Below are 144,179 nucleotides of genomic sequence, written 5' to 3' on the forward strand. Positions count from 1 at the left end.
GGACTCACCTGAGACGTGACTCAGCGTACGTGTAGAGGTTTGGGCTCGTGCTTGAAAGTAAGATTAATAGATGTAATACTTGCACTCGAGCAAACTTTTCGTAAATGTGATCTTTCCAATAAACCAGTGGAGACCGCAAGACCAGAAAATGAAATAATAAAACTTACCTCATTGTAAACAGATGATTTTATAACGCCATGAAAAAATACTGCTTGCCAGATGTAAGACTCGAACCCAGAGCCGCACGAGTTAAAGTTGCATACGTGGGGCCCCACAGGTCTGAACATTAAATTACTTGTCTCAGCGTCATCTCCGTTGCTTCGGATGTTTTCGAATGTTCTTAGCAATCACCCAGTATAGTAAAAATGCACGTGTGTACAATTTTTTTTCATTCACATGAAATGTTGTATCGATCATGGTGGATGACTGCTGAAGATGGTTATTATAGACGAAATTACTTACCTGGTGTAAAATACTGTGGTCCGTAATTGGAATAAATATAAACAACTTAAAAAAACAGTTCCGAGCGGTCTCCAAATGGCTACAATTGTTTTACTAAATCATTACATTCATCAGCAACATGTCGTTCGCCCCCGCAGTGGATAAGAATATTTGAGCAGTTAGTGCCACTTACGTGTTGTACAGATGACTTGAACAATACAGAAAAATATGACATGTGCTACAGTAAACATATAAGCTGAGTGAGTTAATGTACTTACATTTGCTGTACTGAATGAAATTTCTTCTCTTTTTCTCTCCTTACCCATTTTTGGGAGGGTGCACACACATATCAGACACACAATTGTGACACATAGACACTTCGTGATATTATTTAGGTCAGTTGCAGCTTTAGACATGTGCTTTACATTGCATGTTTTTTGTTTACAATACACAGATTATTCACTGAACAAAGATATCACTAATTTCCCAACAAGCAAAGATATCAACTACCCAATGTAAGCGAAGAGTATGTCTGAGATCTGCAACGAGTTAACAGCTGATCTTTGAGTTCATAGTGTATATGGCAGTGGAATTTTGAGAGAAACATGACAAAGCCATCCTCAAATTGCATACTATGAATTCGACGTATATGTACAGTTCATCGAATCACCTTTACAGTTAAGCAGTTAGTTGAAGCCGTTGTAGTATCTAAAAACAGTGCACACAGCTGACTGAGGAATTCCGTTTTCAAAATAGCACCGTCTGGTTGATTTCGAGGACTTTTGCTCAACGACAAAAACATTAATTTCAGGTATTACTGATGTTGGATGTCCTGCAGTTTTATGATAGTTGTTTACTACTGATTCACTTTCCATACAGTTTTGATAAATGGGTCGAAGTGTTAAACAGCTCGGTGGGTCATATCGATCCTTAAACATTCACTGGACTACAGTCAGTGAACTATACGGTTCCATCAAGCTTGCTGCAACTTTTCTTCCCACTAGTGCAAATTGTTCACACATTAGGGAACCTCAGTTATAAGAAATAAAAACTTAAATCTCGTGGCATCCATATGTAAATAGCTTATGCGCTAATCTTTAATTATTATACTAGAGTTGAACATCGTGCATGTTTGGCACACCGCCAATAGATACGTATTCATTCCATTTGAATGGTTACACAATTTTGAACCATGCTGTAGTGATTAGGGTGCAGATGTGGTATTCCATATTTGAATAACAAAATTTAAAGGAATTTGTCTTTTGCAAACATTTGCGGACCCTGGGCCTCTACTGCCGTACTGCACACCAGTCCCATCTCGAACATCAGAAATCACAGTGTGCGATTACCTGTGTGCTTCTGTTGTTTACTAACATTTGTTTCCGGAACGCCTTTAATCCCCTCGTATAGTTAATTAGTCCGCTTTACGATACAACGGCTGATGCTGGAATGTGTTACAAACAAATTACTTGTAGCACAAAAGGGCTGCCACTGATCTCTGTCACTTTGTAAGGAATGAGGGAAAGTTTGAATTGCTTTCGTCTTCAAGTCTGCACCTCGGTTTACGTGATATTACGAGATGAATACTGTCAGGCACCCTTAAGATCACATCATACTACTCCGCTACATTTACGTTTATCTATTACGATAAATAGCTAGACAGGCCAGACCATCCTGTAAATAATTTAAATCGTAATGATTAAATCCACACACATCAAAAAAGTTTTGCATCCTGAATGTCATACACCAAAGCTGTCAAACAGATACATTGTTATCGTACAAGCATCTGACTCGGTACCAGACATTCACTCATTATCGACAACACGACCGTACATGGTACCAGGCGAAATTTGTAACTGGTCTGAGGACTGGTACGGAGGACACAACACGTTATCTTGAGTGGAAAGTCATCGACAGATGTAGAAGTAACTTCTGATGTGCTTCAGGGAAGTAAGTGTGTTGAAATCCTTGCTATTTATGTTGTATATTAATAACCTTACAGACAATATTACTAGTAACCTAAGGTATTTCGCGCACGAAGCAGTTATCTATAATGAAGTACTGTCACAAACATGCTGCCCAAATACACACATCAAAAAAAGATTTGCATCACCTCGGTTCTGAGAGTTCCGGAACCTGTACAGAAAATTGGAATATTCCGCCCTTTTTATTGCTCATGAAAACCACACATTACATGTTGTACCACCATCCAGCGAGACCTTCAGAGGTGGTGGTCCAGACTGCTGTACACACCGCTACCTCTAATACACAGTAGCACCTCCTCTTGTATTGATGCACGCCTGTATTCGTCGTGGCATACTATCCACTTGTTCATCAAGGCATTGTTGGTCCAGATTGTCCCACTCCTCAACGGCGATTCGGCGTAGATCCCTCAGAGTAGCTGGTGGGTCACGTCTTCCATAAACAGTCCTTTTCAGTCTATTCCAGGCATGTTCTATAGGCCTCATGTCTGGAGAACATGCTGACCACGCTAGTCGAGCGACGTCGTTATCCTGAAAGAAGTCATTCACAAGATGTGCACGACGGGGGCACGAACTGTCGTCCATTAAGACGAATGTCTCGCCAATATGCTGCCGGTATGGTTGCACTATCGGTCGGAGGATAGCATTCACGTATCGTACAGCCGTTACGTACTTTCCATGACGACCAGCGGCGTACGTCGTCCCCAGATAATGCCACCCCAAAACAGCAGGGAACCTCCACCTTGCTGCACTCGCTGAACAGTGTGTGTAAGGCGTTCAGCCTGACCAGGTTACCTCCAAACACGTCTCCGACGATTATCTGGTTGAAGCCATATGCGACACTCATCGGTGAAGAGAACGAGATGATGCCAATCCTGAGCCGTCCATTCGGTATGTTGTTGGGCCCATGTGTACTGCGCTGCCTGGTGTCGTGGTCGCAAAGATAGGCCTCGCTATGGGCGTCGGCAGTGAAGTTGTGCAGGGCTGCAAAGTTTTAACAGCCGTGACGTCATCGCATACGACAGATTTCACGTCACACAGGTCTACAACAGAGATATGGGGAAATCATATTACCTGTCGACCATGCCTTTCGTCCTCAGGACCAGGAATCTGTAACCTCCCCCTCACTTATCGACCTTAATGACAGTGAAAAATTAAACCGCGTCTACCTAATGGAAATTTGGAAAAAGCAATCGTCACCGAAGTTAATCTGTCGGTAAAGAGGGAGGAAAGGGTTACATCTTTATGAAAGGAAAAATGCCAATGAAACTGGTGGAAATTAATTTTGAAAAGGGGTAAAGTTAATAAAGAAAGTAAATGTGCGCCCGTTACGTTAACAATTAAGAAGCGGTAATTAGATATTTGAGATCTGGGGGAAATTACGGTCGCCAGTCCTATGGACAATTACTATAGTAACTGGAAAAGAAAGCTTATTACACATATAATTAGCACTATAAGCGTGGCAACTGAAGGTTGACACGTGTAGTGTGAAAACTGAAAGTTTGTCAGAAGTAATAAATTTCGCTACACTCTGACTTAATTTAGCAAAAGAATTAACAAAACCGGAAAATCGAAAGTTAATTTAGTGACTGAAGTTAATAGTGAGGTTTCTGTCTGAAGCACATCGAAATTCAGTAAAATACGGTTAGTCTTGGACTACTTCAACAATCATTTCAAAAGCAACTTGAATCTACGCAATTTAGAAATAAGAGATTTAACTTTGAACTTGAATTAAATGATTCTGAACAATTAACAATAGTAAAATTTAGTACGTACCAAGCTCAGCTGCAGTCACAGGTAAGCTAAAATACGGTAACAAAACTCGCACTCTTAATTTGTGCTTGTGTAATCTAAATATTGTAGCCAGCTATGAATACTTAAACTGAACTTTGAAATTAAAGCAGTGAAATGGAATATTACTTTAATGCTGGCGTATGAATTTCAACGACACTCGGGTTCATTCCAGAAAAGGAAGGGACCCTGCTTGGTAATGCAATTGGGACAATGAACAACAAACGTTCATGCTACGTTGCTGTAATTTTGTGATTTGAACAGTTTGAAAAGCTGAGGTCTGCCATACAGTTCTGAAACTTTACGTGCTTCCAGTCTTCCTTGTTGGTTGATTGAAGGTTTGAAGCCGTCGATCGAGGAGGTGGCGACAGTCACTCATTGTCGGCCGTCGCTGTTGCAGAAGCTGGAAGTTGGCGCGCCTTCTTCTCGACACGGTCACCAGGCGAAACGGGCTCTTGATGCGCGCCAGCTAATGCTTCCCGTCCGCGACACCATGTCAGAAACTATCATAGCAAGTCGAGCGCAATTACATGCTGCCAAACCCCGAAAGCGCGGCAAATCGCGGGAGCGTCACACAACACACCTGCTCCACCGCACTACTCCAGCCAGACCCTCTCTGCTCAGACCGCGCTCCACGCGGCAGTGTTAACACTACCAAAGATCCTTCACACTTTCGTTCTTCACACGACCTATCGATGTATTCGTTCGATAGCACAGTTTGCCCTAGGCAAGACCCAGCGTAAAATACAAATAATATTTACAAAACAAACCAATCATACATCGACATAAATGCATATATATATATATATATATATATATATATATATATATATATATATATATATATAAATAGTAAAACAATTACAATATATAAAGACACAGAAATGTTATATCTTCAGGCAACAAAATAAGGAAAAAATTATGGTACAATAGATGGAAATAGGAGGATATGCATTTCCGGCGTTACAAATCATCGCAAAATAAATGAATCGGAATCTGTGTCAGTGTGGGTTTGAGTCGTAACACGACGTCCTGTGACTACACGAAAAGGATTATTCAACATGGTGGCGTTGCTGTCAGGGTTCCTCCGAGCCATAACCCGTAGGTAGCGAACATCCACTGCAGTAGTAGCTCTTGGGAGGCCTGAGCGAGGCATGTCATCGACAGTTCCTGTCTCTCTGTATCTCCTCCACGTCCGAACAACATCGCTTTGGTTCGGTCCTAGACGCCTGGACACTTTCCTTGTTGAGAGCCCTTTCCGGCACAAATTATCAATGCGGACGCGATCGAACCGCGGTGTTCGCCGTCCAGGCGTGGTTGAACCACAGACAACACGAGCCGTGTACCTCCTTCCTGGCGAAATGACCGGAACTGATCGGCTGTCGGACCCCCTCCGTGTAATGGGCGCTGCTCACGCACGGTTGTTTACATCTTTGGGCAGGTTGAGTGAAATGGCTGAACAGTCAAAGGGACCGTGTGTGTGATACAATATCCACAGTCAACATCTTCAGGAGCTCTGGAAACCGGGGTGATGCAAAACTTTCTTTGTTGTGTGCATGTACAGATAGACGTATTTACACGACTATGCTTGCCACTGCGTCTCCATGGAACATGTACGGTCCGGTCACATTAATAAGGCCACTGCCTATGTTCGACGCCAGTGTGCAATAACCACTGGTAGACAGCAGGTGGTGGAACTATCAGTCGAGGATATATAAAGTGAGTCGGAGGGACGCGGCTAACTGTGCAGTCGCTGTTGTAAAGCGGAAGCAGGGAGACGTACTTGATCTGACGTCCAAAAGGGCATGCTCATTGGCTTTTGGGCGAAGGGTGGAAGCATTTCCGAAACGGCTGTGGCTGTAAGTTGTCTGCGTGCCACCGTGGTTAAAGTGTATCGTAGATGGCAAAACGATGCTACCCAACACAGGCGCCGAGACATCTGTGGTAGACCATGGGCCGCAGACGACATAGGAGAATGACGGCGGTCGAAATGTGTATGGGAAAGTAGGCATGCAACTGTTGGGCAGTGGACAGCCCGGATAAACCAAGGGGCTACCTACAATGTCTTCTTAACGAGCGTTCAGCGAACGATGCTGTGTAGGAGCGTCTGCAGCAAACGTCTGGTTCATGCACCCATGCTACCTGCTGAGCATCGGGGACGAAGGTTGCAATTTGCACGCCAGCTACGCCAACTGGACGTCCAGTGATCCGCGATAGGTGATCTTTACAGATGAATCACGTGTTATGTTCCTCAGACAGATGGCCGTTGGCTGTACAGTGTGAAACATCTGAAAACAGACTGCAACCAGGAGAGATCGTTACGTGAGTGTTTTCATGGGATTCCCTGGGTGATCTCGTCATTCTGTAAGGTACAGTGGATCAATGCTTGAGGACCATGTCCAATCCTACATGCAGTTTCTTTTTCCTCGGCCCCTAGGCACCTACCAGCACGACAATGCAATGTGTCACGCACCTCGCAGTGTGCGTGCATGGCTCCAACAGCACCAGCATCAGTGTACTTTACTCCCTTGGGCACCAGACCCAACAGATTTAAACCTAGTCGAGAATATGACAGACCACCTTATCAGGCTGTTCGTGCTATGAATCCTCAACTGAGAAACCCTAGCGCAGCTGGCTACGACGCTGGAGTCGACAGGGCTCCCCTTCCATGTCGGTCCCTTCCGGAACCTCACTGACTTCTTCCCTGCAGATCTGAAGCCAATAGAATAAACAGAAAGTTCAGTAAGGGCAAAGGTGGAAAAATGGGCCCCTGCTGGGATTATGGGCCCCCAACATATTTGGAAGTACAGGCCACGAATTCTAGCGGAGAGCACATGAACTACTAAAGCTAGTTGCCAAACTTCACTGTAGAGTGCGCAGACGTAGTGGCTGTCAAGGTTTGTGAGTAGTTGGGCTGTGAATTTTTTCGCTGTCATCAAAAGTATGAAAGGTTAGTGTTTACTTGAATAAAACTCAAATTTCTAACATGTTATTAGTAGAACTAACGTAAGGTACGTATTTGACTTGCTGTTGGGATACCGTTTTACGTTAATTAATGTCGGTTGCGAACCAAACTATTCGTAGGCAAGATCGTTTTTCCCAAGATGGCGAGGATGGATATATGGGCCCCCTTTGCTGCTGGTATTATGGGCCCCGTAAAATCAATCAGATATTGCTACTCTTTATGTTTCAGATGCCTCGAACACATCTTGTACCACCAAAAAAATCGAAACGGCAATCGTGGGACAAAGCAAATATGGCAAATGCTCCAGAATGAGATTTTCACTCTGCAGCGGAGTGTGCGCTGATATGAAACTTCCTGGCAGATTAAAACTGTGTGCCGGACCGAGACTCGAACTCGGGACCTTTGCCTTTCGCGGGCAAGTGCTCTACCATCTGAGCTACCGTGGCACGACTCACGCCCGCTACTCACAGCTTTACTTCTGCCAGTACCTCGTCTCCTACCTTCCAAGAGCACTTGCCCGCGAAAGGCAAAGGTCCCGAGTTCGAGTCTCGGTCGGGCACACAGTTTTAATCTGCCAGGAAGTTTCATATCAGCGCACACTCCACTGCAGAGTGAAAATCTCATTCTGGAAACGTCCCCCAGGCTGTGGCTAAGCCATGTCTCCGCAATATCCTTTCTTTCAGGAGTGCTAGTTCTGCAAGGTTCGCAGGAGAGCTTCTGTAAAGTTTGGAAGGTAGGAGACGAGGTACTGGCAGAAGTACAGCTGTGAGTACCGGGCGTGAGTCGCGCTTCGGTAGCTCAGATGGTAGAGCACTTGCCCGCGAAAGGCAAAGGTCTTGAGTTCGAGTCTCGGTCGGGCACACAGTTTTAATCTGCCAGGAAGTTTCATATCAAATGCAATTGTAGCTATTAAAGAGAAAAACATGGTGTTGAAAAAAGCGGTTAAAGTGTACTCAGTCCCTCGTTCTACACTCTAAAGGCTTTCACGAATCGATAAACCGGTCGAAGAAAGTTAATATTAAGCTGGGCCGTCCACCGGTTTTACCACAGGGACTTGAGGACGAACTGGTTAAATATCTTCTCAGTGTGGAATCCAAATTCTACAGCCTTACCAGAAATGACGTCAGGTGCATGGCCTACCCGCTTTGTACATGAAATAAAATCCCTCATCCATTTGTAAAGGACGAAGTTTCTGGTCGAACTTGGTTTGACCATTTTATGTCAGGGCACAAAAATATCCTGTCTATTTTGAAGCCATCCGCAACTTCGATTTCATGTGCTAATGGGTTTAATAAACAAGCTGTCGACAATTTCTTCAGTTTACTTGAAGCTGCGTTCAGTAACTACAAATATCCTGCGGCCAGAGTTTTTAATGTAGACGAGTCAAAAAATGGCTCTGAGCACTATGGGACTTAACTGCTGAGGTCATCAGTCCCCTAGAACTTAGAACTACTTAAACCTAACTAACCTAAGGACATCAGACACATCCATGCCCGAGGCAGAATTCGAACCTGCGACCGTAGCGGTCGCGCGGTTCCAGACTGTAGCGCCTAGAACCGCTCTACGACCCCGGCTGGCAGACGATTCAGGTCTTAGTGTCGTTCAAAGAAAAATTTCTCGTGTCATCGGCCTGAGGGGAAAAAGGCAAGTTGGTGCATTATCTGCAGCTGAAAGGGGATCACTTGTAACGTGTTAAAAGATGCTTATGTGTGTGACTATTGTGAATAGACTAGGCATGGGCTGTGAAAATCGTCCCACCAGTAGACTAATTAACAATGTTCAGAGTGAATCTTTCTTTCATTATACACAAAAATTAAATAAAGTTATTTTTTCAAATTTTTGTTTCTTTTTATTTCAAACTACCTTGGGGCCCATATTACCAGCACAAATTCTTGACGCAACAAATTGCAGACTATCAGGAAAAATAAAATTTTGTTTTAAATATTAAAAAGTTGAACCAAAACATGTCGTAACTATTTGCAGGACATGCTAGAGAAATGTTTTATGTTAATTTCAGGTGATTATACTAAAAATAAAAGGTGTTATATAAAAAAAAAACAAAGTAGGGGCCCATTTATCCACCTTTACCTCTATCAGTTAAGAGATTCCAGAGTCGTAATGAATTATAGACTACACATTAATCAGAAATTGTGATCGCCGCGCGGGATTAGCCGAGCGGTTTAAGGCGCTGCAGTCATGCACTGTGCAGCTCATCCCGGCGGAGGTTCGAGTCCTCCCTCGGGCATGGGTGTGTTTGTTTGTTGTTAGGATAATTTAGGTTAAGTAGTGTGTAAGCTTAGGGACTGATGACCTTAGCAGTTAGGTCCCATAAGATTTCACACGCATTTGAATATTTAGTTATTGTGATCCTTCCATAGGTTTTGGTTACTGATAATAACTTGACACCTGTGCCTATAAGTTTAATTTGTACACCACAGCACTTAAGATGATCACTATGTGATTAAAAATCGATTTTGCTGTCAATAAACCATCAATATTACGGCCAACGCTGACCTTCTCTCTAATTTCTCTAACTTAAACGGAATCATTATTATGCCTGAGGTGTGTCAAAGATTCTTCTTCTCTTTGAATTTATAACATTGAATCACTCATGTGAAAAATTTTTCCTTAAGAACAGGCGCTTTTCCATCGTGTAAGAGGTCCATGACTAAGGAATTTATTGCTAGCGCTCTCGAGCCGATGAAACTTCAGTGGATTGCTCTCGCGCTGCCTGCGATATGTATGCTACAACGAGAGCAGTGTTGACAGCAGTAGCAGAAGCAGCTCGCAGTCGGGTGGTTGGGTCAGGTCGCTCTTAGGGAGCAGTTGTCTAGTTGTATAGCTCACAGAGAGCACTTGCGTCCTGTCGTGGAGAACGATGGCGGTGGCTGAGCGATGTAGTATGAGGTAAAAGCAAAAGTTGTTATTAATTATTGCCGCGCGCATGTGTAATTTGCAACAACTAATTTTGTACTACTGTTATATCCGAGCCACATGTAAATAATTTTTCAATAATTTTTCAATAATAATCTTTCTTATAAAGATAACTTTTGACATTCATCTGAATTTAAAGTTTTTACTAATTTCTCCTATCCGTAGTCATGCGAATTATCGTAAAGAAAAATCATTTTTTTTTATACATAACAAAATCTAGCATTGCATTGGGCTGTGCCAGAAAAATTTATTGTAGGAGCAGATATATACGCGTTATCCGGCGACTCCGTTGAGGTAAGAATCTTCAGTTTATTCAGAACGACTTTTCAGGGCCATGGCGCAGCATTGTTGACGTCTAGATTTACGAATTTGGATTCCCAGTCAGTTAATTATTAAAAGGTTATATATTACTCACAATTTTATTGAGAGGTTAGTCACCATTTATTCCGAGGTTACGGAAATAAACTGTTGGGAGGGTAGACCGTCATGGGCTGTTTTCATTGATATGTCTATGCTTCTGAAAATCTGTCCACTCTCTAGGATTGATTGGTGGGAGGGTTAGTGAGCCGATGCAGCAGCCACAGTCTTTACTGAGAAAAGGAGTGGATTCATGTGTCCTCACCCCCCCCCACCCCCCCCCCCCACCCCCCTCCTGTCGCTGGTCCCGTCCATCTCGGTCTACCGTATCTTCCTTCGCCGTCGGCGTTGTCGTGGTTACCGTGAGACACCGTTATAGCAAGAGGAAAGGCGCGTCGATCTTAGAGCGTGAGATATGATGACCTTAAGCCATTGACAACACACAACGGTCACGGTAACACATGATTCCAGAATAGCTGCAGTAGTTAAGATCTACGAACTATCCCCTGTTGACCAGGTCCCCAAAACTTAACTCGTAACGAGATCCCTTCAAAGCAAATTGTCATAACGATCGTCTATAAAGGCTTCGTACAAAGAGAATAAATGTTACGGTTTATGGAATAATAACAGATACGACCAAACTGTCTTGTCTCTTCTGCTTTATTTAACACAACTTCGTTCACAGTTTCATTTCGCATTCACCACTCATTCACCGAAACCCTTTGATGAACAGTTTTGGTTGCTTAACACCAACAGTCAATGATAATGATACAGCTTTTCTCCTTTTTATAAATTGAAGCCCGCTCTCCGTGATATAATTAAAAAAAAACACCGGTCTCAATACCGCGTCCCTCGTGAGATGCGAATAGACTTATCCCGGAATTGACCGCCCTGTAGGTGTACTCAATTTAATGACCACACTTCACTGTCCGCTATTTCGCGTAACTGAATGTCCATTTGTTAGTCTGATTATACACTGTAGCTATTTAAAATTCGCACAATTAGCACTTCGTTACCTGTTTTCTTTTTTTCTTTTTTTTTAAGAGTAAACGGAAAAAAAAGACGCCGTATCATCGGCTTAGTCGATATAAAGCAAAACACCTTAATATGCCCAATTTCACCTCTTCTTATAGGATCGGCTACCTTACTCATTAATTTATTACATATTATTTCTAATAACGCTAAACAGGTATCGCCGTTATATTTTAATTGTATTCAAAAGCATGTTACTACTATTATGACCGACCAAATCGTAACAAATCGCGCGACGTGCGTTTTTAACGATAACTTTACGCTATTCAAGTTCCGTTACAGCTGTCTTGACTCGTAATGTTACATCGGCACCTCATCCGATTGGTGGAGTAGGCCTCAGAGACACACCTGCCTTGTTACCTTACAGCAGGGTGATAGTTTCAAGATCATGAAGAACTGAAAAGGCGCCAAAGCTGCAGCACAAATGGAACGGCAGCATCCAGGGCGGCGCTGTTGCTCTGTGCCAGAGAAGTGGTGAGGAACGGAATCTCGTGTTCCGTGCGGCAAGGCAGAGCCGGGTCGCTGAGGCACGTCGGGTTTCGTAACGCTTCCAGCCAGGCCGCAGCCAGGCTGTGCAACAGCCTTGTAGCGCACCAGCCGAGCCGCGGCAGCCAGCTAGCTGAACGCCGGCCACAGCACATAGCACACGCTACTGCCGACCTGGCCATACAGTGTGTAGTAGCACAAGGCTCGTACATTCCTCCAATTACAAACGAGTTTCTACCTACACTGTTCTTCCCCCCTCCCCCCCCCCCCCCCCCCCCCCCACGCGATATCAGGGAGCAGACGAGGAACGCTTCTCTGCGCGGGACGGTCCAGTCTGATCGTTGAGAGACTATTAAGAGAGGGGGGGGGGGCATGATGACTTGGACATAATTGTGCGATGAATGACAGCTCGGTTAAAGCGTGGATAAATAAAGGGTCCACAGACAAATTTTCTGGGGCTGTCCAATGATACTTTCTGAGAACGTTGGTGTCACGAACCTGCGATCTCCAGTGACTCCTTAGAGAGAGCTTGCATTTCGTTTGATTTCTTATCGTCATTTATATACACGATGACGGAAGAAAAATCACAACGTCAAAAAATAATTGATATAGAGTAATGAAATTTCTGGAATACTGAAGCGTCTCTGTGAAGTCGTTTCATAAGACGCTTGTCGAATCCGGTACAACCTATTCATTTTACTACCTGATTTTAGCTCAATTCATGAACTCTTCCACAAAGACTGAGCACTCAAATAAGGTCTATTGAATGTTATATGTGTGTTTTAATGTGAGGGTTCGGTTTTGTTTTGTGGGAATCGCTGAGTTGGTCGTCGTCTGCTGGGAGCAGACGATGGTTCAAATGGTTCAAATGGCTCTGAGCACTATGCGACTTAACATCTGAGGTCATCAGTCCCCTAGAAGTTAGAACTACTTAAACCTAACTAACCTAAGGACATCACACACACATCCATGCCCGAGGCAGGATTCGAACCTGCGACCGTAGCGGTCGCTCGGTTCCAGACTGTAGCGCCTAGAACCGCACGGCCAATCCGGCCAGCTAGCAGACGATGTTGCTTCTCGTTCGAAGGAGAACACAGGATGACCAACTTAGGTTTCCAGCACCTGAACAGAGAGGTTTACCCATCCTAGTCGAGGGCTGTGTCGAAGGCTGTTTTTGTGTGTGAGGTTGGTGACGGAGGGCTACCCCTCTGGTAGCTTCCGCTGCACGGGGAGCTAGGTAACCTCGAAAGAGAAAGCGGCACTCTTCGGTAAACGCTTGGTGAGTACGGATCGTAGCTCTTAAGGGGGGTTTCACGTGATAGGAATCAGGTTGAGTCAGAACTTCATTATGTTCAACTGCTGAAATACTTAAGAACTTCAGCTTAACTGAAGCGTGTGAAGCGAGTCATTTTTTTAATGATTCTTAATCTTATATTTTGTGGAAGTTGCTTTTGTCTTTGTGTGTCGATTTTGTGCCACGTGTTTGGTAATCAATGACCCTTCTGGTCCACCACGGCACCGCAATAGGCTTTATTTTAACAGTTTGCTTGTTTAATGAGCTATAATTTCTGCAAGAATATCTGTTCTTTCGTGCACTCTCAACAAAGCAACCCAACAATTTGAGTCAGAATGCACCACGTGCTCTAGTTCGGCCGTTTGCAAGCAGCAGACGCAGTTAGTATGTTAAATAATTATCGGACGGCCTCGTGTATTGGTTAAACCTCTGTCCAGAATAATGCATGCATAGAATCGTAATGCAAATCTCACTGAGATATTTTTATGGTATTAATGCAAAGGAGATGACAGTATAATTGTCTCCCACCCCCGTCTTTTGTGTTTCTTCTTGCTGTAGTTAAATTGTGCTCTGTTTCATTCACACGTAATTCTTACTTAAATATTTCGAGTCAGGCACCACTTATGTGTAGTTAGGATGTGCAACCGAATATTTAGTTACAATAAATAATCTACGCGAAAGATAAATTATGTGGTGTTGATCGTACCCCCCTACTCCGATTTCCAATCCTGAATTGCTTCATGCACGACATGCACTACTATTTATCTGGCTGCTTAAAGAAATTTGCATACTTGTAATTAAATTATTAAAGTCAATCATCATCATCATCATCATTTAAGACCTATTATGCCTTTCAGCGTTCAGTCTGGAGCATAGCCCCCCTTATAAAATTCCTCCATGATCCCCTATTCAGTGCTAACATTGGTGCCTCTTCTGATGTTAAACCTATTACTTCAAAATCATTCTTAACCGAATCCAGGTACCTTCTCCTCGGTCTGCCCCGACTCCTCTTACCTTCTACTGCTGAATCCATGAGTCTCTTGGGTAACCTTGCTTCTCCCATGCGTGTAACATGACCCCACCATCTAAGCCTGTTCGCCCTGACTGCTACATCTATAGAGTTCATTCCCAGTTTTTCTTTGATTTCCTCATTGTGGACACCCTCCTGCCATTGTTCCCATCTACTAGTACCTGCAATCATCCTAGCTACTTTCATATCCGTAGCCTCCACCTTGTTGATAAGGTAACCTGAATCCACCCAGCTTTCGCTCCCATACAACAAAGTTGGTCGAAAGATTGAACGGTGCACAGATAACTTAGTCTTGGTACTGACTTCCTTCTTGCAGAAGAGAGTAGATCGTAGCTGAGCGCTCACTGCATTAGCTTTGCTACACCTCGCTTCCAGTTCTTTCACTATGATGCCATCCTGTGAGAATATGCATCCTAAGTACTTGAAACCGTCCACCTGTTCTAACTTTGTTCCTCCTATTTGGCACTCAATCCGTTTATATCTCTTTCCCACTGACATTACTTTCGTTTTGGAGATGCTAATCTTCATACCATAGTCCTTACATTTCTGATCTAGCTCGGAAATATTACTTTGCAAACTCTCAATCGAATCTGCCATCACAAGTAAGTCATCCGCATATGCAAGAATGCTTATTTTGTGTTCACATATCTTAATCTCACCCAGCCAGTCTATTGTTTTCAACATATGATCCATAAATAATATGAACAACACTGGAGACAGGTTGCAGCCTTGTCTTACCCCTGAAACTACTCTGAACCATGAACTCAATTTACCGTCAACTCTAACTGCTGCCTGACTATCCATGTAAAGACCTTTAATTGCTTGCAAAAGTTTGCCTCCTATTCCATAATCTTGTAGAACAGACAATAACTTCCTCCTAGGAACCCGGTCATATGCCTTTTCTAGATCTATAAAGCATAGATACAATTCCCTGTTCCACTCATAACACTTCTCCATTATTTGTCGTAAGCTAAAGATCTGGTCCTGACAGCCTCTAAGAGGCCTAAACCCACACTGATTTTCATCCAATTGGTCCTCAACTAATACTCGCTCTTTCCTTTCAACAATACCTGAGAAGATTTTACCCACAACGCTGATTAAAGAGATACCTCTGTAGTTGTTACAATCTTTTCTGTTTCCATGTTTAAAGATTGGTGTGATTACTGCTTTTGTCCAGTCTGATGGAACCTGTCCCGACTCCCAGGCCATTTCAATTATCCTGTGTAGCCATTTAAGACCTGACATTCCACTGTATTTGATGAGTTCCGACTTAATTTCATCCACCCCAGCCGCTTTATTGCACTGCAATCTATTGACCATTTTCTCCACTTCCTCAAATGTGATCCTATTTCCATCATCATTCCTATCCCATTCTACCTCGAAATCTGAAACATTACTGATCGCATTTTCACCTACATTGAGCAACTCTTCAAAATATTCCCTCCATCTGCCCAAGGCATCCACAGGATTCACCAGCAGTTTTCCTGACCCGTCCAAAATACTTGTCATTTCCTTCTTACCTCCCTTTCGAAGACTGCTAATTACACTCCAGAATGGTTTTCCAGCAGGTTGACCCATAGTCTCCAACCTGTTTCCAAAGTCTTCCCACGATTTCTTCTTCGATGTTGCAATTATCTGTTTGGCTTTGTTTCTTTCTTCAACATAACTTTCTCTGTCTACCTGGGTTCTGGTATGTAGCCATTTTTGATACGCCTTCTTTTTCCTTTTACAGGCTGCCTTGACTGTATCATTCCACCAAGCTGTTTGCTTCATCCTACTTTTACACACTACTGTTCCAAGACATTCTTTAGCCACTTCTAGTACTGTGTCCCTGTACCTTGTCCATTCCTTTTCCAATGACTGTAATTGACTACACTCAACTAACTGGTACCTTTCTGAGATCGCTGTTATGTACTTGTGCCTGATTTCCTTATCCTGAAGTTTCTCCACTCTTATCCTCCTACATATGGACCTGACCTCCTGCACTTTCGGCCTCACAATCCCAATTTCACTGCAGATTAAATAATGATCAGTGTCATCAAAGAATCCCCTGAATACACGTGTGTCCCTCACAGCCTTCCTGAATTCCTGATCTGTTATTATATAGTCAATGACAGATTTGGTTCCCCTGCCTTCCCAAGTATACCGGTGAATGTCCTTATGTTTAAAAATGGAGTTTGTGATTACTAAGCCCATACTGGCACAGAAATCCAAGAGTTGTTTCCCGTTCCTGTTGGCCTCCATATCCTCTCCAAATTTACCCATAACCTTTTCATACCCTTCTGTTCGATTTCCAGTCCTGGCGTTAAAATCACCCATGAGCAGAACACTGTCCTTGTCCTTTACTCTAACAACTACATCACTGAGTGCCTCATAAAAACTATCCATCTTATCTTGATCTGTCCCTTCACAATGCGAATATACTGACACAATCCTAATTTTCTTGCTAGACACTGTCAAATCTATCCACATCAGTGGTTCGTTTACATACGTACCTTATTGCAACTACGCTGGGTTCCATTTCTTTCCTGATGTATAGCCCTACACCCCATTACCCTATTCCTGCTTTGACTCCTGACAGGTAGACCTTGTATTCTCTCACTTCCTCTTCTTTCTCACCCCTTACCCCTTACCCAAATGTCACTAACAGCTAAAACGTCCAGCCCCATCTTACTTGCAGCCTCTGCCAGTTCTACCTTCTTCCCAGAGTAGCCCCCATTGATATTAATAGCTCCCCATCTCATTACCATTTGTTTGCCAAGTCGTATCTTAGGAGTCACTGGTTTGTCAGTTAGAGGTGGGACTCCGTCACCTCCAAAGGTACGAGGCATTTTGCTCTGATTGTTGCCAGCATCATATTTAAAGTACCAGGGAAGCAGGTTGCTAGCCTTACTTGCCCCGAGTCCCATTGGGTTTTACCCCTAACGGCTGAGGGACTAACCGGTGGATTTGGTAGTCTTTGCCGTATGAGCACAAAGATGACCACGACTCAGAATATGTCCGAGATGCCCAGCCTTATTCCAAAGTAACTGGTATCCCGACTGTCGGAACCACTTACTTGGCCACTCATACGTTGCCCGTGGTTCATGAACTAGGACATGACTACGGGAACCCACACCATGAACCAGTTATTAAAGTAACTAAACTAATAGTTTTCCAGCTCCGTTTCTTTCTAAATGGTTAGGAAGGGCTTGGGCTGGTGGCGACCCTGAATTTCAGAAATTTTATCGTTATTTGTGTGAGAGAAGCAGCTAGAAATGTGAGATAACGCGTATCTTTCGATGAGAAACGTCGTAAACATAGTAATACGTTACAATACATTTGTCTAGGTAACACAATTAACTGATTAACATTACAAGATCACAGGTTAATGTAAAGCGCGAGTTAACGAGCATAGCGCTCTCATTTAAATATAAGGCCGAAAGAGTCAGCCTACAGCAATTGTGAAGCGAACCCTGTCACCGACGACCGGATGCCGCAAAGGGCGCAGATTCACCACAAGATGGGGAAACTCACAGGCGTCTATTTGTAACACCATGGCTCTAATGCTGTACGGATTTATTTTGCGTTTTGCTTTGGTTTAATGTTATAACATTGAGTATCTGTAAATGAGTTTATTTGAATCGATAACATAAAATTGTATACTCTTTTCTTTGTAAAAACTTTGATGTCATGGTTTGGTTCTATGCAAAGTAGTGTATCTGTCATTTAAATGATTTGTCCCATTTGGAGGGAACAAAACTTACTATATATATAATTGTAATTTCTGTGTGAATAATTTTTTGTAGAAATGTCAATATGTGAAAATGTTCTGTTTTATTTAATGTATTTGGTTACTGTTGTGTAAACTGCTGATCCTCACTTAGGGTTCTTAGTTAGTTTGTATGTAAAAGGTGTAGTGGTTCTCCTCGGGAACGGAACTGTGTAGCGCGCGCAAATTGTGGCTGGCCTAGGTAGGAAAGGTGGAACTGATAGTCAATCTGTGCATTGCCATGTAAAAGATGTATATTGTGCTGGTTCCGAGAGAGGCTTTTTCTGCTACTTTCCAATGCCTCGGATGGATGGATAAATAGCTGGACCTATTCTGGAATTTGTATTATCATCGCCACCAAGAAATGACAGAGTCCAGCAATTCTACCTGCAAATCCACATACCAACATGCAGTTGCCACCACATTGCGCAATTACTGTATCGGAATGTTACAATGATGTACAGTGAAGGATCAGCTTAATGGATGTGTTAGTGTGGTCAAATATAAGGTAATTTATATCTGAATTTATGTACCTACCTTGATTTTTCTCCTCATCATAACACCTCTCAGGTTCCTCTCCGTTTGAACTAAAGTGATTTCCGAGTGTCCCTACTGAAATAACAATAAATCCCAGTGTTTTGCTAATCGATGCTCGATGCCTCTTGAACATAGCAAAAAGAAAGTTAAAGTTAATGTAGCTTGCTGAAAATAATTTTCCTAGTAAAACTGCTTATTAATGTGCTGATGCCTACTTCAAAATTAAAAGTTCTTAAGATTGAGGCTTATAAAGTTTTGCTTGGTGAATGATCACATTACTGCCTGTTGTAAATCGCAGAAGGTGAGTCAGTATCTTACATATATGTTAATTCTGTGTCTCACTGTAGTAAAAGTGGAAAACTGCAGTTGTGAAACGTTATATACTCATGTTTACTAAGTGTTTGTCTCTCTTGTGTATAGGAAGTGCATATTAATAATATAACAAGAATCACAGTTTGTCTATTGTATTAATGCTGGGTAAGAAGTAACGGAAAGACCACTAATTATGAAAACCATAATTTCTTTATTCAAATGATAGTGAGAAGCAACCTGTTAGTGGATTACAATTAACTTTCATTTTTAATAGTAAAGTATTTAACTGAAAGAGGCTTAACCTATATCCAATTAATGATTCTGCAGTGAATAGTAATAATAACGTTATAAATACCATTCAGTTTGTATAAGCCCTGAAAGTAATAGTGTGTTTCGGTATCTGTTATAATTTTGCAAATAGTTTGTGCTGCTCCAGTTGTTAGCTTCAATCTTAACGTAAACATATGTATGTGTCAGAGTTCATTGCACTCGCGTGTGGCCAAGTATAGGTTGTGTTTATCCATTAAAGGTACTAATAACCATTTTCTTGAACGAGAATGTTAATCATTCTCTTGCCTAGTTAGGCTGGCGACCGTTTTCTTTATCAGTTAAACAGTGCAGATAGGCAAAAATTTGTTTGTTACTGTTCAAATATTTACGTAATTCTGACTTTCACTTCCGATAAGCCACCTCCGTTAGGTACGACACGGTCAACATAACAAAATTCCTCTCAGAGGGTAACACTGCTCTGTTGCTTTATACCACAATTGCTTTATGAAAATAGTTTTATTTCACAACCTGTTTCCAGTTTTAAGGTTATGGTACAGCAGTAGCAGACGGTAGTGTTATACGTGGCTTTTCCGTGACAGGATTGATTTGTTCTGTTGGGGCATCGTACGTGCTAAGCCAAACTTGGTATTTGATTGAATAAGCTACGTAAATACGCTGTTGTAGTGTTATATACTGTGTACTGAGGCCTAAGCGCTGTAGTGTGCGAGTGAAACAGACGAGAACCTACGTCATAGGGAAACCCAGTAGAAGGCTTTTGTGGCCAAGGAGACGTAACAGTGTTAAATAAGGCGGACCTAAGATCGCCCATAATGGGAAACATTTATGAAAACTATTTAATTATGTACTAATGGAGGGAATGAAGCCACAGTAATCTTAATCTGCCATCCTTCATAAATTTTCATGGTGATACCAATAAAACTTGAATATTGATCATATCTATAATAGTTTAGGATTTACTGTTAAAGTGAAGTTCACAAATTTTGTAACAAAGACGTCAATGCTAACATCTGAAGGCTTTGGTCGATCTTAACGATCGGCATTTCATATGGAAGCGATCCTGACAAATGTTATAAATATCAACTCTGTAACTTCATTTGTTTAAAACATGTAGTAAATTTCAATTGTCAGTATTTACAGTTAAGCACCAGATCATCATTTCCTCCACACAAAACACATTGGACGATGACACCGTGACACCTTATTGAACCATTAGGTAGTAGAATATTTGTTGTAAAGTTTAGTGCATAACAGTTACTTTCGTTCTGTATTTATTTACCAGAAAGCACACTGGTGCAAGGCTACTGGCCGTGGCATTCAAAGTTAAGAAGGAAATTGTATTGGTTTTATGTAAAGGAACTTATAGTTTATTATGTAATGGATATTATTGTTACTTTATTTAGAACGTGAAAATGGTCAAGCTTTGATTATTTTAATATGTTAAAATGTAAAGTAATGTAGAATAAGCTGTAGCCAATCCGATGGACGGCTTCAGGAGCGGGAACTGTGCTAGTCAATTGAGCGAAGACGTTCGGCGCGCGGGAAACGCGGTCGGAGACGGGCAGAGGGTAGTTCTGGTCTAGACACCAAAGAGTACAGTTCGGCTGGAGACACCAAAGGGACAGTTGCGATTGAGACGCGAAAGCGAACAGACAATCTTTAGGCAGTTAGGAAGTGAAACGAGTTAGAAAATTTCGCGTTGTGTGGTATCGCGGGACTTGAGTCTCTGAGCGGCCTGGCGTGAACTTAAACGTTTCGCGTAGATGTATTCTGCGATGAGATTGTGAATGATCGAACTGCGTCAAATGGATATGCGCTCGAGTGTAACTGTAGCTCTAAATACGGCCACTTTCCCTATTAGTTTGCTTTCTGAAGAAACATTATTCTAACCAATTCGCAGCTGTGTGGCCTACATCATTTATGGGTCGTTAATTTAGTACCAGATAATATTATTACTGTTATGTTAACTTTGTATTTCGCAAACTTGCCATCAGCCAGGCAGTTTAATGAAAGGGTCACAAGTGTCTAATTTAGGGCGTGTAATGCGACACGTGCGGTTCAACCCCTAGACGATTTTGAGCCAAGACATTTCGACGAAGAGGAACCGCATGTGAGCCCGAACATCTTTGGGATGTTAGCTCGCAAAGTGCGAGATAATCCAATGCAAATGTGAAACGCTGGTGCATTAATAACCAGTATGGGCGCCAGAATGTTCAATGCAAGCACCCAAGCGTGCATGCATTGTCCTGTACAGGTGCCGGATGTTAATTTGTAGACTGGGGTTCCACGCCTGCAGCACTTGGTCGGTCAATACAGGGACGGTTAATGGTGGTTGTGGATGAGGCTGGTATTGTCGTCCGATGATGTCCTTTAAGGGCTCGAGAGGAGACAGATGTGATGGAGCAGGCCGAGGCAACATTTCGACAATGTACCGGGTGATCAAAAAGTCAGTATAAATTTGAAAACTGAATAAATCACGGAATAATGTACATAGAGAGGTACAAATTGGCAGACATACTTGGAATGGCATGGGGTTACTAGGAAAAAAAAAAAAAAAAAAAGTTCAAAAACTGTCCGACAGATGGCGCTTCATCTGATCAGAATAGCAGTAATTAGCACAACAAAGTAAGACAAAGCAAAGATGATGTTCGTTACAGGAAATGTTCAATATGTCTACCATCATTCCTCAACAATAGCTGTAGTCGAGGAATAATGTTGTGAACAGCACTGTAAAGCACGTCCGGACTTATGGTCAGGCATTGGCGTCGGATGTTGTCTTTCAGCATCCTTATAGATGTCGGTCGATCACGATACACTTGCGACTTCAGGTAACCCCAAAGCCAATAATCGCACGGACTTAGGTCTGGGGACCTAGGGGGCCAAGCATGACGAAAGTGGCGGCTGAGCACACGATCATCACCAAACGACCCGCACAAGAGATCTTTCACGCGTCTAGCAATACTTTTTTTTGTGGTTCTAATAAATCCCCATGTCATTCCAAGAATGTGTCAATTTTTACCTCTCTGTCTACATTACTCCGTGGTTTATTAAGTTTTCAAATTGATAGTGACTTTTTGATCACCCGGTAGATTTTGTTGGGTTACAACAGTGTTATATGGGCGAGCATTATCCTGTTGCCGGCTGGGGTGGCCGATCGGTTCTAGGCGCTACAGTCTGGAACCGCGCGACCGTTACGGTCGCAGGTTCGAATCCTGCCTCGGGCGTGGATCTGTGTGATGTCCTTAGGTTAGTTAGGTTTAAGTAGTTCTAAGTTCTAGGGGACTAATGACCTCAGCAGTTGAGTCCCATAGTGCTCAGAGCCATTTGAACCATTTTTGATAACTACGCGAATGCTCCTGCCGTCATACTATACCGCATCCCAGACCATAGCTCCAGGTGTGGGTCCAGTGTGTCTAGGACGCAAATAGGTTGGTTGCAGGCCCTCAACTGACCTCCTTCTAGCCAACACACGGCCATCACTGGCACCAAGAAAAAAAACCAGCTTTCCTCAGAAAACACAACCGACCTCCGCCCTTCTCTCCAATGAGCCCTCGCTAGACACCATTGAAGTCGCCAATGGCGGTGGTTTGGGGTGGCCCAGATTGCTGCTGCAGAAGCAAAATTGTTCAAATGTGTGTGAGATCTTATAGGCCCCCTGGCTCAGCAGCTGTTGTGGCTGAGCACCTGAAGGATCATTTGGAAAATATTTCGAGTAGATTTCCCCACCATGTTATAGTTCTGGGTGGAGATTTTAATTTGCCAGATATAGACTGGGAGACTCAAACGTTCATAACGGGTGGCAGGGACAAAGAATCCAGTGAAATTTTTTTAAGTGCTTTATCTGAAAACTACCTTGAGCAGTTAAACAGAGGACCGACTCGTGGCGATAACATATTAGACCTTCTGGTGACAAACAGACCCGAACTATTTGAAACAGTTAACGCAGAACAGGGAATCAGCGATCATAAAGCGGCTACTGCATCGATGATTTCAGCCGTAAATAGAGATATTAAGAAAGGTAGGAAGATTTTTCTGTTTAGCAAAAGTGACAAAAAGCAGATTACAGAGTACCTGATGGCTCAACACAAAAGTTTTGTCTCTAGTACAGATAGTGTTGAGGATCAGTGGACAAAGTTCAAAACCATCGTACAATATGCGTTAAATGAGTATGTGCCAAGCAAGATCGTAAGAGATGGAAAAGAGCCACCGTGGTACAACAACCGAGTTAGAAAACTGCTGCGGAAGCAAAGGGAACTTCACAGCAAACATAAACATACCCAAAGCCTTGCAGGCAAACAAAAAACACACGAAGCGAAATGTAGTGTGAGGAGGGCTATGCGAGAGGCGTTCAATGAATTCGAAAGTAAAGTTCTATGTACTGACTTGGCAGAAAATCCTAAGAAATTTCGGTCTTATGTCAAAGCCGTAGGTGGATCAAAACAAAATGTCCAGACACTCTGTGACCAAAATTGTACTGAAACAGAGGATGACAGACTAAAGGCCGAAATACTGAATGTCTTTTTCCAAAGCTGTTTCACAGAGGAAGACTGCACTGTAGTTCCTTCTATAAATTGTCGCACAGATGACAAAATGGTAGATATCGAAATAGACGACAGAGGGATAGAGAAACAATTAAAATCGCTCAAAAGAGGAAAGGCCGCTGGAACTGATGAGATTCCAATTTCGATTTTACACAGAGTACGCGAGGGAACTTGCTCCCCATCTTGCAGCTGTGTACCGTAGGTCTCTAGCAGAGCGTAGCGTTCCAAAGGATTGGAAAAGGGCACAGGTCATCCCCGTTTTCAAGAAGGGACGTCCAACAGATGTGCAGAACTATAGACCTATTTCTCTAACGTCGATCAGTTGTAGAATTTTGGAACACGTATTATGTTCGAGTATAATGACTTTTCTGGAGACTAGAAATCTACTCTGTAGGAATGAGCGTGGGTTTCGAAAAGACGGTCGTGTGAAACCCATCTCGCGCTATTCGTCCGCGAGACTCAGAGGGCCATAGACACGGGTTCCCGGGTAGATGCCCGTGTTTCTTGACTTCCGCAAGGCGTTCGATACAGTTCCCCACAGTCGTTTAATGAACAAAGTAAGAGCATATGGACTATCAGACCAATTGTGTGATTGGATTGAAGAGTTCCTAGATAACAGAACGCAGCATGTCATTCTCAATGGAGAGAAGTCTTCCGAAGTAAGAGTGATTTCAGGTGTGCCGCAGGGGAGTGTCGTAGGACCGTTGCTATTCACAATATACATAAATGACCTTCTGGATGACATCGGAAGTTCACTGAGTCTTTTTGCGGTTGAAGCTGTGGTATATCGAGAGGTTTTAACCATGGAAAATTGTACTGAAATGCAGGAAGATCTGCAGCGAATTGACGCATGGTGCAGGGAATGGCAATTAAATCTCAATGTAGACAAGTGTAATGTGCTGCGAATACAAAGAAAGAAAGATCCCATATCATTTAGCTACAATATAGCAGGTCAGCAACTGGAAGCAGTTAATTTCATAAATTATCTGGGAGTAGGCATTAGGAGTGATTTAAAATGGAATTATCATATACAGTTGATCGTCGGTAAAGCAGATGCCAGACTGAGATTCATTGGAAGAATCCTAAGGAAATGCAATCCGAAAACAAAGGAAGTAGGTTACAGTACGCTTGTTCGCCCACTGCTTGAATACTGCTCAGCAGTGTGGGATCCGTGCCAGATAGGGTTGATAGAAGAGATAGAGAAGATCCAACGGAGAGCAGCACGCTTCGTTACTGGATCATTTAGTAATCACGAAAGCGTTACGGAGATGATAGATATACTCCAGTGGAAGACTCTGCAGGAGAGACGCTCAGTAGCTCGGTACGGGCTTTTGTTGAATTTTCGAGAACATTCCTTCACCGAGGATCAAACAGTATATTGCTCCCTCCTACGTACATCTCGCGAAGAGACCATGAGGATAAAATCAGAGAGATTAGAGCGCACACAGAGGCATACCGACAATCCTTCTTTCCACGAACAATACGAGACTGGAATAGAAGGGAGAACCGATAGAGGTACTCAAGGTACCCTCCGCCACACATCGTCAGGTGGCTTGCGGAGTATGGATGTAGATGTAGACTTAACTGCTGAGGTCATCAGTCCCTAAGCTTACACACGACTCAGCCTAGATTATCCTAAGGACAAACACACACACCCATGCCGGAGGGAGGACTCGAACCTCCGCTGGGACCAGCCGCACAGTCCATGACTGCAGCGCCCTAGACCGCTCGGCTAATCGCGCTTGGCGCTGCAGAGGCAGTATGATGTGCCAGAGCCCCATGGTCGTCCCTCTCGGCAGTGTCACGTGACCGATCTTCTTGCGACCGTACATTCTCGCGACCACCCTTGCCAGCAATCATGTACAGCGACTACATTGCCGCCAAGCTTTCCTGCAATATCGCTGAAGGAAGATCCAGTTTCTCGTAGCTCTATTACACGACCTCAGTACCCTTTGAGGAACTTATGTACTGGTCCTTGAATTTATTATTGTATTATTTGTTACAATACCTTGTAACAAACTCAGTGAGGTGTTGTAACGGCGTCTTTGTCGCCTTAATGGCATTGTTGACTGACGTCACATCTCCGTGTCCAACCTCAAAGGTAACCATCGCTCACGACCGTTACAGCGTGTATTTAAAGCAAACCTTATTTGCATCCTACCAGTTCCCATCAGATCACCAAAGTGCTGTGGGGCGTGGCTGGCAGTTGGATGGGTGACCATCCAGGCCTCCATGCACTGTTGCCATTTTTCGGGGTGCACTCAGCCTCGTGTTGCCAACTGAGGAGCTATTCGACCAAATAGTAGTGGAACCGGTAAAAAAAAAAAAAAAAAAAAAAAAAAAAAAAAAAAAAAAAAAAAAAAAAAAAAAAAAAAAAAGAGAAAGCACCATAACGACTGGGAGAGCGGTGTGCTGCCCACATGCCCCTCCTATCCGCATCCTCACTGAGGATGACACGGCGGTCGGATGGTCCCGATGTCCCGGAGTGCCTTTATTTGTATCCTCATAGTGGTACCACTAGCGCCCCTCTTATGCGACTGGAGTCAGGTGCGGAAACACTCCCACCAACTTTAATGTATATCACACAATTCCTTCTTGGTGTTGCGATTTTTTCCGTCGGTGTGTTTTAATCGTCACAATTGGGACTGGTTCGATGCTTTTCAAAACGAATTCCTCCTTTGTGCAAACCTCTTCATCTCAGAGGAGCACTTGCACCCTATGTTCTGATTTATTTATTTCATGTATTCCAGTCTTTGTCTCTCACTATATGTTGTACCCTCTGCAAATCTATCAAGTAGTTTGTAAGCTTTGAAGTTATTACCTAATGTTATAACTCATGTCCTATCATTCTATTCCTTCTTCTCCTCAGTATTTTCCCCATGTTCCTTTCTTCACCAAGTCTGTGGAGTGCCATCCTGCATTTTACAGTTACCTGCCACCCGCCATCTTGGATTTTTAAATTCCCCGCCTCCGCCAGAGGCTTGCAGTGCCACGACAGCAGCGCCAACTAGCTGCGGAAACTTGAACTGTGAAACAAAGTTCCTTCAGATGGACTACTTTCAGACAACTTAAAATGCATATCATTATTCCTCAGTACTTCATTATCCAAGATCTTTGTACACTGTTCTTTCCGGACTTCAACATACTTTTCATCATTATTAAATTTTGTTCCGAATCTATATCTGCTGCTCAATACGCTTTACAATACAGTACCTAATTTCGGGATATCTTCTGACCATGAAATAATTCAGCTGAAATCTTGCCGTTTCTCCAGATCGTTTCCAAATATACTTTCTTGCCTTTTGATTTGTAAACTGCTTTTACTAGCCGAAACTTATTGCAGAACTCAATTACGCTTTTTTCTCTATCATTCCTACTATAAATCCCTTATTCTCCCTTAACTTTGTCTTCTGTTCTTTCTTCTATCTTTGTTACACACTGACTTACCCATTGAGTATCCTCATATACTTTCTGTATCTCTTCATCTTCTGCTTATGACGTTGGCATATGTACCTGAACTATTGTTGTTGGTGCAGGCTTGTTGTCAGTTCTGATAAGAACAAGCCTATCCCCGGTAACTCATTCTCTGCCCTACTTCCCATTCCATAAAGATTCCAATTATACCATTTTCTGCTGCTGTTAGTATTACACTGTATTTGAGCGACTCCCACTATATCTAGATTGAGCATTTGCATTTACCTTTTCAGATTTTCTAGCTTCCCTTCACACCCAACCTTCTGACACTCGAGACTCCGATTCGTAATATTGAAACGTCCCCTTTGAAAATTAAGCATGACTGTGCTGGTAAACTTCTACGTTATTTGATTTTGAAGCAGCTGAGCAAAACTCAACGTACTCAAACAGTTTTCTCTTTACTTATTCTGATAATCACAAAATTGACACACAATATTTTTAGCGCAACGCAATCTGACTTTCAATAATCCCTACAAAAGAATGGCCCTGACTAACAATTAATCCAACCTGCCACAAACTGCACACGGCGCAGTCAGTGAATTTCATACAGAGCACTACGAGGCGTTACCAACATAAAAACCTAAACAGCCTACTTACAATATGTTAACCCTTAGCTGCAGAAAAAATTAATATTTGTATCTACATTTGTAAAACTCTAATTCCTCTCTCTCAAACCCCACCCTATGGGGAGAGAGGGAGAGTTTTAGTTTCAGTGAATCATAATTTACGAAGTAAATAAGAATTTTTTACTTATCCGTAACCGTTTTCCGCGCAAAAATGTGAACATGGATTTTCTTGAATTACAGCGCCAACTACTAAGAATCAAAACAAATGTTTAATACAAAATGCACGTAGTTTTTTATGTAGAATCTGATTCCGCAATAAAAAATGGGGATTCCCATTTGAAATTTTAAAGTTGCCTCCCACTCCACCCCCAGGGGGCTGGGGTGGCGGGCTAATTTTAGCACCAGCAGATGTCCCCCTCGAAAATAATTAACTTTGGATTCTACACATTTTTTCGTCTGAAGCTTATTTTTCGAGTTATTCTGGTCTGTCAACTTAAAACCGCGGTGTAGGAAAGTACCAAGATATTTGATTTGTTTACTCAGAGCACGATGCGGTGCTAGGTCCATTTATTTTCGGTGTGGTATACAGGAAATACACATTACAAATATATTAAAAATAAATAAATAAACTCGGATAGAGCGTCTGCCATGTATGCAGGAGATCCCGGTTTCGAGTCCCGGTCGGGGCACACACTTTCAACTGCCCCCATTGAAGTTTATCAACGCCTGTAAGCAGTTAAAGGTCTGAATTTCATTATAATTTCATATTTTCGTGTCCCATCTCTCCGCACTTGTCTTTCGAAGGACATGTATCTTTCTTCGCAGTTCCTGAGCACCATCTACAGGGTGTTTCAAAAATGACCGGTATATTTGAAACGGCAATAAAAACTAAACGAGCAGCGATAGAATTACACCGTTTGTTGCAATATGCTTGGGACAACAGTAAATTTTCAGGCGGACAAACTTTCGAAATTACAGTAGTTACAATTTTCAACAACAGATGGCGCTGCAAGTGATGTGAAAGATATAGAAGACAACACAGTCTGTGGGTGCGCCATTCTGTACGTCGTCTTTCTTCTGTAAGCGTGTGCTGTTCACAACGTGCAAGTGTGCTGTAGACAACATGGTTTATTCCTTAGAACAGAGGATTTTTCTGGTGTTGGAATTCCACCGCCTAGAACACAGTGTTGTTGCAACAAGACGAAGTTTTCAACGGAGGTTTAATGTAACCAAAGGAACGAAAAGCGATACAATAAAGGATCTGTTTGAAACATTTCAACGGACTGGGAACGTGACGGATAAACGTGCTGGAAAGGTAGGGCGACCGCGTACGGCAACCACAGAGGGCAACGCGCAGCTAGTGCAGCAGGTGATCCGACAGCGGCCTCGAGTTTCCGTTCGCCGTGTTGCAGCTGCGGTCCAAATGACGCCAACGTCCACGTATCGTCTCGTGCGCCAGAGTTTACACCTCTATCCGTACAAAATTCAAACGCGGCAACCCCTCAGTGCCGCTACCATTGCTGCACGAGAGACATTCGCTATCGATATAGTGCACAGGATTGATGACGGCGATATGCATGTGGGCAGCATTTGGTTTACTGACGAAGCTTATTTTTACCTGGACGGCTTCGTCAATAAACAGAACTGGCGCATATGGGGAACCGAAAAGCCCCATGTTGCAGTCCCATCGTCCCTGCATCCTCAAAAAGTACTGGTCTGGGCCGCCATTTCTTCCAAAGGAATCATTGGCCCACTTTTCAGATCCGAAACGATTACTGCATCACGCTATCTGGACATTCTTCGTGAATTTGTGGCGGTACAAACTGCCTTAGACGACACTGCGAACACCTCGTGGTTTATGCAAGATGGTGCCCGGCCACATCGCACGGCCGACGTCTTTAATTTCCTGAATGAATATTTCGATGATCGTGTGATTGCTTTGGGCTATCCGAAACATACAGGAGGCGGCGTGGATTGGCCTCCCTATTCGCCAGACATGAACCCCTGTGACTTCTTTCTGTGGGGACACTTGAAAGACCAGGTGTACCGCCAGAATCCAGAAACAATTGAACAGCTGAAGCAGTACATCTCATCTGCATGTGAAGCCATTCCGCCAGACACGTTGTCAAAGGTTTCGGGTAATTTCATTCAGAGACTACGCCATATTATTGCTACGCATGGTGGATATGTGGAAAATATCGTACTATAGAGTTTCCCAGACCGCAGCGCCACCTGTTGTTGAAAATTGTAACTACTGTAATTTCGAAAGTTTGTCTGCCTGAAAATGTACTGTTGTCCCAAGCATATTGCAACAAACGCTGTATTTCTATCGCTGCTCGGTTAGTTTTTATTGCCGTTTCAAATATACTGGTCATTTTTGAAACACCCTGTATGTTCTTCTGGTATAGTTGCTTTTGCTCAAAGAGTGAGAACAGTCTTTTCCGAACACTTCCTCAGTTAGTCGAGTCGAATACTGGTGTCCCCCCTCATAGGAGACAAGACCACTTCAATTTTCAGTGTCCACCTCACACATGATATGTATTGACCACTCACAACGGCTAAAGGTGACACAGACCTTCCCATCTCAACAAGTATCTACACTTCTTTGCGGGACGAGCCATCTGCGACTCTAGCATACGGGAAAATCGGCGTCGTTGAATGATTGTAGGAGACAATGGGTGACTTAGGCAAAATTTCAATTCGCGCGATGAATGGCACCTTCCTCTAAATGGGGGAAAACAGCGAAACAGTCCTGCGATGATTGATTACGATGTTAGTGGTGTGCCCTGACACAATCGTGTGGATTGAATATCTAGGCGTAACGTTGCAAAGCGATATGAAATGGAGCGAACATGTAAGACGGCTTATATGGAAGGCGAACGGCCAACTTCATTTTATCGGGAGAATTCTAGGGAAATGTAGCCCTACAAAGGAGACCGCGTACCAAACACTTTTGCGACCCATCCTTGAGTACTGCTCAAGTGTTTGGCATCGCAGCAGTTCATATGTGTACTGCTAGATATGTTACTGGTAAGTTCGATCGATACGCGAGTATTACGGAAATGCTACCTGAACTCGAAATTGGAATACGTGAGGGGAAGAAGACGTTCTTTTCAAGAAACAGAATTGACAAAGTTTAGAAAACCGGTATTTACGATAGACTGCAAAACGATTCTATTGCCACCAACATACATCTCGCATAAGGAGCGGAAAGACAAGATGAGAGAAATTAAGGCTTGTACGGAGACAATAGACAGTTGTTTCTCTCCCGCTCCATTAGCAAGGGACCAGGAAAGGAAACGACGAGAATAGTAGTGTTTATATTAAAAATGTAGAAATTCCTCCAGCTGTATTTAAGGTGTCGATTTTATTTTGGCAACTAGTTTCAATGTTGTAACAACGTCATCTTCAGGCCCTGTAAAATACACCATACATACAACAACCAATGTGACATCAGTAATATATGAGTTATTATGTTAACAAATATATTATAAACGTATTACATAATGAACGAATTCAATAAAATTAATTACATTTCGGCAGTTTTCATTAAATGCAATCATTCTGGAAATTAACAATTTATGTGGTACCAATAAGTACAAATGAAATTATATATACATGAAACGTCCCCTTTAAACAATTATACAGGACTGTGCTTAACCTGACACACAATATTTTGTTAGCGCAACGCAATCTGACTTTCAATAATCCCTACAAAAGAATGGGCCCTGACTAACATTAACCTATACCTTTCACAAATCACTTACCTCACAAAAATCTTCGTTAGTCAAGCTACAGCAATACAGCAAGCACCACGACTGCCAGCTAAATAAAAGATTCAAACTACGAAAGGCACTAACTACTGATAGGGATAGTTAGCAAATGAAAGATATTAATAGAGAACAAACAATGTATTTACCTTAATAGTCATAATATATATAGCAGTTCATGACAAATTTCAAAACTCCGCCATCTCTCTCCCCACATCCACCACTGCTGGCGGCTCACCTCCAACTGCGCAACGCTACGCGCTGTTCACATCCAGCTGCCGCTGCCCAACACTACAATGGCAGACAACAATGCAAACTAGCCACAGACTGCACACAGCACAGCCAGTGATTCTCACACAGAGCGCTACGTGGCGTTACCAATAAGAAAACCTAAACAGCCTACTTACATACATAATCGTTTTTATTACACATCAGTGTCAAGGATTAAATGAAATGCGAGTATATATAAAAAAACTTAGGTGACAAGCCGTTACGCTTACGGAAATCAAACAGTGCTAAAGAGAATGTCCATTGCTAATCGGACATATGTAGGGTAAGGTCCATTATTAAAGAATAGGAAAAGGAGGGGAAGGTAGAAATAGAGTTACGTTTGCATAACACTGCATTGTCATCATACTAAAGTGACAGTGAAGTAAGTTACTTAAACACCGTCAATCATAATGTCGCAAAACGAATAATAAGAAACTAGAAAACGAGTATGGAACCTAGTTAATGGAAGGTAGTCTGTGGTGTAAAACACATACTAATCAATCTAAAAGGTACTCATTCGAATAAAAATGTAAGTTAACATGCCGCTGAAAATCCTATTTCAACGTCTTTAGATTGATTAGTATGTATTTTACACCACAGATTACGTTTCATTAACTAGGTTCCATATTCGTTTCCCGGTTTCTTATTATTCGTTTAGCTACGTTATGATTGACATTGTTTAAGTAAGTTACTTCTGCTGGTTTACATCAAAGCCAATCTCCCCATCATCCACGTACTGTTTCCCATGGAGTGCATGCTTCACTGGACCAAACAGATGGAAGCTCTTTATGGGCATCTTTTTGGCGGCGAAGAATCATGAGGGCACACACCTTCGAGTACCGCAACTGGCGGACGAGTTTGTCTGCGCTACCAGCAGACATGTCCAGTCGAGCAGCCGAGGTGTCTGGCTGTGATCCGTCGATCACCATGAATGAGAGTGTCCGCACGTTCCGGTATTGCAGGAGCCACAACTGTATGCAGTCGACCGGCACGTGGAAGATCAGACAGGTTTACGCAACCTTGATGCAATGACGTCAGACGCCTCGCCCAATGGCTCACAGTACTTTTGTTCATTACCAGGTCTCCGTAGACATTCTGCAGGCGCCTATGAATGTCATCGATGCCCAGCTTTTCATCCAAAAGAATCTCGATGACAGTTCTCTGCTTGAAACGCACCCACGCTACAGACGTCATTTTGAAGGCTACATACAGCACGCCACCAGGTATCGGAACTACATGAAACTAAAGGGGGCGGAAGCGGGAATATTTCACGATGTCCCACAACAAATTGAGCTGTGGTTTCTGACCTCTGTTGGAGGTCAGACGGTATCCTTCAGTTGGAGTGGTTGCGGTTGTTTGTCTTCTTCTCGTGTTGACTGGCGCCACTCGGTTTCGCAAGCATTGCCTGTCCGATACTGGCAGCAGCGGCGGTTATCGACATGTACTAACTGTTGCCCTATCTTTGGGGCGACGTCGTTGTTCTTCCGAGTCGTGTGAGTGGGCCAGTTCGGTTGAGGACTAAGCAGGAGCCAGGTCCGCGCAGTGCCAGAACACACAGGGGACTGCTGGCGGCACGCATGGACTGCCGGATAGAAAGCCTGTGATCACGAGGGTGCACGACCTCGTCGTAAACCGGATCCAGCAAGCTTTAAGATGAGTGCATTTCAATCCAAGCAGAGAAACCTCCACCATTGTGATACCCCGCGATTCCCCAGTCACTTGGGTTCGTGTTGCTGTTCGCAGTGTCGCCGAGGCGAAGTGCAGCGAGTGGAGTGCTTGGGGAAGGCGCATCTGATTAGCTTTCCTCGACTTCTTATTACTATTTGGTTCAAATGGCTCTGAGCACTATGGGATTTAACATCTGGTGTCATCAATCCCCTACACTCAGAACTACTTAAACACACACATCCGTGCCCGAGGCAGGATTCGAACCTGCGACCGTAGTGTAAGTAGGCTGTTTACGTTTTCTTATTGGCAACGTTACGCAGTGCTCTGTATGAAAATCACTGGCTGTGCTGTGTGCAGTCTGTGGCTAGTTTGCATTGTTGTCTGCCATTGTAGTGTTGGGCAGCGGCAGCTGGATGTGAACAGCGCGTAGCGTTGCGCAGTTGGAGGTGAGCCGCCAGCAGTGGTGGATGTGGGGGGGGGGGGAAATGGCGGAGTTTTGAAATTTGTAATACTGGATGTCATGAAGTGCTATGTATATTATGAGTTTTCAACACTATTAAGGTAAATACATTGTTTGTTCTCTATTAAAATCTTTCATTTGCTAACTATGCCTATCAGTAGTTAGTGCCTTCCGTAGTTTGAATCTTTTATTTAGCTGGCAGTAGTGGCGCTCGCTGTATTGCAGTTGTTCGAGTAACGAAGATTTTTGTGAGGTAAGTGATTTGTGAAACGTATAGGTTAATGTTAGTCAGGGCCATTCTTTTGTAGGGATTATTGAAAGTCAGAATGCGTTGCGCTTAAAATATTGTCTATCAGTTTAAGCACAGTCTTGTATAATTTTTCAAAAGGGGACGTTTCTGTAGGAGCATCGCGGTTCCGGACTGAGGCGCCTAGAACCACTCGGCCACAGCGGCCGGCTATTACTGTTTACTGCGCTCAACTTGTTACAATTTGTTAAGTTCTACCAGTGGTGATATTTCTTGCCTGGTGGCCGCTAACGCCCCAGTTACCTGCCCTGGGGGTTGGTGTATGTAACAGCAGTGTAAGTTTCCTCGCCTTGCCGCTGCTTTCCGGTAAAGCGTGAAGTTTTGACAGCTTTCTTGATTGTAGGCCGGTTGGTGATTCTTCTACTCTGGTGGTAGTGGTTCCTTTCTCGATCCGGGCGCTCTAAACACAGTATTCTGGGGACGTAGTGCGGACCGCCGGTTCCGGCTTTGGCGTATTGTTCCATCGTTGCATTTGGTTTATCGGGCGTCAGGTAGCTTTTGCAAGATTATCATTAGTCATCTGGCAGACTGCCACTAGTCTGAGTTACCATCTTTTGAAGCGAAGCCAAGTCTTTGCTGCCTGTCTCATCGCTCGCGAAAGTGTTTGTTGCCGGACCTTCTCACAGGTCGATTCCTGGATCACCGTCTGTGGCACCTTGGTTCTTATAAGACGTGTGTTCTAGAAGGAGGTCTGATGGCCAATAGTTCAGTGTAACGCTCCTTCAGCCCACGCCTCCTGCGGGTATAATCTGCCTCAGTACCCTTTGAGGAACTTATGTGCTGGTCCTTGAATTTATTATTGTATTATTTGTTACAATACCTTGTAATGCCTACACTAAAGGTTATATATGTCTGGTTAATAGTTCTGGTCGCCTTCTGGAATAAATCTAGCACTGTAGTCTTCAGTGGATGTTAAGCATTGTGTTACAAAGTTTACCATCATCTTATTTCACCCGTTTGGTGATCAGTTGGTTGTTTTTTTTCTAATTAACTTTTGCTATTGTATTTGCTGTTTTAAAGCAGGTTTCTAAGGTTTTTATATTACTGCCGTTCGTGGCGCCGGCGGAAGTCGCCGTGCGGATCTAGGCGCTACAGTCTGGAACCGAGCAACCGGTACGGTCGTAGGTTCGAATCCTGCCTAGGGCATGAATGTCTGTGATGTCCTTAGATTAGTTAGGTTTAATTAGTTCCAAGTTCTAGGCGACTGATGACCTCAGAAGAGCCATTTGAACCGATCCTGGCGTGTAAGGCCTTCAGCCGTGATTGTGATCATTTGCCTTAAAATTGTAATTTTGTATTTGTATTTGCGCAGTAAGTCTTTAAAACCTTATTTACGGCCATTCCTGGCGTCTGATTCCTTCTGCTGTGTTGGTGCCGACTTGCCTTTAATATTTCAATACCTGTAATTTGTAAGTCGCAGCGAGTTTTAAACAATTCTTAATTTATTGCCATACCTGGCGTGTGAGGCCTTCTGCCCAGATCACAGTGGCTTGCTTTTAAGACATTATCTGCTGTGTCTGTATTTAGTGGTGATTTGCAAAATTGTAACTCATTGAAAACACTATTATTTACACAGCTGTTTATTCCATCATTAATAACGTGTGGTATTTTTATTTATTGTTGAGTCTGGAATTACTGGTTTGAAATAAATTGTGTGTAACTGTAAAAGGCAACCCGTAGTAGCTGATTACGGCCCCGTCCACAATCGTAACCGAATCTTGCCTTCCCTTGACTACCAGGTTTAAAATTTCCGCCTTATTTCAACGGAATCTGGCCGAGAAAAAAGTATGTTGCATTACTAATTTAACGGCCCTCGTGGGAAATACAGGGTGTCCGAAAAGACTTTCCCTGATTACACAAATTGATAACTCAGGCTAGAAGTAAGATACAAATATGAAACGTGTGTCGAATTGTTTACAGCTATCAAAGTTTTTTTTTCTGTTTTAGGTTCGCAGTACGTAAGTAGTGGATGAGGTGCAGTGCCCAAGAAGCCACGTTAACCAATCAGAAGAAGGCACAGTGTGTCCTGTGGTGCCATGAGACACGATCACCAACTACAGTGCAAGACACTTCCAGACAACATTTGGAAGGAATCCACCTGATGTCAAGAGCATTAAAGCCTGGTATGAGAAGTTCAAGAACGCGGGATCGATTGCTGACCGTCCGAGGTCTGGTCGACCAAGAACCTCAGCAGACAGGGTGGAAGCTGTAAGGCAGTCTTTTCTGCGAAGTCCGAAAACATCGGTGCGCATAGCCTCACGTGAATTACAGATGCCAAAATGCTCTCTCCGTGACATTTTACACAAGCGTTTATTGTTTCGCGCATACAAAGTGCAAATCGTTCATGCTTTGTTGCCCAATGACAGTACTCGTCGATATGACTTTGCGGTCGAAATGCTATCACGTATTGAGGAAGATGATGGTTATCTCAGACAAATTGCCTTTTCCGACGAAGCGACCTTTTTTGTCAGTGGAGTAGTGAATCGCCATAATGAGCGCATTTGGGGTTCACAACCCCCTGGCGAGGTCATGGAGAGCACCAGAGGCAGTCCAAAGGTGAACGTTTGCTGCGCGCTATTGCACGATCGAATTAACGGGCCATTCTTCTTCGCTGAGGCTACCGTCACACCTGCAGTGTATCTGGACATGTTGCAACTGTATGCTGTTCCTCAGCTGCTTCAGTATCACCCCGATGTCTTGTCTCAGCAAGACGGTGCACCGCCTCATTGGGATTTGGACGTCCGTGCCTATCTCGATATGACCTTTCCTCGGCGATGGATTGGTCTTGACGGGCCACCGGTTTGGCCTCCACGCTCTCCTGACATAATCCCATTAGACTTCTTTTTATGTCATGGATGAGGTCTACCGAACACGTGTACCAGATCTTGAAACCCTGCGGCAACGGATAACCACAGTCGTTGGATCGATCCCTCCAGTGATGTTGGCTAATGTGTGGACGGAAATTGAGCCGGCCAGTGTGGCCGAGCGGTTCGAGGCGCTTCAGTCCGGAGCTGCGCGACTGCTACGGTGGCAGGTTCGAATCCTGCCTCGGGCATGGATGTGTGTGATGTCCTTAGGTTAGTTAGGTTTAAGTAGTTCTAAGTTCTAGGGGACTGATGACCTCAGATGTTAAGTCCCATAGTTCTCAGGGCCATTTGAACCATTTTTTGGACGGAAATTGAATATCGCCTAGATGTGCTACGTGCTAGCAAGGGTGCTCTTGTGGACGTTTACTGATGCGTGAAAAAAAACTTTGATACTTTGTAAACAATTAGACACCAGTTTCATATTTCTATCTTACTTCTAGCCTGAGTTATCAATTTATGTAATCAGGGAAAGACTTTTCGGACACCCTATACTAGGGCTGTCCATGAAGGTAGATGATGGGAGATGGAAAAACACTTCCAAAACATGCACCAGAATAAATATTATTTAGACTAAGCAGTTTGCATATGCGGATGACTTAGTTGTGATGTGCAGATTCGATTGAAAGTTTGCAAAGTAATATTTCAGAGCTATATCAGAAATGTAAGGACTATGGTATGAAGATTAGCATCTCCAAAACGAAAGTAATGTCAGTGGGAAAGAGATATAAACGGATTGAGTGCCAAATAGGAGGAACAAAGTTAGAACAGGTGGGCGGTTTCGAGTACTTAGGATGCATATTCTCACAGGATGGCAACATAGTGAAAGAACTGGAAGCGAGGTGTAGCAAAGCTAATGCAGTGAGCGCTCAGCTACGATCTACTCTCTTCTGCAAGAAGGAAGTCAGTACCAAGACGAAGTTATCTGTGCACCGTTCAATCTTTCGACCAACTTTGTTGTATGGGAGCGAAAGCTGGGTGGATTCAGGTTACCTTATAAACAAGGTTGAGGTTACGGATATGAAAGTAGCTAGGATGATTGCAGGTACTAGTAGATGGGAACGATGGCAGGAGGGTGTCCACAATGAGGAAATCAAAGAAAAACTGGGAATGAACTCTATAGATGTAGCAGTCAGGGCGAACAGGCTTAGATGGTGGGGTCATGTTACACCCATGGGAGAAGTAAGGTTACCCAAGAGACTCGTGGGTTCAGCAGTAGAGGGTAGGAGGAGTCGGGGCAGACCAAGGAGAAGGTACCTGGATTCGGTTAAGAATGATTTTGAAGTAATAGGCTTAAAATCAGAAGAGGCACCAATGTTAGCACTGAATAGGGGATCGTGGAGGAATTTTATAAGGGGGGCTATGCTCCAGACTGAACGCTGAAAGGCATGATCAGTCTTCAATGGTGATGATGATGACTAACAAACCGACCGATGACCTAGCTGCTTGGTCTCTTCCCCCAAAGAACCCAACCCAACTAACAAACCAGTAATAAAGTAGCATAAGACACGGAGTCGTACTTACGTGTAAGTCAGTTTGGTCATACTGTATCTTCCACACTTTTGTTACGACGAATTACGTAACGTGCTTCACTGAGCATCCTGTCATCGGTGAGCAGAAAAGCATGAAATCAATCGTGCAAAGCTGGCGTCCTAGCATCCGACAGTTATTAAAACGGCACGAACAGACACGGAGGGTCGTTAAACGCCGCTTCCAGGACAAAGGCCGCATCAAACGCAGCCCGCTGCCCCCTGATTGGTTACGCTCTCTGGAAAAAGGGCTGGCAGGTTCCGCCGCGAGATGCGATTGTCTGCGGCTGCCTGCCATTCCGCGTTACACTGCAGGATATTGGCTGGGCCGCGCTGCCGCCGGCCCGCTGCCCAGAAGGGAAATTGAAACACGCCATTCTACAAATATCGAAACATTTATTGTTTACCACTTCGCTGTGAAGCAATAACGAGTCCAAACAACGCGATGTTAACATCATAGCGTCCAATCGTACCAATGAAAGCTCATAAAGTCCGTCTGCGCCAATTTTGCTTCCTTTTAACGCTAACAGTAGTGCCAAAATTAAAGATTATATTTCATACGAACACATTATGCAGGGTGGTCCATTGATCGTGACCGGGCCAAATATCTCACGACATAGCGTCAAACGAGAAAACTACAAAGAACGAAACTCGTCTAGCTTGTAGGGAAAACCCACCTGGCGCTATGGTTGGCCCGCTGGATGGCGCTGCCATAGGTCAAACGGATATCAACTGAGTTTTTTTTTTTTAAATAGGAAACCCCATTTTCATTACATATTCGTGTAGTACGTAAAGAAATTTGAATGTTTTAGTTGGACCACTTTTTGCGCTTTGTGATACATGGCGCTGTAATAGTCACAAACATATGGCTCACAATTTTAGACGAACGGTTGGTAACAGGTAGGTTTTTTAAATTAAAATACAGAACGTAGGTACGTTTGAACATTTTATTTCGGTTGTTCCAAATGGCTCTGAGCACTATGCGACTTTACTTCTGAGGTCATCAGTCGCCTAGAACTTAGAACTAATTAAACCTAACTAACCTAAGGACATCACACACAACCATGCCCGAGGCAGGTATCGAACCTGCGACCGTAGCGGTCGCCCAGTTCCAGACTCTAGCGCCCAGAACCGCACGGCCACTCCGGCCGGCTCGGTTGTTCCAATGTGATACACGTACCTTTGTGAACTTATCATTTCTGAGAACGCATGCTGTTACAGCATGATTATCTGTAAATACTACATTAATGCAATAAATGCTCAAAATGATGTCCGTCAACCTCAATGCATTTGGCAATACGTGTAACGACATTCCTCTCAACAGCGAGTAGTTCGCCTGCCGTAATGTTCGCACATGCATGGACAATGCGCTTACGCATCTTGTCAGGCGTTGTCGGTGGATCACGATAGCAAATATCCTTCAACTTTCCCCACAGAAAGAAATCCGGCGACGTCAGATCCGGTGAACGTGCGGGCCATGGTATGGTGCTTCGACGACCAATCCACCTGTCATGAAATATGCTATTCAATACCGCTTCAACCGCACGCGAGCTATGTGCCGGACATCCATCATGTGGGAAATACATCACCATTCTGTCATGCAGTGAAACATCTTGTAGTAACATTGATAGAACATTCCGTAGGAAATCAGCATACATTGCACCATTTAGATTGCCATCCATAAAATGGGGGCCAATTATCCTTGCTCCCATAATGCCGCACCATACATTAACCCGCCAAGGTTGCTGATGTTCCACTTGTCGCAGCCATCGTGGATTTTCCGTTGCCCAATAGTGCATGTTATGCCGGTTTACGTTACCGCTGTTGGTGAATGACGCTTCGTCGCTAAATAAACGCATGCAAAAAATCTGTCATCGTCCCGTAATTTCTCTTGTGCCCAGTGGCAGAACTGTACATGACGATCAAAGTTGTCGCCATGCAATACCTGGTGCATAGAAATATGGTACGGGTGCAATGGATGTTGATGTAGCATTCTCAACACCGACGTTTCTGAGATTCCCGATTCTCGCACAATTTGTCTGCTACTGATGTGCGGATTAGCCGCGACAGCAGCTAAAACACCTAGTTTATTGCAGGTCGTGGTTGACGTTTCACACGTGGCTGAACACTTCCTCTTTCCTTAAATAACGTAACCATCCGGCGAACGGTCCGGACACTTGGATGATGTCGTCCAGGATACCGAGCAGCATACATAGCACACGCCCGTTGGGCATTTTGATCACAGTAGCCATACATCAACACGATATCGACCTTTTCCGCAATTGGTAAACGGTCCATTTTAACACGGGTAATGTATCACGAAGCAAATATCGTCCGCACTGGCGGAATGTTACGTGATATCACGTACTTACACGTTTGTGACTATTACAGCGCCATCTATCACAAAGCGAAAAAAAGTGGTCCAACTAAAACATTCATATTTCTTTACGTACTACACGAATATGTAATAAAAAATAGGGGTTCCTATTTTAAAAAAACGCAGTTGATATCTGTTTGACCTATGGTAGCGCCATCTAGCTGGCCAACCATAGCGTCAACTGGTTTCCCCCTTCAAGCTAGACGAGTTTCGTTCTTTGTAGTTTTTTCGTTTGATGCTTATTTCGTGAGATATTTGGCCCGGTCACTATCAATGGACCAGCCTGTATTTCGAGACATTCAACACTCCAGAACTGATTGTATGACTTGACAAGGTATGTATAGTATGTGGCATTGCTTTTGCCGCTCATGACAACCATTGTTTTCTAAGCTATGGAGTAAAACAAGATTTCAATTTTGGATTATAAATAAGAGTGCGGAGATCCTTTCTTACAGATATAACCGGACATTGCGACCTCTATGACAATACCGAAATTTTAATTGGACCGATTGGGGATTTCGCTTCCCACAGCTAGAGCACGCATATCGGACACTGTACATTTCTATTGTGCTCTCACAATCGTGACGGTATTCAGTGTTGCTACTCACCTGCGAAAAACTATTTGAGATAATCTGCTACCAAAATGAGGAAATATCTTTTGGTTTAAAAAAAATTTCAATTCATTTCCGATCAGCCCTTTTAGATTGTTTGCAGATGATGCTTTTACTTGTCGTCTAGTAAAGTCATCAAAAGATCGAAATCAATTGTAAAATGACTTTGACACGATATATGTACGGTACGAAAAGCGGTTGCCCATTCTAAATAAGGAAAGGTGTGAGGTCATCCACATGAGTACTAAAAGAAATCCACTAATATTCGGTTACACGATAAATGACAAGTATAAAGGCTGTCGATTCGACTATAAACCTAGGGATTACAATCACGAACAACTCAAAATGGATCGATGACATAGATAATGATGGGGGAAGGCAAACCAGTGATGGAGTTCTGTTAGCAGAACACTTAGAAGATGCAACGCTTCTACGAAAGAGACTGCCTACACTACGCTTGTCCGTCTTTTGCTAGCGTACTCCTGTGCGAATTGGGATCCTTATCAGATGGGATTGAGGGAGGACATCGATAAAGTCCGAAGAAGGGCAACTGATTTTATATTATCACGAAATAAGGGGCAGAGTGTCATGGATATGATAAGCGAGTTGGGGCGGCAATCGCTAAAACAAAGTCATTTTTCGTTGCGGCTAGATCTGTTCACGAAATTTCAATCACGTACTTTCCCCTCTGAAAGCGAAAATATTTTATAGACGCCAGCCTACACAGGCAGAAATGATCATCGTAATAATATAAGAGAAATCAAACCATCTACGGAAAGATTGAAGTGTTCGTTCTTCCCACGCACTGTTCGAGAAATAGTCATAAGGCGATTCGATGAACCCTCTGTAAGACATTGAACCGTGAACTGCAGAGTTGTCTAGTAGACGTAGATGTAGATTTAAATATAATATGGTGAGTCATAGATATTTTGACAAGCCAATGAGAAACTCGATAGCATAAACAGATAAAACGTCCTAAAATTAGAGAAGACACACACAAAAATAAAAGTAGGGATGTGTTTCTACATCTATACTCCGTAAGTCACTTTACGGTGTGTGGCGAAGGGTATTTCTGGTACACCATCTTTTCCTCGCTTCCCTCTTCCATTCTCGATTTGTATGTCGTAACAACGAATCGTTAAACCTCCGTATGAGATCTGATTTCTCTCAGTTTCTCGTTGTGGTCTTTCGAGTATGTTAGAGAAAGAAGAAAGTAATGTACTGTCTGACTCTTCTTCGAATGAACGCTCTCGGATTTTCGACAGTAAACCTCTGTGATACGCAACGCCTCTCTTGTAGGGTCTGCCACCGCAGTTTGTTGAGCACTTCCTTAACACTTTCACACTTACCAAACGGTCCCGTAACGACATGCGCCTCTCTTCATTATCTTTTCTATCAATCTTACCTGGTAACTGTCCCAGAATGATGAGCAGTACTCAAGAAACGATCGAACAAGTGTCTTGTAAGGCACTTCTTTCATGGATGACGCCAGCAGCGACAGGAAAAGCTAGATGCACAGAGCCAGGTCACAAGTTTGGCGGCTTATGTGTTAGTCTTAGCCAGGTAACAGAAAACAGGACGAAGATGTGCAAGGATTTCAAGATAGAAGAAAAGGTGACTTCGTAGGCTTTCCCGGCGTAATAAGGTCTTAAAATCAACGTGATTCAACATTTCGGCAATACAGATGTCCGCCATCTTCAGGACAACGCTGACCCGATAGAAAGAACTAAGCGCAAGACTCTTTCGCTTTTGAAAACGAGCTCGTTGTCCGAAGATTTACGCAAGAAGCTTCATCCTGGTGCTACCGTTCAGTTGCATGGTCTGCGAAAGTTACATAAGGAGGGGGTTCCCCTACGCCCTATTGTTAATAATTTGCATCATCATCTGTACTCGGCACATATGTTGTCAAGAGTCAACATCATCTGCCGGCCGGTGTGGCCAAGCGGTTCTAGGCGCTACAGTCTGGAACCGTGCGACCGCTACAGTCGCAGGTTCGAAACCTGCCTCGGGCATGGATGTGTGTGATGTCCTTAGGTTAGTTAGGTTTAAGTAGTTCTAAGTTCTAGGGGACTGATGACCTCAGACGTTAAGTCCCATAGTGCTCACAGCCATTTGAACCATTTTTTTGATCATCATCTATCCAATTTGATTCGTATTATTTGACGGTTGAAATCTTTGAGGCTGGGTCGTTCGGATTTACTAGTGGGTTTTGATGTGGTATCTCTATTTGCACGAGTTCCTCTGTAACAGTCCCTTACTTTGATTACTGAAAAACTGGGTGAAGAGTTGTTGATGTCATGTGCTGGCATCCACGCATTTTTCATTTAATGGCAACATTCTTCAGCGGAATGACGGTGTGACTATGGATAGTCCTTTATCGCCCATGGTCGCCACTTTATTTACGGAGAACTTCGAGGATGGAGCACTGAGGACTTCATATTTGCAAGGAAAGTGCTTCTGGAGATACGTAGGTGATACCTTTTTCGTCTGGCCTCATGAGCATGATGCTCTCAACAGAGTTTTGGACCATTTCAGCTCTCTTCATCCCAGCATTCAATTTACGTTGGAGGTTCAAAGTGATGGGAGGCTTCGATTTTTGGAAGTTGTGGTTTACAAAAAACAAAATGGTGTTCATCGGAAGCCAACATACAGCAATCGGTACCAGTATTCAAACAGATGCCATCCGCCAAACCAACGCAATGGCATCCGTAGGACTTTGGGACGCAGAGCAAATGCCATCTGCGACGCGGACAGCTTAACCCCAGAACTTGCACATTTGATGGCTCTTTTTAAGGGAAATGGATACTCTGAGAAGCAGATTTTTCGGGCTATGGACTCTGAACCATTCCTGGAGGTGCATGAAGAGGAGTAAAGAGCTGTGGCCTTTGTTCATTATGCTGGGGGCATATCGTTTAACATTGGAAGAATTTTAAGTATTTTTTACATTAAGAACGTGTTCCGTTCCAAGATTAGGGCTCTACACGGCTCTTTGAAAGATGATTTGGGGCTTAGGGACCCGGACATATACAAAATTCCATGTTAATGTGGAGATGTTTATACTGGGCGTGCGATTCGCAGAACTCGGAACAGGTGCGTGGAACACGGCCGTCATACGAAGCTACAACAGCCGGAAGAATCGACGGTGTCAGAACATTCCTTAATAGAGGAACACAGGATGAAATTTGACGAGACTTTGATAGTTACCAACACTTCTGGTTTTTGGAACAGTGTTTATAAAGTGACAATTTAAATTAGGCTGGCAGCCAATTTGATTAACAGAGACGATAGTTTTCCTCCTAGTAGGACGTGGAACCTATCCCACATCAAAACAGAAAGCTTTTCGGTGAGGCCAACCCAAGCGTTTGAAAACAGTCTTTGAGTGCGATATATTGTTGCCGCCGGTGCTGTACTAAGGGTCCGGCGGCAAACTCGAGGAGACTTTCAAGAGACAATAAGGTGTTTATAGGTGGGAGATTTTGAAAGAGACTGGCTAAAAACGAAAAATGCAGTATTGGGGATGGCATGGACAAAATAGAAACAGCAACTTAGAACGCAAATGTGGGTTGTGTGGAGCTTCTGTGGCGCCATGATTGGCACTGAGTCGGTTTGGTTCTTAAGCGAGAGAACGTGGAGTTGAGGGGGCTCCTTCGGACAGGTGCAAAATTTAATGTTGGCACTGTTCCAGTAATTGCTATAGAAAGGTGGTGGTATGCTTCTCATGGGCGACATTTGGACAAGTTAACTGATCTATTAGCAGAAAACGTAAGGGGGACCACCAGTACACAAATGTAAATTTTTGTGGTTAGTGCAGTCAGGTGAGACACTGACTGCAGGTCAAGGTCACACTATTACATTGTCAGAGACTCTCAGTTCACCTTTTAATAACTGAGTAAAAATCGTACACAGCTTTAATCTCGTAAGAGATTTCAAATCAGAGCACAGTGAAAGATTTTTTCTGGAAATTGTCTCCTTCGTTGGTAAATCACTGGTAGTGATTTACCACCAAAGGAGGTTCTTTCTCATTGATCTGAGGATGACGACAGTTGTGGTCGAAACCAGTCACCAGAATAAATAATGTGTGATCAAGATTGTTTTTGATAGTAAATATTTGTAATAACATTGATCACTGCATACTCCCATAATCAAAAGTAATTAAATCGTAATTACATTAGACTACGTGATCAAATGTAGTCGGACACCTATTAAGGGGCATTGCTATGGGTTGTGTCCAGTCTTATGACGGGTTGAATTTGCTGGTGACACTCAATAAGATGTCCGGATGCCCGTCGTTGAATGACAGCGCATTCAGAAAAGATAGTGAAGTTGGGGGCTGAAGCGAAGTCTACATTGTAACTCATCCGAAATGTGTTCCATTGTTTTCAGGTCGGGACTCTGGGCAGGCCAGTCCATTTCAGGAGTGTTATTGTCAAAAAAAAAATTGCCTCAGAGATACTACTTTATAACAGGTTGCGTTGTCATGGTGATACAATCAATCGTTGTCTCCGAAATGTTCCTCTACTGTACGAGGTACACAATGCTGTGAAAGCGGGGTAGCCGCGCGGTCTCAGGCGCCTTGCCACGGTTCGCGCGGCTCCCCCCGCCGGAGGTTCGAGTCCTCCCTCGGGCATGGGTGTGTGTGTGTGTGTTTTGTCTATAGCGTAAGTTAGTTTAAGTGAGATTAAGTAGTGTGTAAGCCTAGGGACCGATGACGTCAGCAGTTTCGTCCCATAGGAACTTACCACAAATTTCCAAACTTTCCTGTAAAACCTGTTCATATCCTTCCGCATTTAGCGCAGTATGGGGACCACACCCTAACCACGAAAAACGCCCTCACACCGGAACACCACCACCTCCGCACTACATTGTCGGCACTACGCATGACGGCAGGTAACGTTCTCCAGGCATTCGTCAGACCCAAAAACTTCCATCAGATTGTCCTAAAGCATAGCGTGCTTTAGCACTTAAAATCATCCACTATGCAATGGCGTATCTCTTTACACGACCTCAAGCGTCTGTCAACACTGAGTACAGATATGTGTGCCTTGTGACAATTAATACCGAGTACAGATATGCGTGTATTATTGGGAGCTGCTCGACCATGGGGTACAATTCTTTTTAACTCCCTCCGCACAGTTATTGTGTTAGCTGGGCTGCTCGTAGCACTTTGGAACTCACGAGCGATTGCTCCTGCTGATATTTTTTACAGCTACCCTCTGCAATGCTCGACATCTGCCCGTCAGTTCTGTCTAGTCTTGATTCAGCTGCGATTGTTAATTCACGTCTCTACTTCACAAGCACGTCACTGACTATCGACTGGGCTGATTTAGAAGGCGATTTATCTGGTAATAAATATCCAACCAGTCGCTTTTTTTAGTTGTTTGATGCTATTTATTCACCCATAAACATGTTTTCCAGGCGCTGTAGGCTCATCATCTGATGGAGGCGCCACAACAACATTATGCTGTGGACGTCCGCCCCCGGTAGGTGAGTGGCATCCACCGATCAATGTGGCACCTGTTTCTCCATTATTGTACCATGTCGCCAATTGTTTCCTAGAACTTAGCTACGTTCGGGCCAACCTTCCAGTCACCCGCCCTCCCCGTAAAAAAGGCTACTATCGTTTGTTTATGCTGTCCAACCCTTGCGACCCCATGGTGCTACAGTACCCTGACATTAACTGGCGAACGGTTTGGGGTGTGTGCATGCACCCTTTTCGCCGTCGTCTGTGTCTGAACTCTGTTACGTTTTAGTTGAAAGGGTACAGTATCGCCCGACATTAAAATAGGTACAACATTCTTCGTTATTCTTGTCAGTACAACATATTTTTTCTAACAATAACTCAATTTCAATTAATACAGCGAAGCTGGATACCAGTGTGGGAAAGAATGACAATTTATTTATTTAATTGATCATATGTGCACTACCACAAAATAAATCCCTACATCCAGTTTGGTGAGATCTGTGAAATGAATGAATGTATGGTCGTCTGCTAACCGCAGATAGTGAATGTGAATATATGATCATCTTTGAGACGATCCTTTGGCCTCCTTTGGTGGAACCAAAGAGATGAAACTTACCGGAGCTTTGAGCGCCTGAAATGTGGCTGACCAATACGGTAGCATGGTCTTCCCCCACCTCGACAGAGGTGCAAGATGACCTGAAGAACGGCCATGTTTCAGCACTCTGCCGCTGGATCTTGTGCTGTTAAGACCTGTCTTAGGCGTGCTCCGTAAAGGCAAAAGAGTGGAGACATGGTATGCATGTGAAATACTTAAGAGTAGTTTAGAATAGTAATTTCTCTATTTCAGGAACTTTCGTCGGGAGAATTAAATGTCAGGCAGGTAATATTAATGGGATCGTAGTAATCTTCGGAAGTGACCAACGGTCACAATGAAACCACGTGTAGCAATAAGTTGAAATACTTCCGAGTGCTTAAATTAAGCTGAATTACTAGCGTGTGTACTATAAGTTGGAAATATTTAAGAATTGGCGTGTGCAGGACTTGAAATTAGAGACGAGTACTTCCACGTGGTGAGTACTGTGTGAGTCTCAAACTGTGTATGAGACAAAATATACTCGTCCATGGTATCAGTTGAGGAATCGCGTGGGTGACGAATATGTTCTTAATATTACTTTGCGTGTTATGTTTCCGTGTGACGCTTGATTCAAACTATAATACTCTGAGAGTGAAGCAAGGTGAGTCAGCCGGCTATCCAGCAACGCCACTTGGCTTGCATTGCACAGGAAGACGTGCATAAATCCCCAGAGTTCGTAGTAGGAAAGAAAAGATACGAAGTGGGACAGTGTCGTGTGAAACTGGGATGAATACTAATTGAAGTGGGAAAGCTGAAAGTGATGTGATTATAATGTTGTGACGATTCCTTATGTTGTATTCCATGTTGCAGTGTGGTGTATGTCATGTAATTTAAGTATGTGTGGTTTGCATGGGAGAGTAGCAAGGTAGTTTCAGAGGTACTGGGTTATGCATGTTCCTCTTGTACCGCTCGGTCTGGAGGAAAGTTTCGTGATGAAGGTTGTGAGAGTCGAAGTGTGAGATATAACAAAAGATCCACCATCCTATCCAGAGTGCACTGTAGCATTAAATAATTACGAGACCAAAAGATAGAGAAGCACCAATGTAAAGCCATGCTCACTGGACGGAATTTCTCATGTGTTATTGTTGTAGGTTATAGAATTTGTGTGTTTAGGTTATAGAATTTATCGGAATAAATAAGATAGTGAAAAGAAAAAGATTGGTGGCCTTTCCTTCGAATTGTATGTTGTCATGATATCCAGAATTTATAATGTGTGCGCCACTCATATTCAGTGTGATGGCCACGTGTTGATCAAAGCCGTTAAATAAGAAAGAAAATGTGGTATTGCCAGTGCGTAGTGAACAGTCAGAGTTCTGTAAATTACTGATAGTCAGGGTTGCGTTTCCGTTGCGTAATATTCATACAGGAGGATAACTTGTAACTTAAATTGTGAGTACGAGAGTTCATGTTACTCGATAAATTAAGAATGAATCCACTCGCTTGGCAGACCACTCATCTTGCAGGCCTGACTGCTTGATGCCACGGTATGAGCAAGGCATGTGGGTGCCTCTCATAGTCTATTGCAAATTCTCGACTAATAGTCGTCTTTATCGCATAGGACTGGCCACCTCCCCACTCTGCCCTGACTGTCAGCTCGAAGAAACCGAAGAGCACCGTCTTACGTGCCCCCTGAAACGAAACGTATGGCTCCTCATCCAACGAATCGTGGGCTTTTACCTCCGTGCCCCGCCAACGACGGTAGCCCCAGATTTCTTGTTGTTGCCCCCGACATTTCACTACCCTCTTGCTAAGCACCATACATTCATCTGGTTTCGAGGACAGGCCTTTAGAATAGCTCTTTCAGAGTGGTCCGCATACAGTCCTCGACTTCTGGCACAAAATTGTGATCGCGCGTAGCACACTCACCCGAAAACCGTCTTACCGACAAACGTTTCCCGGTTATCTCCGCAGCGTCTTCGTTGATCACCCTCAAAGTTGGGGTGTGCCATGCCTACCCGTCACATGACGCAACACCCTTATCCACGTTCTCATGCATCGAAAAAAAATAAAAAAGGAAGAAGACAGAATTTGTTATATTTTGTTGTATTTAAAGTTTTTCTAATGTTTTTGTTAAACTAACAATCATTTGTATTTGTTCAAACTGTATCTTGAAGAATTGTTGCATTGTATACACTGTTAGTTTTTTCAATAAAGATTATTGCATCTTAAAAAAAAGTGGTTAACGTTCAAGCCCCGTAATCGCTGGACCCCTGGATCCTGTCCTGTCGTCAGTTTCTTTATTTTTTTTCAACCCTTTCATATTCTTTACTATTCACACTACTGGCCATTAAAATTGCCACACCAAGAAGAAATGCAGATAATAAACGGGAATTCATTGGACAAATGTATTATAATAGAACTGACATGTGATTACATTTTCACGCAATTTGGGTGGATAGATCCTGAGAAATCAGTACCCAGAACAACCACCTCTGGCCGTAATAACGGCCTTGATACGCCTGGGCATTGAGTCAAACAGAGCTTGGATGGCGTGTACAGGTACAGCTGCCCATGCAGCTTCAACACGATGCCACAGTTCATCAAGAGTAGTGACTGGCATATTGTGACGAGCCAGTTGCTCGGCCACCATTGACCAGACGTTTTTAATTGTCAGAAATCTGGAGAATGTGCTGGCCAGGGCAGCAGTCAAACATTTTCTGTGTCCAGAAAGGCCCGTACAGGACCTGAAACATGCGGTCGTGCATTATCCTGCTGAAATGTAGGGTTTCGCAGGGATCGAATGAAGGGTAGAGCCACGGGTCGTAACACATCTGAAATGTAACGTCCACTGTTCAAAGTGCTGTCAATGCGAACAAGAGGTGACCGAGACCCGTAACCAATGGCACCCCATACCATCACGCCGGGTGATACGCTAGTATGGCGATGACGAATACACGCTTCCAATGTGCGTTCAACGCGATGTTGCCAAACACGGATGCGACCATCATGATGCTGTAAACAAAATCAGGATTCATCCGAAAAAATGACGTTTTGCCATTCGTTCACCCAGGTTCGTCGGTCGTTGAATACACCATCGCAGGCGCTCCCGTCTGTGTTGCAGCGTCAAGGGTAACCGCAGCCATGGTCTCCGAGCTGATAGTCCGTTTGCTGCAAACGTCGTCGAACCGTTCGTGCAGATGGTTGTTGTTTTGCAAACGTTCCCATCTGTTGACTCAGGGATCGAGACGTGGCTGCACGATTCGTTACAGCCATGCGGATAAGATGCCTGTCATGTCGACTGCTAGTGATACGAGGCCGTTGGGGTCCAGCACGGCGTTCCGTATTACCCTTCTGAAACCACCGATTCCATATTCTGCTAGCAGTTATCGGATCTCGACCTACGCGAGCAGCAATGTCGCGATACGATAAACCGCCATCGCGATAGGCTACAATCCGACCTTTATCAAAGTCGGAAACGTGATGGTAGGCATTTCTCCTCCTTACACGAGGCATCACAACAACGTTTCACCAGGCAACGCCGGTCAACTGCTGTTTGTGTATGAGAAATCGGCTGGAAATGTTCCTCATCTCAGCACGTTGTTGGTGTCGCCACCAGCGCCAACCTTGTGTGAATGCTCTGAAAAGCTTATCACTTGCATATCACAGCATCTTCTTCCTGTCGGTTAAATTTCGTGTCTGTAGCACGTCATCTTCTTGGTGTAGCAATTTTAATGGTCAGTAGTGTATATTAGAATTGATATAACGGGCAAAAAAAGTGGTCAGCGCGACGGAATGTCAATCCTAAGGGCCTGGGTTCGATTCTCGGCTGCGTCGGAGTTTTTTGCGCTCAGGGACTGGGTCTTGTGTTGTCCTAATCGTCATCATTTCATTCCCATCGACGCGCAAGTCGCCGAAGTGGCGTCAAATAGAAAGACCTGCACCAGGCGAACGGTCTACCCGACGGGTGGCCCTAGTCACACGACATTTATTTTATGCTGTGGACCAGGTGTAGTAGCTAGATGCAGTGCTGATGCTGGTGGCAGAAACGTCGGAGATTTTGTAATCGGTGACGAAACGCTTACGAAAGAGAAGTTGCTTATGTTTCAGGTACTTACAGCGCACTGCCTTTTACGTTTCGTCACCGGTTGCTAAATTTCCGTCATTTCTACCAGCAGCATCAGGAATGCACCTAGCTACTAGACCTGGCCCACAGCATAATATTCTTGTAACACCTCCATCTGATGATGAACCTGCAGTGTCTCGAAAACATGTTTATCGTCGAATAAGTAGTATCAAACAACTAAAAAAAAGCGACTGGTTGCATATTTATTACCAGATAAATCGCAAATTTAAATCACTGTCGCAGATCGTCGTCCACAGTAAATAAACTGACTTAGAAGGGTTGAAATATCCGTAATCTATTTCTTACTCAGGTGACATCCAATCATTAATCCACGTTCTCTTCTCACCAATCCAATCTGCTGTTCCTGCTTTTCTGCAGACAGCATAATACTCCCTCGCTCCTTTTTTATTGGCGGATCTGCCGCTCGTGACGTTGTAAGAGGTCCGAGCAGATGTAATTTCGATGTATTGCTCATGCGCTGCCTGCGATATGTAAGGTATAAGAGAATCTCTGACCAGAGAGCAGTGTTGACTGCAGTAGGAACTGTGTAGCTGTAGCAGTAAGTTGTCGCTAGTCTGCAGTCTGCTCTGCTCTGGTCTGGTCTGGTGTATCGTGTTGGCTGGCCCGGTCGCGGTGCAGCGATGCCGGAGCCTGAGTATTATTGTATAAGGTAAAAAAGCAGCCTCGCGCATATCTAGTAATGTTATCTCAAGTCCCATGTAAATGTTTTAAAAATGTCCTAATAATAATCTTCCTCATATAAAGTAATTTTTAACAACCATTCATTTCAATTTAAAGAATTTACTAATTTCTCCAATCCATGATCATCCCGATTATTGCAAAAGAAAAATCAGTTGTTTCCCTTTCATAAATGACAAATCTATCGGCCAGCATTGCACAGGGCTGTGCCAGAAAAATTTATTGTAAGAGCAGATATATATGCGTTATCCGGCGACTTCATTGAGGTAACAATTTTTCTCTTCTTTATTCAGAATGATCTTTCAGGGCCATGACGCAGCACCGCAGACGTCCAAAATTTACCAGGTTAAATTCACAGTCAGTTATTGAGAAGTCATAAGGGAGCGACAATTTAATTGAGAGGTTAGTTACATTGTATTATCACCAGGTTACTGAATTTATTTTTTTGTTGGGACGTTACACTGAATGTGAACGACATAATTATAATTTTTACTGTTGAGAAGTTTAGGAATTTTTCTGTTTTGAGCTTACATTAAACGAGAAAAGAATTTTGTGGGAAGGTTAAATGAGAAGAGAATTTTGTGGGGAGGTTACAACGTCTAGTGGCTAGTTCCGCACTACGAAGGGTCGCATGCACACTTCTCGTCGGATAGCGTCTCTTTAACGAGTCACCAGAGAGCACTGCTGTCTCGTACAAAAATATTGAGATTCATTTTATTATTTATTTAGCGTATGGCAAAACTTATGTGCTTCTCGTATAGCCAGGAGATCTAGAAAGATTGTCTGGCTGCCAATTTTGTTGCCCTCATAGCATCACCCAGGGGTCACGTGTGGGGCAAATTTCAGGTTTACACCCACGGACGTGAAGCAGCATCGACCCCCAAATATTCAGAAACTGATAGAACTCCGATGTTGTCTCAGTTGACTTTGGATTAAACCTGCACACCCTGAAAGCTACTGTACAGCGTATGGCGGAGGGTATTTCGTACTGACATCGATTTGCCTTTCTATCCGATTCACTTCCTGAGCGAGGGAAAAATTAAGTGAGATATATGACGAAGACAGGGGAATAGTCGCACAGTATTTTTACTATTACCACTAAATGCTGAAGAGGCAGCCGCTTTGAAGCGAGCTCCTTTCAAAAATCTCCAACTCCGCTAGAGACGAAAAACGTCAACCCGTTTTCGACTTGACGTTTCTTATTATTCTGATATACAAATGTAATCAACCAACGACTAAAATCAAATAGGTCGATCAAAATGATTTTTAATTCGAGTTGTAATTTAGTAACAGTCGTCGTAGAGGTCAAATCATTTTTTTCTTGTTTGTACTTTAGTTGGGTCTCTGTGCATGAGAGAGTCAACTTTTCACAGACCAGGGCCGTGAGATGAGAACTCCCCCCCCCCCCCCCCCACTACCCTCCCCCCCCCCCTCACCCGTCAGGCCAGTAGGGCACTGGTAAACCAGACACACGTGGTGGAGGCCACACCCACCCAGTCTGCACATGAGCCACGTGGGCCTTTGGACAACGGTAGTGTTCGAGCTCCGGTGGCAGGCCGGCGCCCCACGGCCAAATTTCGCTTCCTCATGCTCTTTAGGACGCAGGGCACAACACGAGAATTCAGCAGAAAGCTTAAAAAATTGTGTTCCGCGGAGGCTCGTCTCAGCGACTAAATAGACAGCTTACAGCTAGGCACTTGTGGCGAGATGTTGTCTCCTGGAAGCATTGCATCTTGCCCAGGGATTTCTAAAGGGAGCACTCATTTGAATAGATCATCATATCCCTGCCTCTCCCGAAAACAACAAAACATTTTCAGAATATTTTTTAGCCCCTCAGTGCAAGCGTGCAACAAACAGATGCCAAAACTTTGATAAGATCGGAGATTCTTTCCTTTTTGCCATCAATAAGAGAGAAACGCCTAAGATGTTCTTTAAAAAGACCGCAAATTGGTGGAACTCGAAAAGCGAATTGGTGACGTATGTTCTCAAATGGTGCACGATTGTCAGAGCAGAGAGTCAGGAGACCAGCAAACTCGATATTAAGTTCAAAATGGCTCTGAGCACTATGGGACTTAACATCTATGGTCATCAGTCCCCTAGAACTTAGAACTACTTAAACTCAACTAACCTAAGGACATCACACAACACCCAGTCATCACGAGGCAGTTCGATACCCTGACCCCGCCGGGAATCGAACCCGGGAACCCGGGCGTGGGAAGCGAGAAGGCTACCGCACGACCACGAGCTGCGGACAGATATTAAGTTCTTCACTACTTTTGGTAGGAGAAAAACAACAGCCAAACAATTACGCCATTGGCTAGGGACGAACTAGCTTTCATTTCATTGGTGAGCGGTCTTAGACGTGAAACTGAAGGCAGAACAGTGTTCTGCTTGGGCAGTCTTTCTCTTCACTCCAGCTTCCTGACACGGGGGCGGAGTGCAGACTTGGTGCTTTCCGCCTTCGGCAGCAGTAGGCAGTCTTTACTTTGCGACTACTTGCTGCTTGAGATGCCATATGAACTGACAGAGCCGGGCGCTGTGGCAGAGCGGTTCTGGGCGCTTCAGTCCGGAACCGCGCTGCTACTGCGGTCGTAGGTTCGAATTCCGCGTAGGGCATAGATGTGTGTGATGTCCTTAGGTTAGTTAGGCTTCAGTAGTTCTAAGTTCTAGGGGACTGATGACCTCAAAAGTTAAGTCCCACAGTGCTCAGAGCCATTTGAACCATTGAAGCAGCTTGCTTTGCTACACGTTCGAGAGAACCTTTACGGTTTCGAAGTAAGTGCAAGAATAGTTCAGGGCCACAGTCATACAGTTACACTATACATACAGTATAATGTTATGACAGAGTTAATCACTGATTTGATCAGGTAGCTTACATTCAGTTTGGAAACTGTATTCGTGTTATACAAAGAGCATTTCAGACAACAGTGTGATACATCCGTGTGTGAAACATTTTTCTCGTTGTGAGATTAGTTTATTATGGCGTCAGGCAACACACCACTGTTTACTCGACTGAGCGGTACAAGGGCTTAAGTAATCACATTTTTTCCGGCCGAAGTGGCCGTGCGGTTAAAGGCGCTGCAGTCTGGAACCGCAAGACCGCTACGGTCGCAGTTTCGAATCCTGCCTCGGGCATGGATGTTTGTGATGTCCTTAGGTTAGTTAGGTTTAACTAGTTCTACGTTCTAGGGGACTAATGACCTCAGCAGTTGAGTCCCATAGTGCTCAGAGCCATTTGAACCATTTTTAATCACATTTTTCAGTAATTAGATTCCTGTACTTACACTCTGCAGTACACACACAGAGCTACAAAGAAGAAAAGTTACATCACCATTGTCATAACGCTGTTCAGTGTGGTATTCGTTGTGAAAAGAAGCACTTAATAGTAACCTCAAGTAGACTTAAATTTTTTGGATTAAGTTTAACTTTTGCAAGCAATTAAAGGTCTTTACATGGATAGTCAGGCAGCAGTTAGAGTTGACGGTAAATTGAGTTCATGGTTCAGAGTAGTTTCAGGGGTAAGACAAGGCTGCAACCTATCTCCACTGTTGTTCATATTATATATGGATCATATGTTGAAAACAATAGACTGGCTGGGTGAGATTAAGATGTGTGAATACAAAATAAGCAGTCTTGCATATGCGGATGACTTAGTTGTGATGGCAGATTCGATTGAAAGTTTGCAAAGTAATATTTCAGAGCTAGATCAGAAATGTAAGGACTATGGTATGAAGATCTCCAAAACGAAAGTAATGTCAGTGGGAAAGAGATATAAACGGATTGAGTGCCAAATAGGAGGAACAAAGTTAGAACAGGTGGACGGTTTCAAGTACTTAGGATGCATATTCTCACAGGATGGCAACATACTGAAAGAACTGGAAGCGAGGAGTAGCAAAGCTAATGCAGTGAGCGCTCAGCTACGATCTACTCTCTTCTGCAAGAAGGAAGTCAGTGCCAAGACTAAGTTATCTGTGCACCGTTCAATCTTTCGACCAACTTTGTTGTATGGGAGCGAAAGCTGGGTGGATTCAGGTTACCTTATCAACAAGGTTGAGGTTCCGGATATGAAAGTAGCTAGGATGATTGCAGGTACTAGTAGATGGGAACAATGGCAGGAGGGTGTCCACAATGAGGAAATCAAAGAAAAACTGGGAGTGAACTCTGTAGATGTAGCAGTCAGGGCGAACAGGCTTAGATGGTGGGGTCATGTTACACGCATGGGAGAAGCAAGGTTACCCAAGAGACTCATGGGTTCAGCAGTAGAGGGTAGGAGGAGTCGGGGCAGACCAAGGAGAAGGTACCTGGATTCGGTTAAGAATGATTTTGAAGTAATAGGCTTAACATCAGAAGAGGCACCAATGTTAGCACTGAATAGGGGATCATGGCGGAACTGTATAAGAGGGGCTATGCTCCAGACTGAACCCTGAAAGGCATAATCAGTCTTAAATGATGATGATGATGATGATGATGATGAAGTTTAACTGAAAAAACTTAAAGCATTTATAGAGTATAGTAGAAGAATTAATTACAAACCATGAATATTTTTCCAAAATTTTACGATATAAAGTATTCAACTAGATCATAATAGATTTTAAGACAAAAAAAGCGGCACCACGAAGGAATTTTCCGAATAGGACGGAAGTCGGTAGATGTGATATACACGTGCAGGCAAACAAATGACTGCCGTACAATTTCAGAAGCATTGGATGATTTATTCGTGGAAAAGAGCTTCACAAATTCACCAGTCAGTAACGCCATGGTCCGCTCTGACTCTTATGCAACCAGTTATTCGGGTTGACATTGAGTGACAGACTTTTTTGGATTTCCTCCTGGGGGATATCGTGCCAGATTCTGTCCAGTTGGTGCGTCAGATCGTAAAAATACCCAGCTTGTTTTGGAGGGCCCTACCTGCAATGGTCCAGGAGTTCTCAATTGGGGACAGATCAAGCGACCTTGCCGGCGGAGGTAGGGCTTGCCAAGCACGGAGACAAGCGGTAGAAACAGCCGCCGTATGCGAGCGGGCATTATTTTGCTGAAGATGAAGAGACAGCTGCACAGGAGGGAAGAGTGGAGCTGGAAGTAGACAATGAAACCAATGAGGCAAGAAAGCCAACACGACAAGAGGTCTCCCAGGCTGTGCACAAGTCAAAAAACAATCGAGCCCCTGGGGAAGACAGCATAATTGCAGAATTAATAAAAACTGGTGGTTACGCTGTAATAAAGGAACTGCACACATTAATATCAGATATATGGGAAACAGAAACTATGCCAGATAATTGGAAAATTGGAATAATAGTCCCCATTTATAAGAAAGGGGACAGAACAGCATGTGAAAACTATAGAGGTGTAACACTCCTAAGTACAGCTTAAAAGATCGTCACAAGTATATTAAACGAAAGGATACGGAAGTGTGCAGAAGGCATACTAGGGGAATATCAGTGTGGCTTTCGACCAGGCAGAGGAACAACTGATCAAATATTTGTGATAAGGCAAATGATGGAAAAGTTCTATGAATATGATATAGATCTGCATTTCTTATTCATCGATTTCAAACAAGCCTTTGACAGCATAAATCGGCAAGAACTATACAGAGTACTGAAAGAAGTTGGTATATGTGCTAAATTAATAAGACTAATCAGAGTGACAATGACAGAGACAAGAGCAAAAGTAAAGGTCCTTAGCAGAACAAGTGAAAGCTTTGACTTTAATACAGGTGTGAAGCAAGAGGATAGTCTCTCCACTGTCCTATTCAACATTGCCCTGCATAGTGCAGTAAATAAAATCAACAAAAGAGGCACCATATTTATGAAAACTAGCCAGGTATGTGCATATGCTGATGACATTGCTATAGTAGGTAGAAATACCAATACACTCCTAGAAACATACCGGCAATGGAAACAGAAGCCTTAAAAATTGGCCTCATAGTAAATGTAAACAAAACAAAATATATGGTAATGTCACAATCTGAGGCCAGAAGAACCCCTAAAAACCTAAACATCAATGGGAAATGCTTCAATGGAGTGTCCTCAAAATGGTTCAAATGGCTGTGAGCACTATGGGACCCAACTGCTGTGGTCATCAGTGCCCTAGAACTTAGAACTACTTAAACCTAACTAACCTAAGGACATCACACACATCCATGCCCGAGGCAGGATTCGAACCTGCGACCGTAGCGCTCGCGCGGCTCCGGACTGAAGCGCCCAGAACCGCTCGGCCACAGCGGCCGCCACCCCAGACCACATCGCCCGTCTGTCAGGTCGTATGACGGGCGACCCCAGACACGTCTTCGGCATGAAATATCATTGACTGTGGTGGAATGATTGTCAGTGATCAGCCAGTGCCACGATGAGCAACGGCGGGTCAACGATGTTCTACGCCCCATTTTTGTTGCCCTACATGGCAAGCCATCCCGGCCTTACACTTCAGCAAGATAATGCCTGCTCACACATGACGAGAGTGCTTGTTAAACCCCACCTTGACCAGCGAGGTCGCCAGATCTCTCCCAAATCGAGAACGTCTGGAGCATTACACCATCTCGGGATTTCGACGATCTAATGCGTCTGTTGGTGAGAATTTGGCACAATATCCAACAACTGAATCAATTAATGCCAAGCTGGATAACTGCCCGGATAAGAGCTAGAGGTGGATCAAAACGTTATTCAGTTGCTCAGTTTGTGAAGCTCTGATTCCTGAATAAATCATCCAATTTCTCTGAAATTTCATATTTTTCGTAGAGTGTATTTGTGTGTAGCTATGAGTAGTGGAACAAAGTATGTATGGAGACACTATCCATTGTTGCCAAATTTATTCAAGATGGCGGCGATGACGTCATCAAAGATGATGGCAGCAGCACATGACGTCATCCAAGATGGAGGCCATGACGTCAGTTGATGACGCAAGTACCATTATCCAAGATGATGGCAATGTGCCACACCCCCCTCCATACACACCCTGCCACCCCCCCCCCCGCCCCCCCGGCAGGAAGTTCAAAATCCATCAGGACAATGCAACCTCTACTAATCTGAGAAAATGGCGCGAAAGAAACGGTACTTGCATCATCAGCTGACTTTCTGGCCGCCAGCTTGGATGACGTCATCGCCGCCATTTTGAATAAACTTGGCAACAATGAAGAGTGGGGATGTACATACTTTGTCCAACTACTGCTATGCACATTTTGTTGTTGTGGTCTTCAGTCCTGAGACTGGTTTGATGCAGCTCTCCATGTTACTCTATCCTGCGCAAGCTTCTTAATCTCCCAGTACCTACTGCAACCTACATCCTTCTCAATCTGCTTGGTGTATTCATCTCTTGGTCCCCCTCTACGATTTTTACCCTCCACGCTGCCCTACAATACTAAATTGGTGATCCCTTGATGCCTCAGAACATGCCCTACCAACCGATCCCTTCTTCTAGTCAAGTTGTGCCACAAAGTCCTCTTCTCCCCAATACTATTCAGTACCTCCTCATTAGTTATGTGATCTACCCATATAAACTTCAGCATTCTTCTGTAGCACCACATTGCGACAGCTTCTATTCTCTTCTTGTCCAAACTAGTTATCGTCCATGTTTCACTTCCATACATGGCTACACTCCATACAAATACTTTCAGAAACGACTTCCTGACACTTAAATCTATACTCGATGTTAACAAATTTCTCTTCATCAGAAACTCTTACTTTGCCATAGCCAGTCTACATTTTATATCCTCTCTACTTCGACCATCATCAGTTATTTTGCTCCCCAAATAGCAAAACTCATTTACTACTTTAAGTGTCTCATTTCCTAATCAAATTTCCTCAGCATCACCCGACATAATTCGACTACATTCCATTATCCTCGTTTCGCTTCTGTTAATGTTCATCTTATACCCTCCTTTCAAGACACTATCCATTCCATTCAAGTGCTGTTCAAAGTCCTTTGCTGTCTCTGACACAATTACAATGTCATCGGCGAACCTCAAAGTTTTTACTTCTTCTCCATGAATTTTAATACCTACTCCGAATTTTTCTTTTGTTTCCTTTACTACTTGCTCAATATACAGATTGAATAACATCGGGGAGAGGCTACAACCCTGTCTCACTCCTTTCCCAACCACTGCTTCCCTTTCATGCCCCTCGACTCTTATAACTGCCATCTGGTTTCTGTACAAATTGTAAATAGCCTTTCGCTCCCTGTATTTTACCCCTGACGCCTTCAGAATTGGAAAGAGAGTATTCCAGTCAGCATTGTCAAAAGCTTTCTCTAAGTATACAAATGCTAGAAACGTAGGTTTGCCTTTCCTTAATCTAGCTTCTAAGATAAGTCGTAAGGTTAGTATTGCCCCACGTGTTCCCGTATTTCTATGGAATCCAAACTGATCTTCCCCAAGGTCCGCTTCTACCATTTTTCCATTCGTCTGTAAAGAATTCGCGTTAGTATTTTGCAGCCGTGACTTATTAAACTGATAGTTCGGTAATATTCACATCTGTCAACGCCTGCTTTCTTTGGGATTGGAATTATTATATTCTTCTTGAAGTCTGAGGGTATTTCGCCTGTCTCATACATTTTGCTCACCAGATGGTAGAGTTTTGTCAGGACTGGCTCTCCCAAGGCCGTCAGTAGTTCTAATGGAATGTTGTCTACTCTGGGGACCTTGTTTCGACTTAGGTCTGTCAGTGTACTATCGAACTCTTCACGCAGTATCGTATCTCTCATTTCATCTGCATCTACCTCCTCTTCCATTTCCATAATATTGCCCTCAAGTACATCTCCCTTGTATAAACCCTCTATATACTCCTTCCACCTTTCTGCGTTCCGTTCTTTGCTTAGAACTGGGTTTCCATCTGAGCTCTTGATATTCATGCAAGTGGTTCTCTTTTCTCCAAAGGTCTCTTTGATTTTCCTGTAGGCAGTATCTATCTTACCCCTAGTGAGATAAGCCTCTACATCCTTACATTTATCCTCTAGCCATCCCTGCTTAGCCATTTTGCACTTCCTGTCGATCTCATTTTTGAGACGTTTATATAATCTATCTGATACCTTTTAGTATCTCCAGGATTCTTCCAGGTATACAACCTTCTTTTATGATTCTTGAACCAAGTGTTAGCTATGATTAAGTTATGCTCTGTGCAAAATTCTACAAGGCGGCTTCCTCTTTCATTTCTTCCCCCCAATCCATATTCACCTACTATGTTTCCTTCTCTCCCTTTTCCTACTGACGAATTCCAGTCACCCATGACTATTAAATTTTCGTCTCCCTTCACTACCTGAATCATTTCTTTTATCTCGTCATACACTTCATCAATTTCTTCATCGTCTGCAGAGCTAGTTGGCATATAAACACGTACTACTGTAGTAGGCATGGGCTTTGTGTCTATCTTGGCCACAATAATGTGTTCACTATGCTGTTTGTAGTAGCTTACCCGCATTCCTATTGTTTTATTCATTATTGAACCTACTCCTGCATTACCCCTATTTGATTTTGTATTTATAACCCTGTAATCACCTGACCAGAAGTCTTGTTCCTCCTGCCACCGAACTTCACTAATTCCCACTATATCTAACTTTAACCTACCCATTTCCCTTTTTAAATTTTCTAACCTACCTGCCCGATTAAGGGATCTGACATTCCACGCTCCGATCCGTAGAACGCCAGTTTTCTTTGTCCTGATAACGACGTCCTCCTGAGTAGTCCCTGCCCGGAGATCCGAATGGGAGACTATTTTACCTCCGGAATATTTTACCCAAGAGGACGCCATCATCATTTAATCATACAGTAAAGCTGCATGCCCTCGGGAGAAATTACGGCCGTAGTTTCCCCTTGCTTTCAGCCGTTCGCAGTACCAGCACAGCAAGGCCGTTTTGGTTAGTGTTACAATGCCAGATGAATCATCCAGACTGTTGCCCCTGCAACTACTGAAAAGGCTGCTGCCCCTCTTCAGGAACCATACGTTGGTCTGGCCTCTCAACAGATACCCCTCCGTTGTGGTTGCACCTACGGTACGGCCATCTGTATCGCTGAGGCACGCAAGCCTCCCCATCAACGGCAAGGTCTATGGTTCATGGGGGGATGCACATGTTCTGTGCTGTAAATATCTTTCCAGTTTCCTGGTTTTATAGCGTAACGCACTGCGCACTACAGATTAAAGACCTGTAGTCACGAACACTGCTCAGCCTGTGTTTTTAAGCAGTTTTAAAGCCTGGTTAGCTAAATGCTTTGCTGATCACTCATCTCCGCTTTGGAAATTACAATTTACAAAGGGTTAAAATTCGATAATCTACAGAATGTTTACACGATACACAGATAGACGGTGTACACAACTCCCTCCCCTAGGATTAGTGACGACTATGGCAATATGTAGGGCATCCTCTGTTCCTTGTCTACTCCTCGTGTTTCAGTGCCTGTTTCCGTTTCGCTACGGAGTCACCACCATTGTTATACAGGGTGAGTTACCTTACGTTACCGCTGGATACATTTCGTAAACCACATCAAAGACTGACGAATCGATTCCACAGACCGAACGTGAGGAGAGGGGCTAGTGTAACTGGTTAATACAAACCATAAAAAAATTCACGGAAGTATGTTTTTTAACACAAACTTACTTTTTTTTAAATGGAACCCCGTTAGTTTTGTTAGCACATCTGAACATATAAACGAATACCTAATCAGTGCCGTTTGTTGCATTGTAAAATGTTAATTACATCCGGAGATATTGTAACCTAAAGTTGACGCTTGAGTACCACTCCTCCGCTGTTCGATCGTGTGTATCGGAGAGCACCGAATTCCGTAGGGATCCAAAGGGAACGGTGATGGACCTTAGGTACAGAAGAGACTGGAACAGAACATTACGTCCACATGCTAACACCATTTTATTGGTCTTTTTCACTGACGCACATGTACATTACCATGAGGGGTGAGGTACACGTACACACGTGGTTTCCATTATCAATTACGGAGTGGAATAGAGTGTGTCCCGACATGTCAGGCCAATAGATGTTCAATGTGGTGGCCATCATTTGCTGCACACAATTGCAATCTCTGGCGTAATGAATGTCGTACACGCCACAGTACATCTGGTGTAATGTCGCCGCAGGCTGTCACAATACGTTGTTTCATATCCTCTGGGGTTGTAGGCACATCACGGTACACATTCTCCTGTAACGTACCCCAGAGGAAGAAGTCCAGAGGTGTAAGATCAGGAGAACGGGATGGCCAATTTATGCGTCCTCCACGTCCTATGAAACGCCCGTCGAACATCCTGTCAAGGGTCAGCCTAGTGTTAATTGCGGAATGTGCAGGTGCACCATCATGCTGATACCACATACGTCGGCGCGTTTCCAGTGGGACACACTATATTCCACTCCGTAATTGAAAACGGAAACCACGTGTGTACGTTTACCTCACCCCTCATGGTAATGTACATTTGCGTCAGCGAAAAAGACCAGTAAAAAGGTGTTAGCATGTAGACGTAATGTTCTGTTCCAGTCTCTTCTGTACCTAAGGTCCATCACCATTCCCTATGGATCCCTACGCAATTCGGTGCTCTCCGATACACACGATCGAACAGCGGAGGAGTGGTACTCAAGCGTCAACTTTAGGTTACAATATCTCCGGATTTAATTAACATTTTACAATGCAACAAACGGCACTGATTAGGTATTCGTTTATATGTTCAGATGTGCTAACAAAACTAACGGGGTTCCATTTAAAAAAAGTAGGTTTGTGTTAAAAAACATACTTCCGTGCATTTTTGTATGGTTTGTATTAAACAATTACACTAGCCCCTCTCCTCACGTTCGATCTGTGGAATCGGTTCGTCAGTGTTTGATGTGGTTTACGAAATATATCCAGCGGTAACGTTAGGTGACTCACCCTGTATAGGTTATGGTAGTTGGTGGCCGGAGACTCTTGCAGACGCCAACCTCCCCCCCCCCCCCCTTCCCCCCTCCCTTCCCCCACAGTGGATTTCGAGTATCCCATCTGTCTGCATCTAGAGTAAATCTCATGTTGAAGTGTGGTAACATTTTCTGCATGTTTGCTTAGCTCATATGTGAGACAGGACGGGGGTACCAATCTGATAGTTTCGTAGATGTATGTGGGGAAACCGCCTGAAATGCACATCCAGGTTGGCCGTCACACCGGCCCCCGTCGTTAATCCTCCGGGAGGACCCGATCCGTGGCTGGTTCAAATGGCTCTGAGCACTATGGGACTTAACATCTGAGGTCATCAGTCCCCTAGAACTTACTACTACTTAAACCTAACTAATCTAAGGACATCACACACATCCATGCCCGAGGCAGGATTCGAACCTGCGACCGTAGCGGTCGCGCGGCTCTAGACTGTAGCGCCTAGAGCCGCTGGGCCACAGCGGCCGGCCTGATCCGTGGCTGGTGCTCCTCCCAGTGTTCCGGTAGTGGTGGCTTTAAAGCGCTCGGCTATCCAGGCAGATGAAGGGCATGCTATCCCTAGGTTAAAATAAAATAATTTTGCCAAGTTATAAAAACGGCAGGAGATATATGGGGTAGCAAAAATATTTAAAACGAAATCGCGTGTAAATAAATAGAAATATGATGCATTGCAACACGTTGGTGAAACGAGAACGCCTCCACGTTCTAAATTAGATGGTCTAAAAATGTTAAAGAGACTCCTGAGGGAAAAGATTAGTTCCAATCAGGAACACAAAAGCCTGGAAATTAAGAAACAATAAGTAAAAATATCAAAATGTGGAAAAAATAAGGACGAATAGGATGAGATTAGTGTTTAAAGTCGCGTCAACAACGAGGTTATTAGAGACGGGGCACGAGCTCGGACTAGGGAATCATGGGGAAGGAAATCGGCTGTGCCCTTTCAAAGGAACCACCCTGCATTTGCCTGAAGCGTTGTAGGGAAATCACGGTAAAGATAAACTAGGATTGCCGGTCGCAGGGTTGAATCGTCGTCCGTCCGAATGTGAGTACAGTGTGCTAACCACTGCGCCACTTCACTCGAAAGAAAAAACAGTAAGAAAAACAAGACTGACTTTTTTAAATATTTAAACAGTATGACAGGCAATAGGCTGACAAAACAGAACATACATTGAAATATTTCTGGGTAACAACTTACTGCATTCGAGAAGCTAGAAAGGAGTTAGAAATACGCAGCAGAAAGTCTGAAGATGCAGCAGAATGACACATTTTCGGAAGAAAAGTATCAAATTTAAGAGGATTTCAAAGGGTAGGTCGTAAGAGAATCGAAAGTATGGTCTGAAGAAAATATAAGAGATTTGGTGAAAAGTCGAAAGAATATTGCAGGCAAAGAAAGGAATAGTCGAGAAGTAACTGATACATCATCACTATGTGGTCGAAACAGAAGGTGGTAAAACCACAAGGAAAGAGAGAGAGGGGGGAGGAAGAGTTCATGTGAGCCACGAGCACTGCAGTTTTTATAAGACATTACATACGAGCAACGCTTCAATTGCCAGACACGTGGCTGCCTGAGGCGAATGACGTTTTTCATCTTCTGTAATAATGCTTTTGAGAGTATTCCCATTCGTCCCAGGTACCACGTAATACGGAGGTTGCGCGAGGTCGTCGTTACTTACCCTCTAATTACCGCAACGAGTGTAGAAAATCGTTTTAGAATCTGACACGCACAGTTTTCTATTTACAGTGTGGTTACCGTAACAAATCAATGTGCAGACACTTTGAAGTCAGATACAGCTGCCGCAAATAACATTTATAAAAGGAAATCCAAGCGCCAGTGAACCAGAACGTTTAAATAACAACGATATTCGCTAGTGAAGTACGAACTTATGGCTGATAATAAGCACAAGTGACATAAACATTTGTTGTCCCCAGGAGACATGAAGCCAGTACCGTGTTACACTGCCTCTAGCCTCTTTAGTGGCGTGAAACCGGTGGGGGGAATAGTCGACGTGGCTCTGCAGGAAATGCCACATCCACCTGGAACCAAAGTCTGATGATTACATCCTGAAGAGCTACCGAACTGCAAAGAAGTGGGGGTGCGACAGGATGCCTGAATATTCGTCAGACCAGGAAACTGTGCATGGAGCTTTATGAACACGGCTGTGGTAATCTTGGAAGATGGGAGAGTGCGCAGCATTCATATCATGAAGATGTAGAAGAAGGTCAATACTTGGTTGCCAATAACTTAGAAACAAACACCAGTATCAGTTGCAAAGCGATTTAGAAAAGATTGCTGTATGGTGTGGCAGGTGGCAGTTGACGCTAAATAACGAAAAGTGTGAGGTGATCCACATGAGTTCCAAAAGAAATCCGTTGGAATTCGATTACTCGATAAATAGTACAATTCTCAAGGCTCTCAATTGAACTAAGTACCTGGGTGTTAAAATTACGAACAACTTCATTTGGAAAGACCACATAGATAATATTGTGGGGAAGGCGAGCCAAAGGTTGCGTTTCATTGGCAGGACACTTGGAAGATGCAACAAGTCCACTAAAGAGACAGGTTACACTACACTCGTTCGTCCTCTGTTAGAATATTGCTGCGCGATGTGGGATCCTTACCAGGTGGGATTGACGGAGGACATCGAAAGGGTGCAAAAAAGGATAGCTCGTTTTGTATTATCACATAATAAGGGAGAGAGTGTGGCAGGTATGATACGCAAGTTGGGATGGGAGTCATTACAGCAAAGACGTTTTTCGTCGCGGCGAGATCTATTTACGAAATTTCAGTCACCAACTTTCTCTTCCGAATGCGAAAATATTTTGTTGAGCCCAACCTACATAGGTAGGAATGATCATCAAAATAAAATAAGAGAAATCAGAGCTCGAACAGAAAAGTTTAGGTGTTCATTTTTCCCGCGCGCTGTTCGGGAGTGGAATGGTAGAGAGATAGTATGATTGTGGTTCGATGAACCCTCTGCCAAGCACTTAAATGTGAATTGCAGAGTAGTCATGTAAATGTAGATGTTCGCAGTAACCTAAATTAATGGACCGAAGTCATAGCAAGAAAAATACTGCCGAAACATCGGAGAACCACGTCTAGCCTGAACTACATCATACACACAATCCACACACAGCAGATAAAAGCCTACTGGACCCTTCGTGCAGTCGAAGCATTGGATCATTTGAAAAGTGGCAAAATTACTAATTGTCTGACTACATTATACGTGTCCGGTCAGCTGCTGTCCAACTCCTGTGTTGTTTGGTCCACTGATGATGTGCAACTTCATGTCGCACTTTGAGCAATGGCCTTTTGGGGGGTACCCTTGGGAATGAAGTTCTCTTCCCAACGCCCGCTTGGGAACTGCTCGAGATGAACCTACATTCACTGACAAGTGCCATCCCTGTTGGGTTTGAAACTGATTGCCATTGAAAGTCTCCCAGTTCTGGTCTCATGCTGTGTTATAAGGAGCAGTCAAATGAAAACCGGACACCTACCACAACAGGACGATAGACTGGTTCCATTTGAAAGCCATCAGCACACGCATGTTAAGACATTTATCTCGTTGGGAGACGAGACGATTAATTCCTGTGTCGTAGAACGCGGTCGGCCACCGACGGATCGTCATACGCACCTACTCTCTTATTTCCTCGTGCGACTGAAACCGACGTCCACGCATGTCTTTATTCAGGTCGCCAAAGATGTGAAAATCACATCCCTAACTTGTTGTCACTGCGTACCACTGACATTTTTAGAAACTTGGGAGGACCACTATAGGTTGCTCACCTTTTAACGAATCCTGAGGAGGTAGTGGAGAGGTGTCTGAAGGTTGAGCGACGACTGCCGCAGAGGTGACGAACGCTGCGGAAGAAATAGTTTTCTTTAGTGTTGACAACACACATACGGTTTTTGTGTCATGCCCATTAAGAACTATGTCTAGTAGAAATGTGATACACACACACAAGTAATAAGGTTTCTCGGAAGCGCTTTCTTACAGAGCTGTTCACGGCCACATATTAGTAACGTAAACAACAAAAATGTACCTTAACGTGAACAAACCGTTCGGAAACGAAAACGGCGCATTTGTGTGAATAAACAGAATTATAAAAAGTGGCTGGTTGCTGTTTTCTTCTCTGCAGAATCTCAAAATATCAGTTTTCGACAACATAGCATAACATTATTTGCTTCCACTTTGGTTTCCTCTAATGAAGCAGTTGGCTTAACCTTCAGATAACAAGGAAGGAAGGGACGACGGAAGATCGAGGTTTAACGTCCCCTCGACAGCGACGTCTTCAGAGATGGGTCAGATAACGAGGCGTGACTTGAAAGTCGTGTGTATTCCTGTTTCGTGGAAGCTGTGTAAATGTATTTCGATTTCAATAAACAGCGTTGTCATCACGCTTCACCACGTAATCCGCTGTCCTACTCATAGTAAGTTGTGATTTGGTGGAAAAGAACTGATTAGCACAAAGGGGCGAGTTTTTAAAGTCTGCACTGCACACTTGTATAAGTCGTGAAAAAGTCTCTGTTGTAGCGGACCAGTACTGTAATCAGATTTTGTCCGCCAGTGTTTGGCTGGTCTTTGTGGGAAGCCAAGGTTTCAGTAGTGTTGTCATAGGGGGAGGTCCCTCGTATTTGTTTTTCGTCACATAACTGGTTTGATGCGGCCCGCCGTGGCTTCTCTCCTGAGCCAACTTCATCTTAGCGTAGCTTTTGCACCCAGCATAGCAAATTCTAATTTGTCTTCTACAGTTTTTACCATCTATGGCTTCTTACAGTACCATACTTCTCTGGCGTTTTAATACGTGTCCTATCATCCTGTCACTTTTCCTAGTCAGTGTATTTATCATACTCCTTTCCCCACCTATTCTATCGGGAACCTCCACATTTCTTATCACTTCACTTAATTTTCAACATACTCCTACAGCACCACATCTCAAAAGCTTTGATTCTTTTCCTTTCCGATTCCCGTCAGCCAAAGATTGACTACTGCACAATGCTGTGCTCCAGAACTACATTTTCAGCAACTTATCTTCACATTAAAGCCTTTTTTATTTTAACATTATCAACATTCCATTAGAACTACTGATGGCCTTGGGAGAGCCAGTCATGACAAAACTCTACCATCTGGTGAGCAAGATGTATGACACAGGCGAAATACCCTCAGACTTCAAGAAGAATATAATAATTCCAATCCCAAAAAAAGCAGGTGTTGACAGGTGTGAAAATTACCGAACTATCAGTTTAATAAGTCACAGCTGCAAAATACTAACGCGAATTCTTTACAGACGAATGGAAAACCTGGTAGAAGCGGACCTTGGGGAAGATCAGTTCGGATTCCGTAGAAATGTTGGAACACCTGAGGCAATACTGACCTTACGACTTATCTTAGAAGAAAGATTAAGAAAAGGCAAACCTACGTTTCTAGCATTTGTAGACTTAGAGAAAGCTTTTGACAATGTTAACTGGAATACTCTCTTTCAAATTCTAAAGGTGGCAGGGGTAAAATACAGGGAGCGAAAGGCTATTTACAATTTGTACAGAAACCGGATGGCAGTTATAAGAGTCGAGGGGCATGAAAGGGAAGCAGTGGTTGGGAAAGGAGTGAGACAGGGTTGTAGCCTCTCCCCGATGTTATTCAATCTGTATATTGAGCAAGCAGTAAAGGAAACAAAAGAAAAATTCGGAGTAGGTATTAGAATTCATGGAGAAGAAGTAAAAACATTGAGGTTCGCCGATGACATTGTAATTCTGTCAGAGACAGCTAAGGACTTGGAAGAGCAGTTGAACGGAATGGACAGTGTCTTGAAAGGAGGATATAAGATGAACATCAACAAAAGCAAAACGAGGATAATGGAATGTAGTCAAATTAAATCGGGTGATGCTGAGGGGATTAGATTAGGAAATGAGACACCAAGAAGTAGTAAAGGAGTTTTGCTATTTAGGGAGTAAAATAACTGATGATGGTCGAAGTAGAGAGGATATAAAATGTAGACTGGCAATGGCAAGGAAATCGTTTCTGAAGAAGAAAAATTTGTTAACATCGAGTATAGATTTAAGTGTCAGGAAGTCGTTTCTGAAAGTATTTGTATGGAGTGTAGCCATGTATGGTAGTGAAACATGGACGATAACTAGTTTGGACAAGAAGAGAATAGAAGCTTTTAAAATGTGGTGCTACAGAAGAATACTGAAGATAAGGTGGGTAGATCACGTAACTAATGAGGAGGTACTGAATAGGAGTGGGGAGAAGAGAAGTTTGTGGCACAACTTGACTAGAAGAAGGGATCGGTTGGTAGGACATGTTTTCAGGCATCAAGGAATCACAAATTTAGCATTGGAGGGCAGCGTGGAGGGTAAAAATCGTAGAGGGAGACCAAGAGATGAATACACTAAGCAGATTCAGAAGGATGTAGGTTGCAGTAAGTACTGGGAGATGAAGAAGTTTGCACAGGATAGAGTAGCATTGAGAGCTGCATCAAACCAGTCTCAGGACTGAAGACCACAACAACAACAACAGACATCTTTTGGCCAGAAACGCCTTCTTTACTGTGCTTATTTCTTCCGTCATGTTACTTTGCTTCCAAAGTGGTAGAATTCTTTTACTTCAAGTACGTGGTCTTCAGTTTTGATGCTAATCTCATTTCTCTTAATACTTTCGTTTTTGTTCGGCTTACTTTCAGTCCACGTTTTGTGCTCTTTAGACTGTTCATGCCGTTTAACAGGTCCAGTTGTTCCAGAATTTCACTGAGGACGGTAGCGTCATCAATGAATTTTATAACTGAAACCGATCACACTGAATATTAATCCCGCCGCTGAAACTTTAGTTTATGATTTACCTTTTACACACAGTGCATTTAGATTCCTGACAGGTCTTCCACATATTCTTCCCACAAATGTTTTTATTCCGCGTGACAATGATGAGATAGCGATTAGTGCCTTCGGTCTTGGTAGTTAATGGGAATGGAAAATTAAGACGGGTGCGAAACAGTTGCACATTGTTTGCTCCACACAGGTTTTCCTTGAAAACCGGAGAGCCATTAGGATACCGGCTGCTGGGGAATTCTGTGCAGGTCTTCCCGCGAGATGAGGGGGTCGGGCTTGCGTAATGACGATTACAGCCAGCCAGGCACCGCCTAGCACCGACCGCGCTCTCAAGAATGCCCGCAGGCGAAGGATGAGACGGCAGTTCTTGCAGGCTTGACATCGTCTTCTCTGCGGCCACTAGTCAGCTGAAACGTCCGCACGGAAAAGCTATCTAAACATGGACGCAACTTGGTGGATAGTTAAAAAGAGGTGTACATTCTATACTACCTGTGTAATATTTCTGGCTTTACAGCCACCATATTCAGGTACAAGTGGAGAAGTGGGGAAAGCAGCAGCGGGAAGATGACGTAAGGTGTCTGAGGTACCGGTGACAAGTGATTTATTTGGTACGTTTATCGTGAGAAAGACAGCCTAAATTGTGACTGCTGCCTTCGAAAGTAGCGCGCCAGAATCATAAACTTGTATTATTAAAATTAAAAATGGCGCTAAGCACTGTGGGACTTAACATCTAAGGTCATAAGTCCCCTAGAACTTAGAACTACTTAAACCTAACTAATCTAAGGCCATCACACACATCCATGCTCGAGGCAGGATTCGAATCTGCGACCGTAGCAGCAGCGCGCTTCCGGACTGAAGCGCCTAGAACCTCTCGGCCACAGCGGCCGGCACCCCATAGTATTAAAATATTAAATAGTGAATTTGCTTGCATTTCATGTAAAAGCATCTTTCAGTAGCAGGCTATCATTTCATTGTTTCAAAAGTTTTAGTTACCAGCAGATTAATAAATACTAAGGGCGTTTGAAACGTCCTTGCAAAAATAAGAACTACTTACGTGTTTGGGGTAAACTTTTTTTTATTTTTCGACATAGTCTCGTTTTAGACTTAACACACTTCGTCCAACGCTGTTCTGATTTGTTGGGGACTGATGTCCTCAGATGTTAAGTCCCATAGTGCTTAGAGCCACTTGTTCTGATTTGATGATCCCTTCCGAATAATAGGAATTATCCAAGTCTGCAAAATAGCTATTAGTTCCTGCAATCACCTCCTCATTTGAATAAAATGTTTGTCCCGCCAGCCATTTCTTCAAATTGCGGAACAAATTGGAGAATAGGGGGGATGTGAAACGAGTTGGTATTCTATTTCCATTAATTTTGCGACCACAACTGCTGAGGTGTGTGCTGGTGGATTGCTGTGATGAAAAAGGACTTTTTTTGTGGTCCAATCGCCGGGGTTTTTCTTGCAGCTCGGTTTTCAAACGGTCCAATAACGATGAATAAAGTGCACCTGTAATAGTTTTACCCTTTTCCAGATAGTCGATGAGGATTATCCCTTGCAAATGCCAAAAGACAGTCGCCATAACGTTTCCTGCCGAAGGACTGGTCTTCGCATTTTTTGGTGCAGATTCTCCCTTGGTAACGCATTGTTTAGACTGTTGTTTGGTCTGACGAGTATAGTAATGTATCCATGTTTCATCCACAGTGATTAAACGACGCTTAAAGTCCTACAGATTCTTCCTGAAAAGTTGCAAACCATCCTTGCAAAACTTCACACGATCCCGTTTTTGGTCAAGCGTGAGTAATCGCGTAACCCATCTTGCGTATAGCTTTCTCATGTCCAAATGTTTATGCAAAATATTATGTACCTGTCCATTTGAGATGCCCACAGCACTAGCAGTCTCACGCACCTTAACTCTTCTGTCATCCATCACCATATCATGGATTTTATCAATGATTGCTGGAGTCGTAACCTCCATAGGGCGTCCAGAACCTTCAGAATCACTTGTGCCCGAGTGGCCACTCCGAAAATGTTTGAAACCACTTATAAACTGTTGTAATCAAAGGTGCAGAGTCAAAAATGGCTCTGAGCACTACGCGACTTAACTTCTGAGGTCATCAGTCGCCTATAATTAGAACTAATTAAACCTAACTAACCTAAGGACATCACACACATCCATGCCCGAGGCAGGATTCGAACCTGCGACCGCAGCGGTCACGCGGTTCCAGACTGAAGCGCCTTTAACCGGACGGCCACACCGGCCGACGGTGCAGAGTCACCGTAATGTTTATCAAGCTTCTCTTTAGTCTCCTGGGGCGCTTTGCCTTTCGTAAAGTATTCTTCTTCGTCCATTTTTTGACAATCACTCGAATTCCTTGATTCACACGAACGCCCAACAGAAAGAAATAGACCAGTATGGCTGAAACTTGGTGTGCGTTCTTTCCAAAGATGCTACTAACTAAACATGACCTCGATACCCGCCGGTGGTGCCATCTCTCGGACTTTGCACGGACTTTTCAAACGCCCCTCGTAGTTGCTAAACGAGAAGGCAGACGAAGCACTTGGGAGATCCTCAGATAGCGGCTAACTTGGATGGCAGGTGAGGTGGTTCGGTTGTAAGATCCGAGCTGCTGCCTCAGTCTCGGAGGTCACACATATTGTCTGTAGCGATCAAAATCGGTTAAGAACTTAATTAGAAATCTCTGGTTAGTTTGACATGGATAACTGAGAACTAGTTTGGTAGTAATTACGTGGATACGCATTTCATAATCTTATTTTCTGTGATAATGTGAAGAATGGAAATTGTTTGTGATTCATAATGTGGACTATAATTGTGCAGTTCCTCGTATTATGCTAATGAAACGCGAGTCGGATCCTGTAAAAAAAAAATTCAAAATTTTATTATTTATAGAATACTAGTTCCTCGCGAGCGGTTTATTACAGCCTCAAGATAACGGACTCACGAGCCACGTGCTGTTTTTTTTTTTTGCGCAGGGGCAACTACAGAAAACTGCAGGTTGGTGAACGTTATTCAGAAATTACGGATTCGACTCAGGGTGGTGGAAGCAACCAGACAACTTGTACTGCAATCTTACTAGAAATCACATCAGTGACACATCATCTGTGGTAACACAGAGGAAGTACGAAAGAGGGAAATTTCCGAGGGAACGGATTTACCACACACTCGTAGATATCTCTCTCTCACTCCCCACCCTCTCTTTCACTTGTAGCTGCAGTGCCCGGCGCAACAAAGGATGTTTAATCCTCTGTGATCCTGTATGAGAATGCAATCCGCATGGGAAACTGCAGTAGCTGTAAATGTAACTTCTGTTGTTTCAAGTAGGGCTGTGTCTGAGCACTTATCGACCTGTTCGAACGGTTTGCGTCACGGTTCAGAAAAGCTCGAGGTCTGTTCGATCTTTTGATCGTACTTTCGGTACTATGTCCACGACCTGCTTCACCATTTGTACTGTGGAAATTAATAATAAAAAGAACTGTGAAACACGGACTAAAATATCTTCTACGTTATATATGTAACAACGGCAACTAATAAATAAATAAATAAGAGTTCCCAATCGTGTTTGTCATTCTGGAGTATTCGCTCGTCCCGCGATCTAGTGATGTCTGATGGTACTACATCCAACACGTGTGCTGCCGCTGTGACTTATTCTCACGACAGGCATTAGTCAGTCTGCCACGAGGTATTTAATTTGTTAGGCATTTTATTTTTCTTTAATTTTCATGTGAATGTACAAATTTTAACTAAACTGGCCAAGAACTTGGGAGTAAATCGGTCAAGTACTTTTCGAGATGTTTTCTAACGTTTCTCCTTTACAGATTTCATGTATATATTTATATATTGTGTGTATTAAAAACATGTAGTAGTCACCCCGTTTTTTGTATATTGCCTTCCATGATGTTCTCCCTTTTTTATATCTATGTTCGCCTTCTTCTCTCCTTTGCTGTTTTTAAATGTCTTCTATTGTTTTGTTCTATGTCTTTCGGCTGAAGAGCAGCGCATATGCTGCTGCCAGCCCGCCCCGATGGGGAATTGAAATACAATAAAGAAAAAAAATACAAAAAAAACAAACAAACATGTAGTCTATGCTCACCCGAATGTTCAATAGGGGATCGTGTAAAAACTTGAAGTTAATCGTCCAAGAACATATAGACTTTTTTGATTACGACCTTTCCCCTTTATATATTAGATGTATACATGTTTAAAGCCAGAGTACGAAATTTTATTTTGACAGTGATCTTTCTGTTGTCTTGAAGGTAAAGTCAGCAAAATTTCATTAAAACCGGAATAAAAGTGTAGATCTGTACGAATTACAAACAAACGGACATTCTTCTTTGAATATATAGATTTAGTAATAATAATTTGGATTATAAACTAACTATTTTCGTAACATACTACGTAGTTTATGTGTATTCAAACACAGGCGTTACGTATTGCGGTATCGCTGCCATTTCGTTACATTTGTTCATTACTTCATTGTATCCCAACTCAGACAATATGTAGAACGGGCTACCACCAAAGGGTGATTCATATTGCAGAGATATTGTATGAGATTCACGTAAACCAACAATACCCTCTCATGTCTAGACGAAATGTCAAATATACGTCAAGAGGTGTCAAACGAAGTGGAAGCTTATGGAAGAAAAAAATCTCTTTCGCACGCTATGGTTTCCGGAAAGTGCTTTCAGCATTCAGGTGCAAAGTGACTATCATCATCATGAGTGTTCTGCCCTAGGGCAGGTCTTCACATGTAGCTCTCCCTACAGCCTAGTAATTTGCTGCCCTCTTCGTTTTCTCGTAATTGTTTTCTGTCCCTACACTGTCCACCATCTGGTGTCTTCCGAGTCCTCTCTTATTTCTTTCATTTAGCGTTCCTCTCATGGCATCCATCAGTAAACAATCTCTTCTTATCCAGTGTCAAAGCCAACTGCGATTCCTCTTCCTCATCATTTTTCAAAATTTCTCTCGCTTTCCCTACTCTTCTCACACCTCCTCGTTTCTCACTTTGCCTATCCACTTCATCTCTTCCTCGAAATCTACATCTCAGAAGGTTCTATTCGTCTACGTCTTTCCTCAGTGTCCATCTTAGCTCCGTATAACGCCACGCTGCATATAATGCACTTCATCCGTCTCTTCCTCAGTCCTTGTCCATACACCCACATTGAAACCGCCGCCTCTTATGAAATGTCTCCTTGGCAGTTGCTATATGCGGTTTTACCTCGTTATTGTACCTCATGTCTTACGTAATTATGCTTCCCAGATATCTGAAAGCACTAGCTTGTTCTATGTCTTCCTGTCATAACTGTATAGTTTTTATCACTTTTCGTGCACTTATCACCATACATTTCGCCTTATTTTATTAATTCTCATCCCGAATCCTCACACGTCTTAATAAATTCTTTTAACATGCCCGTCATAGTTCTTTCGCTCCCTGCCAATAACACCATATCATCTGTAAATGGGATGCATTCTATCCTCGTACCACCAACCTGGACTCTTTTGTTTCAAGCATTTCTGAATGATGTTCTCGTATTTTGTTGTAGGTACATGTTATTAATCAGCCTTCTATCCCTCCTGTCGACTCCAGTGTTCCTTAGAATGTCCATTACTGTACAAAGTTAATACCATCATATGTACAAATTTATGAGAGGCATAAGAAAAAGTTGTAGAAGTTTTCAGTACTAGCCCGAAATCGTCTGATAATAACCTTGAATTAATGAGGAGAGAGAGTACTGTGAAAAAAAAGATTGGTTAAGATTTAGCCTCCTTTTCGTAGGTATCGCTCCACCATTTATCTTAGATTCATGAAATCGGAGCTAACGAAATTATGATGGACGAGTAGGAACTGGATTCTCCTGCTTCCGAATACGGGTCCAATGCCGTAAACAACGCACCGCTTCATTCGACGTATTTTCTCGAAGTTCTTACAGACTTTATACTGATGAAGGTGCATCTTCTAGTAGAGTATTCTGTAACAAAGCAGCTCACTTTCGTCCCTTAAACAGATGGAAGATTGAAACAACAGATTTTTAGAAAAATAACGCACACATACAGATAAATAAAAACTCTAACCACCATCCACAACAAAAGAGAGGTGTGATTAAAAGTCTCGTTGACAGAGCCAGACGGATTTGCACGCCAGAGTATCTAGGTGTCGAATTAAAACATCTGAAGCACGCTTTTGAGAAAAATGGCTACTCAAAGAAAGAAGTAAGCAGAATTCTGCACCCAAACAACAAAAAGCCTAAGGACAAGCCCGAAAAACGATGGAAGAATACAGTCTCTCTCCCTTTTATAAAGAAAGTAACGGATCAGATTGGAAAGATTTTAAGTAAACATGATATTAGACCTGTTTTTAGACCAACGAAGAAAATTTGTCATGTTCTCCGGTCTGTAAAAGATAAACGTGCTCCTCTATCAGCCAGTGGCGTATATAAAATTCCGTGTACATGTGGTAAAGTTTATATAGGAACAACACAAAGAAGCGTAAATACACGGTTAAAAGAACACAGAAGTCTTTGCCGCTTAGGAAAAACAGATAAATCGGCTGTAGCAGAACACGCTTTTCAGTCAGGAAATCATCAAGTGAAGTTTTCCGAAACAAAAATTTTATCTACGACGACGAACTATTACCCACGGCTTTGTAGAGAAGCAATTGAAATATATAAACATAGGGATAATTTTAATCGAAAAGAAGAGACCATGAAACGTAGTGATATTTGGACAGTAGCACTACAGAATTGCTAGACAGTTTTATCCGTGACGAGATTACAATCGATAGTTAAGTTTTATCTCTGACAAAGATTATCTCTGCATATCACGTGCAACTCTGGCCACGCCCACTTTCTACGACATATAAGTCCCTCTCAGACGTCCGACCCGTCAGTCGGCAAGACTCACCGGAGGAGAAACACCCCTCTGAAGATGTCCAGCGCAGCTTTGGACGAGACGTTAGGAGCTGAAGAGTTTCATGGACCACGACCTTACATCCCAGGAGGTTTACCAGATGATATGTCATCCGGTCGTGAAAGCCTTCATACTATTTGAAAGTTGTTTATACTATTGCCAAATCGAATGAATTAAGTTATACGCTTCTTCTACTCGCGAGTATTTTTCTACTGCAGGACATGTGTCCATTAATCGATTGTCTGCATAGTCACAACTGCTCTGCTACACTGTTTTATCTGAACTAAGGTCTTTGAGGCAAGCGGGCCTCAGCCAATGGAACTGCAAAGACTGATTTAGAGGCAGCACGGTCTGGAAGTTTAATGGCATAGTGCGTTCCTCGTTCATTCTGGATGGTTCTGTTCTGTGGTATAAGAACGAAGGCTTGAAAAGGAAATGGTGGCAGGGTATGTGCCAGCGATAACAGGAGAGTTGTGAATCACGTGTTCTCTACAGACGAGAGTTGTAACCCAGGTTATACTGCAGCATTGTGGGAGCTTAGCGAGCCATATTGAAACGTACTGTTCTTGTTTCAATTGATTCATGATGATTCACAGCGTGGTATTTGTAATTATCGATTTACATGGGCCAATCTGGCATTTTCTATATATGGCATATTGATTCATAACCGTAATGATGAGAGAGTTTCTTATTCTTCCAGAATTTTCCTGCTTTGTCATGGTTTCTACAATAATCTGTAAATGAAATTTGTTCTGATGGTGGCATAAGCACCAGGTGGTACATATATTACTAATCTGATGTGCTATGAAAACCAACAGTATTCTTTGGAATTGAATAATCAAGGGTCAATATCAATTCTTCAGCCTTTATTTACAATTCATACCCTAATCAAATGAAAATAAATTGTACATGAATTCATGCCTCGTATAACAATGATCAAGGAGCCCAGCCTAGTCCATTCAACCCAATATTTACTTCCATAACAGCCATTTCGTATGTTGACAAACAATTACGAAAGAACAAAATCATTTGCATTATTTAAATAAAATGTTTTCAGTTTGCAGAAGGTAACTTTCCCTCGAGAACTTAAAAAAATGGCTCTAAGTACTACGGGACTTAACATCTGTGGTCATAAGTCCCTTAGACTTAGAACTACTTAAACCTAACTAACCTAAGGACATCACACACATCCATGCCTGAGGCAGGATTCGAACCTGCGACCGTAGCAGCAGCGCGGTTCCGGACTGAAGCGCCTAGAACCGCTCGGTTACAACGGCCGGCTTCGAGAACTTCGGACCAACAGTTGTTATGCGATGTATTCATACAATTTTCTATGAAAATGCTGTATGATCGAGTCTTTATAGCTAAGTTATTATGGTCGATAGCCTGGTCATAGGTTCTGGCAGTTTGACGTAATCTAGAAAATGTCCATGGCATCAAATGCTAGATTCAGTGACGAGAAGTTGGCCACTATACAGTAGTAACTTATTTCACATGCCAAAGTACACCCGTTGCGTTTATAGTATGCGTGTCTGTATCAACCTCTTCCTGAAGAGCAGTCGGAACACGTCCTTATATTGTATTAATTTCTGGGTCACTATTAAGTAAATTGGGCACTGAACGGGGCAAACCGATGCGGAACTTTTATGTCCACTAGTTTCACTTTTGTTTTTACGTACAAACACTATACAAAGTTTAACTACAGGGTTATTACAAATGATTGAAGCGATTTCACAGCTCTACAATAACTTTATTATTTGAGATATTTTCACAATGCTTTGCACACACATACAAAAACTCAAAAAGTTTTTTTAGGCATTCACAAATGTTCTATATGTGCCCCTTTCGTGATTCGGCAGACATCAAGCCGATAATCAAGTTCCTCCTACACTCAGTGCAGGATGTCCCCATCAATGAGTTCGAAAGCATCGTTGATGCGAGCTCGCAGTTCTGGCACGTTTCTTGGTAGAGGAGGTTTAAACACTGAATCTTTCACATAACTCCACAGAAAGAAATCGCATGAGGTTAAGTCGGGAGAGCGTGGAGGCCATGACATTAATTGCTGATCATGATCTCCACCACGACCGATCCATCGGTTTTCCAATCTCCTGTTTAAGAAATGCCGAACATCATGATGGAAGTGCGGTGGAGCACCATCCTGTTGAAAGATGAAGTCGGCGCTGTCGGTCTCCAGTTGTGGCATGAGCCAATTTTCCAGCATGTCCAGATACACGTGTCATGTAACGTTTTTTTCGCAGAAGAAAAAGGGGCCGTAAACTTTAAACCGTGAGATTGCACAAAACACGTTAACTTTTGGTGAATTGCGAATTTGCTGCACGAATGCGTGAGGATTCTCTACCGCCCAGATTCGCACATTGTGTCTGTTCACTTCACCATTAAGAAAAAAATGTTGCTTCATCACTGAAAACAAGTTTCGCACTGAACGCACCCTCTTCCATGAGCTGTTGCAACCGCGCCGAAAATTCAAGGCGTTTGACTTTGTCATCTGGTGTCAGGGCTTGTAGCAATTGTAAACAGTAAGGCTTCTGCTTTAGCCTTTTCCGTAAGATTTTCCAAACTGTCGGCTGTGGTACGTTTAGCTCCCTGCTTGCTTTATTCGTCGACTTCCACGGGCTACGCGTGAAACTTGCCCGCACGCGTTCAACCGTTTCTTCGCTCACTGCAGGCCGACCCGTTGATTTCCCCTTACAGAGGCATCCAGAAGCTTTAAACTGCGCATACCATCGCCGAATGGAGTTAGCAGTTGGTGGATCTTTGTTGAACTTCGTCCTGAAGTATCGTTGCACTGTTATGACTGACTGATGTGAGTGCATTTCAAGCACGACATACGCTTTCTCGGCTGCTGTCGCCATTTTGTCTCACTGCGCTCTCGAGCGCTCTGGCGGCAGAAACCTGAAGTGCGGCTTCAGCCGAACAAAACTTTATGAGTTTTTCTACGTATCTGTAGTGTGTCGTGACCATATGTCAATGAATGGAGCTACAGTGAATTTATGAAATCGCTTCAATCATTTGTAATAGCCCTGTATATATAGAACTGCAAAGTGTTTATTTTAAAATGAATCATCCGATATTACGAACAAACATGTTGTATATGCTTGCACAAATAATGCTTGGAGCAGTCCGCATCCAGATGAATTTACAGAATTCTACACGCCGTTGATCATCACCAGGACTATGGGCTTGTAGCAACAGAATCCCGTATGTGTTGTATACGAACGACGCCAGACACAATACAGGCCGCTAACTCTCGGCTGGTGATACGAATAGACTTCCTGTGAACTACTTAAAGAACTCAGTTGAACACGCTTTATGTCCTGAACGAGCACATGAGTGCGAGGTGTGGTTTTACCTTCAAATAAACAACCAGTGTCTGGAAACTGCCGGTCCCATCGTAGGATGCCTGGAGCTGTAAGAGGTGCGGGAGACTTACAGTCGACGTAAATCTCTCCGCACATTTGTGACTGACCTACAGCTGTTGAAGCACGAGACTCACCACCTCTAATCGACACACATTGGGTAATGAACGAGCAAGCGAGATAGTTGTAGTAGGGAGAGACCCCAAAAGGCTACCACATCAACCAGAATATTGCAACTGGCACCAAAGTAAACGTGTAAATTACTCCACGTTTCTGTCTTCATTCATATAGAAGAAACAGTCTTTTGGAGTGGAATCAGACGCTCTATATTATCAAAAGTGAAAGTGTAATGAAGGTGGGGCTCGTTGGAGCAGCCATATTTAACAGTTATGAGAGAATAGATAAAAAGGAATTTAATGGAGGTACATAGGACAAACTGTGTGCACTACAATATTTAGTGGAAAGAGCTGTAAAGGACTGGAAAATGGCTCACAAGACTTTCGCATATTTCACTCAAGTGATATTATGCGGTGCAGGTGTCTATTAAATTTTATGTTCGCGTGATGTTAGTGACAGGACGCTATCAGTTTATTTCCTAAAATAATAAATAAATGATCCAGTCACACACTAGGCGTTGTTATGAACGCTGAGTTACGAGAACAGTACGAGGAGAAATAATATGCTGCTACAGTGGGGAGTTTGCATGGGAGCATAGGAATGTGTTCAAGGCTTTGGAAGCAGCGTTAGCTCGCTAATGAGTGGTGCGTGGCGGAAATAATTGTAATGACAACAGCCAAAACTAACCAGGACCCCACATTATAAAACAGACTCCTGTCGCGCAACCTCTTTTTCAGAGTAAGGCGGATATTGGAGGTGAACTAACTGAGTTTCTTTGTGGTTTAGAACCACAAGGAGCCAGTCCATTTCTGCTTATCGTAGTGAGTCACTCTGCTTCCATTTTTCATAGCAATCAAAAACATTTCGGTCCCTTTCGTAATGGAAGCACTGCTTCATTTCACAACGCAAACAAAAACATGTTTTGCTGCACGTACGATAAGCGTCTCATAAAAAAACTCGTGTTCGCATGATCACAAAGAACGCACATTAACATTTCAAAATGTCGGGTACGAAATCGGTACGTGCGTTACAGAGTTCAAAAGCCACTGAAATTTCGCCTTCCTTTTACAGATGTTTGTCGTTTTTCATAAGCGAGCAGTACCTGCATATATTCTCCGCATGCCATTTAATGGTGCATGTCGGAAGGTACTTCCGCTAGTAACTCACATTCCAATATATGGTGCCGGCCGGTGTGGCCGTGCGGTTCTAGGCGCTTCAGTCTGGAACCGCGCGACCGCTACGGTCGCATGTTCGAATCCTGCCTCGGGCATGGATGTGTGTGATGTCCTTAGGTTAGTTAGGTTTAAGTAGTTCTAAGTTCTAGTGGACTGATGACCACAGATGTTAAGTCCCATAGTGCTCAGAGCCATTTGAACCAACCAACCAGTATATGGTGGACGTAATGTCGAGTATCGTTATCATTAACCTGCCACTTTTTTTTCCAGGTTGAGACCGGTTAGTTTGGCGGGCTGAACACCGGTGCAACCCGCTGTCGCCGTCGCCACATTCCGTCCAACTCCGCTGCGTTCGGCGTTTGGAGGCCGGGCATTTCAAAAGAGATAAACGGCGCGCTACTTCTCCACTAGTGTAGAACGCTCAAAAGGCAAACACAGTTGAACAAAATTATTCCTTGGGGGTAGCGCAAACCTGCAAACCTATACAGGAGCGGCCTCTGCGTCTTACCAAGAGGTAGGCGGTGGAAAGCGACCGAAAAGAACGCGTACAACATTCGAACCTATTCCACATAATTCAGTTTCGGCTTGGTAGGCCACATAAAGGACATCCCTGCGCAGCCACTCCATCTTCCTTATAAGACAAGTTACGACACGGGGAAAATCTCGGGAATGCTCGGGATATTTTTACGTGACTGGTGAAATATGTCCTTGCCATGTCGAAAACTGGCACTGCAGACTCATTAAAGGCCGAGCTCCCTCATTGACGGTGCAAACACACACGATGCCCAAGCGACCAAATAAATTAAGTGAAACTAACCACAGGACACGTTTCACCGCTTCTGACTTGGCTTTTTGGTTACTACGTGGTTGAACAATACGAAACTAATAAAACCAACATAATTAAGGTTTTGTGTCTTCCACCATAAAGGTTGTACATGCTTAACGAGAATTAAGGCAAGGCAAACGTACGTTTCTAGCATTTGTAGACTGACAGAAAGCTTTTGACACCGTTGACTGGAATACTCTCTTTCAAATTCTAAAGGTGGCAGGGGTAAAATACAGGGAGCGAAAGGCTATTTACAATTTGTACAGAAACCAGATGGCAGTTATAAGAGTCGAGGGGCATGAAAGGGAAGCAGTGGTTGGGAAAGGAGTGAGACAGGGTTGTAGCCTCTCCCTGATGTTATTCAATCTGTATATTGAGCAAGCAGTAAAGGAAACAAAAGAAAAATTCGGAATAGGTATTAAAATCCATGGAGAAGAAATAAAAACTTTGAGGTTCGCCGATGACACTGTAATTATGTCAGAGACAGCAAAGGACCTGGAAGAGCAGTTGAACGGAATGGACAATATCTTGAAAGGAGGATATAGGATGAACATCAACAAAAGCAAAACGAGGTTAATGGAATGTAGTCGAATTAAGTCGGGTGATGCTGAGGGAATTAGATTAGGAAATGAGACACCTAAAGTAGTAAAGGAGATTTGCTATTTGGGGAGCAAAATAACTAATGATGGTCGAAGTAGAGAGGATATAAAATGTAGACTGGCAATGGCAAGGAAAGCGTTTCTGAAGAAGAGAAATTTGTTAACATCGAGTATTGATTTAAGTGTTAGGAAGTCATTTCTGAAAGTATTTGTATGGAGTGTAGCCATGTGTGGAAGTGAAACAGTACTCATCATACACAGGCAAACCCACATAAAACACACACAACTAACACCAAATACAATTCAAACTCGCGCGCCTCAGCCAGCAGAACACGCTACGAAACAGTTGAATGCCACACAACCACAACAACACGTAATGGCAGCGAAAACTCCGCCTATGTTTTGAGTAATCGAAAAACTGCATTACCACACGAACACAGGCAAAGAAGTAAGCCCATTTACTTCGCCAACAAAACAGGAAAACGTACCACAACTTCAAAACTGTAAGTTACAGAAAGAAAACGTGATACAGTCTTATTTCCGTTCGTAAATACATAACAAATAGAAAATAAACTACGTTTTGCTGTTTGCAGATGACATGTTGTATATTGTGTAGCATAACAGCTACCAAAACAAGAGGACAATAATATAATGTAAGGTATGTTACTTTTCGCCAATTAAGTTATAAATGCAACTTTTACATAATGTTGTAAACGACGAAAATGTTAATATGTTAACAACAAATTTACAGTTAAAAATAAAAATAGAACCCACTGATGATAGCACAAAAGTGCTGAAACATGTATGGGTGAAACAAAAGAAGAAAGGTGTCTTGCATAAGGCGGAACTTCTCATCCCACAATTTCCAGTCTTTTTATTGAAAACTGAACCATATTTATGAAATAAAATAGCAAAGTGAAGCACTTAGGGGGTTTCCGATTAATTACTTTAAACAATGTTCTGCCTCGGTAACAGCAGTGGCCGTGTGGTGGTTAGGAGGAGACCAGTCGAGAGGCTGCAAACAACCTGACAGCGTGCTAGACACACTGGACTTAACACATGGCGTTATGGTCTAAGCTACGATTTCGAATGACAGGAGAATCGCTCTCGCAGTTACCCCACGCAACCTGACTGCAGATCTGTACGTCAATCTGGTGATTCGGCCTGTTGTGGTACCATTCATAAACAGCATTCCAGGGGGTGTTTTCCATCAGGATAACGCACGCCGATATACTGCTGTTGTGACGCAACATACTGTACAGTGCGTCGACATGTTGCCTTGGCATGGTGTCTCCAATTGAGCGTATATGGGACACCATAGGACGAGAACTGCAGCGCCATCCACAACCAGCAATAACTGTCCCTGTATTGACCGACAACATGCAACAGACATGGAACTTCATACCACAAAGTGGCATCCGGAACCTGTAAACAAGTCATGGACACTGCATGCTTGAATTCAATATTCTGGCGGTTACACGGGTTACTAATGTACCAGAATTTCACATTTGCAATGGCTTATCTCGCTCTTACATTAACCTGTGATCTTGAAATGTCAATCAGTTACATGTGTTACCTAGACAAATGTATTCCCGAAATTTCATTAGTCTACACATAGTTTTATGGTGTTGCGATTGTTGTCCGTCAGTATAATTTAAGAAATAAGATATCCAAACAGACGAAGCAGGTTCCCTACCTGTTGTCTAAAATATTGGTAAATTGATTCTGATTTTATAGTAACGTATTTTTCACTTAAAACTAAAAAACTCACTTCTATGTGTACTTAACAGCTTAATAGATAGTGTCGGAAGTTCCATGCGGCTTTTCGCGGATGATGCTGCAGTATACAGAGAAGTTGCAGCATTAGAAAATTGTAGCGAAGTGCAGGAAGATCTGCAGCGGATAGGCACTTGGTGCAGGGAGTGGCAACTGACCCTTAACATAGACAAATGTAATGTATTGCGAATACGTAGAAAGAAGGATCCTTTATTGTATGATTATATGATAGCGGAACAAACACTGGTAGCAGTTACTTCTGTAAAATATCTGGGAGTATGCGTGCGGAACGATTTAAGTGGAATGATCATATAAAATTAATTGTTGGTAAGGCGGGTACCAGGTTGAGATTCATTGGGAGAGTCCTTAGAAAATGTAGTCCATCAACAAAGGAGGTGGCTTACAAAACACTCGTTCGACCTATACTTGAGTATTGCTCATCAGTGTGGGATCCGTACCAGATCGGGCTGACGGAGGAGATAGAGAAGATCCAAAGAAGAGCGGCGCGTTTCGTCACAGGGTTATTTGGTAACCGTGATAGCGTTACGGATATGTTTAACAAACTCAAATGGCAGAGAGGCGCTGTGCATCGCGGTGTAACTTGCTCGCCAGGTTTCGAGAGGGTGCGTTTCTGGATGAGGTATCGAATATATTGCTTCCCCCTACTTATACCTCCCGAGGAGATCACGAATGTAAAATTAGAGAGATTAGAGCGCGCACGGAGGCTTTCAGACAGTCGTTCTTCCCGCGAACCATACGCGACTGGAACAGGAAAGGGAGGTAATGACAGTGGCACGTAAAGTGCCCTCCGCCGCACACCGTTGGGTGGCTTGCGGAGTATAAATGTAGATGTAGATGTAGAACTAAAACTGTAACTATCGCTGCAGACAAAAAATAATTATCTACTAAAAAGACAGGTAAAAAAAACTTTTCTTCCCTTGAGATTGCTGTTTTTAAAACAGTGCCCTTTTCTCATCACTCCATCTCCCGAGATCCCCACCAGTTCATCAAAAGAACGCAGTGACATAACCAAGTGTTACAAATTGGTTACTTCAAGGACATCTCCGAACCATGTGAAAAAATTAACACTCATTGCACGGAGAGTGAAACAACCCACTTATGTCACCTTCAGCTGTGAAGGGAATGCCCAGAACGTCTTTTTCTGCATCCACTTTTTTCATTTCGAAATAGCGCACAAATTTCTAACTCTTGTACTGAGCGCAGACTGGAGGGATTATTCTGGCGTCTCAGCTGGTGTCTTGTACTGCTAGATCTGAGCGCTGTCAGTAAAGTTGTCAACGGATCTGCCGTTGCGTCCTAGTGCGGTAGACCGCTTAAGAATAGGAGGTCGTGCTATCCCGGAAGCCGCGGGAAACAGTCATCCTTGTCACCCCCGGTAAAGTTGGCCGAAGGAACCTTTTTTTCGCCGGAGGGGGGAGGGGGATACACTATTGTACTACATTAGAGCCTGAAAAACCATGGACAGAGGCTCTCCGAGGCCTATTCGGTTACAGATCGCAGAAGGTGTCACTTAAGTTTTTCACGCTATTTAAGGCCATATAAGCATGGTCTTTTCTGAATGCGCTTCTGACCAAAAATCGGTTCTGCTACCTGGAGTCCAAAGTTTCTGTTAACCATGCCTTTCGCGTTCTTGTGGAGATATTTCCACAGAAACTTTCATCCCCTAACAAATATTTCTTTACATCTAACCGGGAAGTGAAATTTAGCTTTAATACTTTTTTAGTGCAATGAAATATTTTCTTAAAAATTTTCATCCCCTATTGCACTCCCTCGGCAGTTGAATTTGCAGATACACATTTTTTTAAATTTCTAACTAAGAAAGAAGTCAAATATCAATTATCATAGAGGTAGCCTTAAAAACCTTTAGTAGTTCTTTAGTAATTATTTATTTTGAAATAAACTATCACCCACTATTTAACCCCATTAGTGGTTGAATTTCGAAAAATGTTGAAACACATATTTTTTTTATTTTCCCACTAAGAAATTAAATACTAGTTTTCGTAGTTCCAGCTTCAAAATTCCCTTATTAGCGATGTACTTTCCTGCTTCACCCCCTTAGGAGTGGAATTTTGGACACCCGCTTGTTAAACTATACCTACAGTGTGAGATCCACATCCTCTCCAAACTTAAAGTTTCTACCCCCAGCCGTTTGCGCTGGACGATAATGAGTCAGGGAATCAATTTGACCATATTTCACCCCCTCAGGGGTTTAATTTCGAAAAACAGTGAAACACGTATGTTTTCGCCTCCAACCGAGAAGCCAAATACCAGTTTTCAAAGATTTACCTTTAAAAATGCTTTCACAATGAAATTTTTCATAAAACCTTTTCGCCCTCTATTTCACCCCCATAGAGGCACACATTTTTTACTTCTACCTGAGAAGTCAAATTTAAATTTTCATAGATTTAGCTTTAAAAATGCTTTCATAATAGAATATCTTCATAAAAAATCTCATCCCTTATTTTACCCACGTAGAGGTTAGTTTCCAACAACATTGAAACGCGTATTTTTTTTTTATTTGTGACCAGAAGCCACATATCAGTGTTGGTAGATGCAGCTTTAATAATGATATACTTTCAGAAAAAGCTTTCATACACTATTTCACGCCCGTAAGGTTAAATTTCCAAAAATGCTGAAACACACATTTCTTTATTTCTGACTGAGAAACCAAACACCTGTTTTCGTAGGTCTAGCTTCAAAATAGTCTTAACAGTAACAGTTAAAAAAATATCGTACCCTATTTCACCCCTTAGGTTTGAAATTTCAAAAAATCCCTTCAAAACGATGCCTACAGTATAAGATCCACACCTTCTCCAAATTCCAAGTTTCTATCCTTAGCGGTCTGGGCTGGGCAGGACACAGGGATTATCCCACGGTCACCGCAAGCAGCTGGTCTCACGACTGCATCTACGTTGGTATGGTAAGCGTGGTATCGTCCAGAGATCGCGGTGCCATCATGAAGTCAGCAACACGAATCGATTCCACAGTCATATGCGAGGGACCTCTGCCATCCCCAACGACGTATGGGAGGCAATCCGGAAGACCTTACCTGTCTCTCAGCAACAGCAGCGCCCTCCCACTGAGGTCAACATAGTGTCAGCATGATAGAGCTCAGCCTTGTTCGAGATCTCAGCGATAGCAGTCAGCATTATGGTATAGGACCAACGAATAGCTAAAGTTTCTGATGCAGATGTAGCATTGTTAACGCTGAACATTGTACCTCAAGAGAAGGGTTTGTTAATTAGTGTCTCTTCTAATCTGTAACAGTTGTAAATTATCCAGTACTCCTGCGGCAAAGTTAAGTAAATCTTTTATTCGTCTATGTAATAAAGTGGACTAATGTTTCATGCGTTCCAGTTTGATGTGCGTCCTCACCGAGCGGTCACACAACCTTCAGTTGTGGCCGGGCCAAAGCAGTTTTGCCTGGCTGCGACAGTATGGTCTATCACACTGCCTCTGCTTTTGTGATTGTATCCGTGACTCCTCAACGATAGCCACCTTCATTCTCGTTATTTCCTTCCATGAGGTTGAACTGCTACCCCTGAAGAAACGTTATTACCGGCCAGTGTTCAACAGAAGATCCCAAAGAGGATGGCAATACATAATCACTTTAGAGTACAACATCAATTGTGAGGAAAACAGCCTGACTGACGTATCTGAAGATTCCGGTGAAGATATCAAGATACTGACAGGGTTGTTGTTGTTGTGGTCTTCAGTCCTGAGACTGGTTTGATGCAGCTCTCCATGCTACTCTATCCTGTGCAAGCTTCTTCATCTCCCAGTACCTACTGCAACCTACATCCTTCTGAATCTGCTTAGTGTATTCATCTCTTGGTCTCCCTCTATGATTTTTACCCTCCACGCTACCCTCCAATGCTAAATTTGTGATCCCTTGATGCCTCAAAACATGTCCTACCAACCGATCCCTTCTTCTAGTCAAGTTGTGCCACAAACTTCTCTTCTCCCCAATCCTATTCAATACCTCCTCATTAGTTACGTGATCTACCCACCTTATCTTCAGCATTCTTCTGTAGCACCACATTTCGAAAGCTTCTATTCTCTTCTTGTCCAAACTATTTATCGTCCATGTTTCACTTCCATACATGACTATACTCCATACAAATACTTTCAGAAACGACTTCCTGACACTTAAATCTATACTCGATGTTAACAAATTTCTCTTCTTCAGAAACACTTTCCTTGCCATTGGCAGTCTACATTTTATATCCTCTCTACTTCGACCATCATCAGTTATTTTACTCCCTAAATAGCAAAACTCCTTTACTACTTTAAGTGTCTCATTTCCTAATCTAATCCCCTCAGCATCACCCGATTTAATTTGACTACATTCCATTATCCTCGTTTTGCTTTTGTTGATGTTCATCTTATATCCGGGTATAACACCATAAATTGCGTATCAAACAGATTTTCAAAGAATAGTGTCAATAGGCAATCGCAACATAATAGAATCTACCTTCTTAGTTGTGGAATCAGTAGAAACGATTAGCGGTGTTAAAATATGTTGATGTACAGTTGTGATCTCTCATGATCAATATCGTAAATCAATCCACAATATATAAGAAAACTTCTGAGTACACTACAGAGAATCTTTAGAGATGGATTCGCTAAACTAATGTATGTTCGTTGGGCCTATACTTTGGTAACAACAACTTCCTTCAGTAACGTAACACCACAGTTTTATTCAGGCCGTTAGTGCTGAAAAGAATAGGCAACCTGTACGCGTACGTTACATGCAACAAAATTAATCTGACACCGACGCATGGGATAAATAGTTTCTCTTTTCAGAAGATGTCCAGCTCCGCCTCAATTCAACACCCAAATAAAAACTCACAACGATGTAATTCCAAGTCGGCAAATCACAAATTCACAAATTACTGCCCTACTTATAACTTCCGCTCAAATAAATGCCAATATAGATACTAGTGGGACTCTCAATGCATAGACGCACAAAATATTACATACCCGACTATTGTAATCTGTAAGTCATGTTTGCTTACGACAAAACAATCCTATGTCTGTGCCCTGTATTTGAAGAGGATTAATATAAAAAGGTATTTCTTTAGGTAATAAAAGAAATCGTTATTTCCATCAGATTGTTAAACCAACGTTAAAGAAAAGTAACGACATAAAAACGCCCATTTGCGTTGAGCTGATCTGATAGACAAATGACTACTGTTTGCGTATTGTTTCGATGTGATAAAATATATCTTTTCTACCAGAGGCAGTTAACCTCTCTGACAGCTTAAACTTTATATCGTAACTGTCAAAATTCAATCTCATGCTTTTCTTTTCACTTTAGAGAAAAACGTTACTAAATATTTATCTTCAGAAGTATTTGTATTATTATTTCTGCATTTAAAATGCTAAGAGATATTGACACAAGAATATAAGTAGTATTAACTAACTACACAATAAGTTTGGACACCAGTGGAATTTTGATTTTAATTTAACGATGAACGTTAATTTATTGTCCTTGAGGAACGTTACACAATATTTCAGTCTTTTATGTTTCAACAATTTAGGTTGTTATATAATCTTTTGCTGGAAAAGATTTTTAAAAAAATCCCTATTTTCGGTATTGAGTAATAAATAAAAAAAAAAGAAAAACAAATCACTAAGCTCCACCGCCACTTTTGTCCCTGTATGAAATAATGTACAAAACTCAACCTCTTCAGGCGTTGGACATTCGCGGTTACTAACCCTTTTTAAAATATCCTTTTTCATCAATGTAGAATAAGAACCTCTTTTTCAGTATGTCCGGTAATTGTTCACTTTACTTACTATCCAGTAGTAATGTCATCACCGTAAGTTATTGAACTCGCAATTGCTTATTTCAGTATGAAATGGGAAGAACAACTATTAAAATAGTATACATTCTTTAGGTGAAATGACCAGGATTTAATCACACAATCGGTTACACTCTCCACAGGGGTTAGTAGTCACAACCACCAACAAATATACCATACATATACCGACACCTATCATCAAAATAAATCAGTATACGACAGAGGCTTCACTTATGCTTGTCGTCACTTTCTCATCAATTGATAGGATAGCGTATTTTGCAATATAGAACTACTACCCCGAAGACAACGAAAATTCAACCAAAATCACCTGCGTCACTTTTCAACCCAAACAAAATTTATTCTGAAATTAACTTCAGATACTACACTGAACCTCTGTTCAACTTTCTAGGACAGCTCAGTCCTTACTTTATAAACCATTTGAAAGCATCTAGCTTCAAAACTTCCCATTTCAATCAAGATAAGAACAATCTCCGACCGAGAATTATTCCCTTTTTTACAACGAATTTTATATGGTTGTTCCTTTTACAACGAATTTTATATGGTTGTTCATTCACCTTAAGTGAAAACACTTATCTTCTTCAGAATTAAACGAAAACATGAGCCTTACTTACGTAAGTGATGACAAATTTCAAACTTTCCAATCAGGATACAATCCAATATTATCTTGCTAAGTTTCCTCTCTTTACGTATCGATGTAAATACGTAAGTCAGATCATAAATTCTCACACTGCAAGATATAATATTAATTAAGCGTCATACGCCGAACTTGTGTCCTAACCATGAACAAACGACGAACTCTGTGTCTACTTCAGATCTACTTCTCACATACTATTAAAATGCTTATTCTTTTACATCATTGTTGTTTTAAATGATTAACTCTTCTCTGGCCTTCTGTATTCTTTTTTCTTTAAAAGTCAGGTCGCTGTTGTACCGCGATCGGCAGCCAAGCCCACCACTTTGTCGTGCGCTCTATAGCATATAACAGAATTCCTTTTAACAAACAAAATTTATATATTTATTATCCAACCACTTTGCGTATTTTGAGAATACGTACATCTTGTGCTGATAAAATATAAACGAATTTTTACTCAGGGGCAGCACAAGGTCATCTAAATCAGTGGTTCCCAACCTTTCCTAGACCATTACCCCCTGAGTGAAATCAAATAATAGCCAGTACCCCCCTCCCCACACTGCCATCTGTGCCCACCCCTCCCCCACATTAAGACCAATCGTAGCATCTAAATGAACTGTAGAATGAAAGACTTTTCTTGAAACACTTATTTATAAAATGACGAAACATAAATATATTTAGTCTCTGTGTGTGTGTGTGTGTGTGTGTGTGTGTGTGTTAGAATGAATGATGAAGGAATTCGTGGTGCATCGCAAGCGCTATCCACAACGCCTCCTTGGATAAGAAAGCCAAGTATCCACAGTGAGAGAAGACACCTGTTACAAAACATACTTCCCCTGTATTACTCCTCTCCAATGCGGCACTTGCTTGATCACCACAATGCAACGCCATTTAAAATCAGCGAAAATAAAACGTGGGCACTATATTTACTGTTTGTAAATCACTTGATTGCTGCACTCCTGACGTCTGAACTGTCAGAAATTAAAAGCCTTCAGGCTGTTGATGCTTTGTGTCACACCACGGCCACTAGTACAGCAATAATAATACTGCGTGCAGCACTATAGTACCCCTGATGTAGTTATTGCTGTGTTGCGCTGTCAATTAATTGATTTATCTGTTTCGAAGCGAGCAATGAAACAATTTCTGGAGTATCGCAGGTACTATCAACAACCTGGAGAAATTTTTGTTGAGACATTTAGCATTTGTTACGTATATGCCAAACTTTTATCGTCAGCGATGTACGGGACACAGCACAACAGAAGTGTGTAGTGGGTGGACTGTGTGAGCAACCTATAACCTCCACCGCATTTATGCTACTAATTGAGAAAAAGTAATTACTGATAACTCATATGGTCAATATTAGTGCTACAAAATTGTCATCGTGGTAATGATGTTTTGAAATAACTTAGTTTCGGGACTGAAAGAGAATCAGATAGTTTAGTTTTTACTCCTCAGAAAATTTCATTTTACCCCTCAGAGGGGAACCATTAATCAAAATTCTCTAAGCCGGCCGCTGTGACCGAGCGGTTCTAGGCGCTTCAGTCCGGAACCGCGCTGCTGCTACGGTCGCGTGTTCGAATCCTGCCTCGGGCATGGATGTGTGTGATGTCCTTAGGTTAGTTAGGTTTAAGTAGTTCTAAGTCTAGGGGACTGATGACCTCAGATGTTAAGTCCCATAGTGTTTACAGCCATTTTTTTAAATTCTCTAAATACCACTCTTTAGGGACTGGAGGAATTATAGTTTGTGTTGTATTCTTCTTCCCGTGTATTTTTCTTGTCTTGCAGCAACACGGCTGCGTGACAAGTAATCAGAATTGTAAGTTTATATCTTGTAATGTGGAATAATACTAGCTCACATTTATGTTGTTTTAAACGAAAATATACTTCGACTTTTTTAAATTGCTGTCCATTACTTGTCTCTAGCTTTCCACCTGTCCCTTCAAGTTTTATACAATTAACTTTGCCAACCGAAACTCTGTCAGGAAGAAAACAGATTAGATGTACCCGCGGTCAGCGGGCAGGAGAATGTGAGGTGAGAAATTGTTTCATTCATTTCCTCTTTAACTTCTGCAATCTTTCAGCATGCACAACATCTCTCAAAAACCGTAATGATGCTTTGCAGAGAAAAGTATCTTGGTAATGTTTGGGGTGTGCTATACCTTATACGTGGATATAATTCAGATTCTGAAAAAAATTATAGAATCGCTTCTTGAAAAAGTTATGCAAATCACTTTATCGATATGTGACTACAATGGAGCCGCTATACTTGCTCATTGAATTGTAATTACTATTATCTCTGTATCGTAGTATATAAGAAAAGATTTCATTGTCTTCTCTTGTCGTCTTCTTCTACTTCGTCTTCCGTGCCTAGTTGGTTCTGATGTCGCATTTATATTACTGCCTGTAAAGAATTATTTCTACTATATGTAGTGTATTTAGAATTTCTGCTAAATATATATGTCAGTATTTAATGCAGTATGTGTTTTTGTTAGTAACAAGAAAGTACCTTCCCTGTCCCCTTCATTTAATTAATTACGTAACAATTAAAATGTTACCCTGGCCATTTGTAATTGCATTGTTGAAGCGACGCCATTGCTGTTAAAAATTTCTTCATAGCTATTTAATTCTGAAAGTATTGAAAGGATTTAATCCCACTAAATGTAAAACGGCGCCTCATAATAATTTCCATTTCATTTTAGGCCAGAGGTAAAGTTTTATTGATAGGAATTATTTTAATTGTGTACGCTGCCATTGCACGAGGTAGCTATACTGGAGCATCGAGCCTCACAGAGAAAAATAACTGTTTGAATATTATGTTAAATGTGCTTATCGCGTAACATTAAAGGAAGATTATGTTTTTATCCATCGTGAGTAAGACGGATGTCTTCACGTTGGAATACCCATATTTCTGGCCATAGCCCCATGAGAAAATTTAGCCGCAGGTTTTAATGTAAAAGAGATTTTCTTTAATCAAACATTTTCATTCCAAATTGACGGAACATTTTTTTCTCTCTTTCAAAAAAGTAAGTTACGCGATAACTTTCAGTATTTCGGTTTGCAGAATTCATCGACAATCATGATGTAGGCCTGCTATCGTCAGCTGCCGTGAAGCCTTTATTATTACTACTAGATTGGATTTTTACTAATCATACGATTCAGGAGATTTAAACAATTACTGCAGCTGCTTGGATACAGACACGTATGGAAACTGAAACCATGAACGCCTTGACCGAACACTACCAAGCTCACCGTCCAGTATACCAGTGCATGTCGGCCATGATGATTTATATTTCAACATTACACGAGCTTTTTTCAGTACAGGCGGCGATTCAGTTCAAAATTTTCCCTTTCACAGTGTGCAGCGACTTTACGACGTATATTGAGCGGTTCAGTATCTTCCAAGAAATAAATCTTGACTGTAGGTGTCGGTTTCAGACATCGAGTGTCCGTCGTGCAGTTTCGTTCAGCACGACGTCCGTTCGCTTTGCACGGCAGAACTGTACCACATAGTCATCTTGGGGTTGAAGGTCTTTTCTTTAACAATATGTATGTTTTTCGATAGAGTCCGCCTTTAGCAAAACAGATTTTTTGTTTTTTTTTAACCCAAACATGTTTCACTGCAGTTGAGCATCTTCAGTGGGCTGTTATAAAGCTGTTAAAAGCTCACTGAAGATGCTGCAAATGCTGTGAAACATGTTTGGGTTGAAAAACAAAAGAATGTGTTTTGCTAAAGGCGGGCCCTGTCCAAAAACATGCATATTGTACCACATAGGTCACTCCCATGCAGAGAGGGTGCCATGGCGGATGTTCCTATGACTTGAAGTTAGGCTCTCCAGCTACTGCCAGTGAGTGTGGGAACGATGCTTTTTCTGGCTGACACCTTAGGCTCTGCGTTGAAACAGTGTTTGCACTTTATTAAAAAACTGTCTTAAGTGACGCCAAGGTATTTAGGTTTAGTGTTCGAACAGAATGTTTGGTAAAAGTTGCGCTGTACTCTTTCGTCTCTGCCTAAACACCACCTCGGAAATTGGTGCTTACTGCAAATACCCCAAAAATTTTTGAAACCATCATTTTACATAGGACTGCTGCGAGAGAACATCAGTTTCGTTCGCGGTTGGTGTGGAAACAAGGTTTTCTTGTAGAAACACACGCGCGCTCGTATTGTCAACATTACGATGACCACGACTGACTGCCACGAAAACAGACAACGTCCGCTAGAGCGGTGTGCTGATCCCACGCCCCTCCATATCCGCATCCAATGACCACAGTCGGCTGAGGATGACACGGCGGTCGGTCGATACCGTTGAGATTTCCCAGGCCTTTGGGCTTTCCCAGGCCTGTTTGGACGGAGTCAGTGTCAGAAAAATGACATACTTACACAAGACACGGCCGATTTACTTCCCATTCTTTCTTAATCCGAGCTTGTCCTCGATCTCAATTCACCTCGAGCCATTAAATCTTACTCTTCCTTCCTCTCTATTGTGCCCATCGCTAAGTTACGCGGCACCTACGTTATTGAGGGACCACTCTAAATGCCCACTTTTTCCCCTGTAGCCGCAGGTCTTTGAGAGGAAAAAGAGAAGTGCTTGTTTCAAACAAGTTAGTCCTATAACTTGCACAGATATGTCTTAATGTAAGTGATGAAAGTAGTTGTAGCTTCTCTATAACTGTCAGTCATCATTCTTACTTTTTGATTACTACGCAGAACTGGCAACCCGGTATTTTGCGGGATTTTCAGACGACGCATCTGATGCTATGTTCTAGAAATCGTCTTTGGCGGCCTGTGTACCACAACAAAGCAGTGTTATGCTTTCAGCATCTCATCGTGTTTAGCAGCACCTGGATAAGCGTGTGTCAGCGCTACATACCGCAGCAGTGACGGAGCAGGCGAGTTGGTAAACAACTTAACGCCACAACAGCGGGCGCAGTCAAAGCAAGACCAGTCAGGTTCGAACACACACACACACACACACACATACACACACGCACACATACACACACGCACACACACACACACACACACAAAAGTTAAACAGCATCTAATTTCTCTCCACGTCTCCATCGCCTCCACATCTTTCCGCCAGTTCTTTCTTTCTCACGCCTCTCCCTATAATAACTTCCATAATCATCTTTACATTTAGCGTTCCTCAGTCTCTGAACATCGTTTATTTGTGTATTATTTAAGTGATGCATTTCAAACCACATACTATGTTCAACACTACAAACCCATTTTTAGAATTTGTGCAATATTTCATGTCAATTATTTGTTATTTCATATTTATCTAACAGGAAATGTTAGGTCGAAGGGGTGGCGGACTGTTACGAACTTTCTGTTTCATGTTTTCTATTACAGCAAGAACAGTGCGCGTTCTAGTATAGTAACATACTGCGACAAAATTTCAGATGTTGCTCTGTGAAACTTTCTGAGTATTAGAATACAAGGAAACCCCGCGGTTTGGCACAGAGTAACTGTATTTGTTGTTGATTTCTTACCTCCTGTTATGACCATACCTACAGTACACTGAAAATATGTACACAACAGTGCAAATGTCGAAGGTGTGCACTGTCTGATAGTGAACAAACTTGGGCCACTCACTCACAGTACTTGCCACTGAAAGGGCGTTCACGTAAGAGATCACGTGGCTCTCATTAATACAGTCGCGTTTTTTGTTGTTCTCGCGCCGGCCGAATTGGCCGTGCGGTTCTAGGCGCTGCAGTCTGGTACCGCGAGACCGCTACGGTCGCAGGTTCGAATACTGCCGCGGGCATGGATGTGTGTGATGTCCTTAGGTTAGTTAGGTTTAAGTAGTTCTAAGTTCTAGGGGACTGATGACCTCAGAAGTTGAGTCCCATAGTGCTCAGAGCCATTTTTTGTTGTTCTCGCTTGTTTAGAGCGCTCAACGTCGTGATTATCAAAAATGGTTCAAATGGCTCTGAGCAATATGGGACTTAACATCTATGGTCATCAGTCCCCTAGAACTTAGAACTACTTAAACCTAAATAACCTAAGGACAGCACACAACACCCAGCCATCACGAGGCAGAGAAAATCCCTGACCCCGCCGGGAATCGAACCCGGGAACCCGGGCGTGGGAAGCGAGAACGCTACCGCACGACCACGAGATGCGGGCGTCGTGATTATCAGCGGCCTTACAACTGCTGCAGAGATGAATTAAAACATATAAAATGCAGCAGTGCTAAAAATTTACGTAGATCGATTGCCGTAACATCCAAGGACACCAAAAATTAACGCAAAAAACATTTTAAAAAATAAGATGAGAATTCGATTGACATCTTCCTAAGAGACTGCCTCCCTTACTTCAGATTTGAGTACGTAAGCGTAGACGAGATGTGGTTTAAATTCATAGAAATAATATCGTCGGCAATTGAGAGATATTTAAAACATAAATCAATAAGAGATGGTACTGATCCCCCATGGTACACAAAACAAGTCAGAACACTATAGTAGAAGTAACGAAAAAAGCATGTAAAATTTACAAGAACGCAGAATCCCCTGACTAGCGAAGTTCTACAGAAGCATCAATGCGAGATGCTATTAATACTTTCCACAACAAAACTCTTGTCTCGAAATCTGGCAGAAAATCCAGCGAGATTCTGGTTGTATGTGAAGTACACCAGTGGCAAGGCGCAATCAGTAACTTCACTGCGCGATAACAATAGTGGTTTTATTGATGACAGCGCCACTAAAGCAGAGTTAGTAAACAAGATTTTCCAAAATCCCTTCACAACAGCCGGCCGTGGTGGCCGAGCGGTTCTAGGCGCTGCAGTCCGGAACCGCGGGACTGCTACGGTCGCAGGTTCGAATCCTGCCTCGGGCATGGATGTGTGTGATGTCCTTAGGTTAGTTAGGTTTAAGTAGTTCTAAGTTCTAGGGGACTGATGACCATAGATGTTAAGTCCCATAGTGCTCAGAGCCATTTGAACCAGTTCTAAGTTCTAGGGAACTGATGACCTCAGCAGTTAAGTCCCATAGTGCTCAGAGCCATTTGAACCATTTTTCTTCACAACAGAAGGCGAAATAAATATTCCAGAACTCGAATCTAGAACAACTGCCAACGTGAGTAAGTTACACTATGTGATCAAAAGTATCCGGACAGTCGGCTGAAAATGTTGTGATAGTGCCACGCAAAACAACAAGGGATGCAAGCCCCCTGCATAAAAAACACAACCTCACCATAAAACCACCGCCTCTGAATTTTACTGTTGGCGACCTCCATCGGTAACGCTGGAATTCAATATGGTGCTGGCCCACCGGTAGCCTTGATGACAGCATCCACTCTCGCAGGCATACTTTCGATCAGCTGCTGGAAGCTCTCTTGGGGAATGGCAGCCCATTCTTCACGGAGTGCTGCACTGAGGAGACGTATCGATGTCGGTCTGTGAGGCCTGGCAAGAAGTCGGTGTTCCAAAACATCCCAGTTTTTTTTTTTTTTTTTTTAGGATTCAGGTCAGGACTCTGTGCAGGCCAGTCCATTACAGGGATGTTATTGTCGTGTAACCACTCCGCCACCGGCCGTGCATTAACATCTGCTCGATCGTGTTGAAAGATGCAATCGCCATCCCCGAATTGCTCTTCAACAGTGGGGTGGAAGAAGCCGCTTAAAACATCAATGTAGGCCTGTGCTGTGATAGTGCCACGCGAAACAACAAGGGGTGGAAGCCCCCTGCATGAAAAACACGACCACACCGTAACACCACCGCCTCCGAATCTTAGTGTTGGCGCTACACACGCTGGCAGATGATGTTCAGCGGGCATTCGCCATATCCACACCCTGCCATCGGATAGCCACATTGTGTATCGTTATTCGTCACACCGTTTTTCCACTGCTCAATCGTCCAATGTTTACGCTTCTTACACCAAGCGAGACGTCGTTTGGCATTTACCGTCGTGATGTGTGGGTTACGACCAGCCACTCGACCATGAAATCCAAGTTTTCTCACCTCCCGCCTAACTGTCATAGTACTTGCAGTGGATCCTAATGCAGTTTGGAATTCCTCTGTGATGGTCTGGATAGATGTCTGCCTATTACACATTACGACCGTCTTCCACTGTCGGCGGTCTCTGTCAGTCAACAGACGAGGTCGGCCTGTACGCTTTTGTGCTGTACGTGTCCCTTCACGTTTCCATTTCACTAACACATCGGAAACAGTTGACCTAGGGATGTTTAGGAGTGTGGAAATCTCGCGTACAGACCTAAGACACAAGTGACGTCCAATCACCTGACCACGTTCGAAGTCTGCGAGTTCCGCGGAGGGCTCCATTCTGCTCTCTCTGTCTCTCGATGTCTAATGACTACTGAGGTCGCTGACATGGAGTACCTGGCAGCAGGTGGCAGCACAATGCACCTAATATGAAAAACGTATGTTTTTGAGGGTGTCCGGATACTTTTCATCAAGTAGTGGGGAAGTAGATATCGTTGGTGTAGCGAAGCACCTTAAAACACTTAAGAAGGGCAAGGTCTGGATTGTATACGAGTCAGGTTACTTTCAGAGTATGCTGATTCAAAAGCTCCATGTTTGGCAGTCATACACAACCAGTCGCCCGTAGAAAGATCTATACCCAAAGACTGGAAACTTACACAAGTCACACTAATACCCAAGAAAGGAAATAGGAGTAATCCGCTGAATGACAGACCGATAACAGTAACGTCGATTTGCAGTAGGAATTTTGGAACGTATACTGCATTACGAATTAGTTGGAGGAAAACGATTTATTGGCGAATAGCTAACACGGATTCTGAAAATATCGTTCTTGTGAAACACAACTAGCTTTTTATTCTCACGAAGTAATGAGTGATACCGTCAGGAGACGTCAAATTGACTTCTTATTTTTAGATCTCGAGAAGGCTTTCGATATTGTTCCTCATAAGCCTCTTCCAATTAAATTGCGTGCCTACGGTGTACCGTCTCAGTTGTGTGACTGGATTCGTGATTTCCTATCGTGAAGGGCACAGTTTGTAATAACCGGCGGAAAGACGCATAGTAAAATAGAAGTAATATCTGGCGTTCCGCAGTGAAATGTTATAGGCCTTCCGTTGTTCCAGATTTACGTTAATGATGTAGGAGACAAGTTGAGCAGCCGTCAAGATTGTTTGCGGGTGATGCTGTCATTGACCGTGTGGAAGATTCATCAGATGATCAAAACGCACTGCAAAATGATTTAGACGAGATATCTGTACGGTGCAAAAGGTAGCAATTGACTCTAAACAATGAAAAGTGTGAAGTCATCCACTTGAGTACTAAAAGGAACCCGCGAAATTTCAGTTACGCGATAAATCACACAAATCTAAAGTCTGTAAACTCAATTAAATACTTGGGAATTACAATTACGAATAACTTACATTGGAATGATCGCAAAAATACTGTTGTGGGGAAAGCAAACCGAAGACTGCGGTTTGTTGGCGGAATACTTAGCAGACCTACTATGGAGGTTGGTTACACTACGCTTGTCCTTGCTCTTTTTCAGTATTGCTGTGAGGCGTGGTGTCCGCATTAGGTAGAATTGACGGAGGACATCGAAGAAGTTGAAAGGAGGTCAACTCGGTTTGTATTATCGCGAAATAACGGAGAGAGTGCCACGGATATGATAAACAAATTGGGGTGGCAGTCATTAAAACAAAGGATTTTGGCTGCGGCAGGACCTTCTCGTGAAATTTCAATCACCAACTTTCTCCTTGGAGTGTGAAAATATTTTTGTGTCATCCACCTACGTAGTGAGAAATGATCATAGCAATTAAATAAGAGAAATCAGAGGTCGTACGGAAAGATTTAAGTGATCCTTTTCCCAAGCGCGCTTCGAGAGTGGAACGGTAGAGAAATAGCTTAAAGGCGGTTCGATGAGCTCTCTGCGAGGCACTTAACTGTGAATTACAGGGTAATCATGTAGATGTAGAAAGAAGCTCACACTATCTCTCTAGCGCTCTTTCTCACTTTAGGACACATAGTCATTCTTAAAGGTATAAAAGTGAAAAGAGATTCAAGACGGACGATTAAAATATTGTTATCACTACGGGAAAACCACCGAGAAGAAAGCCAAGTGTTGCCTGATCACTAACATAATAACTGCATGAGCCAACCATTCTCAAAATCGCTAAAGTATTTTGCCTAAAGGCTAAGGTAGGTCAGACAAATAATAAAATCGAATCGTAGAACACGTGCCACATTCATCTCATAATCACTTAAAATTGAGGGGAGGTCTTCTAATTAACCGGCTTCTGTCCGCTCGGTATTACATAAACTAAACTTACTTAAAATGTGGCTAATTATAATTAATACACCTCAAGAGGCTGTGTCATATTCGAAGCAGTGCTAAGCAGACTTCAACACTACCAACTGGCCGGAAAAAAGTGCACCACCGCCATAAGAGCCTTATAATCAACTTGTTGTCCATCACGTCAACTACTCTTCCTCCCAAAGAAGCATTACAGACCGCCTCAGCAGCGACATCACGGCACACAGAGGGGTAGAACAGTGGATTACGGCCGGAAGCGTACACGCCTCCTTAGCTGACGCATCGGCTATTTCCCGCGAATACCCCCGTGTCCTGGTATCTAGCACAAAGACACCTCCTTTCCTGTTTCTGCAACTGCAAAAGGGCGCCCCGTATGTTCTGGATGATTTTCGTGGTTTTTACATATGTTGAATTGTCTGCAGAGTATACTGAATGAATCTGAGCAAATCGGGAATTCTGGAACGTGATCTGATCTACATCATCTGATTTACAACTTTATAAATGCAAGAGAATTGAGCGTCAAATACAGTTAACTCACTGGGCACACGGATTCCGTAGCCATAATGTATAGAGTTCGGATCAGGGGCGATCTCGCGAGCTGCAGGTAGCAATATGTCCAGTTCCCACAATGGGAAGGGGGCTTATAGACCTCTTCATTGATGGAATCGAAATGAATTCAAGACAGGCCTGGAAACGTGCAACTGGTGTCGTGGAAGATGATATATAGTAAAAATACCACTCCCTGATCTGTGCTACCCCCACGGGCCGACTTTCGTGTCTCCATTCTCTCGTATGACAGCTAATGGACACAATATCTTTTCCCAGGAATCTTCCTTACTGATTCACATACTATAGTGGTACAGTGGCGGAAGTTCGTTGGTTAAAACTTGTGCCACGGTCGCTTCTTGTTCTCCTTCACTGTCAGTCGGGACTTCGCTCTCGCTGGCCAAAAAGCTCGAAGGTTCTCTGCAGATGGACTGCACTTAAATCTCCCTAGCGATATCGGCGTGGCCCTTATTGCACGACACTGATCGTTGTACCAAGGAATAGGTTGCCTCCTATGAGGATTTTGGTATTGACTCATCAGTTGCAGAGTGGATGATACTGGTAATGTGACCCATCAGATTTCGGGCACTGTCAAGCACGGCCAACTGACCACTGTCCAGACTGCTTTGCAGAACATCTCTGGCTCTGTTCTTCCTGTTGTGGCGAATAGAAATGGGGAAATGGTCGCTAGAGTTGAGATCATCAACTACTTCTCACAGGGCAGAATCAGCGGGAGAGGAAACTGTCAGATCAATGGTGCAGGATGAACCTGTTGCTGTACAAATATATGTTGTTGTCCCTGTTGTTCATGAGGCATTTCAGATCTTGATATATTTTCCACTATTCGACCCCTCGGATAGTTGCAGTTGCCGCCCCATGGACATTGAAATATCCTAAAAAGAGGAACGGTGGGGGAAGCCAGTTGATCAGCGGGAAGAGCGCCCCGCCATCCAGTGTTTCCTGTGATAAGAGGTGAATGGAACACAGTGTTACCAGAAATGACGCAAAACGTACAGTGGTAGCAACTGTTTGTCGTGTAGTACTTAGGGTGACGAGGAAGAACACTGACACTTCCGCCTTACCACCTTTCATCAGTTAGATCACCTTTTCTATGTAACTGATAGCCTCGTAGCACAGGGGTATCAGAATCCTTGAAATGCGTTTCCTGAAGGCACATAAACGCAAGTCTAGCCTGTACTAGGAGCTTCAGTTTATAACACTCCCCGTCTGCTAACTACTGTACCATAACCTCAATGCCAGAAGCAGGTTGTAACATAAAACAATTTTGTAAAAGTAACTATGGCACAAAGCAACAGAGCAGTGTTACCCTCTGAGAGGAATTTTGTTAAGTTGACCGTATTGTTCCTAATGGAAGTGGCTTATCGGAAATGAAAGTCAGAATTACGTTAATATTGGAATAGTGACAAACAAAATTTTGCCTAGCAATACTGTTTATAGAATAAGGGAAACGGTCCCCAGCCTAATTAGGCAAGAGAAAGATTAACATTCTCGTTTATGAAAGTAGGTATAAGTAACTATAATGGACAACACAACAGACACAACCTAGACTTAGCAACACGCGAGTGCAATGAACTTTAACACACATATGTTTTAAGATTGAAGCTAACAGTTAGAGCAGCAGGAACTATTTTCAAAATTATAACAGGTACAGAAAAACACTATCACTTTCAGGGTTTACACAAACTGAGTGGTCTTTATACTGTTAATATGCACACAAGAGAGACAAACACTTGGCATACATGAGAATGTAACGTTTCACAACTGCAGCTTTCTCACTTTTACTACAACGAAACACAATGTTGACAAAATTGCAAGGAACTGACTCTCCTTTTTAGAATTTACTACAGACAACAACGTGATCATTTTCTTTATAAGACTCAGCCTAAAGTTTGAAGTTGGTAACAGCACTTTAAATAACAGTTTCAATAGGAAAATTATTATTGGATAAATAACATTTGCTTTAACTCACTCTGTTACCACATTAGCTTTAACTATCTTTCTAATAAGTTCAAGAGGCATTATTTAACAAAGCTCTAGGCTTCAACGTACTTTCAGTAAGGACACTCGGTAATCACTTTACTTCAAACGGAGAGGACCCTGAGAGGTGTTATGATGAGGAGTAAAATCAAGGTAGGTAAATAAATTCCGATATGAATTACCTTATATTTCAGCACACTAACACATCCATTAGGCTGATCCTTCACTGTACATCAATATAGTATTACGTTACAGTGATTGCGCAATGTGGTGGCAACTGCATGTTGGTAGGTGGAATTACAGGTAGAATTGCCGGACTTTATCGTATCTTCATGGCGATGATTCATACAAATTCCAGAATAGATCCAGCTATTTATCCACCCATCCGAGGCATTGGAAAGAAGCAGTAAAAGCCTCTCTCTGAATCAGCATGATATGCACCTTTACATTGACAGTGCACAGACTGGTAGCTCCTTCCCGACTAGTGGCTCGTCTCCGACTGACTATCAGTTCCACCTTTTCCACCTATGCCAACCACAATTTGCGCGTGCTATGCATTTCCGTTCCAGAGGGGAACCACTACACCATTTACATACAAACTAACTAAGAACCCTAAGTGAGGATCAGCAATTTACATAACAGCAAACAAATACATTAAATAAAACAGAACATTATCACATATTGACACTTCTACAAAAAATTATTCACACAAAATTACAATTACATACAATAAGTTCTGTTCCCTCCAAATGGGACAAAGAATACAAATTGCAGATACACTACTTTGCATAGAATCAAATCACGACATCAAAGGTTTGACAAAGAAAAGAATACACAATTTTATGCTATCGATTTGAACACATTCACAGGCGATCAACAATGTAACATTAATTAAAGCAAAATGAATCCATACAGCATAAGAGCTGTGGTGTTACACATGCCCCATGTTTCGTTGAAGTTTCCCATCAGGGATACTTCAAGGAAACATCCATAACACCTAAGTGGTGCTGGCTGCAAAAAAAATTTATTCCATCCAACTTCAGTTGGGAGAAAAAAAAACACACACACTCACATTACAAATGTACAGTATATACACTAAGAAATTGCATGTATTTCTTCCAAAATATTTTCAAAGTAAAATATCTAAAGCAATTTTCAATTTCACACTGGTTTAAGGAAACTAATTTTGCACCATTACACAAGATATCTTTAAGCATGTTCTTTTCATACACACACAGTTCAATTAATAGGCAATCAGTACACAAACTCAACTACATATAAGTAGAATAGGAAAAGCCTTTAAATAATAAGAAAAGAAAATTTTAAACACATATGCAATAACACAGGACATTCTAAGTTAGCAAAACAGAATTTTGTCTCTCAATAATTATAGAGGAATGTAAAATTTCACAGACACACAAGCATATTAATGATCACAGTATATTTTACAAGGTTCAGCAATTAATGAAATATTGAAAATTTCAGTTTGCATCCGGATATGCACAATTATTTATACAAACAACTATGAGAAACCTTTTCCAACTGACTCATTAAATACCAAAGTAACTTTGCAAGGTTGTTTCAAAATAATTAACTTTAAAGCTGCTCTTCATTAATAGCAGTCCAAAATATTTGTTACACATAAACACACTAACATATTCAGAGCCTATCTTTAATCATCACTACTGTGTTTCAAAACAAGGCAGTCCAAAACTTTACGTTATTTCAAAAAACCTAGTATCAAAACATCTACATCCATTTGAATAAGAATCCATATATATTCTATAATAAATTTTCACTGACTTCAGAAAAATAGTCAGTTCATAACACATTGACCAATAAACCTAACTAAGTTCACTGCTTGCCTCAGCACTAGCAGTCCATGTTACACATTCTGCCTGCTATTGGTTTGGCAGTCTTTATAAACATTTACGCACAAAAACACAATTTAGATTAAATACACTAAAGAAAACACATTTTTAAATTGACACACTGCCCCATCCTCTAGGTTTGGCAGTTAATGACCACTTATCAGCTCCTTGCCCCACAATGGCAAGTCCTTTGGTTACTGCTCACATCGTATATTTTGTAGTCCTTAGCATCAGGACCATAGCATTTTTATTATTTTGTCTTGTTTTACTGCCCATCAACATATTTTTGAGCAGTTTATTGTCATCATTTCCATACTGCAAACATAAGCCCTTTCTGAATTTTAAGTATATTAGAAATTAATTATTATCTTGAAGAGTTCTTTGCACTTTCATTAAGTTACCATAAGCATATTTATTCATAAAGTTTTCATGTTTCTCACACTACATGACCCTCTCATCATAATTAGACTGGCAACAGTAAGTGTTCAATTGAAATTAAACATTTCCTAAGCAAAGTTAAACAGTACACTATAATAAATAAGCAACAACCTCCAACAGGCCTCAAGATCAACAAAACAACAATCCACTTTCAGGTAACACTCAGATATAATAATAATAATAATAATAATAATAAAGTCATGCATTATATTAACAACATATATACAAATACAGCACCCTGCCTCCAGTCTCTTTATTAACAAGGCAGTCTTTTATGGTTCATAAAACAGTTACTAAGTCTGGTGGCTTTTTAGGCCTCCTACTTTCTACATCTTTCACTAACCTATTCAGATCTTGCCAACGTTTTGTTTCATCAGGTGGCTTTTTAGTTTTTGGAATTTCAAAGTCTTTTGCAAGATACAACATCTCCTGTCCTGCTACTATTTTATCTGGTGGTTCTTTTTGTTCCTGTAATTCACATCCATTCAAAACATTGGTTAAGGCTTGCCCCAGTATAGTATCATCTGGAGGTTCCTGGAAATTATGCCCCTGTGTTACATTACTAAATAATTCATTCGGTTTTGGTCCAGTTCTACTTCCTGTATCTTGCTTTGGAAAAATGTCACTAATTTTCTCATACCCTCTTTCAGTAAAAGTATATTCACTTTCATTTACACCTGAGAATTCATCTTCACTGGAGTCATCACTACTCTTTTCCTCACCATCAGATTCACTTAGGACCTCGACCTTTGCACAATAGGGAAGGTTAGAATATTCATTCTTATCTGTATTCATATACCCTTCATCATCTGAACTATCACTGATTTCATTTTCGTCATCAGATTCTAGCAGGAAAGCAACTTTTAGACAGTGGGGCAGATTATCACTAGATGTTTCAGCCACTTCGTTTTTTAACTCATTTTCTACACAATGCACATCGTTTGGACAGTCAGACACTTCTGTTTTATCACTTTGAACGATTTCAGCCTTAACTTCATACTTAGTATAATCGTCATGTACTTCGATAACTTTCATTTCATTTTCTTCCATGCTGTCATTTTCAGGAAATCGTGCGAAATCCCTATCAGATCCTTCTGCATTAAAATCATTAAGCACCTTTCCATCAACAATAACTTCACCTGCACTGCTTATAATGTCATGTTTACTAACGTCCTCCTCTATATCACTTTCACCTATCATTAATTGTGCACACGTCTTTTGCGTGGCGTATTCTACCTTCCTCTCTTCTTTATTCATCATAACCTCCCCCACATCTACGTCTTTTACCTCATACACATCATTAACAGTGCCAATATTTCCCTCTTTACTCGCCTTTTCTGTCTCCCTTCCATTCTTTAATAAAGTCTTTTCGCACGATTCCGAAACTGAGTTATCTTTATCACATGACATATTAATTTTATTTTCATTTCTACATTCATCTACTACTGAAACCGGCCATCGGAAGTGTCCGATCCCGCCTCTTCTGTCTCTCTCTACGGCAGCCATCTTGTTCCGACGTCTGCCATTTGTGTCTGCTGCCAAGTGCAATGTACGCTGCTTCGGCAACGGCTGGCCTGAGCACGAACGGTCACGTGACTTCACACTGGGAACGCCACTATGTATCATTCCGCGCCCGTCTGCTATAGGCGCGCCCTTAACCTTCCTGCCCCGTAGTTCACGTCTTTCCTTCTCGAATCTAATATTTGGCATCTTTTCTTTGGGCCCAAAATCGGTTTCCGCGTGAATCCGGCCCGTAACACACGCGGTCTTTAGTTTTCCATTTCGTCTCTAGTTTGGGAATTTCGTGCTATGTATCCTCTGCCGCGCGTCGTATAATTTCCTCTACCTCTCGCACGACCTCTTTGAATCGCGTTTACACGATATCTTTCGTTTTCAGGTTGTTCATTTTGGTCATTACTTTCTCGCAAATAATTATTGTTATTATGGGGACGGTACTCGCGATTTCTTCGCCAGTGATCTTCATCTTCTACCCTTTCCAAGAACGCAGAAAAACTACTGTGTGTACTCCCAACATATCGTTTCGAATCCTCAGGCAGTTTCTGCCAAAGAACCCAAACGATCTCAGCTTCAGTTCTTCTAGCCTTCAAATGTATCAGTTTTCTGTACCATGATTCGCAGAATTCTTTCATGGTTTGCCTACCTCTGATGTCATACAACCTGGCCATTAGAAATTCACGCCACAATTGGTCTTGTTTTTGTTCTGACCAGTATTCGTCAATAAATTTTTGTTTGAAAGTTTCAAAAGACATCTGGTTAGTATCAAGATTCAACCCCCACCTTTTTGCTTCTCCTGTTAATGCACTGATTATGACATTAATTTTTTCCTGATCAGACAAATATTCAGGAAAATTTCTTTCGCAATTCTTTACAAAGTGTAGGGGGTGCCAGCCGTTATGTCTCTTCGCTGGGTCGAATTTTTCCTCGCCCTCTAATATTTTACTGAGAGGCATTCTTTCAGTAAAATGTGTAGGTCCGGTTTGTATTTTCCTTTCCAAGTCATACACTTTGCCTTGGATTTGTGAAGTGTTATGTTCACACTTCTTTTCGCAAGTAAGAATCTGTTTGGTTAGAGCTCTGCTTGTTTCTGTTACAGACTGTTTGATCTGTGCAAATTCCGCGTTACACTCTGTTTGTATTTCGGATTTAATACCGAATACCTTTTCGTCAACCTTAGTACAGACTAAGGGTTCAATTTGATCTTGAATTTTAATTACTTCAGAGTCAAATCTTTCGTTAATGTCATCAATTTGTCCTTGTATGTTGGCAATATTGCCATTGATGACAGTAATTTCGCTTTTGAGGTTTTTAATTTCATTACTCACAATGTCTACTTTTACATCAACTTTCTCAATCTGTTTACTAATATCACTACCCTGTGCTGCAATTAGCTGTCTTTGTTCTACATTTTGTTGCCCTAGTGCTGCGATTTGTACCTTAATATTGTCATTTTGCGCAGCATTTTGTTGTCCCTGTGCTGCAATTTGTGCAGACAACATTTTTAACAAATCAGTCACATCTGGTGTCTTTTCACTTTTGGTTTCAACTGCATTTTCGTGTTCAGATTCTACACCCCTCTCAGTTTCTGGTGATTCGAACATATCCCGCGATTCATTGACATAACCACTGTCTTCGACAACATCGCCCATATTGTCTTGCTTAGTACGCGCGACACACATAGCTTCGATCTGTTTATTGATGTCTGCGTGATAACGTACGTAATTTAACTCGCGCGTCATGCCATCTGTTGGTGTGCTGCTTGAACTGCTCTCGGTTGCATTCTGCTCTCGCGTGTCTAGATTTATTTCTAGTTTCCTGTCCATTTTAGCTATTATTAAGTACTGACACCTTTTATTTTTAATTTAAACTGAACTTTCACTACCAGTTCTGTCAGGTAATGTACAGGTTCGTGCCGCTGGACGTTTTATGTTCACTCAATGTTTGTAAAATGCTAACTACTTATAATTTTTTCCGTCTGTAGGTGCAAACTGAACAACGTCCTGTCACGCGGCGCCACGTATAACACTCCCCGTCTGCTAACTACTGTACCATAACCTCAATGCCAGAAGCAGGTTGTAACATAAAACAATTTTGTAAAAGTAACTATGGCACAAAGCAACAGAGCAGTGTTACCCTCTGAGAGGAATTTTGTTAAGTTGACCGTATTGTTCCTAATGGAAGTGGCTTATCGGAAATGAAAGTCAGAATTACGTTAATATTGGAATAGTGACAAACAAAATTTTGCCTAGCAATACTGTTTATAGAATAAGGGAAACGGTCCCCAGCCTAATTAGGCAAGAGAAAGATTAACATTCTCGTTTATGAAAGTAGGTATAAGTAACTATAATGGACAACACAACAGACACAACCTAGACTTAGCAACACGCGAGTGCAATGAACTTTAACACACATATGTTTTAAGATTGAAGCTAACAGTTAGAGCAGCAGGAACTATTTTCAAAATTATAACAGGTACAGAAAAACACTATCACTTTCAGGGTTTACACAAACTGAGTGGTCTTTATACTGTTAATATGCACACAAGAGAGACAAACACTTGGCATACATGAGAATGTAACGTTTCACAACTGCAGCTTTCTCACTTTTACTACAACGAAACACAATGTTGACAAAATTGCAAGGAACTGACTCTCCTTTTTAGAATTTACTACAGACAACAACGTGATCATTTTCTTTATAAGACTCAGCCTAAAGTTTGAAGTTGGTAACAGCACTTTAAATAACAGTTTCAATAGGAAAATTATTATTGGATAAATAACATTTGCTTTAACTCACTCTGTTACCACATTAGCTTTAACTATCTTTCTAATAAGTTCAAGAGGCATTATTTAACAAAGCTCTAGGCTTCAACGTACTTTCAGTAAGGACACTCGGTAATCACTTTACTTCAAACGGAGAGGACCCTGAGAGGTGTTATGATGAGGAGTAAAATCAAGGTAGGTAAATAAATTCCGATATGAATTACCTTATATTTCAGCACACTAACACATCCATTAGGCTGATCCTTCACTGTACATCAATATAGTATTACGTTACAGTGATTGCGCAATGTGGTGGCAACTGCATGTTGGTAGGTGGAATTACAGGTAGAATTGCCGGACTTTATCGTATCTTCATGGCGATGATTCATACAAATTCCAGAATAGATCCAGCTATTTATCCACCCATCCGAGGCATTGGAAAGAAGCAGTAAAAGCCTCTCTCTGAATCAGCATGATATGCACCTTTACATTGACAGTGCACAGACTGGTAGCTCCTTCCCGACTAGTGGCTCGTCTCCGACTGACTATCAGTTCCACCTTTTCCACCTATGCCAACCACAATTTGCGCGTGCTATGCATTTCCGTTCCAGAGGGGAACCACTACACCATTTACATACAAACTAACTAAGAACCCTAAGTGAGGATCAGCAATTTACATAACAGCAAACAAATACATTAAATAAAACAGAACATTATCACATATTGACACTTCTACAAAAAATTATTCACACAAAATTACAATTACATACAATAAGTTCTGTTCCCTCCAAATGGGACAAAGAATACAAATTGCAGATACACTACTTTGCATAGAATCAAATCACGACATCAAAGGTTTGACAAAGAAAAGAATACACAATTTTATGCTATCGATTTGAACACATTCACAGGCGATCAACAATGTAACATTAATTAAAGCAAAATGAATCCATACAGCATAAGAGCTGTGGTGTTACAAGTTCTTCCACATGACATCTGAAGCCATTTAAGCTCCACTGTACTATGTCCATTATCTGGTAGCGAGATCTGCCTTCCCTTTCTCTTTGTACCATGGTTGGGAGTTTAAGGCTGTCGGAGGTGGATTAGAAGGACTTTTTGAGTCCTTCAAAATAATCAATTCCATTTCCAAATCTTCAGCATCGGCGGTGGCTCCTGACATCGCTGCTGCTTTAGCTTCCAATCTATTGGACTTTGACTTGTTCCTTGTGGTAACTTTTCTTTTTTGGGTAGAAACACGAGAATGTCCGTGAGTGAACCAAGCACTGCTGGTGAGAAATTTTCTTTTGGCAATGAGGGGGGGTAACCGATTCTCTGTCAGATTCAAATTTACTGGAGTCTGTACTTTGGTGTGTGAAGCAACATGATCAGGTGTTGGTAGCGACATTTCCTGCTCGTGTCTCTGTTGACACAGTGACTAATTGTGCGCTGTTTCAAGACTGATACAAATGAGGTATCGAAATATGGAGGCTCAAGCAATTTCTTTGCTTCAACATAAGGCACATGCCGTGTAACTTTAATTTGTTGTATTTTTTCCCGTTTATAAAGACGGGAGAGTCTCTGTTTCAAATTGGATGTGTGTTGAAGGAGTTAAAACACTCTGGCGTTTCAAACGTCGCAAGGGATTTGGAAAATATGGGCGCACATTTTAGGGTAAGGAACCAGTTTAATTTTAAGGATTAAGACTGGCGAACTGACAGTTAAAATGAATGTAGGCGTTCTTTCTAGATTTCCATTCTCTCCCTTCATCACTTTCAGCACATCTGCGACGTCTTCTTTTGCACATTCCTTTTGTAGAAGAACGAAGTCTTCGTCTATTAGGTCTTCAGACAACTCCACTGCACGCCTCGAATTTAGAATTTTGTGCAGTTCAGCTACAATGGGATACTCGCCTAGTTTTTTAAATTTAAAAAACTTTTTCTACTTGTCCAGAAGCGATAGTTTCGATCTATAATGTACCGTTCTCGAGTCTCTTTATTGGCTCGTAATACCATCTAGACGTTTCTGTGTGTAGAATGAGGACCCTTTAGCAACGGTGCCCTCTCCCCCTTTTAGCAATCACGAACACATTCTGAAAATTCTCTGCCGTGTTACTATAACTATTCCTAATTTTTAAAGCAGCTTGCTCAGGACAGCAACCATCACGGATTCTATTGCTGAAATGGGTAAGAGTGGGTTCTCTGGAAGCGTATTTGAAGAATTAAGGGGCTCCATAGGCGTCCCACGAGCAGCTAGGCTAACAGATGCCCTCCCAGGCAGAGGAGCCCAACTTTCCTCAGTAAGCCTTGTACAGCTGAGGTGGGTCTAGTTCCCCAGAGGTTGCCCACTGACGGTTGTTTCACCCCAACGGGTTTCATCACATTTGCGCGCAACACATCACGAGCTGAGGGTTTTTTGTTTTACAGAGGTTTGTACCATCTCGTGATCCTGTCGGTTAAGCCAAGATTCTCGCCGCGAGGTGGTCACAGGAATGTCCAGAGCTTATAGTGAAAGAGGACTGGCGGCTCTCGCAAGTCCCCATATCAGGAAACCAGTTTCATCAAGGCTATGTCCAGGCAACAGAGAATGAGCTCGCCAGAAGACACGTGTGGATCATGGAATGCTAAGGATGCAGCGACTGTTATCGCATGTCTCAATAGTTTTTACATCATATTGACGCAAGGTATAGAAAGAGCGTCATATTCGAGTAGGAAATGGTTCACGGCTTGCATCAGTTTCACATACGTGCCATGTCCTGACATCTGTAATAATCTTAGATCGTAGCCGAAAAGACGCGAAATAACGGAAATGGTCGACACGAAGGTCAGATTAGATTAGATGTACTTTTTGTTCCAATACATCCATAGTGAGGAGAGTCTCCAGGATGTAAAGCTTATTAGAAAAACAATTATACACAGTACAGGATGCCTCAAACCTTTTGTGTCAAATTGAAAAAGATTATAGTTTGTTCACAACTGATTATATTGAAATAGCGAACCTATGGTCGGAAATGCATATTTGTGTTACGGACATACACAGCGGACATCGCACAGCATCAACGTACCTCATAGTAACTACTCAAAGTGACGACCGCCAGTCTCAATGCACGCATGGCAACGGCGCGTGAAGTTCTGCCGCAAACTCTCAAAGGAGGCAGGCAACCTGGACCCCAGCAAGCAGGTTTTCATCCGTTGCTATGTTTCCTACACCAACGCCTTTAAGTAATCCCGTAGGAAAACGTCCGGAGGTGTGAGATGCGGCAATCGCTCTGGCCATGGGACAGTACCTACCCCTCTAATCCCACGATGAAGGTATGTGTTGTTCAGATACTCGCGTACATCGAAGTGGGTTGGTGCACCGTCTAGCTGAAAGCATATCCTTTCGCGCAGGCAACAGGCAAGAACTGTGGCAGCACTTCTCGCAGGAACACCAGGTAACTGCTCCAGTCAAACGTGGACGCAGCAAATAAGGTCCTATTAGGTGATCTTGGACAGTGCTCGCCCATACGTTGACAGAAAATCGTTTCTGGTGGCCAGCAATGTGGGTGGTGTGGGGGTTGTTCTCACTGTTGAAAACACCATCTGGGGTGAATAAAGTCTCATCCGTGAACAATATTAACTGTATGAAGTTCGGCACTACAGCGCTGTTTTGGTTAATCCGTTGACAGAAGTGAATGCGGGGCTCAAAATCCGCTGGTACCAGTGTTTGCTCACGTTCTTTATGATATGGGTGTAACACCTGTTCCACCAGTACTCTCCAAACAGTGTCCTTCAAAAAAATGGCTCTGAGCACTATGGGACTCAACTGCTGAGGTCATTAGTCCCCTAGAACTTAGAACTAGTTAAACCTAACTAACCTAAGGACATCACAAACATCCATGCCCGAGGCAGGATTCGAACCTGCGACCGTAGCGGTCTTGCGGTTCCAGACTGCAGCGCCTTTAACCGCACGGCCACTTCGGCCGGCCAGTGTCCTTCGACGTGTGCGTTTCGCGAACAAGTTGACGGGTATTTTTTGCTGGCTTGTTGGTCACACGATGGAACACACCATTTCTTCAAAGTCTTGTGTTCGGACATGTCATTCGCGGCAGCCTCAGCTCGCTCTCTGTGGAGTGAACGACCCATATTTACACAGGATAGGCAAAATAGACGGAAGTGGAAGGTGGGCGACAAGCAGGTGAGACAAGAAAACAATACACACTTTAGAAATGTGCTGTTGTAGAATAATGCTGAAGATTAGATGAGTAAATCGAGCAATTAATGAGGTACTGAGTCGAACCGGGGAGAAAAGAAATTTGCGGCACAACTTGATTAAGAAAGGGATCGGTTGACATGACACATCCTGAGGCATCAAGGAACTGTTAGTTTGGTAATGGAAGGAAATGTTAAGAGTAAAAATTGTAGAGGGAGACCAAGGCTTGAATACAACACAAAACTATAAGACTTCCGTGGCCACTTATTGACAAACTGCCTGTTGGCTTCTGTCTCGGGTTCTTCGACCGACGTTTTTTTATGACTTCTCTGACGTTTCGCCAGCACGAGTGGCTGCCATTGTCAGATCTTCACCCTCCACTGCTGGTGGACCACCAGCAATGGAAAGTGAAGCTCTGACAATGCCAGCCAGTCGCACTAGGGAAACGTCGAAAAAATCATCAAACAAACGTCGCCCGAAGACTCCCAGATAGAACCCAGCAGGCAGTTTGTCTTGAAGACAGTAACCAGTTTCAAGTGGATGTGGATGCCAGTACTTATTCGGAGGTGAGGATGTTTGCACAGGATAGCCTAGTGCAGAGATCTGCGTCGAACCAGTCTTCGGACTGAAGATCACAACGACAACAGAAACAATGGGAATGCGGACTTTGTAGACGTATAATTACATTTGATAGACAATTTACCAACATACCAGAAATGGGTAGCTCGACTCTCTTGTTTACATTATTTTTGTCATTTCCTTCGTTTTTTCTGCTGCTGCGCAATCTACAGTTGGTACAAATTCGTCTCTGATCGCGTATAATTCACTTCTAACTTTGCTGAGAGCATACTGTTTCACTTCCTGATACTAACTCTCCCCCATAACTCCTACACTTGTCACACTCACTCAGGTTTCAGAAAATTCTCCTTACAATTCATTCATAACTTCCCTCGTGATGTCCTTGCTGCTGCTGCTTTTCCAGAACCTTGAACGGAACGAGGAACGATAAATGCCTCATCCACACAGTCATTAGCTTATCGCCTGTGTGGCAATAAGTTGGAACATACTTCAGCGGCGTGCAGGAAAGCACAGACTTACCACACACAACGATAGCGTTGCCTTCCTTATGACGCGTACGTGATACAGGAAGTGTGCTTGCAGCCAGTTATAATATAATAAAAAAATATAATAAAATATATAATAATAAAAAATAAAGTTTAAGCCTTTTTAGATATATTGAATTAATGAGATTTTTTCGGCAGTCGGACAAGCACAATAAGCTGGACTGTGCCCGTAAACGGGTGAAGAATCCTTTCATATTGGTTTCACATAAATGAAATAGCCTTTCTCTTGTGGTATATTTACGCTTACCAATTAATATTTGTCCGATCGCCGTATCCGCCTACAAAATTTTGACCGTGTCCATGTTGCGTTAATCGGATCTTCGTAAACTTTCCGAAGTGCACAGGTGCGCTTCAGTTATTCTTATTACATTACTACTTGAAATAATAACTCATGCAATCTTTCAATTAATAAAATAATACTATATTTGAAACGTCCCTTTTTTGAAAAATTATACATGACTGTGCTTACACTGACACACAATACGTTTTGCGCAACGCAATCTGACTTTCAATAATCACTACAAAAGAATGGCCCTGACCAGCATTAACCTATACCTTTCACAAATCACTTACCTCACAAAAATCTTCGTTACTCGAACTACTGCAATACAGCGAGCGCCACTACTGCCAGCTAAATGAAAGAATCAAACTACGGAAGGCACTAACTTCTGATAGGCATAGTTAACAAATGAAAGATTTTCATAGAGAACAAATGATGTATTTACCTTAATAGTCATAATATACGAGGGTTATTCCAAAAGTAAGGTCCGGTTATAAAAAAAATTAAAACTAAAATGTTTTTTCAAAACAATTGTTTTATTTACATTCCTTACATCTTTATCTATTTTTCTACATAACTTCCATACTTATTTAAACATTTGTCACATCGTTCAACAAGCTTTTGAATGTCCATGTTATAGAAATCGGCCGCCTGTGACGATAACCAGTCCTTAACTGCTTCTTTCACTTCATCATCTGTGTCGAAGCGCTTGCCGCCGAGAAACTCCTTTAAGTAACGGAACAGGTGGAAATCACTTGGCGCCAGGTCCGGACTGTAAGGAGGATGGTCCATCTGTTCCCATCCAAATTTCTTGATCAGAGCTTGCGTTTCATTTGCAGTGTGGGGTCTGGCATTGTCATGCAACAACAAGATTCCAGACGACAAAAGACCACGTCGCTTATTCTGGATTGCACGTCGAAGTTTAGTCAGGGTAGCGCAGTAGGCGGCTTTATTAATCGTTGTTCCTCTCTCCATAAAGTCGACTAACAATACTCCACGTCTATCCCAGAACACAGTCGCCATAACCTTACGTGTTGAGATTGTCTGCTTTGCCTTGACCTTGACTGGCGATGACGTGTGACGCCATTGCATTGACTGACGTTTAGACTCTGGAGTGATGTGAGAAACCCATGTCTCATCCCCTGTGACAACATTGTCTAAAAGACTGTCACCTTCCTTATTATATCGCTCCAAAAAATCAAGAGCAAAAGCCATTCTTTTCATTCGTTGGGGCTCAGTAAGCAGCCTGGGAACCCAACGGGCACACAATTTGTGAAACTTCAAATGTTCAGACACAATTCTGTACAAAGTTGTTCTACTCACATTCGGAAAATGCATATCTACGTCTGTAATAGTGGATCGGCGATCTTCACGAATTTTTTTGTCAACCGCATTGACCAAATCGTCTGAAATCACTGATGGTCGGCCACACCGTGGTTCATCGTGCACATTATCCCGTCCTTCATTAAAAGCTCGCACCCACTTGCGCACTTTACTGTCGCTCATTATGTTAGGACCGTACACTTCAGTAATCTGCCGATGGATTTCCGCCGCTGAATTGTTTCTTGCAGACAAAAACCGTATCACTGCCCTTACTTCACAATCGGCGGGCTGATCAATTGTCTTAAACATTGTAAAGTGACACTGTGAACTACACTCAGCAACAGTAACAAAGCGAATGGCGGCGTTTGACGCGCAAGGCTTGCCGGGAGTCGGCGCGCATGCGTGTTTTGTCATTGGCGCCAAATTTCAATAGTTACGGCGAATCGGACCTTACTTTTGGAATAACCCTCGTATATAGCAGTTCATGACAAATTTCAAAACTCCGCCATCTCTCTCCCCACATCCACCACTGCTGGCGGCTCACCTCCAACTGCGCAACGCTACGCGCTGTTAACATCCAGCTGCCGCTGCCCAACACTACAATGGCAGACAACAATGCAAACTGGCCACAGACTGCCCACAGCACAGCCAGTGATTTCCACACAGAGCGCTACGTGACGTTGCTGATAAGAAAACATAAACAGCCTACTTACATATTCTTCTGTTCGACGCACATAGAAAATATATACTCTTCACTTATTCACATCGCCCAAAATGGCTACCTCCATTCACTAGCAGAGAGCAAGTCCTTCCTCCTACTGAGGAACAGGAAAAACATAACATGTTTTTTAACATTTTAAAATCAAAAATACATGACGGTAGGCACAGACTCTACACTGGGCTACCACTCCACCTGTTCTCTTTGCCTTTGAAGAAAACGAAAACATAAAAGTAAGAAATGCAAAAAGTTCATCATACAACGTGCCTTTTTTTCCACTGGCTACGCACGGATTTCTTATTTTACCTGACGGTCTAAAGTTCTCAGTACTCCAGAATATTGTTCTGTAAATCAACAGAAATAATTATCTCAAATGCTATTACACGAGACACTTTATATAAAATTGTCATAAATCTATAAATGGCCCAAACTACATATGAAGCTAACCAACTCTTTACACATTAATATTATTCTTATGTGTCTCGTAATGTATAAAAATTTCACATACATGTGAAATGCCATGTGATTTATATTTTATTGTGCTTACCTGACATTATCAGTTTAGACACGCGTTCTATTACTTCAATGAATGTTGATTTTTTTTTTTTTTTTATGAAGTCATTGTTAGTCAAGACGGCATATAGAAAATTCGATAACTAGATTCTATCGATACGGGTCATCTTCGAATCAAAGTATACAAAGCCGTGTCCGAGGCAAGAGGACACTTCAATTGGCTGTTAACAACACAAGGGAATGTCAACTTCGAACTCATACGTGTAACATGGCCAAATCGCAAGTACAAGCAAGCGCAGCTGTAGTGCATACAAAGTAACATGTACACTGAGGAAACAAAAGTCTTAGGATAGCGATATTGGCAGTAGTGTCCTATACATACTTTATAGAAGGGCAGTGCATTGGCGGAACTGCCATTTGTACCCAAGAGATTCATGTGAAAGGTTTCCACCGTGATTATGGCTGCACGACGGGAAATAACAGACTTTCAACACGTAGTGGTATACGAAGCTAGAATGGTAGTTCGTTATGGAGTCCAATATTCCGACATCCACAGTGTCAGGAGTGTGTCGAGAATACCATATTGCAGGCATTACTTCTCACCATGGACAATGCAGTGGCCGACGGCCCTCACTTAACGACCGAGAGCAGCGGCGTTTGCGTAGAGTTGTCAGTGCTAACAGACCAGCAACCCTGCGTGAAATAAACGCAGAAATCAGTGTGGAACGTGCGACGAATGTTAGGACGGTGCGACGAAAACTGGCGTTAAGGGGATATGCCAGCAGTCCATCCTCGTGAGTGCGTTTGCTAATAACACGACATCGCTGCAGCGCCTCTGCTGGCTTGCGATCATATCGGTTGAACGCCAGGCGACTGGAGAACCGTGGCCAGGTGAGATGACTCCCGATTTCAGATGGTAAGATCCGATAGTTGGGTTCGACTGTGACGTAGACCCCAGTAATCCATGCACCCAGTTTGTCAAAGAGGCACTGCACAAGCTCGTAGCGGCTCCGTAATAGTGTGGGCTGTGTTACGAGTAATGGGCTGGGTCCTCTGGTCTCTCTGAACCGATCACTGACTGGAAATGTTCGGCTGCACGGAGATCATTTTCAGCCATTCACGTTCGCAAACAACGATGGAATTATTATGGATGAAAAAGCGTCGCGTCACCGGGCCACAATTGTTCGCGATTGATTTGAAGAGCATCCTGGACATTTCCAGCGAATGACTTGGCCACCCAGACCGCCCGACATGTATACCATCGAACTTAGATGGGACATAATGGAGAGGTCAGTTCGTGCACAAAATCCTGCACCGGCAACACTTTCGCAATTATGGACGGCTACGCAGACAGCATGGCTCAATATTTCTGCAGGAGAATTGCTGAACTACGTCGGGAAAAGGAGGTCCGACAGGATATGAGGAGGTACCTCATGGCTTTCATCGCCTCCGTGTATCAGAGCGATAGTGAAAGAGTTCGTGAGATGGTCGCGAACAAACTGCTGTTTGTGTACGACCACTTCATGGAAACCTTCACTGTCGTTGTCACCAGACAGCATGGCTGTTGTGTATGTCGTGATGACTGGGTGTTGTGTGATGTCCTTAGCTTAGTTAGGTTTCAGTAGTTCTAGGGGACTGATGACCATAGATGTTAAGTCCCATAGTGCTCAGAGCCATTTGAACCATTTTTTGTTGTGTATGTCCCTGTGTATGCGCGAGAACTATACTTGACTGTTTAGTCATATTACGAGTATGGGTTCGAGGCTGACAGTCTCTTGCGTTGATAAAAGCCGCTTGACAAAGTGTCCTCTTATATTACACACGGTTGTGCATACTTTTATCTGAAAATAGCGTGTAATGGTTGAAACTAGTTATCAGATTTCCCATGTGCGATCTTAGCTAGTAAAGATTTTACGAAAAAAGATCAGCATTCGTTAACATTTTATTAGTATTAGAGAGAATATCAGGGAATATGGAATGACATGTAGTCTGACAGTATTTAAAAGGAAATTAAAAGAATGGCAACTCCTACTCATTAGATGAATTTTTGGATATAGTAAGTGGGTAATTTCCCCAACGCCCACAAAAAAAATTTAAAATATTAAGTCTCATGTAATATTTTGTGTAATGTAATATCTTGTATAGACACCTTTTATTAACCTGACACATTCCACATCATTACGAAATTTCGTTTTTATTATCTATGGAACAAGTACTAATCTAATCTAAATATGATACGCCGAAAGCAGAACCTGCGTTATGACGAACATGTTGTTGTTCTTGTCGTTTTTGTTCTAGTCTTCATTCCTGACACTGGTTTGATGCTACCCTATCCTGTGCAAGCTTCTTCATCTCCACATAACTAGTGCAGCCTACATCCTTCTTAATCTGTTTATGTATTCATCTCTTGGTCTCCCTCTACGATTTTTACCCTCCACGCTGCCCTCCAATACTAAATTTGTGATCCCTTGATGCCTCAGACCGTGTCATACCAACTGGTCCCTTCTTCTAGTCAAGTTGTGCCACAAACTACTCTTCTCCCCCATTCTATTCAGTACCTTCTTATTAGTTACGTGATCTACCCATCTAACCGCCAGAATTCTTCTGTAGCACCACATTTCAAAGGCTTCTATACTCTTCTTGTCTAAACTATTTATCGTCCATGTTTCACTTCCATACATGGCTACACTCCATACAAATACTTTCAGAAATGACTTCCTGACACTTAAATCTATACTCGACGTTAACAAATTTCTCTTCTTCAGAAACGCTTTCCTTGCCATAGTCAGTCTACATTTTATATCCTCTTCGACCATATCAGTTATTTTGCTTCCCAGATAGGAGACCTCATCCACTAATTTAAGTGTCTCATTTCCTAATCTAATTCCCTCAGCATCACCCGACTTAATTTGACTACATTCCATTATCCTCGTTTTGCTTTTGTTGATGTTCATCTCATATCCTCCTTTCAAGACACACTCTATTCCGTTCAACTACTCTTCCAGGTCCTTTGCTGTCTCTGGGAGAATTAAAATGTCGTCGGCAAACCTCAAATTTTTTTGCTCTTCTCCATGGATTTTAACTCCTACTCCGAATGTTTATTTATTTCCATTACAGCTTGCTCAATATACAAATTGAATAACATCGGGGAGAGGCTACAGCCCTGTCTCACTCCCTTCCCAACCACTGCTTCCCTTTCGTGCCCCTCCACTCTTATAACTCCCATTTGGTTTCTGTACGAATCGAAAATAGCCTTTCGCTACCTGTATTTTACCCCTGTCACCTTTAGAATTTGAAAGAGAGCATTCCAGTCATATCTTCAAAAAATCGTTCACCAACTGTTTCATCCCCATGGTGTTCAATTTCCAAAAAATTTAGAAACACATATTTCTTTATGTTGACCGAGAAACCAAATACCAATATCCGTTAGGTTTAGCTTCAAAATTGCCTTAATAGCGACAGCTTAAAAAAAAGCAAAAATAAAGAAATCATTTGACCCTATTTCACCCCATTATGGTTGGAATTTCGGAAAACCCCTTCTTAAACGACGCCTACAGTATAAGATCCACACGTTCTCCAAATTTAAAGTTTCTGTCGTTAGCGGTTTGGGCTCAGCGATGATGTGTCACTCAGTCTGTCAGTCAGTCATTCAAAACATGGCTTTTTATATATAGAGAAGATTGGTTCGGTGTGAGTTGAAAGCTAGGAGAACTTAGGGGAAAGCGTGCTCAGGATATAGACTTAGATAATGTTTGGGGTTAACGAAAGCCCATTGGCAAGGAAAATTCAGTGAGGAAGTCGAGATTCCTAAACGTGGAAACTATTTTAATCCCGGCAACATAAACAAAGCACCACCGTTGCCCCTCCGTCCAGCGATGTAATTCAATAGTCAAAAATGAATATCTGTGGCGATAGACACCGAAAATACTGTCCTTAAATCAAAGTAAGATCGACAATGCGCTACAGAGCGCAGCCAATTCCCAGAAGGAGGCGTCTGCAAGGAGAACTAAATTTCTGCTCGAAGTTCTGCAGAAGCGATGCGTTCTCAATGCTCAAGAACCGTTAACATCGTCAGTGGCCGCGAAAGCACTTTTCTTTGTCAGCTATTGTGGAATGAAGTTCGTTATAGATGTATGTCCAGACTCTTATTTGTATGGGGCCTGAAAAAAGAGTGCTGGTAACTAGCTATTCAAAGAACTGGCAGTAGCCTTTGTGGACTGCAAAAAGAAAACTTTCTGGTCGGTCGACAGAGACATACCGTTCGACATACAGAAAGAAATGGGAGTGGACTTCAAAACAACGGAAATTATAGAGTAGTTATTAACAGGGAGCAGTTCAAAGGTAAAATTTATTGGGAATACCTTGCAGTATTTCGCTATTAAAAGAGGGATCAGACAGTGACGAGGGGTTTTGAAATTTCTTTTCCTTTTCTTTTCTTTTTTTTTAATTTCTTATCCGCGAATGCGAAAGAGAATTGGCCAGGAAAGAGTTGCTGAACTAAAAGTGCATTGCAGGACCCAACAGAGCTATCAATATCAACTGCCGTGAATACACCGACTATTTCTCGATGCTTTCTGGAAACACTAAAAAAGCTACAGATCAGATAAGATACTTAAACAGCAACTAGAAAAATCAGTACTCCGAATTTCCTTTGAAAAAAAAAAGGGGGTATGGCGAACATGAAAGTATACCTTTATCACCTGAAGATAGAGCAACAAAAACAGAAAAGGGCTGGCAGTTAAAAAAATTTTCAACTGAAAATTAAGGAAAAAGATGTCTATAGCAACACGCGAGAGAAGATGGTCTCTGATTTGCACAGGACGCACGCTTTCTACAAGAGAAAATCCACCTCAAGGTGAGATAAACCACTGATACTACATCGCGGTGATCAAAACAGTGTGCCTGTATATGCTAGAGAATGTGTCTGATTGACAGACGGGACTGAAATAAGCCGAGTCATTCGAGAGAAAGATCCTCCACAAGATAATCGATTCAAAGGTCATGGAATGACTGCATAGATTACGAAGAATGAAAGAATTTGCAACTTCGTGGGGTTGGACTATAACAACTGCTGTCGAGGCCAACCAGCTGAAGGGAAGTGCACAGCCTTAAATTTCAGTGTGGCTCGCTGAATCCAAGGGGTTAGCATACACGGTTGCTTTTAAGTCCTAACTGAGGTATAGATCAGTCACCAAGCCCTTTCGACAGCATAGACGCAACTGAACATGAAACTAAATAAATAAGCAATAACTTAATAATGAAAAGTAAAGGGTAAACAATATAAAATAATCCCAAAACATAATAATGTGGTCTGTAATAGATGGTTTAAGCTTTTGACCCTATATTTATTCAGATAAGTAACCAAATGTATGCATATGGTGGCCTCGAGAAAATGGATAATTTAACATAACAGTGATTCGAGATAGCGAAGTAACATCTAGATACGAGGTGCGTGCACAGTATTCACAGACAGTAAAAAGTGCAGAATAAGCGACGTGCAATAAAATCACGAAAACCTGCAACCAAACTGTGGAAGTTCGATAGTATAGAGTGTTGCTAATATTCACTGCGAAATCTGAATGCCACTAACAGTAATATTATGATTAGAATCGTCTAAGTCCATTCCACTGATGAAATTACTTACTGCAGCAAATATACTACTGTTTAGCCGGCCGGTGTGGCCGTGCGGTTCTAGGCGCTTCAGTCTGGAACCGCGTGACCGCTACGGCCGCAGGTTCGAATCCTGCCTCGGACATGGATATGTGTGCTGTCCTTAGGTTAGTTAGGTTTAAGTGGTTCTAAGTTCTAGGGGACTGATGACCACAGATGTTAAGTCCCATAGTGCTCAGAGCCACTTGAACCATTTTTATACTACTGTTTACAGCTCCATATAAGTGTTTAAACGCCAGTAAAGTATACGTAGTTATAAAGTATTCATTCACTGAAACCCTTTTGAGATTCTAAGTACAACGGTATTCAGAGTTCCGAAAACATTCAAAGTTCTCACCTGGCGGGCAATGAAATATTTTAAGTCCGAAATGACGCAGACCTAAGTGGCCCTCTGGTCACACGACTCTTCCAAAGCCCTTACCACTCATCGACAAAAGACCGGTAAACTCACTCAGCATGCGTCTTTAGAAGTAGAATCTTGGTCACATGACCATTATGCTGCTCCCTACATTAGCTTACAAACTGACCACCATTGGTGAAACTTGGACAAAATATAAGATTTTATACATTTAATAATATACAGGGTGATTCAAAAAGAATATCACAACTTTAGGAATTTAAAACTCTGCAACGACAAAAGGCAGAGCTAAGCACTATCTGTCGGCGAATTAAGGGAGCTATGAAGTTTCATTTAGTTGTACATTTGTTCGCTTGAGGCGCTGTTGACTAGGCGTCAGCGTCAGTTGATGCTAAGATGGCGACCGCTCAACAGAAAGCTTTTTGTGTTATTGAGTACGGCAGAAATGAATCGACGACAGTTGTTCAGCGTGCATTTGGAACGAAGTATGGTGTTAAACCTCCTGATAGGTGGTGTATTAAACGTTGGTATAAACAGTTTACAGAGAATGGGTGTTTGTGCAAAGGAAAAAGTTCTGGACGGCCGAGAACGAGTGATGAAAATGTAGCACGCATCCAGCAAGCATTTGTTTGCAGCCCAGGAAAATCGACTCGCAGAGCTAGCAGAGAGCTGCAAATTCCACAATCAACTGTATGGAGAGTCCTACGAAAAAGGTTAGTTATGAAACCTGAACGTCAACTACCCGAGGCGATGGATCGGCCGCCAGGCAGCCCGTGACAGAGCACTTCATCACTGGCCTCCAAGAAGCCCTGATCTTACCCCTGCGATTTTTTCTTATGGGGGTATGTTAAGGATATGGTGTTTCGGCCACCTCTCCCAGCCACCATTGATGATTTGAAACGAGAAATAACGGCAGCTATCCAAACTGTTACGCCTGATATGCTACAGAGAGTGTGGAACAAGTTGGAGTATCGGGTTGATATTGCTCGTGTGTCTGGAGGGGGCCATATTAAACATCTCTGAACTTGTTTTTGAGTGAAAAAAAAAACCTTTTTAAATACTCTTTGTAATGATGTATAACAGAAGGTTATATTATGTTTCTTTCATTAAATACACATTTTTAAAGTTGTGGTATTCTTTTTGAATCACCCTGTACATTAAACAGTAAAACCATAAACATCTGGTTTAAGGAAGTACAAAGTGATCTGCATGATCTGAACATCACCACACACCAAAATCAACGCGGAGAAGAGTAACTGCTTCTGAAGAACAAATACACACGGCTGACATTCAAACCATTAGAACGGAAGAAGTATGTCATATCTGCAGAAGAACGAGCAGCAGAATCACAGCTTATGGAGAAGTTTTGGGATACGAAGAAATTGCTGACTGCTAAGACCTAAACTCAATCATTGTAGACTCTGCTGTATTATTTTTGATTTCAGTGTTCCAATGTGGGTGTAAACTATGTAAATAAATAAATAAATACGTACATTAAATATTGTTGGTTGATTTGCAAGCTCGTATTACAATATTCAGCACTAAAAGCAGCAATAATAACTTGATATATTAACTTTATTCACCACATGCAGAGCAATTAAACCAGTCAAAACAATGACGTTACACATCCTGACGCTGCAGCCCCACGTGACTAAAAATGAGAACATTACAAGGATTAAAGCATCGAAATATCCCTAATAGACACAGGAATAATTAGATTCTCACGCCGCTGTAAAACAACTGCGGTCATGTGGAGAAAATTTGGTTTAGGCGCGTTTCTTTATAGTGGTCTATAAGTTGACATCTTGGGTTGTCGGGTGTTCTGCCGGATATCGGCGTCGTACTTGCACGATATTTCGGTCACGTAGCTCGTGACCTTCATCAGGTGCGAGCTGAGACTGCTCCTCGAGTGGACCTGGTCCAGTATGGGCGCGGACCACAGAGGAAGCGCCTGCAGCCGTTGGTGGAGGGGGAAGGCCATAGGCATAAATACTGGACCAGGTGCACTCGAGGAGCAGTCTCAGCTCGCACCTGATGGAGGTCACGAGCTACGTGACCGAAATATCGTGCAAGTACGACGCTGATATCCGGCAGAACACCCGACAACCCAAGATGTCATTAGATCGCTGGGAAAGCCTGAAGGGTCTATAAGTTGTTCATAACTATTTACCTATAGGTGCGTTTCTTTATAGTGGTCTATAGATTGTTCATAACTATTTACGTATTTGTTTATTAATAAAATGGTTTATTTTCTCCATTGTTGGTATCTAGAGCTATAAAATGACGTTCCATATGTGTACATTGTGTGTCTGTACCATCGGTTACGGATTTTATAAACAATAATAATTTCAAATGTTAAACAACTTTGTCAATAATATGTTCAAAGCACGGTTTAATTTTCAGTAAGCCCGTCCCACTGCCGCAAATCAAAAGCTATATTTATATTTTACGTACCATGTGTGTAAGTCATTTTGGTTTTCAGTGGATACATCAAATTTTATTTCATGCACTCTTAAGGAGACCGCGCCTACTCATGACCACCGATTTCGTCCAAATTTATGGTATACGCAGATGTTTTACAGAAATGAAAGTGTCGGACGTGGGGGCTCCAAATGGCCAAACGTTGAAAAAAAAAAAAAATAGAATTTTTGGCGCGTATCGGGCGAGGTATGAGCCATTTAAGTTCGCTTCCAGATACAGGTTTTCAATTTTTGCGATACTTGCGCTGCAAATAAACCGAAATAATGCACAATATATTGTGTTTATTAATATTTTCATCAAAGGATATTAAAATAAAAGTCAAAGGAAAATTTTGGTCAGAGGATTCAAAATCAGTGGATGAGTACACGGCCAAATATAGGAATGTCGTCATTACTTCATCAAGACCTGATAAACTTGAAACCGTTTTTTTTTTTACTGATGTGATGGAGGCTTACGTCGAAGGAAACAAATTTATTCTCTTAATTGGCTCGTAGCAAGGACAAACAAATCCATAATTATACGGAGAGACTTTTCAAGATGAATGTGGTTGAGACATGAGTTTGTCCCGGCATATACAGTATTATAATAACTTACGGGAATACAACCGGGCGAAATCGTAGACAAGCGCCGATATTTCGACAAGTGACCACTCTGTCATTTGCAAGACAAAACTGCGGCAAGTAAGCGTTGTGCAAGGGAATGTAAAACCTTGGCTTGCAGAGCAATAGATAACATTCTCTCACACACTCTCACACTCACACTCACACTCTCACTCACACACACACTCTCACTCACACACACACACACACACACATACACACACTCTCACTCACACACACACACACTCACTCACACACACACTCTCACCCACACACACACTCTAACTCACACACACACACTCTCACTCACACACACACACTCTCACTCACACACACACACACACACACACACACACACTCTCACTCACACAGACACTCTCACTCACACACACACTCTCACTGACACACACACTCTCACTGACACACACACTCTCACTGACACACACACTCTCACTCACACACACACACACACACATACACACACTCTCACTCACACACACACACACTCACTCACACACACACTCTCACTCACACACACACACACACACACACATACACACACACACTCTCACTCACACAGACACTCACACACACACTCTCACTCACACACACACACTCACTCACACACACACTCTCACTCACACACACACTCTAACTCACACACACACACTCTCACTCACACACACACACACACACACACACACACACACACACTCACTCACACAGACGCTCACACACACACTCTCACTGACACACACACTCTCACTCACACACACTCTCTCACTCACACACACTCTCTCACTCACACACTCTCTCACTCACACACACTCACTCACACACTGTAAACACCATTGCCATAACAAACCAACGTTATCGATTATGAAAATTACTAAGCAGGGGTGAGGTAGCATTAACTCTGGCCCTTTGTCTTTTGACAAGGGAGAGAGCAGGATTGCAAGCAGAATTTAAGGAAAACCTCCACCTCTATTTACAAGGTTCTTTGCTAATTTCAGCTGCTTTCTTAATAATACTGCCCAATAGTATGCAAGAATCTCCGTGTTGTATTAAATACCATGACCGGAGCCAAGACAATGTTCTGAAATAGCCGATTTGCTCGGCTGTTGTAAGCGTGTGCGGCGCTTATGCTCGGTATACTCCTGATAGTCTGATCAATATATGAAACGCCACAACTGGAAGACCGTTATTAACGTAACCTGAAAGAACTTTATCTTAGACAGATCATCCTTAACCGAATCTAAAAGGACCCTAATCATAGACAGATCAATACACTTGTCGTAGCTGGGATCTCAATCATAAAAATCTTTTTGACGGACATCATCTTTACGCCAGTGACTGTTATAAGTTTTTATTACACTATTGCAATTTCGAGCTTAGGACATTATCAAGTGCTGATATTTTGTCTTTCAGCTGACATTCCGTTGACATGGCTTAAGGCATAATATCAGCACTTGATTATGGCGTAAGGCCGAAATTGCAATAGTGTAGTAAAAACTTATAAGAGTCAATGGCGTAAAGGTGATGTCCTTCAGACAGACAGATCAGACTTGCGTTGCGCTGTAGACCAACTGTGCACCGGTTGAGTGATGACAACACTACACTATGGTCTACGGCCTTTCTGCCTTATGCAGGGGACATTTCAAACAAAACTGATTGTATTTTGCGGAAATATGATGAGAAATGTGTTTTCCGACCTTGAGACCTCTTAGGTGCCGTTAAGGATGACCTCGGTCTGATAAGGCAGGCGGCTATCGTAATCCTTGCAGTTGTGGCAATCATACACTTACGGGAAAAAATCGAAATACCAAAAAATAATTAATGTAGAGTAATGAAATTTCGGGAATGTATTTGTCCAGCTAACATATTTGATTAACATCGCAAGATCACAGGAGGTTATTGTAAGCGCAAGATAAGCCATTTTAAGTGTCAAATACTGATGTTGCGGCTACTGTGCTGAATGCAAGCATGCAAACGTGCATGCATTATGTTGTACACGTACCGGATGTCAATTTGGTGGATGGAGTTCACTGCCTGTTGCACTTGGTCGGTCAATACAGGGACGGTTAATGCTGGTTGTGAATGACGCTGGAATTGACGTCCGATGGTGTCCTATATGTGCTCCATTGGAGGCAGATCTGGTGATGGAGAAGGCCAAGAGAGCAAGGGAACATGTTGAGACTCTGTAGTGCATGTTGGGTTACAACAGCGGTATGTGGACGAGCGTTATCCTGTTGGAAAACACCCAATGGAGCACCGTTCACCAATGGCAGCTCAACAGGTCGAGTCACCAGACTGACGTAGAGATTTGGTGGTGTGTGGGATAGCCACAAGAGTGCTCCTGCTGTCAGAAATGACACCTGAGACCACAACTCCAGGTGTAGGTCACGCGTGTCTAACAGGCAGGTAGACTGGTTGCAAGCTCTCAGCTTGTCTCTTTCCAATTAATACACAGCCATCACTGCCACCGAAGCAGAAGCAGCTTTCATCAGAAAACACAACAGTCCTCCAACCTGCCCTTCAATGAACTCTCGCATGACAACACTGAAGACGTAAATGGTAGTGGTTTGGGGATGGTGGAATGCACGCTATAGGGCGTCTATCTCGGAGCTGTGCTTGAAGTAAGCGATTTGTAACAGTTCGTCGTGTCACTGTGGGTTCTGTCTGCTGCTCAAATTGTTGCTGCAGATGAAGTGCGATGGGGGAGAGCCACACATCACGATGGTCTTTCGTCTCGGCAGTGCCACGCAGCCATCCGGAGCCTGGCCGTCTTGCGAACCCAGATTCCCGCGACCACAGCAGGCAGCAGTCATGAACAGTGGCTACATTCCTCCAAAGCCTTTGTGCAATATCGCAGAACGACCATCCAGCCAAGTCCTGTTACACAACTTCGTTCAAACTCGGTGAGGTGCTTGTAATGCTATCTTAGTCACCTTAAGGCATTCTTGACTAAAATCAACTCACCACATCCAACCTCAAAGTTAACTAATGCTCACGACCGTTACAGCGAGCATATACAGCAAACCTCATTTGCAATGCTCATTGTGGCACGAAATCTGAATAAACATCATCTTTGAGAGATAGAAACAGGCCTACCAACTTTGTCGCACTGCTCTTTCGTGTAGATACGATTTTTTTCCGTCAGTGTTTATTGGTTAGACCATTAAGATCGTGGAGGATCGATGTACTGAGCATCAGCATCACACATGTTTGCAACAGCCGACCAAGTCAGGCATTGAAGAACCTTGCCTTAGCACCGGTTATCCTATAAAATATGAGCTTCCAGCTGTGGGGACAGTGTCACTAAGGAAGCAACTGAAATTAAATTAGCATGCAACCTTGTCAACAGAGGTGGAGGTTTTCGCTTAAATTCTGCTTCGACTCCTGCTCTCTCCCTTGTGAAAAAACAAAAGGGACAGAATTTCATACATCAAATTAGATAGTTCAGAAAAGCTTGCAACTGCGTCATTCATGACGTAAATAACGCAAAATGCACCAGTTTCTTATTTTTTTATCCATAGCGCAACGCGTTTCGAGAATTTATTTCCATTTGCAAGTGATTTTGTGCATTTGTTTACATGAATGTGTTTCGTGATGTTCGCACGAGTTGTTTTCTAACTACAAAAAGATGCAGAGAGGCAGAAAGTCACATACGTAAGCATCGCCATACATATTCATGTATGTTGTTGTTGTTATGGTCTTCAGTCCAGAGACTGGTTTGATGCACCTCCCCATGCTACTCTATCCTTCAACTCCCAGTACCTACTGCAACCTACATCCTTCTGAATCTGCTTAGTGTATTCATCTCTTGGTCTCCCTCTACGATTTTTATCCTCCACGCTTCCCTCCAATACTAAATTGGTGATCCATTGATGTCTCAGAATATGCCCTACCAACCTATCCCTTCTTCTAGTGAAGTTGTGCCACAAACTCCTCTTCTCTCCAATTCATTCAATACCTCCTCATTAGTTATATGACTTACCCATCAAATCTTCAGCATTCTTCTGTAACACCACATTTCGAAAGCTTCTATTATCTTCTTGTCTAAACTATTTATCGTCCACGTTTCCCTTCCATACATGGCTACACTCCATACAAATACTTTCAGAAACGACTTCCTGACATTTAAATATATACTCGATGTTAACAAATTTTTCTTCTTCAGAAATGCTTTCCTTGCCATTGCCAGTCTACATTATATATCCTCTCTACTTCGACCATCACCAGTTACTTTACTCCCCAAATAGCAAAACTCCTTTACTACTTTACGTGTCTCATTTCCTAATCTAATTCCCTCAGCATCACCCGACTTAATTCGACTACATTCCATTATCCTCGTTTTGCTTTTGTTCATGTTCATCTTATATCCTCCTTTCAAGACACTGTCCATTCCGTTCAACTGCTCTTCCAAATCCTTTGCTGTCTCTGACAGAATTACAATGTCATCGGCGAACCTCAAAATTTTTTATTCCTTCTCCATGGATTTTAATTCCTACTCCGAATTTTTCTTTTCTTTCCTTCACTGCTTGCTCAGTATACAGATTGAATAACATCGGGGAGAGGCTACAACCCTGTCTCACTCCCTTCCTAACCACTGCTTCCCTTTCATGCCCCTCGACTCTAATAACTACCATCTGGTTTCTGTACAAATTGTAAATAGCCTTTCGCTCCTTGTATTTTACCCCTGCCACCTTCAGAATATGAGAGAGAGTATTCCAGTCAACATTGTCAAGAGCTTTCTCTAAGTCTACAAATGCTGGAAACGTAGGTTTGCGTTTCCTTAATCTATCTTCTAAGATAAGTCATAGGGTCAGTATTGCCTCACGTGTTCCAACATTTCTATGGAATCCAAACTGATCTTCCCCGAGGTCGGCTTCTACCAGTTTTTCCATTCGTCTGTGAAGAATTCGTATTAGTATTTTGCAGCCGTGACTTATTAAAGTGATAGTTCGGTAATTTTTACAACTGTCAACACCTGCTTGCTTTGGGATTGGAATTATTGTATCCTTCTTGAAGTCTGAGGGTATTTCGCCTGTTTCATACATCTTGCTCACCAGATGGTAGAGTTTTGTCAGGACTGGCCCTCCCAAAGTCGTCAGTAGTTCTAATGGAATGTTGTCTCCTCCCGAGGCCTTGTTTCGACTTAGGTCTTTCAGTGCTCTGTCAGACTCGTCACGCAGTATCATATCTCCCATTTCATCTTCATCTACATCCTCTTCCATTTCCATAATACTGTCCTCGAGAACATCGCCCTTGTATAGACCCTCTATATACTCCTTCCACCTTTCTGCTTTCCCTTGTTTGCTTAGAACTGGGTTTCCATCTGAGCTCTTGATATTCATGCAAGTGTTTCTCTTTTCTCCAAAGGTCTCTTTAATTTTCCTGTAGGCAGTATCTATCTTACCCCTAGTGATGTATACGATGCACAAATCCAGAATGAGATTTTCACTCCGCAGCGGAGTGTGCGCTGATATGAAACTTCCTGGCAGATTAAAACTGTGTGCCCGACCGAGACTCGAACTCGGGACCTTTGCCTTTCGCGCGCAATTGCTCTACCCTCTGAGCTACCGAAGCACGACTCACGCCCGGTACTCACAGCTTTATATCTGCCAGTATCTCGTCTCCTACCTTCCAAACTTTGCAGAAGTTCTCCTGCGAACCTTGCAGAACTAGCACTCCTGAAAGAAAGGATATTGCGGAGACAGGAGAGCTTCTGTAAAGTTTGGAAGGTAGGAGACGAGATACTGACAGAAGTAAAGCTGTGAGAACGGGGCGGGAGTCGTGCTTGGGTAGCTCAGCTGGCAGAGCACTCGCCCGCGAAAGGCAAAGGTCCCCCGAGTTCGAGTCTCGGTCCGGCACACAGTTTTAATCTGCCAGGAAGTTTCATGCACAAATCCACTTAGAAATGAGAATAAATTTCTCGAAACGCGTTGTGCTAAGCATAAAAGAAATAAGAAACTGATGGAATTTTCATTATTTACAACAAAAAAGGGGTACATTTTATGGTATCTCATCCCAGTTTAGTAATTTTCAGTATCGATAACATTTGGCGTCGGTCATCTTTGGTTGTGTGGTGCAGTGTCTGTGTGCGCGCGCGTATATCTTTCCGGGATTTCTCTGCAAACCGAGGTAATAAAATCGCTTGCCTACTGCTTACTTGCTGCTTCTTTGCTCACCCGTCTGTATTCCGGTAAGTCATTTGAAAATGAAGTAGGGCTGCCGTCGTGCAGTATTAAATGGTTCCACCAAAATACGCTCCACTACTGGAACCCTGCTATGTCTATTTTTTTCATCAGGTAAAGAAGTTGATTAAAAAGCTTCAAAATTACTCTTCTCTCATCGAGAGAGAGAGAGAGAGAGAGAAAGCCATGACGACAGGGAATCGCAGACCGCAGTGACAAGTAGAGAGAGCAGCAAAGTGACGGGTTCCTGCCGCCCTTGCTGCACGCTCCGACGCCCGCGTGACAGCCGGTTTGCCTGTGTGACGGGCAGGCGCCGCTCTGCTAACGAGAGCACTACTACGGCCGCCGTTTGCAAATGCGGGGCCCGCCGCAACAGGTGAACAGGACTTGTTGCTCTGCTGCGTGCCACACCGCAGTCACGGGCGTTGCCCGAGCGTCAACACGCTCCGCACGGCAACCCTAAATATTTACACTTGCTGTTCCGAACACCGTCGGTCAAGACGACACACTCTCCGCAGTGTCTTACTGGGTGCAAGGTGTAGACAAGGACAGTTACAAGCTATTTGTAAATCACAACCCTGATTTCGTATGTTTATACCTACAATGATGAGCCAAAAGATTATGACCAACTGTTCAACAGCGTGTTGATTCACCTTTGGAACGCAATACACCAACACGGTATCCCGACATTGCCGTATCACAATGACACGGGAAATCGGAACAGTCCTCTTGTTTTCAGTTTTCTTGGGTTATCCCACAACTGTAGGAGCGGCACCTAGGGAGTCCGACACTTGTTTCTAACAAGGGAACCTCCCCATTGCACCCCCCTACAGTAGTACAAGTTTATATGCCAACTAGCTCTGCAGATGACGAAGAAATTGAAGAAATGTATGATGAAATAAAAGAAATTATTCAGATAGTGAAGGGAGACGAAAATTTAATAGTCATGGGTGACTGGAATTCGAGTGTAGGAAAAGGGAGACAAGGAAACATAGTAGGTGAATATGGATTGGGGGGAAGAAATGAAAGAGGAAGCCGCCTGGTAGAATTTTGCACAGAGCATAACATAATCATAGCTAACACTTGGTTTAAGAATCATGAAAGAAGGTTGTATACATGGAAGAACCCTGGAGATACTAAAAGGTATCAGATAGATTATATAATGGTAAGACAGAGATTTAGGAACCAGGTTTTAAATTGTAAGACATTTCCAGGGGCAGATGTGGACTCTGACCACAATCTATTGGTTATGACCTGTAGATTAAAACTGAAGAAACTGCAAAAAGGTAGGAATTTAAGGAGATGGGACCTGGATAAACTGAAAGAACCAGAGGTTGTACAGAGTTTCAGGGAGAGCATAAGGGAACAATTGACAGGAATGGGGGAAAGAAATACAGTAGAAGAAGAATGGGTAGCTTTGAGGGATGAAGTAGTGAAGGCAGCAGAGGATCAAGTAGGTAAAAAGACGAGGGCTAGTAGAAATCCTTGGGTAACAGAAGAAATATTGAATTTAATTGATGAAAGGAGAAAATATAAAAATGCAGTAAATGAAGCAGGCAAAAAGGAAGACAAACGTCTCAAAAATGAGATCGACAGGAAGTGCAAAATGGCTAAGCAGGGATGGCTAGAGGACAAATGTAAGGATGTAGAGGCTTACCTCACTAGGGGTAAGATAGATACCGCCTGACCTTTGGAGATAAGAGAACCAGTTGTATGAACATCAAGAGCTCAGATGGAAACCCAGTTCTAAGCAAAGAAGGGAAGGCAGAAAGGTGGAAGGAGTATATAGAGGGTCTATACAAGGGCGATGTACTTGAGGACAGTATTATGGAAATGGAAGAGGATGTAGATGAAGATGAAATGGGAGATAAGATACTGCGTGAAGAGTTTGACAGAGCACTGAAAGACCTGAGTCGAAACAAGGCCCCTGGAGTAGACAACATTCCATTGGAACTACTGATGGCCTTGGGAGAGCCAGTCCTGACAGAACTCTACCATCTGGTGAGCAAGATGTATGAAAAGGCGAAATACCCTCAGACTTCAAGAAGAATATAATAATTCCAATCCCAAAGAAAGCAGGTGTTGACAGATGTGAAAATTACCGAACTATCAGTTTAATAAGTCACAGCTGCAAAATACTAACACGAATTCTTTACAGACGAATGGAAAAACTAGTAGAAGCCAACCTCGGGGAAGATCAGTTTGGATTCCGTAGAAACACTTGAACACGTGAGGCAATACTAACCTTACGACTTATCTTAGAAGAAAGATTAAGGAAAGGCAAACCTACGTTTCTAGCATTTGTAGACTTAGAGAAAGCTTTTGACAATGTTGACTGGAATACTCTCTTTCAAATTCTAAAGGTGGCAGGGGTAAAATACAGGGAGCGAAAGGCTATTTACAATTTGTACAGAAGCCAGATGGCAGTTATTAGAGTTGATCGACATGAAAGGGAAGCAGTCATTGGGAAGGGAGTAAGACAGGGTTGTAGCCTCTCCCCGATGTTGTTCAATCTGTATATTGAGCAAGCAGTAAAGGAAACAAAAGAAAAATTCGGAGTAGGTATTAAAATCCATGGAGAAGAAATAAAAACTTTGAGGTTCGCCGATGACATTGTAATTCTGTCAGAGACAGCAAAGGACTTGGAAGAGCAGTTGAATGGAATGAACAGTGTCTTGAAAGGAGGACATAAGATGAACATCAACAAAAGCAAAACGAGGATAATGGAATGTAGTCGAATTAAGTCGGGTGATGCTGAGGGAATTAGGTTAGGAAATGAGACACTTAAAGTAGTAAAGGAGTTTTGCTATTTGGGGAGCAAAATAACTGATGATGGTCGAAGGAGAGAGGATATAAAATGTAGACTGGCAATGGCAAGGAAAGCGTTTCCGAAGAAGAGAAATTTGTTAACATCGAGTATAGATTTAAGTGTCAGGAAGTCATTTCTGAAAGTATTTGTATGGAGTGTAGCCATGTATGCAAGTGAAACATGGACGATAACTAGTTTGGACAAGAAGAGAATAGAAGCTTTCGAAATGTGGTGCTACAGAAGAATGTTGAAGATTAGATGGGTAGATCACATTACTAATGAGGAAGTATTGAATAGGATTGGGGAGAAGAGAAGTTTGTGGCACAACTTGACCAGAAGACGGGATCGGTTGGTAGGACATGTTCTGAGGCATCAAGGGATCACCAATTTAGTATTGGAGGGCAGCGTGGAGGGTAAAAATCGTAGAGGGAGACCAAGAGATGAATACACTAAGCAGATTCAGAAGGATGTAGGTTGCAGTAGCTACTGGGAGATGAAGAAGCTTGCACAGGATAGAGTAGCATGGAGAGCTGCATCAAACCAGCCTCAGGACTGAAGACCACAACAACAACAACCACCTCCCCATTGCACCCCCCTCAGATTTAGTTATAAGTTGGCACAGAGGAAAGGCCTTGAAAAACTGAACACAGATCAATCGAGAAAACAGGAAGAAGTTGTGTGGAAGTATGAAAAAAAATAAGCAAAACATACAAACTGAGTAGTTCATGGGAGGTAGGCAACATCAAGGACACTGGGATCGCAGGAGCGCAGTGGTCTCGTGGTAACGTGAGCAGCTGCGGAACGAAAGGTCCTTGGTTCAAATCTTCCATCGAGTGAAAAGTTTACTTATTTATTTTCAGTTTATGTGACAAACTCTTATGTTTTCATCACTTTTTTGGGAGTGATTATCACATCCACAAGAAAACCTAAATCGGGCAAGGTAGAAGAATCTTTTTACCCATTCGCCAAGTGTACAAGTTAGGTGGGTCGACAACATATTCCTGTCATGTGACGCACATGCCGTCACCAGTGTCGTATAGAATATATCAGATGTGTTTTCCTGTGGAGGAATTGGTTGACCTATGGCCTTGCGATGAAACGTTTTCGGTTCCCATTGGAGAGGCACGTCCTTTCGTCTACTAATCGCACGGTTTTGCGATGCTGTCGCAAAACACAGACACTAAACTTATTACGGTGAACAGAGACGTTAATGAACGAACGGACAGATAATAACTATGCAAAAATAAAGAAAGTAAAATTTTCACTCGATGGATGACTTGAACCAAGGGCCTCTCATTCTGTAGCTGCTCACGCTACCCCGGTACCACGGCGCTCCTGAGCTCATCTTGTCCATGATGTTGCCTATGTTGCCCATGGACTACTCAGTATATTTTGCTTATTTTTTCACAGTTCCACACAATTTCTTCCTGTTTTCTCAATTGATCTGTGTTCAGTTTATCAAGGCCTATCCACTGTGCCAACTTATAACTAAATCTGAGGGGGGTGCGATGGGGAGGTTCCCTTGTAAGACGAGGTAGGCTGACGCAGCAATTCCACGTACTTGAGCTATTCCCAGCATTTATGATTTCCGGAATAAGGATAATACTGGAATATCGATGCAACTTTCCTTAATGTACTGCATCGCATGAACACCATGTGACAAAAAAGGCTACTGCTTTTCAAATATCCAAAACCAATAAAATACAAGAAAACTCATTCTTTAAAAATATGCCAGGTGTATTTGGATAATAAAATAACCGTGTCAATAAACAATTTCTTATAAGTAACAGTACTCTCACCTGTGCTATTTAATCATCAGATATGTAAAATCTCGAAACTCTCTCACTCTGATTCAAATAATGTCACCTTACACTAAATTAGACTAAGACGGTGTGCTCAGAGATGCAACTGTGTGGTGAGGAAGTACACAGAATCTGTAGACGTAGAACCATGGATCAACTAATGAATCCTGCTTTAACCTCGACTCACCTCAGGGTACCATACGGAAATCACACTTTGAAGTTAAAAACCAGGAATCAACTGACGTAATTGGGAAACAATGTCAACATCATAAGAACCTCAAAATTGGCGTTTCCGGTGTTGGGAAAGATTGCACACCTGCCTTTATGAGTGCTGAATATGTCAATGATATCGACATACAGTTAAACGAAACGATGTGAATAAACTCTTCGACTCTGAGAGATACAACTACATCTTGGTTTCCGGTGATAGTGCACGAAGATCCCCATCTCAAGAGAACATCTGATGGACTTGGGCAAGCCATTCACAAACTTAGTGAGTTACCACTCTACTGGTCTCTATAGGGAATTAGATGGTTTGAAGATTAACCCAAACGACAGAGAGATTGGTAGACGAAAACTGTTCTTAACTATTTGCTAACTGATAATCCTACTAAGTAAAATACCTGCCTTGAATTATGCCAAAATCTGCGAAGCACTTTAAACATGATTAGGATTTGCATGTTAGGATGCAGATAGCATTTCGTAACATGGGACCTTGCACAAAATCCAAAGTGTAACTGTGCAGAAGTGCAGACAATAGATCAAAGTATTTACCTCTACATCTACTGTCATACTCTGCAAATCTCTGTAAAGTGCGTGGCAGATGGTGCGTCCATTGTACCAGTCGTTAGTGCTGTTGCCCATTCCTCTCAAGTGTTGTGCTCCTGCACGAAGAGTGCTGCTATTTATACAGACTTCGAATATTCCAGAATATGCAAACGTCACAAACATAAGACATTTCGAAAACCTTCCGGATATTTGTTATTTAGTACCTATGTGCTGTATGGAGGTCTACCTATCGGATGGATGATAGTACATTCAGCGTTCACTTTCCGTCCTTCTGAATCTGGACGAACAAAGATTCTAAGACCCGGACGAGGTGCAGTGCCAAGTAAAAGCCAATGTCAGTACTCTGACAATGCGCAAGGAGTCATAATTAGTATGGTTCTGACAAAATTTTCCCAATCAAACTGCACTGGGTTTTCAGTTCATGCCTGCTCACAACCAATAAAATTCGACACTCACGCGACTTGCAGCTATTCCTAAGAATAATCGTAAATCAGTTTCGTATAACTTCCCAATTCAAGACAATAACTTCAGCCTGTTAAATTCAAAGTCAGTGACACAATATATCTTTTCATTTTAACGCATTACCACACTGAAAGTAAGAAGTCAAAGATCTCTGTTACAAAGAAGTCCAACTATATTCTCCTAAAACAATACCATAACAATACCAAAAACCATAATACGTTCTACGACAAAGAAAGACGCATCGCAAAGGAATTAAACACATGAGATGGAAATCAAAGTCTGCATGGATATTCTGCAAATCACATTTAAGTGCCTGGCAGAGGGTTCATCGAACCACCTTCACAATTCTCTATTATTCCAGTTTAGTACAGCGCGCGGAAAGAATGAACACCTATATCTTTCCGTACGAGCTCTGATTTCCCTTATTTTATCGTGGTGATCCTTCCGCCCTATGTAGGTCGGTGTCAACAAAATATTTTCGTATTCGCAGGAGAAAGTTGGCGATTGGAATTTCGTGAGAAGATTCCGTCGCAATGAAAAACTCCTTTCTTTTAATGATTTCCAGCCCAAATCCTGTATCATTTCTGTGACACTCTCTCCCATATTTCGCGATAATACATAACGTGCTGCCTTTTTTTGAACTTTTTCGATGTACTCGGTCAGTCCTATCTGGTAAGGATTCCACACCGTCCTATCTGGTAAGGATTCCACTCCGCGCAACAGTATTCTAAAAGAGGGCGGACAAGCATAGTGTAGGCAGTCTCCTTAGTAGGTCTGTTACATTTTCTAAGTTCCCTGTCAATAAAACGCAGTCTTTGGTTAGCCTTCCCCACAACATTTTCTATGTGTTCCTTCCAATTTAAGTTGTTCGTAATTGTAATACCTAGATATTTAATTGAATTTACGGCTATTACATTAGACTGATTTAACGTGTGACCGATGTTCAACGAGTTCCTTTTGGCAGTCATGTAGATGACCTCACACTTTTCGTTATTTAGGGTCAACTGCCACTTTTCGCATCATTCAGATATCTTTTCTAAATCGTTTTGCTTTTTGTTTTGGTCTTCTGTTGACTCTATTAATCGATAAACGACAGCGTCATCTGCAAACAACCGAAGACGGTTGCTCAGATTGTCTCCCAAATCGTTTATATAGACAAGGAACAGCAAAGGGCCTATAACACAACCTTGGGGAACGCCACAAATCAGTTCTGTTTTACTCGATGACTTTCCGTCAATTACTACGAACTGTGACCTCTCTGACAGGAATTCACAAATCCAGTCACATAACTGAGACAATATTCCATAAGCACGCAATTCCACTACGAGTCGCTTGGGTGGTACAGTGTCAAAAGCCTCTGGAAATCCAGAAATACGGAATCGATCTGAAATCCCTTGCAAATAACACTCAGCAGTTCACGTCAATAGAGAGCTAGTTGTGTTTCACAGGAACGATGTTTTCTAAGCCCATGTTGACTGAGTGTCAATAGACTGTTTTCTTCGAGGTAATTCATGATGTTCGAACAGAATATATGTCTAAAATCCTGCTGGATTTCGATGTTAACGATATGGGCCTGTAATTTAATGGTTTACTCCTACTACATTTCTTGAATATTGGTGTGACCTGTGCAACTGTCCAGTCTTAGGTAGATGTGACGAACGTGTTCAGATAAACAAACAATTAGAATCTCAGAAAAACTGGATGATTTATTCAAGAGAAAGAGCTTGACAAGCTCAACTCGTTGGTCCACCTCTGGTCCTTGTACAAGCAATCATTCGGCTTGGCATTGATTTGCAGAGTTGTTACATATCGTCCTGAAGGATATTGTCCCAAATTCTGTCCAATTGAAGCGTTAGAGCGTCAAAATCCCGAGATGATAAGAGATCCCTGCCCACAATGCTCCAAACGTTCAAATGGAAAGGGATCCGACGATTTTGCTGAACAAGGCAGGGTTTGACAAGAATGAAGAGAAGCAGTAGAAACTTTCGCCGTGTGTGGGCGGGCATTATCTTGCCGAAATGTGAGCGCAATATGGCTTGCCACGTAGGGCAATAAAACGGGGCATAGAATATCGTCGACGTACTGCTGTGCTGTAAGAGTACCGCTGATATCAACCAAAGGGGTACTGTTATAAAGTGAAATGGTACACCAGACCATTACTCCTGGTTGTCAGGTCGTATGACGGGTGACAGTCAGGTTGGTATACCACCGTCGTGAGACACGTCTTCGCTGGTCACTGGAGCTCAGATCGAAGTGGGACTCATTACTGAAGACAATTCTACTCCAGCCATTGAGATTTCACTCCATGCGGCCCGACAACTAGGAGTGCTCTATGCTCGATTTTGGTACCTTCATGCTCGATTTTGGTACCTACATTTCAACAAGATAACGTCTACCTGCACACGGCAAGATTGTTTATGGCTTGTCGTTGTGCTTTCCAAACGGCGAGATTGTTTACAGCTTGTCTTCATGCTTTCCAAACAGTGAGATTGTTTACAGCTTGTCTTCGTGCTTTCCAAACAGCGAAATTGTGTATGGCTTGTCTTTATACTTTCGAAATGGCGAGATTGTTTACGGCTTGTCTTCGGGCTTTCGAAATGGCGAGATTGTTCACGGCTTGTCTTCATGATTTCCATATGTCAAGATTGTTTACGGCTTATCTTCATGCTTTCCAAACGGCGAGATTGTTTACGGATTGTCTTCGTGATTTCCATATGGCAAGATTGTTTATGGCTTATCTTCATGCTTTCCAAACGACGAGATTGTTTACGGCTTGTCTTCGGGATTTCCAAATGGCGAGATTGTTTATGGCTTGTCTTCGTGCCTTCCAAATGGCGAGATTGTTTGTGGCTTGTCTTCGTGCTTTCCAAACAGTTTACAGCTTGTCTTCATGGTTTCCAAATGGCGAGATTGTTTACGGCTTGTCTTTGGGCTGTCCAAATGGCAAGATTGTTTGCAGCTTATCTTCATGCTTTCCAAATGGCGTGATTGTTTACGGCTTGTCTTCGT

Source organism: Schistocerca americana, chromosome 3, assembly GCF_021461395.2.
Source record: "Schistocerca americana isolate TAMUIC-IGC-003095 chromosome 3, iqSchAmer2.1, whole genome shotgun sequence".
Lineage (NCBI taxonomy): Eukaryota > Metazoa > Arthropoda > Insecta > Orthoptera > Acrididae > Schistocerca > Schistocerca americana.